Raw genomic sequence first — 111256 nt, forward strand, 5'->3', positions numbered from 1 at the left:
GGGAAATTTTTCAATAGAGATCTAGAAGATTTTTGTTGTTTTGACTTGATCCTCTCTTGAAACTCTGTCCTCTGCCTACGATAGATAGCTGGGTTTGGAAAAGAGAAAGAAAGGCATGTTTGTGGGAAAAAGAAGAACGAAAATGGGCAAAATGACGACACTCCTATGAAAGTATTTATTCCTCAATCAACACTCCTATGGAAATCATCACCATAGAGAGGTGTGATCACCCTTAAATTTACAGTATTTTCAAAAGTCCTGCTAGGCTGCTATTCCGAAGACACTGCACACCACGGATGCCAGCGTGGGGGCACTGTTTTTTTTTCTAATTTTAAACTTCACAAAATACAGCAGCTCTCCCCCTCCCACTCTCCCCCAACAACACAAATTATCCCCACAGAATGCCTTCGATCTCTCTCTCTCTCTCTCTCTCTCTCTCTCTCTCTCTCTCTCTCTCTCTCTCTCTCTCTCTCTCTCTCTCTCTCTCTCTCTCTCTCTCTCTCTCTCTCTCTCTCTCTCTCTCTCTCTCTCTCTCTCTCGTATGCAAGTTATCAATGATACCATGATATACTTGGCTGAAGAGCTGTGTCTAGGTCACTTTGTTCCAACCGTAAAGATCAAGAAAAACAAAAGGATAAAGAGAGAAAAATTTCTCATGACCGTGATTTCTCTCGTTTGTTTTGCTCTCTTCAGAATAAGAACAATGGACATAATTTATAAAGGGCCGCTAATATATGCCCAAGATATGGCTTTGGATTGCCTAACTCCTTTGCCATGTTCAGCACCACCTACCCACCTTCGAATCTTTTTCTTCGCCTTTGAATAGTTATCTTCTATTACAGGAACGTCAAAGCCCATAAATGTTATTGTTAGTTTGTTTTCACCTCATGTCCTTGTTTCTTCTTTTTCATTTTCAATATTTTTTGACTTTTCAAAGTATTTGCATTTGGAAAATTTGAGATTTTGGAGAGAAGCAAGTTGGTTTCGAGCCGTGACGTGGCAAACCCAATCTACGGGTGTGCGGTGTGCTGCAGGGACCGGCCTCTAAATAAATTTTTTGTATGGTTTTTGTTACTTATTATTATCTCTACATATTATATTTTTTTTACTTTTTAAAATTTTTTTTAGTTTTAATATTCTTAAATTAATTAAATTCTTCTACTCATTATTCATATATCACATATTTGATAAGAGAAAAATAAAATAAAATAAAAAATAGACTTGGCCTCCTCAGTATGTTTGAGATTACTAATTAAAATCCTAATTAATTAGCTTCATGTGAAGCCTTTTTTCATCATACAGTTGAAATATTCTCCCAATATCCTGTTGAGTACTGTGGAGTCTGGTCCACACCGCTCGAGCGGAGGCATTGGCCGCTCGAGCGAAGTCAGGCAGAGTCGAACGCTCGATGTCAGCTCGACAGTGAGCTCGAGCAGGAGGAGTTCGCTCGAGCGGAGGTATTGGCCGCTCGAGCGAAATCAGGCAAAGTCGAACGCTCGACGTCAGCTCGATAGTGAGCTCGAGCGAGATGCGGAAGGGAAGTTCGCTCGACGCGCGCTCGACATGCCGCTTGAGCGAACATACGATTTAGGGATTCCGCCGTTTGAACTACATATATGATTTTTTGCCTCTTAAGTCGGTATAGAGCAGATACGAAAACACTGTGGATGAACAGTGTTGTGACCCATCTTGTAGTGTGATTCCTCAATAATAAAATCCTCTACAGCTCTCGTGGACGTAGGCAATTTGCCGAACCACGTACATCTTGTGTCGTGTGTGATTGCGTGTGTGATCGTTTTTCTTTCTCATTCGGTGTTATTTTCAATTCATTGTCATCGTTTTTCACAACAATTGGTATCAAGAGCCAAGGTTCGGGTCTGAGGAGAAACGATGGCTGGAGATGAATTGAAGGTATCGGGGATCGAGAAGTTTGATGGCACGGATTTTGGATACTGGAGGATGCAGATAGAGGACTACCTCTATGGGAAGAAACTTCATCTTCCACTATTGGGGCAGCAACCGGAAAAGATGGATTATGCTAGTTGGAACCTGTTGGATCGACAGGTTCTGGGGGTTATTCGATTAACCCTGTCGAGATCCGTTGCACACAACGTCATCAACGAGAAGACGACGGCGGATCTCATGGCGGCTTTGTCAGGTATGTATGAAAAGCCGTCAGCGAATAACAAGGTACATCTGATGAAAAAGTTATTCAATTTGAAAATGGCAGATAGTACGTCTGTTGCACAACATCTGAATGATTTTAATACTATCACAAATCAATTGTCGTCTGTTGAAGTTGAATTTGATGATGAGATACGTGCACTGATATTATTGGCTTTATTGCCAAATAGTTGGGAAGCCATGAGAATGGCTGTTAGTAATTCTGCTGGTAAAAATAAACTGAAATATGATGATATTCGTGATTTGATTTTGGCTGAGGATGTGCGCAGGAAAGATTCAGGCGAGACCTCGGGTTTGAGTTCAGCCCTAAATGTTGACTCTCGAGGGAGATCACATGACAGGAATTCAAACAGAGGAAGATCAAAATCAAAGTACAGGGGCAAGAGCAAGTCGAGGCCTGGTCAGCAGGCAACTTGCTGGAATTGTGGCAAACCTGGCCACATAAAGAAAAACTGCAAAAACCCCAAGAAGACGGAGAATGATAGTGCTAATGTGGTAACTGAAGAAGTACATGATGCACTATTGCTTGCAGTTCATAGTCCAGTTGATGACTGGATACTGGATTCAGGGGCTTCCTTCCATACATCTTCCCGCCGGGAACTAATGCGGAATTATGTTGCAGGTGATTTTGGGAAGGTATATTTGGCTGATGGTGAGGCTTTGAACGTAGTGGGGATGGGAGACATTGACATTGCACTCCCTGGCAAGAACAAATGGACCTTGCAAAAGGTCAGGCACATTCCTGAGTTGAAGAAGAACCTCATTTCTGTTGGGCAGCTTGATGAGTGTGGTCATTCAGTGGTGTTCTCAGATAGCACCTGGAAGGTCACAAAAGGGGCATTGGTACTAGCTCGGGGTAAGAAAACTGGTACACTTTATATGACTACTGGTTTAATTGACACTATTGCTACTACCGTTGCAGAGAGCACAGCAGATTTGTGGCATTGTAGGCTTGGCCATATGAGTCAGAAGGGCATGACGGAACTTCTGTCTAGAGGCAAGCTACCAGAACTGAAAACAGTTGATCTCGGTATGTGTGAGAGTTGTGTTATGGGGAAACAAAAGAATGTCAGCTTCTTGAAAAGTGGCAGGATGCCAAAGACAGGAAGACTTGATCTTGTGCACACAGATGTGTGGGGTCCTTCTCTTGTTGCATCTCTTGGAGGTTCTCGCTACTATGTTACGTTCATTGATGATCATAGTAGAAAGGTATGGATTTATTTTTTGAAACATAAATCTGAAGTATTTAATGTTTTCAAAATTTGGAAAGCCATGGTTGAGACAGAGACAGGCTTGAAACTGAAGTGTTTGAGGTCTGACACTGGTGGTGAGTATGTTGATGGCGGGTTCAAGGAGTACTGTGCAGCTCTGGGTATCAGAATGGAGAAGACCATTCCTGGGACACCACAGCAAAATGGAGTTGCTGAGCGTATGAACAGGACTATTAATGAGCGTGCTAGAAGCATGAGGTTGCACGCTGGACTACCACCCACTTTCTGGGCAGATGCAGTCAGCACTGCCGTTTATTTGATAAACAGAGGGCCATCAATTCCACTGGATTGTGGATTGCCTAAGGAGGTTTGGAGCGGGAAAGAGGTTAAGTTTTCTCACCTTAAAACCTTTGGTTGTCTTTCTTATGTGCTTGTTGATTCTGATGCTCGCAGTAAGCTTGAGGCTAAGTCAAAGAAATGCTATTTCATTGGCTATGGAGACGAGGCATTTGGCTATCGTTTCTGGGATGATCAGGGTCGGAAAATCATAAGAAGCAGGAATGTGATTTTCAATGAGAAAATGATGTACAAGGATAAGTCGAGTACAGTTCCTGCAGTAGCTCCTCAGGAGTCCGAGTTTGTAGGATTGGATGACCTACCAGAGGTCACAGTGCAGTGTAAAGATGTGAGTGACGGGGAGAGTGGGTCCAGTACACCCATTCCTATTATTCCGCAGGCAGTTTTAGAACCGTCTACTCCTACAGTTGCAGTTCGCAGGTCAGTTAGGACTATACGTCGTCCACAGCGTTTCTCACCTACTTTGAATTACATTCTGTTGACAGATGGTGGAGAACCGCAGAGTTATGAAGAAACCTTGCAAGATGAGAATTCTAGCAAGTGGGAGCTGGCCATGAAAGACGAGATGGATTCCTTGCTAGGGAATCAGACATGGGAGTTGACAGAACTTCCATCAGGGAAGAAGGCATTACACAACAAGTGGGTGTACCGGGTGAAAACTGAGCATGACGGCAGTAAGAGGTACAAGGCTAGACTTGTTGTAAAAGGCTTTCAGCAAAAGCAGGGTATTGACTACTCTGAGATCTTTTCTCTTGTGGTAAAGATCACAACTATCAGGATGGTATTGGCTATGGTTGCCACTGAAGATCTATTTCTTGAGCAGTTAGATGTGAAGACAGTTTTTCTTCATGGAGACCTTGAAGAAGACATCTACATGCACCAGCCTGAGGGGTTTGTGGTACAGGGAAAGGAAGGTTCAGTTTGCAGACTGAAGAAGAGCTTGTATGGCCTGAAGCAAGCTCCTAGACAGTGGTACAAGAAATTTGACAACTTTATGCACAGTGCAGGGTATATTAGATGTCAGGCAGATCACTGTTGCTATGTCAGGCATTTTGACAATTCTTACATTATTTTGCTGTTGTATGTGGATGACATGCTTATTGCAAGGGCTAGTATTGATGAGATCAATAATCTAAAGAAGCAGATGTCAGAGCACTTTGCAATGAAGGATTTGGGAGCTGCAAAGCAAATCCTTGGCATGAGAATTGTCAGAGACAGAGTCAGAGGTACGTTGAGACTCTCACAGGCTGAGTATGTGAAAAAGATACTCAGCAGGTTCAACATGGACAAGGCCAAACCAGTTGGCACACCCTTGGGAAGTCACTTCAGACTCAGCAAGAATCAGTCACCAGAGTCAGAGGAGGAACGAGATTACATGAGTAAGGTTCCTTATGCCTCAGCCATTGGTTCACTTATGTATGCTATGGTTTGCACAAGACCGGATATTGCCCATGCAGTGGGAGTTGCGAGTAGATACATGAGTAACCCAGGAAAGCAACATTGGGAAGCAGTGAAGTGGATTTTGAGGTACCTAAAGGGTTCCTCAGAAACCTGTTTATGTTTCTCTGGAGAGAGCTTGGAGGTGCAGGGCTATGTTGATGCTAATTTAGCTGGAGATATTGACAGCAGAAAGAGTACCACGGGCTTTGTTTATACACTTGGTGGTACTGCAGTGTCATGGGGTTCTAATTTACAGAAAACAGTTTCTTTGTCTACAACAGAAGCTGAGTATATTGCAGTGTCAGAGGCTGCAAAGGAGATGGTATGGCTACAAGGCTTCTTGGAAGAATTGGGTAAGAAGAATCAGAAAGGCACTCTCTACAGTGACAGTCAGAGTGCCATATTCCTTGCCAAGAATCCAGCATTCCATTACAGGACCAAGCACATTCAGATCAGGTATCACTTCATACGGTCATTGTTAGATGACGGACAGTTGTTACTTGAGAAGATATGTGGAAGCAAGAACTCTGCTGATATGTTGACAAAGGGTGTTACGCTTGAGAAACTGAAGTTGTGCGCAACTTCAGTTGGTCTTCTAGAATGAAGACAGGAGCAGTGAGTTGCAGAGGTGGAGGATATCATGTTTGAGGAAGACGGAGATACAGCGAGTGTACTAGTCTCCAAGTGGGAGAATTGTTGAGTACTGTGGAGTCTGGTCCACACCGCTCGAGCGGAGGCATTGGCCGCTCGAGCGAAGTCAGGCAGAGTCGAATGCTCGATGTCAGCTCGACAGTGAGCTCGAGCAGGAGGAGTTCGCTCGAGCGGAGGCATTGGCCGCTCGAGCGAAATCAGGCAGAGTCGAACGCTCGACGTCAGCTCGACAGTGAGCTCGAGCGGGATGCGGAAGGGAAGTTCGCTCGACGCGCGCTCGACACGCCGCTCGAGCGAACATACGATTTAGGGATTCCGCCGTTTGAACTATATATATGATTTTTTGCCTCTTAAGTCGGTATAGAGCATATACGAAAACACTGTGGATGAACAGTGTTGTGACCCATCTTGTAGTGTGATTCCTCAATAATAAAATCATCTACAGCTCCCGTGGACGTAGGCAATTTGCCGAACCACGTACATCTTGTGTCGTGTGTGATTGCGTGTGTGATCGTTTTTCTTTCTCATTCGGTGTTATTTTCAATTCATTGTCATCGTTTTTCACAACATATCCCATCTTAATTCTAACATGTTTAAACCATTATAATTTATCACACATCCTAAGGCTACCATGGCTTTTTATGCAAGGCAATATTATTCTTGCGTCGCGTATAGGACTGTCATTCGGACAGAATTTCTTTTGTCAGTTTGATCAGGTCCAGAATTTGAATTACTGGTTTATATGGATGGCTATTGATCGGGATAATGGAGTAGCTTGTTCAGATCTTCAAGAGGATAACGGAGAAGCAATATGATCCATCCCTTTTTTTCCTTTTTTTTTTTTCCGTGCTTAATATCCTGTTCTTTGACTCGTAAATATTTCGACAGAAAATAGAAAAATCAGATTGATATATAGGATCAGTACTGCCAAACACGTCCTTATTAAGGATTTGCTTCGCAGGTTGCAAGCAATTGCTTAGAAGACTTCGCCATTTATTATGATATATGATTAAAGAGATTTGTCATTAATTTCTTGTTTAATACGTTAGAAAAGTTTATCAGACAACAGCTGCTTGCTTTAATATAAAACCTAAACGCACTATCTCTATGACATCCAACAGGCTCAACTATATAAACTAATCAGACAACATGGTTTTAACCACTAACATGACTTCATGACTTAGAAATGTTCTGTATATATTATTAATAATAATAATCGTCAGAACGTTCTCTTCCTCGATCCTCAGGTTTTGTTCTGATCTCTGTGTCGATCTAATTCCTCTCTACCCGGATGGTGATTTTCCTCCTGAAAATCATTTTCTTGGCGATAACAACGTCATGGAATCTTCTCACTCGATTATTATTCACCGCTGTTGCAAACCTTCTGGTGGTATCGATCCATGCATTCAAAGTGCCGGGGGAAGCCGCCCGTGGTGCTTTAGAACAAGTCGCGGAAGCCCTCAGGGGATGCTTGGAATACTTCTTGGAGCTTCTGATAGAAGCAGTCAAAACTCTCATCTCCACTGTGTTTGATGCTCTCATAAATGGTGTCTCGGGATCTGCTGTTTTTGCTGGCTCGGCGATTGGAGGCCTTGTGGAGCAAACCAGGACTAATCTTGAGGGGCTGTTGACAGATGTGCCGGAGCTTCTGGAGAGCTTCTCGGAGATGATTTCGACGATGGTGTCAGATTTGTGGAACAATTACAAGGATGCTTTAGGATATGTTACCGAAAATGCCTGACATGCATGTATTCATGTACATACATAGCTAGGGTAAGAGATTAGTGCTCAAAATTTTAAGATCGATGTGCTTTTCTTGATCTTCTTTTGTCTTCTTTTTCATATCAATATATGGCTTTGCATGTCCAAGTTCAGACATATATAAATATATATATATATATAATATGTTCATTGATTTTGAGTAGAAGCAGCTGAATTTGAGCTCTAGCTCCAAACTCATAAACTACTGTTCAAATAAACTGTAGCAGATGGTGGAAGAAGATTTACAATTACAGGAAGATGATCTGCAAAATGGAAAAAGATGCATCTTTTAATTCGAAGATTAAGGGCATGCATGCCTAGGGTGACTGCAGCTTCCTACAAATTTTTTGCATTCATTTTCCTTTCCTTTGGATGAGTTGACTAGATAAAATCATGAAAGTCTCCTGTCCTTAATTTTTTACAAAACCATCAGAACGCGTGAACTTGAGGACTAAGCAATGGCTTACACGCCTGGATGCCTTGCTTACACGCAGAACCTAAGTCTTCCTTGACTAGTTGTTAACAAGTAATTATTTTCCAAGTCATGGATTCAGACCTTTGACTGTACAGCTAGCTTTCATCACGATAATCTGCTTGTCTATTCATGTGATTGATACGAAATATTCTTCGATGAAAATGATAAATATACAATACTTTTCATAATATATTTCATAATTATCTTTTAAAATAAGAGATATTATTATAAAATATCATATAAAAATATCCTCATTTTATATCATATATTGTGAAAAGTATCATTACTCGTTAGTCATTACATAGAAAGAAAGGAATTAAATTAACAACAAGAATTAATTTTGTTTTGCACTTTTCAAGTTTCAGATACACGTACAGAAAAGTTCAGCCGGATATAACCAGAAGCAATATTTTTCACATTCATTCAATAAATCATTTGGAGTTACATAGGGCTGTCATTACTTCTAGTTCTAGCACAAATACCAATTTTTTTTAACTAATAGATAAATAATATTTATAATTATAGAGTGGACAAGCACTACGTATTGATTTTTAAAAAAATAAGTAAATATAAAAGATTTTACATTAAAAATTAATTTTTTTATATAAATTTTAGATTTTTTAAAAAAGAAATACGTAAGATTTATATATTTTAAAATTATAAATATTAATTCTCTTGAATAATTAACATTTGCTCCGGTCCTCGCAAACTACGGCCATATTAATTTCAAACCAAGCAAGTGGGCGGTGGAGCTACATATGATAAGGAATTAAATCAAATCAGTGCATAAAAAATGTCGTATTCTATCAATTTTTTAAAAGGAATATTTTAATGATGAATCAGCACCTTATTAATTTGTCCAGATTGAGATTCACAAGTTCTTGTGCTTTTTTTAAGAAATGACTTTGTTATAATTTGAATCAGTCTCTTCCCTTATAAATTTTGTATTTTTTCTTTTAATTTTTAAATATTAATTAGTATTTTATTTTATTTTTTAATGTTCAAAAATTAAAAAGAAACGAAACTGGGACGTCGACAGGCCAGAAAAAAATGATCAGCACGAGGAGGACTAGGTACGCCGTGTGAACTAGATCACTTGGCCTCATTTGATGGTTCCGCAATAATTCTATTCGATGACTTTTATATCACGAATTATTTATACAGTATAATTTAATTTAAAAGATAAATTTTAAATTTTAAATATTATAAATTAAATTATGTCATTTATATATATAATTAATATGTAGTATAAAGACTTTTGAAAAGTACTATTTAACCAAAAATTCCTTTTTAAAAATAGAGACATATCAAGTGAATTGAAATCTCTTTTAGTTACACATATGAGATGAGATGAAAAATCTGTGAATAATAGTGAGATAATAGTGAAATAATTTAAATTAAAAGTTTTATAGAATATTGAAAAATGATAGAGAAAAAAATTAAATAAAACTTATAAAGTTAAAAGAGGGTTAGAATATAATTTTTTTAATATTATTTTTATTTTAGAAGTTGAAAAATAAATTATTTTTTATGTTTTATTTGAAAGTTTGAAAAAGTTGTAATGATTAAGTAATAATTAAATAAAAAAATTTTAAAAATTAAAAATTTGAAATTAAAAAACTGCTTGTATTTGAATGGTATTTATGTATTGATCAGATCAAATAAAATAATTTAAAATGTTTGTAAAACCAAACCGAGTCATGAGATTAAGCATTATCCTAAATAAAAGTTTATGAATTTGTCGACTCTATACTCACCCGACAAATTATTTACTCGAATCTGCCACTTATATGCGATAGATTCGAACAAATAATTTATACAATATATATTATACTAGCATGTTCTGGTTCATTAAAAAAGAATAAGAAGAAGAAGAACCGCTGGCTAGTACCATCTCCTAGCTAGAGAATTAAAATATATATTAAGAGTGATCATTAGAGAGTATTTTAATTTTAACCCCCAAAATAATTGCATTTAGCCTAAAACCAAGTCAATGTGCCACGTATGAACGTACAAGTCTCATTGACTTCTTGCATAAGATAATGATCAAAGTTTTGAATATAAACACTGAAATGAAATATTTCGATATAAAGTATCATTTCGAGATAGTCGGTATATAAATAAATTATATATAAATATGTATATATATAAATTATAAATAATCTGATCTGAATTGAGAGTAAAAGATAAACTTGTAATTTGAAGAAAAAAAAGAAAGACCGAAGTAATAGTTGGTATGAGCCTATATATAAACCGGTAGAGATCGAAATATCGGTTCGTATGACCAGTACAAAACACATAAAATATCTGTACCGAGAAAAAGTCTACTTGCAACCGCTCGCGTAACCCTCGCGTAACCCCCGTGTCCTACGTGGCAAATAAATGAAAACAGCGTCGTTTTCATTTTGAGAGAAAAACAACCCCCAAGCCCAACCCCGTACTCGATTTGAATTCATTTATTTCAGTTTCCCTTTTCGTTTCACTTTCTCCCTCTCCCGAAGACCCTCCTCACCGCGACCCTCCATTTCCATCGTCGTCCAGATCCTGCCTTCCATCCAAACCGAGACCTATTGTTCTATCGTTTTGTTTGTTCTTTGATCGGTATGTTTGTTCTCTGTCTTCATCCTCTCCGAAGACCCAACAACTGGTTCACTTTTCATTTCACTTTCTCCCTCTCCCGAAGACCCTCCTCACCGCGACCCTCCACTTCCACCGTCGTCCAGATCCTGCCTTCCATCCAAACCGAGACCTATTGTTCGTTCGGTTTGTTTGTTCTTTGATCGGTATGTCTGTTCTCTGTCTTCATCCTCTCCGAAGACCCAACAACAGGTAAACTTGCAACCGGTCGTACCGAATACCGACGAAACACAGATCCCCGGCGACCTCCACCAGATCTGGAATGTGAAGACCACATAGCACCGAAACCCTAACCCTAACCCTAACCCTAACTCTAACCCTAAATCAGGTTATTTTTCCCCCTTTTAATGTGTTTTGGTGTACCGATTTCTGATTGGGCTTTTTTGTTATATATTTATGCTCTGATAAATAGGCTGATTGTCTAATTTTTTTTTGAAATCACGTTATTTTTCCCCATTTTAATGTGTTTTGGTGTATCGATTTCTGATTGGGCTTTTTTGTGATATATTTATGACAATGATAAATAGGCTGATTGTTTATTTATTTTTTGATATGTATGTGAGCTCTGATTAAGAAGCTGATTGTTTATATTTTTATTGGTAAGTTCTTGAGCTCTGATTAAGTCCATGATTGTTTATTTTATTTTGTTATGTATTTAGAATCTGATAAAGAAGCTGGTTGTTTATATTTTTAAGTGGTAATAATTGGGTACTTATTAAGTCCATGATTCTTTATTTTATTTTGTTATGTATTTAAGCTCTGATTAAGTCCATGATTGTTTATTTTATTTTGTTATGTATTTAGAATCTGATAAAGAAGCTGGTTGTTTATATTTTGGATCTGGTAATAATTGGGTACTTATTAAGTCCATGATTCTTTATTTTATTTTGTTATGTATTTAAGCTCTGATTAAGTCCATGATTGTTTATTTTATTTTGTTATGTATTTAGAATCTGATAAAGAAGCTGGTTGTTTATATTTTTAAGTGGTAATAATTGGGTACTTATTAAGTCCATGATTCTTTATTTTATTTTGTTATGTATTTAGAATCTGATATCATTAGCTGGTTGTTTATATTTTTATTGTTATGCTTTTGAGCTCTGATTAAGTCCATGATTCTTTATTTTATTTTGTTATGTATTTAGAATTTGATATCATTAGCTGGTTGTTTATATTTTTATTGTTATGCTTTTGAGCATAACATTAAGTCCATGATTCTTTATTTTATTTTGTTATATATTTAGAATCTGATATCATTAAGTCCATGATTGTTTGTTTTTTTTTTCTGTTATGTATTTGAGATCTGATTAAGAAGCTCTGATTACCATTATGATTCTTTATATTTTTCTTCCTATATTAGTTTGAGCTCTAATTAAGAACCTAACATATTGTTTATATTTTTCTTCCTATATTTTTGAGCTTTGATACTCTGGTGTACATTGTGAATCATCATAAAGAAAAATTACAGTCCAAATCAGAGGTGAAAATCACTCTGAATCCCCCTATTTGACCTGATGTTTTTTGTTTTCTGAATTTCTATTTGATGAGCCGTAAAGTCTGAGGTATGTGTATTGGCTGATTGTTTTACACTCGTTTGTTTCTTTAATGTACATTGGTGCAATTGGATTGAGGATGACTACCATTGGTGCAATTGGACCTTGGAGCAAGGGGAATATCAACTAACTCCTTCTAATGTTGGTAAAAAAGTTATACGTCAAGGCGTTATTTCTTTGTAAAGTATTTAGATGTGTCGCACACAGATCAGTTATTATGATTATTGACTAATTACGTTAAGTGGAACTCATGTTTTTCAAAGTTGATTGGATAATTGGGTACTTAATTGTTCTAATAATCATTGCAGGTTTATACATATTAGTGCAAGGAACATATTCTCATTTGCACACCTTGCTGTCATCTTCCCCAAGTATATTATTTAGCATATTCTTTACCGTTTCAATATTAATTCTTCTCTTTTTTGGTTTATAAGTAAAGCTTTAATGGTATGCCACTTGTGATGTTGTGATCTTCCTATATGTGAAACATAATTCTCGTTTACTTTGTTGGGACTGCTACATTTAGCTGTTACTGAATTGTTGGAATTGATATGATTTTCTTCACACATTGGATATTATGGACTGAATTTCTTGGTACTGCCTCTCTTCTATTTGAGCTGATGTTATTTTGGTTCATGGTAGAAATGTCATCATCATCATCATCAACATCAATGTCTTCCTCTTTTGCTAAACATACCTCAAGTCAAGCTCTGTGCTTCTGTGAGGTCAAACCCACATTGAAGTACTCAACTACGGCAAAAAATCCTGGACAAGCCTTCTTAGGGTGTCCAAACTATAACACAGAGGTAATGGATAGCTCATTCTTGTACGTACATTAAGGTTTTCTTATCTGCATTCATTAATATTCTTGGCCTTGTATGCTCAGGGATTACCATTCTGCAAGTATTTCAAATGGGCAGATAATAATCAAGTAATTGAGCTCCAAATCCGAGAAAGAATTGATGAGCTGCTACGGAAGGAGAGAGATCTCGAGAAGATAGTCGAGCTGCTAGAAAAGAGGGAAATTGACCTTCGCAAGATGGTGGATCAGCTCGAGACGGAGTTGGTGCGTCATGCACAACGTTCTCAAAGGAAGTGTTTAGTGTCACGGTTCTTGGGGATGTATTGGGCTGCTGCATTAGTACTCTGTTTTCTTTTTGGACGTTGGCTTCTGTTTTGAGCCTTCCTGTTAACTTTAAGTATTTTGAGTGAATGGGATTACCCGTTGTTGGCTTATGCAATATTTTGGAAGTCAGAATGTTTGTAGGCTTTTGTACTCTAGACTTGGAATTGGGATTAGAGTAACCCACATTGTAATTACACATTGAAGTTGTTTGGTGAAGTTGGAACTCATGTTTGTAATTGGTCTTGTAATGTTAAGATCCCTTCTCAGCTCTGTAAATATTCTCTAATTGGTAGCTGGGCACATAAGAACTTCTCTAGATTTTATAACAGGACTAGTAGAACATGTATTTTTCATGCAAGTTTGTTCTCTAGCCTGTCCTGTGAATCCACCTGCCAAATGATGCAATAAGTGCAACAAAAACAAACTTACCCAAATTCAAAACTCTTCCCGTATCCGTGTTGTTCTCTTCTGCCATTAAACCAATCATGCTCTCGACCTGCATGCAACTTATTGCCAGCGCACAGACCCAGGATTAAAGTAGTCGAATTACCTCCAATTGAACGTAGTTCATCAATTGGACTACGATTTATGTTTACACAACAATAACTCTTATTTGAACACAGCTGGGCAGCGCCCAGACATCATTCCATACAAGCTTGAATATGGAAACCATCTTCCTCATTAAACTTCTAATGTCATTACAAGACCAATTAAATATCATTCCAATAGCATTAAATCTGCCCAAAATACCATGACACGCATAAATCTGGAATCTTTACACTTTCTTTACAATTTATCAACATAACCACCAAAATCTGAAAATTCTATGCCATAATAAATTGCATTAGACTTCCATCCAAAGTCCTATACATACCCATAAAATCTATAAATAGATACATATTAAAAAAGTCATCAACTTCCCTTCTCCCACTTTTACGTGACTTCTGAAATAGCTCTACCTCAAAACTGCTCCCAACATACTACCAACTATGCAGCAGGTTCCATTGGTCCTATGAATTCAATGCCAAATGAGATTGTCGTTAGAAAGTTCCTGCATATTAATCATAAATTTCTACCAAACCATACACACCAAACTAGCCGACTTTCTTTACAATTGTAATTGACACAAATGTTGAAGTAAAAGTAGATGAAGAAGATGAATACTTCGCAATATGGAAAAATTACACACTAGTTGTCATTGCTGTGGTTGTGATCCATCAAACTCAACGTGTAGCGGTTGTGATCCGTCCAATCCAAATTCCATCTGTAATTAATAACAACTAGTGTATTAGCAACTAGTGTAGACGACAAATGTCATTAAAATAGCATTAAATTACGGGGATCCACTTACACTTTGTTGAGTTTGAATCACTGGATCTGTTGATTGGGTTCCCCTAATGTCATATGCTAGCGACCTGTCTGGAATAGCCTGATGTGGCAAAATTTCGTAAAAAGTACAGCAATAGACTTAAAAATAGTACAATAAAATAAATAACAAACTTATTTATTTTACATGCACGTGTCCAATATTGGAGACGTCCAAATCGGAGGGGCCAAATAAGCTCCTGCAAGTGTCCACACCATGGGTATCGTCTCCATCCCGCTAATAAAATATGGAAGTAATTAATAACAAATCTGGATGCGGGATTAAATGCAAGAATGTAATTTTACTTCAATGCACCTGTTTTCATTTTCCCTTTCCCCGCGCTTTCTTCGTTTTCTCTTTAACTTTTCTCAGCTCTTTCTCCATCCTAGATGCTCTCCTTATAGATGGGGGCCTGCCTTTCCCTCGAACTATCTTTGGACTGAGTACTTGAGTTGAACTTCCAGTGGTAGCTGCACTTTCCTTTGTCATGCCACCAACATTTAAACAATTTTCAGCTAGCGATGGGGGTTCTTGGGTCTCAGAGTACAGGTCAATCATTGCATGCAACTTAGTTGTTGCATCCTCAGTATGCTTTTTTGAACCCGCAGCACAAGTAATCATTTTATAACAAATATTCAACAGACTTGAAAATCTATTAGCATCTTCCCGCACCTCGCCTGCGTCATAGCTGCTGTTAATTAACGTGTATCTTCTTTTAATGTCCTTCCTCCATCGATCTAAAATGTACTGTTGTGGCATTGTCTTAATCCCGTTACATTTGAACACAACGAAGATGTGCCGGCACACTATCCCCCTCATTTCAAATAAACCACAAGAACATTTCGCGACACCATCTTCCTCATTAAAATCTACTGAGCGTGTCACTTGCTTCGTAAAATCTTCAACACGAACTTCATCCTCTACCAAATAGGTCTTCACAGTACCCTCTCTTCTATGTAAAACTGGGTCCAAGTCGATAATGCCGGTAAGCTGGATCTGAACTTCCCTGAATTTAACATTTGTATACAAATCTTGATATCTCTTTTCAATAGGCGATCTAGAGATGCAAGGAATTGTGAGATTAAATGAGTGGAAGTCAGCGACATTTTCGTTCTCAATTTTCTTTTTCAGGGCATTATCGTACTAATTGACAAACTCTTTCAAGTTCGTCTTAGCATAAACGTAACCATCAAAAAAGGCATTCATGCTCTCGCTTCGCTGCGTAGTACTCATCCCAGCCCAAAAAATGTCTTTCAAGAAGGCCGGTACCCAATGGCAACGCTCAGTGTATAAACTCTGCAACCAGACATTATCATGCAAGTTATACGTGCTGATCATCTCATGCCAAGATTTTTCAAACTCTTTCCGCTTTTGTGTGTCATAAACACATTTCATCAGTGCAATTTTCATGCCACTTTTGTAGGAACCATAGCATCCAAGCTTTTCTGGGACTTTCTTCAGGATATGCCATAGGCAAAATCTATGGCGGCTTTTTGGAAAGATAATTGCAATTGCATTTTTCATGGCTCTATCTTGGTCAGTGATAATAGCCTTCGGCGCGACACCATCCATACACTGCAACCAAGTTTGGAATAACCACACGAAGGTATGTGTATCCTCAGATGAAATCAAACCAGCTCCCAACAAAATTGACTGCCCATGGTGGTTTACACCAACAAATGGTGCGAAGGGCATCCTATATCAGTTCGTCAAGTATATGGTGTCGAAGGTTACCACATCACCGAAATATTGGTATGCAGCTCTACTACGGGGATCTGCCCAAAATACATTCTTTAGCCTCCCGTCATCGTCCAGGTCCATCAGTGCAAAGAACCCCGGATTTTTGTACTGCATTCGTAAAAAGTAGTCTCGAAGTGCTCCGGCACCACCTGCGCCCAGTCGTAGATGCCTAGCCTTGTTGATGTAGTTACGACAGTCTTTTTCCAAAAACGGGAGGTTCTCAAATCCACCTGCGCCTACAACCAGAGATCCGAAGCTCTTATTCATTCGGATTCCAGCCAAATCATTTGTATCTAGAACTCTTTTGACAGATTCACTCACTTCTCGGTTACATCGAAAGAAGCGGGATTTCTTCGGACTGAGGCCGTGATTGTGGATATTATGAACTGTAGTCAGCCTAAACTTTCCATCATCAGCTTTTAAGGCATTTATTTTGGCCTTACACTCCGTCTTTCCTGTCGGACGTGGGTTGGAGACATTCAAGAGTCTATTCCTTGCCTTCCCACCACGGGCACAGGCAAGGGTGACATATCTAACAGTCTCATCCTCTCCCCTCTCACTTCTTTTAGTCATCACCCCAAACCCGCTTTTCTTACCATATTCTTTATAATAACTGATTAAATCTTCTAGGGAATTAAACTCCATCCCCGACATTGGCTCATCAATGTCATCCATTTGTGTCTTCTTAGATGTTCCTGCACTGCCAGACTCGGTTTCTTGTTCATCTGGAATATCAAAATTAACTTCTTCAACTCTAGAAGATGTACATGGCGAATCAGTCTCCTCCCCAACTACATATCTATTATCCTCTGTACCCTGAAATCTGCTTGTAGCGGAGCTTGTATTGATGTCCGACAACTGCCCTTCCATGCCATGTTGAATTGGATAACTAGCATTCTGGCAAAAAGGAAAAACAAACACAATTAAACTCTTGACACAAACCAACTTAGTAAAATATAACAGAAAACATGACACCACCACCTGTAGGTTGCTTGGATATTGGTTGGCATCGAGAAAGGCCGGTGACCACGCAGGCACTGGTCCATAGTAACCGTGAATTGGTATGTTTGGAGAAGTTGATGGTATGTCCTAAAATGAAATACTTTCAAATAGTTGATGTATTTTGAAAATAAAAGTCAACTAATATCTACTCTACCATGGATTGATATATTAAATGAAATTACATACGGATTCGGGATTTGAGCTAGAGGGTCTTAGCGTGCTAGGATGTTCTTTTCCTTTTTCCATGCTGAGGGGAAGATAATGCAGCTTCTCAATAGCAATGGATTGTATAACATAACATCCAACCACATTAAAATCTACAAACTAGTATGTCAGACATTTTGGACCACCAATCACCAATCCATTAGCACCAACTTCTAGGGGTATAGAATTTGGTTATTTACCACAAAAAAATAAAAGACATGCTCGATACTTGGGATTCAATCCCAACCCAGGTATAAGTTTAATTAAATCCCATAAATGGGAACAAACTGTCAGAATACTAAATTGCCTATATTTCTTTCCTAAGGATCGAAAATATTCGGTTGGATGATCATAAAAGCATTGAAGAAATGAGTGATACCGTGGGGTCGTGATTTTCAATTAAGATCCATGTGCATTTTCATTTTATTACTTATCACCAACTGTATAACTCACAACATAAAAGATATCGATAGCATACTCATCAGAAGACCCAAAATCAGAAACAATTTAAACAAACACATTACATAAGTCTCAAAGAGTAAAACTGACATCACAAACAACTGGACAAAGCAGTAAACATAAATAGCATAATGCCTACGGATACGGAAAGAAAACAATAACTACTATTTTACCTCAATTCAGGTTACTAGAAATATTTTAAAAACAAGTCTTTTATTCTATTTTCAAAACCATAAATTCAGGTTACTATATTTTCAATAGGACAAAAAAAGTAGACTGATATAAAAGAAATTGAGCAAAAGAAAAAACAAACACTTACATTAGAATTTGAGTTCTGAAGGGTGAATGTTTATAAGATCCCCAGAACCTACGTACTTGAATCCAAAAAGGAACTATATTTACTTATCCCAGACAGAATCTTGAGACTAAAAAGATTTTGTAAGAACGAGATATGGAGGTAAATAACAACGAGAGAGAGAGTTTCAGAGCTCGGTCGGAGAGAGAGAGTTTCAGCTCAGCTCGGTCGGAGATAGAGAGTTTCAGAGCTCGGTCGGAGATCCAGGGAGTTTCCAAACGCCTAAATGCACCGCATACACAGACGGAATCGGAGAGAGACACGGTTTCAGAGCTCGGTCGAAGAGAGAGAGTTTCAGCTCGGTCGAAGAGAGAGAGTTTCAGCTCGGTCAGCTCCGAGCTCGGTCAGAGAGAGAGGGAGTTTCAGAACTTTGTGGTTCTGGGTCTGCACTTTCCCTCCCATTTTCCTGCATATTTCAATCGGCCTCTTTTTTTTTTTTTTTTTTTTAAATTATTTTTTTAAATGACGTGGCAGTGCCACGTCAGACGGTTCCGCACCAGTTACGCAACGGCGGTTGCAAATAGAAGAACTGCTGTACCGAACTAATGCATATACCGATACAGTACCGTATTTAAAATACTAACAGTGAGACCTTTACCACTCCATACTACTCATCAGTTCTCACGTCGTTTTTTCTTCCCTTTTTTTTCCTTCCGACCTTTTGCACTCTCGTCCCGTCTCGTAGCTCCCCTGAGTTCCCCCTCCGCCCCAAAAGTCTCTCTCTCTCTCTCTCTTCCCATTTCTAGAAAGTTGAAGAACAGACCTCCTCAATGCTCCTCACCTCTTTACACGTTAATTCAATCAATGTCTTTCACAACCCCCCACTTTGATTGATTCTTTTAATTCCTCAAAACAATCAAGAAAGAGAAAATTTGCAACGCCCAAATTCAAACCCGATTCTGGTTCCTACATATCCCTAGTCTCATGAATTATCCAAATTTCTATAATAAATACGTCATTTAGGACCAGACCCATTTGATCAGTTTTTTAAATCCTCCGATACAAGAGATCAACCACTTGGGACCAAACTCATTTTACTCATCTTGTTGATTTTGCAACACGAAATCTTACTAATCCAGATTCAAAAAACAATTTCAATATTCAGACCATAACCTTTTGGTAGGCAAGGCTCCTAGATTCAGAGCTAAATAAGCGAAATTTTAGTCATTTAGGATTGGAACCAGATGGAACAAGGCTATGGAATTCCTAATCCAAGAAAAATCCTTTTTTTTTTTCCGTAATTTTTGTTCTTGTTGTTGTTCCATGAAACAACAGTTACCAACCTTGGTGGTCCAAATCTTTAGGTTTGCCATCATCGTTCGTCGGCGATAGTGACCCATCTTGTTTCGTCGCCGTTGAAGGTGGCTTTGCGTGGGCACAAAGGACAAATGGGTCTCCTTGTGATTTTGAATCTCAACTTGCTCGAGAAGTAGAAAAAATAAATAAATAAATAAAAGAGAGCGACCTAGGCTGAGTAGTAAACAAAATGTAAACAAGAGGGAAGGATATCTTTATTCTCTCCGTTCACAATTTAAAAATAACTTCAAAGCCGGTATGAACGATGGGTTGATTTGATTTAAGATAAATTAAAAATTAAAAATTGAATAAAATATTATATTTTAATATTATTATTATTTTAAAATTCGAAAAATATTAATTTTTTATTATATCTTATATTAAAAATTAAAAAAATTATAATAATTAGATGAGATGCGTTGGATTGAGTTAAAATCTGCTAATCAAACGTTATCTAAATATAATAATATATTTTTATTATACTTTAACGCGTCAAATCAAAAGAAAATTTAAAACAATATTTAAAATAATATTGTTTTATTAGATAGTTCTGTACAAGTTAATAATTACAAGTTATTAAGTAAGGTTATCATTTTCCCTTACATATATAATGCCTAATGGACACGATCTCCTGTACTCCAAGAACACATGATGCACGTATCAAGGAGAAGATATATATGATCATGTTCAGATTCACAGTCAGCCTTGAGATATATATCATTTTCAAAGGAAGATCTCAGCCGCTCACAGTCTGATCGCCTTCTTTTTCCCTGCAGCTGTGACCGTCATATTAGTGCCAGCTCCCCTTAAGAATACGACTACTTCGTACGCTACATTTTCCACGCACTATTTTCAGAAGTCAGAAGTCAAAGAACCCACAATCGAAAATAAGAAACTTCAATGAGGCTAGTTTCGTCATTCACACTGTACCATTACCTACTCCGGTCCCCCTTATCCGTGAAATCCCATGTTGCTATAAAACCGGTCCAATTATCACTTTCGATATCATCGCTAGCTTCTACGTACGTTCCAGTACCATATTTCTCACATTCTGATCATCTGTCTCTACATAAAAACACTTGCGCGAAGCATTTCGTGTGAAACTGCGAGAGAGCATATAGTATGGCAGGCAGGGTTATGCATGCAGTTCAGTACGGTAGTTGTGGAGGAGGACCTAGTGATCTCAAGGTAATCAATTTCTTGCACGCGCACACACATACACACATATATATATACATACATATATGTATGTATGTATCATGGGTGTGTCAATATTGGTCAGCTTGATCCCTTTTATGATTTAGCCAGAGAGAAAGAGACCAGAGAGAGAGGTTATGGTGTGAATATCGTCTTGGATAAATGAATATCCGTTTCATTCATGATCTATCTAATCATGTCAAAAAATGGTTTTCTTATTTTTCTTTCAATATATATCTTCAGGCTTTAATTAGTACTAGTCTGCACAAACGTGTGATCAGGATTAATTGGCCGGCCGGCTCTCGGTCGGCCGAATAAGCATCGTGTCGATTCATCTGAGTAGCTGAAACGTGCACAAGCGTACCTGCACAACAAACATATATATATATATATATGCACGTAAATGTCTAGTAGTTTGAATTAATGAGCTAGCTAGCTGTCTAGATTACGATGTGTATTCGCAGCTTGTTTATATAATTTGGTTACTTGTTTTGTAGTTTATCTCTCAAAGATCATTTGGTTGACTTTTGAAACTACTGGACCCATATATTATCGTGTAAATTTACGTGATGTTCAAGTTTCCGGAAATTAGGAAATAGAAAGTAGTAGTACTAGTACTGCACAGATCAAAGATAAATTAATAATTAAGCTAACTTTTTTAATTTAATTAAGATCTCTTCACAAGTTTTAATTGCAAATTGATATATATATTCCTGTTACAGTATGTTGAAGTTCCGGTTCCCGCTCCAAAAAAAGACGAGATTTTAATAAAAGTGGAAGCAGCTGGTCTAAGTCCGATTGATTGGAAAATTCAGCAAGGCATGCTGAAGCCCATGTTTCCTAAAGGACTCCCTCAGATACCTGGTAATTTCATTTCACTTCATTCATCGGTTTACGTATATATATAAATATATATATATATTCATGAGAAGCTGCCGTGATCTTACCCATCACTAGTGCTCAGTACCATGTCCCTGCAAATTATTGTTGCAATATTTTGCGAATTTTGGGAAGTTTTGCATTCTATGATATTTTTCTTTCCCTTTCGACTGGAATTATTTAGTTTTTTAATTGGAATAAAATATAGGTACTGATGTGGCCGGCGAAATCGTTGTGGTTGGATCATCAGTCAAGAATTTCAAAGCTGGTGACAAAGTCGTTGCCATGATTCATTTTTCTGTAAGAACTCCTCCTCCTTATTGCTAGGTAGCTTCTAATTCACAAAACAAATAAATTATACGAGTATATACTAGATGATCTTAATCATCAGAACTCCTATTTATTTCATTTTTAACTTAACGTATACATATTTTCTGTATTAATTACAGATTGGAGGTGGATTGGCCGAGTTTCTTGTGACAAAAGCAAACATGGCAGTGATCAGGCCAGCGGAAATTTCAGCAGAACATGGTGCAGGCTTACCTGCCGCAGGCCTCATGGCTCACCAGGCCCTCACAGACTCTGCCGGGATCAAGCTCGATGGCACCGGAAAGCCAGTAAATGTCCTCATCACCGGCGCCTCATCCGGCGTCGGTCACTACGCAGTTCAGCTGGCAAAGCTCGGAAACACACACGTTACAGCCACGTGTGCACCCGAACACATTGAGGTTGTCAAGAGTTTAGGTGCCGACGAGGTTGTCGACTGCACTACCCCGGATGGGGCAGCTCTGAAGAGCCCATCGGGGAAGAAATACGACGTGGTTATCCACTGTGCAGCGGCCACTACTTGGTCGACTTTTGAGCCTCATTTGGCATCCAACGGGAAGATATATGATGTGAATCCTACGTTAAGTTCCATCAAGACATATACCCTGAAGAAACTTACATTCTCCAAGAAGCAGATGATCCCTGTGCTCTTGAGTCTTAAGGTTGAGAACCTGGAAATTCTTGTGAAGTTGATGAAGGAGGGGAAGATTAAGACGCTGATTGACTCTAAGTATTCCTTAAGCAAGCCTGAGGATGCTTGGGCTAAGAATGTTGATCATGAGAATGCTCTTGGGAAGATCATCGTGGAGCCTTAGGTGACAACCCTATATATATATATATATATATACACACACGCCTGGAGTTGCTGGTGATGATCAAATGAAGAAGGACCATTTATAAATTAGATTTTAAAATATTCATGTTAAGTTGATTATGGTGTATGGATATTGATGTATGTTGAAGAATTTTCTTTGTATGCTTTAATTGTGCTTATGTAATATCATGTTTTGTCTCTGTTATTAATTTATGAATCAAAATTATCCGTTAATTAATGATGAGGCTGTATAAGTAAATTACAGATCATGTGTAATTTGTATTGATGCTTTTTATGACTTCATATTGTTGTGACTTTTGGATTTGTCTTGGTATGTTTTATTTAAAATAAATGTTTTAATCACAAAAATATTTTACAAAGATATTTTATAAAACTAAATGAGTCACATAGATATACCACAAAAGTAAAGTTATAAACATACATAATTTAACGTGATATATTATATTATATGGTTATTTTTATTGTAAAATAGATCTAACATATTATATAAATTTATATCATTTTGTAATTTTACATTTGTGAAATATCTTTGTTGTTGTAATACTTCTCAAAGTAAATTTCCCTACTGACGTGTCTTTATATGATATATTAAATTGTAAGGTTATTTTTTTATAAAGTAAATATAATGTATCACCTGAAACCATGTCGATTTATTAATTTATTTTTTAAAATATTTTCTATGACAATAACATTTCATTTTCCCTAAGAGCTGATTAAATTCTCAAGAGAGAAAATAAATACATTTTAATAGTATCTTTAAATATTAAGCTTGTCTCTCATCTATTTTTTTTTTAAAATGATTTTAACAGCTAAAATTAGATACTTATTGATGAATTTTGTAATTAAATTGAAGTATAAAATGAAAGTTAATTTGAAGAATGACTTTAACAAAATTAATCGGCTTTGTCGCCCTCTCTTGTAATTTCTCTCGAATAAAGTTAGTTAACCTACTCGTGTACAGTTCAGAAAAAAAAAAAGGACAAATAAATAAATAATAGTTAAAAAAGTGATTTTTAATGTATTAATATATTTTTTTATTTTTTAAAAATATTTAAAAATATTTAAAAAAAATGCAAAAATAAGCTAGCGGTAAGGGTGAGCGATCATTCCCCTCATATTTCTCTGCAAAGTGACTTGTCGCTCCCCGCATCGTCCATGCTTAATTAATTAACTTGTTGGCTCTTGTGGTTGGATATTCTTTTTTAAAAGATAGGTAAATCTGTAAATGATATTCACTATTTTTTTAAGATGATTGTTATAAGGAAGTTTTAAACCACAGCACGCCAAAGAATTTTTATTAATATTGTAGCTAATTTGAGAAATAAAAGCCAAAGAATTTATATTTTCTACGTCGACAGGCCCATTTCCGTCATTTACTCCTTCTAATTCTAGAATTTGCCGTCGAGCCAACGCTAAACTTTCGAGTTAAGTTCAGACCCTATCTCACTCTACCCCTCTACACACCGATTTCTCGTCTGCGACTATGGAAGGAAAGCTTATGCATGCGGTTCAGTACTTTGGCTACGGTGGAGGACCTGCTGGTTTGAAGGTTTTTCTCGTATTTATTCCGTTTCATTTTTCTTTTATTGCCTTTGAATTTCGTATTTAAATTTAAAAAGTACAACGGAGTTGGCAAAGCAGATCATGAAGTCTGGATTGAAGAACCAGCTAATTGTTATTGTTTCGTTCCAAACCTTGTTGGCCGTTAAATTTGTTACTTTTCCCGGTTATTGAGGGCGCTAGGATTGGTTTCTCTTATTCGAGACTGGGATGGTCACTAAATTGGTAGAAGGGAACAAATCTCTTTTGATAAAACAAAGAACGATGAAATCTGAGTGTCCATATTATGGAGTGAATTTCTAAGAGGAGGCCTTTTTTTGGTGTTTGAATGTACTCCTGCTTTAACCTAATTGTGGGTTAATATGTTGATCAGTGTTCATCTTTGATTTAGAATTGGAAATGGAGCCTGTATCTATTTCAGGCTGCAATGCCATCTTTTATTTTTCCTGAAAAATAATTCGAGGAGCATTACTGGCATATATTCTTTTTTATTGCCAGAATTGAACATGGCTATTTTGGTATTTTAAATACTGAAAACTGTGGTATCTGTAAACGAACACACAATCCGTAGGTTTCCCCCTATTCTACCAAACTGCACCTTCCTGTTGCAGAAGAATTAAATGGTAAAACAATTTGTGGTTGAATATCTGTGAATATTTTACTTGCATTTGCTGCTTGCTTTGCAGATCTATAATGCCATTGATACTATATCAGTTCATCTGTAATTGCTTGTAAAGATTACTGTGATAATTTTCATTTATGCTGCAGCATGTTGAAGTTCCGGTTCCCTCTCCAACAAAGGATGAGCTCTTGCTAAAACTGGAAGCGATTAGTCTAAATCCAGTTGATTGGAAAATTCAGAAAGGCATTATGCGGCCTTTGTTGCCTCGCAGGTTCCCTCACGTGCCTGGTAAATTCTTTATTGCTCGTTGTTTCTATTAACAAAACTTTTTTTGGCACCTTGTTAGGCTTATTTAACCTTAGAAATGCATTCTAATAAATATATCTCATTGACAGCTGTGAAACGGTGCTAAGCTATATGTAAAATTTGGATAGCCTGTTATTATTTGATGGCAGTTAATTTTTTTGTCAAAGACATGCTGACTATTTATAAGAGCATAAGCACGACAGAAAATCTAATTTAATTTGAAGATTCTATGTTGATGTTAATAGGACAGAACTAATTTCTGGATTCTCCTTTAGTGGCCATTTGTTTCTTAATTACGAAGACACTAATTCATGTTTCAGTAATTCCGCCATTTCAAGTACACGTGAACAGAAAGTTTGTACCTTTTACCCTTTTCCAAAGGGATAAGGTTTGAGTGTTGAGTCTTCACCTCACTTTCCAATGCCATACTTGCAGCACTATGCCATGATGGTGGTGCAGCTACTTCCCAATCGGCCTTCCAAACAATTCTTCACATATTTCATTTAATTTTTTTAAAAAATAGTTTTTTCCATATTTCTTTGACTATGGGTGGTTGGGCTTGGTTCAGGCTACTCAATTTGACATGATGAAGAAGAATTTCTAATCAGCATTCTATACATGTTACAGTTCAACTACTTATGCCAGTTTCAAAGGAAGCTGGGAGCATTTGACTTTCCTTTAGTACTCAAGTGGCCTCAAGATAATGAACTTTGAAATCAAAACTGATACAGTAACATCATTTATGCAGTGCTGAACAATTCTATTACATTCCAAACATCAAATAGAAATTTGGTCAGAGTATCTTAGGCTCTTTGTTTACCCTTTTCCCTCTTTCCAATGAGTTGCTTTCTCTTGTATGCACCCAGTATACTTGGATTGGATTGCACCTCTTTTACTCTTAAAAAGAGAGAATTATTTATAAAAAAACCAATAAATAGAAATTATATTACTACATCAATATATCATCATTTCGATGATACTACTGAACTGACTTCTGTGTGGGGAAAATTTCCCTTTTGGCTGAATATATTCCTTGTTGGTTTAGGTACTGATGTGGCAGGAGAGGTCGTAGAGGTTGGTCCAGGCGTCAAAAGTTTCAAAGCTGGTGACAAAGTCGTAGCTATGCTTAACCATGCTGTGAGCACTCATTCTTATTCCTTAAGTTTTTTAGTTCCCTGCAATTGAATAGAATGAGTAAGCATGATCGTACAAGAAAAAGTATTTGGATGATTCGTGACAAGGAAAGATTCCTGCACTGGTAACGGACTGCTTTTTTCTTCCTATTTTCCAACTGTGGAATCAGATGAAAAAATCATTGTTATAAGAAATATATATAAAAGGCATATTCTCATAAAAGTTTTACCTTAATAGCTCCTTCCTCCCCTCTCCTCTCCTTAGTCCTTACTTCCTCTGAGCAGGGCAGTTTGGATAGCTCTTAACAGAATGGAGCCCATTGTTATATTCTGGTACTAATTTGCTTATGTCCATGCTCCTAGACCCCACTGGGTGCTACATGGCATTGACACAGTAAATGGGAACAGAGTAATAAGGATATGGGGCAATGGAAAATCTTTTAGATGGTTGGATGTGCATGCTGCTTGCAACAACAATTAATTTGAAATCTGATTATTTTGTACATTCAAATTATCTTTGAATGGTCCTTATGTTAAGTTGTCACAAATCGTTGTACTGGAATGGGAACACTTAACACATGCAGCAACTCTAGTCGTCCCGAATTTCTGGTTATTGGATGGATGTTCCAGCTGTGAGCCTGTGAAAATATTCTGTCATTGGTTATCGATATAGCCTATATTTGTTTTCTCTGTTGTTGTACCATACAATGACAGGATGGAGGTGGATTAGCTGAGTTTGTTGTGGCCAAGGAGAGGCTAACAGTTACTAGGCCACCTGAAGTTTCAGCAGCTAAAGGTGCAGGCTTACCTGTAGCCGGTCTTACAGCTCACCAGGCGCTCACCCAATCTGCCGGGATCAAGCTTGATGGGAGTGGCGAGCAGGTAAACATTCTGGTCACTGCTGCCTCAGGTGGTGTGGGTCACTATGCAGTTCAACTGGCAAAGCTTGGAAACACACACGTGACTGCCACTTGTGGGTCCCGCAATATCAACTTTGTCAAGAGCTTAGGGGCTGACGAGGTTCTCGACTACAAGACCCCTGAGGGGGCAGCTCTGAAGAGCCCATCTGGTCGGAAGTATGATGTTGTGGTCCACTGTGCAACAGGCATTCCTTGGTCAACTTTTGAGCCTAATCTGGCTCCAAATGGGAAGGTCTTAGATTTAACTCCCGGCCTAAGTGCCATAGTGACTTTTGCTGTAAAGAAACTTACCTTCTCCAAGAAGCAGTTGTTGCCCGTATTACTAAATGCCAAGGGTGGGAACCTGGATTATCTCGTTAAGTTGCTGAAGGAAGATAAACTTGAAACTGTAATTGACTCAAAGCATTCCCTGAGCAAGGCTGAAGATGCGTGGGCTAAGAGTATTGATGGCCATGCTACTGGGAAGATCATCGTGGAACCTTGAATGGATGTATGACGTGCTTTGAACCTGTAAATGTTATGCACTTAAGGTTAAGGGGCTTGTCTATAAGTTATTTTACTAATGAATACAAAGAAAACTAGATATATGTACAGCTAAACGAGGCATTTGACCTGATATTGCAAACCTTTGATATTATGCGGAATGTTTTTGGGGCCGTAATCATAATAAACTTTCTTTTGCATTTGATAAGTTTGCCGGGATATGGAAAAACTGTCAAAACTTGCCAAAGCAGCTTTTCTAACCACTGAAGGTATTTGACAACACTACAAATAATTCCAGCTCAACCTCGACTCAGCACATTAAGCTGCAAAGCTTCACCTCAAATGAACACAAGGATGTGGAGTCACTATAGCTGCAAGAACTTTCTGGAAATTCTTCTCTTTAATTCTTTTTGGAATATTCTTGTGTATTTTCTGTTTTGTACTAGAGGCATCTTTTTATTATAAGCACTACCATATAGCTAGCTGTAAGTTGACAGCACACCATGTGTTTGTTACTATGCCTTTGCAATACTTGCTCTATAAATAGAGCATTGTGTAATACTCATTTTCATGTCAAATGAAATTATCAATTCCTATATTCTTACATGGCATCAGAGCCACTCTAAACAAACGTCTCCAATGGAGGAAAACACTTTCCCACCGAAAAACGCAAACCCACCCGCCCCTTCTTTTCTTTCCCATCTTTCTCATTTAGTTTCTGTCAAGTTAACCAATGAGAATTTTCTGTTATGGAAAACTCTGATGGTTCCCTATCTCAAAGGCCAACAACTCTTTCACTACGTCGATGGGTCGAGTACTACTCCTCCTTGTTTCTTTCCCAATACCACCACCCTAAATCCTGACTACCTTACCTGGACCCAAACAGACCAGCTAATCCTCAACGCCCTCATTTCATCTCTTTCGAATAATCTCATCGCACAAGTGGTTGGAAAAACCACTACTCGTTATGTCTGGTTAACTCTAAAAACTCTTTTTGCTTCTCAATCTCATTCCCGAATTATTCAGCTCCGTTACCAGCTTGCCACAGTCTCCAAAGGCTCTACCTCTGTCTCTGAGTATTTCTGAAAAATAAAACATCTTTTCGATACCATGAGTGCAGCTGGAATTACTTTTTCATCTGATGAATTTGTTTCCTACTTACTAGCAGGACTTAACAATGACTATGATGCCTTAGTCACTTCTGTTACAGCTCGCCTTGAGCCTTTTTCCTCTGAAGAACTTTACCGTCTCTTACTCATTCATGAAATTCGTTTGTCCCACTCTAATCATCTTCCGAGCTCAACAAATTTTTCAGTCAATTTTACCTTCAATTCTTCTTCGCGTGGTCGTGGCTTCCACCGAGGCAATACTTGTAGTGGCTTCCAAGGTCGTGGCAGAGGCCGTAAAAACTCTTTTTCTCCTTTACCGTCCTCATCAAACTCTTCTCAACAATTTTCTTCTCTTCCCCACTCCAAACCTACCTGTCAACTCTATGGGAAAGTTGGGCATGTTGTTATGCGTTGCTATCACAGATTTGACCAAGCTTATCAGAGTAACCCACCAAAATCTCTAACAGCCCACTCCACGACCTCAGCCTCGTCCCCTGATCATTCATGGTATCCCGACACCGTTGCGACAAATCATCTCACCTCTGACTTAGCCAACCTTAACATCAACTCCTCTCCTTATGATGGAAATGACTAGATACGGGTTGGCAATGGTAATGCACTACCAATCTCACACATCGGTGACTCAGTTTTCTCCTCTTCTTCTCATTCCTTCATTCTCAAAAAATTGCTACATGTGCCTAACATCATTAATAACTTAGTCTCAGTTAGACAGTTTTGCCTTGATAATATGGTTTTCTTTGAATTTCACAGTTCTCATTTTTTTTTTTAAGGATTCCAAGACAGGGAAAATTCTCCTCTGTGATCCCACACATGATGGCCTATACTCCTTTCCAGCCCACCTTTCGTCACCTCAGGCACTTGTTGGCGAGCGCACTACCTCCACTCAGTGGCACTAACGACTCGGGCATCCTTCTCTACAATTAGTCCGTCGAGTCATATCACACAACTCTTTTCCAGTTTCTACTCGTGATCCTCCATCATCTTGCTCATCATGCTGTTAAGCAAAAAGCTAACAACAACCTTTCCGTGACACTCATCAACATTCAATAAAACCTTTGCAACTCATCTATTATGATGTATGGGGTCTTGCCCCAGTTCCTTCAAGAGATGGTTTTCGTTATTATGTAGCCTTTTTGGATAACTTTAGTCGTTATACTTGGTGGTTTCCATTAATACAAAAATCAGATGTTGTTAAAGTCTTTTCTCAATTCCAAACTCATGTTGAATTACCTTTTAATTTGAAAATTCTTTCGTTACAAAGTGACTGGAGTGGTGAATACAGATCACTTCACACCCTTCTCCAATTAAAAGGAATTTCACACCGTCTATCCTGCCCCTACAGTCACCAACAAAATGGTGCTGTGGAAAGAAAACACTGCATATTGTTGAAACCGGATTAGCACTCATGGCCCACGCATCTTTACCTCAATATTTTTGGGCTGCTGCTTTCCACATAGCTGTCTATCTAATAAACCATCTTCCCACACCAATTATTCATCATCAATTTCCTTTTCAAAAATTATTTTCCAAACCACCTGATTATACTTTTCTCAGAGTTTTTGGCACTGCTTATTAGCCTCATCTTAGGCCTTACAATCATCACAAATTGGATCTACGATCCACACAATATCTTTTTTTGGGATACAGTGATGCTCACAAAGGCTATCGTTGTTTCCATATTCCTACAGGAAAAATTTATATCTCCAGAGACGTTGTTTTTAACGAAGACCTGTTTCCCTTTGCTGAAAAATCCCCAACGCCACAAACTAATCCCACGCCTCTTCATGCAATTCTTCCATCTATTCTTGGCCCAGTCCCTAGGCCCAACTCAGCCCATCCTCTCCTCGTAATCAGCTCAGTTCCAACCCGCCATATACCAGGCCCACCTTCTCACCTCAACAATCATCATCTTCTCAGCTCGATACCTCACCCGGCACTCTTAGCTCTTCCACCTCTCCAGAATCATCCAGCACGTTATCTTCCACGCAAGCTCCGCTCTCTAACCCAGCTCCTCCTCCAGGACCCATCATCACTAGATCTCACATCAACTCTCTTTGTCCTCGAAAATTCACCGACGGTACAGTGCTTTGGCCACCTCCTCGTAGCTATCTTACTGTCACTAGCTCCATTCCAGAAAATCCCAGTTGCTATACCAAGGCTGTTAAACACCAACCATGGCGAAAAGCCACGTCTGATGAATTCCAAGCTCTTTTGCAGACGAACACTTGGACTCTGGTTCCCTCATTTGGCGTCACAAATTTAATTGGTTGCAAATGGGTCTTCCGTACCAAGAAGCTTTCAGATGGCTCTGTCAAACACTATAAGGCTCGTTTGGCAGCTAAGGGTTTTCATCAACAGGAATGTATTGATTTTTCTGAAACTTTTAGTTCAGTTATTAAAGCTACTACCATCTGAACAATTCTTTCAATTGCTGTTTTTGAAAACTGGCCTCTTAGACAATTAGACATTAACAATACCTTCCTTCATGGGGATTTGCAAGAACAAGTGTACATGTCCCAACCAATCGGCTTCATAAATTCCGATTATCCTCATCATGTGTGTCGCTTGAACAAGACCATCTATGGCCTCAAACAAGCACCACATGCATGGTTCTCCAAGTTGAGCTCACGTCTCATTGAAATTGGCTTTACACCATCTGTTTCTGACCCCTCTCTCTTCATTTACAATAATAATTTTGTTGTCATTTTTATTTTAGTGTACATCGATGACATAATTCTCACTAGTTCTAGTTCGGATGCCATCACCTCTGTCTTCACCTCTCTTGGCACATCCTTCCCAGTCAAAGACTTGGGTTCTCTTAGATTTTTTCTTGGTCTAGAAATAACTCCCATGACCATTGGCATTCAATTATCTCAGACAAAATACGTATGTGACTTATTGCAAAGAACCAAAATGGACTTGGCCAAACCAGTCAAATCTCTCATGGCAGCTTCCACTTATCTCTCCATCAATGATGGCCCTGCTTTTTCTGATCCTACACTCTATAGAAGCACTGTTGGAAGCCTCCAATATCTGTCCCTTACACAACTTGATGTTGCCTTTGCTGTAAGCAAAGTTTGCCAATTCATGCATAACCCAAAACTTCCTCATTGGCAAGTTGTAAAAAGAATACTCAGGTATCTCAAACACACAACAAACTATGGCTTGCACATTCGGTCCTCTCCCTCTTACAATCTTCATGCCTTTTCTGATGTGGATTGGGTGGGTTGCCCAGATGATCGTCGCTCCACTGAGGGCTACTGTGTGTTCCTTGGCTCAAATATTGTTTCTTGGAGCTCCAAGAAGCAGCAAATAGTTGCTAGATCAAGCACAGAAGCCGAATACAAGGCTCTTGCCAACACCACAGCCGAATTACTATGGTTGCAGTCACTTCTTAAAGAACTTGGTCTGTTTCTCTCACACTCTCACACTCACCCACACTATGGTGTGACAATTTGGGAGCCACATATATTTCAGCTAATCCAGTCCTCCATTTAAGAATCAAGCACATGGAAATTGATTTCCATTTTGTACGTGACAGAGTTGCCTCAAAGACGTTACATGTTGCCTTTATCTCATCCCGTGATCAAATAGCCGATATATTCACCAAACCTCTGCTCTCTTCTCGTTTTCTCACACTAAGAACGAGTCTCACCATGTTTCCACTGCTGGACTCGCGGGAGGGTGACAACACTACAAAGAATTCCAGCTCAACCTCGACTCAGCACACTAAGCTGCAGAGCTCCATCTCAGATGAACACAAGGATGTCGAGTCACCACAGCTGCAAGAACTCTCTGGAAATTCTTCTCTTTAATTCTTTTTGGAATATTCTTGTGTATTTTCTATTTTGTACTAGAGGCACCTTTCTGTTATGAGCACTACCATATAGCTAGCTGTAAGTTGACAACGCACCATGCGTTTGTTACGATGCCTCTGTAATACTTGCTCTATAAATAGAGCATTGTGTAATACTCAGTTTCATGTCAAATGAAATTATCAATTCCTATATTCTTACAATATTAAATTCATGTTTGGCGTCTCATCGTAATGCACTCCCTCTATTACTTTGAGAATCTCAAGATAGTTTTGAGGTTCAACTTCCTTGACTCAAAACTCTATATATGGTAAGACTGCAGTTCTTCGTTGACACCGTTGTATCTTAAGAGGTCAGAAACAAGTTCTTCAGCTTGTTGAACTTTTTCTTCACGGTAGAGACCATGGAGGACCAAACGGTAAGATGCAATAGATGGAACAAGCCCATGACGGATAATTGTTTTCATTTAATCAAGCAACATGCAGTATGGCTCGAATGCCTTCTTAGGAAACAGACCTCGTTTCAATATATCTTTCGTCAGATTATCTGCTTCGGCAATTCTTCCCTCCTTGCATAAACAGAGTAGATATAAAATTGTCGAAGTCGGGAATAGGCGTACCACATTTCGCTAGCTTATCTTCAAGCTTGAAAGTATGTTCTACCTTCTTTACAGTAGGTAGAATTGATTGCACTGGCTTCAGTGGCGCCGTTTGACATAACAATCCCCGAAAGTAGGGCAGATATATATATATTTATATATATAGATATGACTACTTGGTTGACAACCATTTTCAACCACCATACTCAATTTTGAAGGCACGATGCAACCTACCGGTATTGACATGTGCTTTCACAAATGGAGTATACGTAATATGATTTGGAGATATCCCTAAATCAGACATCCTAAGAGAATCATCTCTGCTTCCTCCACACTTCAATTTTGGCAGAGACAAGTACTTATTACAGTGTATGTGTAGACATTTGGTGTACAGCCATCCTGCTTCATCAACTCCAACATGTTAAAGGCACGAGTAATCTCACCAGCTTGGCAGAGCCCATCTATTAATATTGTGTAAGTCGCTACACACGGAACTAAATCATAGTTTAGCATCTTGCTCAACACAGCATTTCCTTCATGCACCTTATCATTTTTTATTTTTGCTGTAAACATCAAGAAATGAGTTGAACGTGTGACAGGTTGTCAAATTCCTCTTCTCCACCACCCTCACTAAAAGCCTTGATGCATTTCCAATTTTTCCAGTCTTGCAATACCCATCAAGAAGAGCTGTAAATGTTACTTCATCAGGGGATATTCCCTTCTTTACCATTAAACGTAAAAATACCACAAGTTTTCTCTGGTCTACCCTGTTTACAGAGCTCTTCAATTAAAGGAGTGAAAGTAAAGCCATCACTCATCAGGTATAAGACCAAAAGAATTCATTGACTTGAATATTTCAAAAGCCATTCCAATTTGACCTTCTAGGCAAAATCCATCAATCAATATATTGCAAGTTACCCTGTCAGGTAATAACCCTCCATGGACTACCCTTCTCGTAAGGCTTTGTGAGATTTATTAGCCCCGCACAACTTTTGATAATTAAGCTCATTGTATGTTCAGATATTGGGCTTGCTGCTTGCAGTTCCTTTTTTCCATCACAGCAAGCAGCTCAAATGCAGATACTTATCCGCCCTCCTTTGCGATATCCATTTCTCAAACACCCGGAACGCCGCCTGGATATCTTCTTCCCTACAATTACCCAAAATCGAAGAAGTACAAATATGAGTATTCAAACAAGACCCAAGTTTCAACACCATACACAAGAACGTTTCTGCAGCTTGTACAAACCCATTCTTGTATAAAGCATTAATTAGGGTTCTATAGTCCATAAAAGCAGGAACAAACCCATCACCAACCATTCTCGTATAGACCAAAAATGCTAAGGAACCCATGTCCAACTTAGCCTAACACACCAATAATGTGCTGCAACAAGGGTAACTTAGCCTAAACCCAACCTTGCGCATCTCGTCAAGCGCACCCATCAGCTTCAACATCTCAGTTTCACTACCACTACACACTTTGCCTAATTCAATTACGGCCTTATGTGCAATAGCATACAAATTGGAAGATATTAGTGAGTTCAACAGAATGATTCCACTGTCTAAGTCATAACAATAGGTGGAGTGCTTGCAAACCCACTTGAAAAACCGAACACCAAGTTCCATGTTGTAGCCGTGAAGCTCAAAGGTCTTGGAAGCTGAAAGTGGGGCCATATGACTTATGAGAGACCAAAGGCTTGAAAATCTTGTTTGCTCACAATTGGGTTGCTTAATCAAGGCCGATACGGGAGAGATTGTGCCATCTATACATTCTCAGATTGGCTGGTTGTGTGGCGACTCATAAGAAAGAAAGGAAGTCGATGGAGAATACGGAAATACACTAGCAGATCTCAATTGGAAGCCAACGAGTTTGTTTGTGTTGTATTTCTAGGGTTTCAGCAAGAACACCAAATACACAACAAGATACCAAGATTGATTCAAGAAATATAAAACAGAAAACACAATCAGATTGTAAATAAGAAAATAGAATGAATATACCAAGAACACGAGGATTTAACGTGGTTCGATCCTTTCAGATCTACATCCACAGGGGGAACTGGCCAGAGATCATCTTATTAGAACTTCCAATCGCAACAGAGGAACAGTTTACAAGATTCAGATCATTGAATGACCTTAACTCTCTCTCAATCTTCACTGATTTCAGTTTCTCTTTGTAAATCCTAATTTCTCTCTGTTTGCCCCTTTCTCTCATACGGCTCTATCTCTCTATATCTCTGCTACAGTGGCCATCACTTGGCCTTTTATACTACTAACTCATAACACAGCAGAACTCTAATGTATATGATCTAAACACGTGGCCATGTAATAACCACCAGATACAAGAACAGAATAATATGATACAAAATTACAAATATGTCCTTCTATGTACAAATTATTGACACAGAATACTACAATCTCCACCTTGTCATCAATTTGACTTCAAGGTTCCCCATCTCTGGCCAGATCCCACCTTTTATTCCCTGGTTAGCTCTCCTCCATGTTGATCAAGTGTAGGCAGTGCCTGAACTTTGATCTTGGCAATGGTTTAGTCATCATGTCTGATGGGTTTTCTTTTGTTGGCACTTTCTCCACTTTGACAGTGCCACCTGCAACCACATCTCTAACAAAGTGAAGTCTAATGTCAATATGTTTTGATCTTTCATGAAAAACTTAATTTTTAGTGAGATGTATAGTGCTTTGATTATCACAATAGACTGTGATATTACCCTCAAATAAGCCTAGTTCATTTGTTATACCTCTCAACCATAAAGCCTCTTTTATAGCCTTTGTCATGGCTATGTATTCAGCCTCAGTTGTTGACAAAGCTACAACTGATTGTAAATTAGATTTCCAACTCACAGCACCACCAAAAGCAGTGAATACATAGCCAGTCAAGGACTTCCTTGTATCCAAGTTTCCAGCAAAATCAGAATCTACAAAACCACAGATTTCTTGACCACTTAACACATTTCCACCAAACCTTAATCCTAAACTAGAGGAGCCTGTTAAGTACTGAAACACCCACTTCAATGCTTGCCAGTGGGGTTTCCCATGAACCTACTAACTAGACTAACAGCATAGGTAAGGTCTGGTCTTGAATAGACCATTGCATACATGATACTACCTACCATACTTGCATATGGTATTTTTATCATAAATTCCCTTTCATCATCAGTTTTAGGAGACTGATTTACAGAAAATTTAAAATGCTGTCCAATTGGGGTACTCACAGATTTTGCTAAATCCATGCTAAATCTTTTAAGTACTCTTTGTAGGTATGTTTTTTGTGATAAGTAGAGTAATTTCCTTTTCCTATCTCTAATTATCTCCATACCTAAGATTTTCCTAGCAGGTCCAAGGTCTTTCATCTCAAAAACAGATTTTAAAATTTCTTTTACATGCTCAATTTTATCCTTATTTTTACAAGCAATGAGCATATCATCCACATATAATAAAAGGTAAACAGTGACATCATCAGAAACTTTAAAATATACACAGCTATCATAATTGCATCTTTTAAAACCATTCTCAACCATATGTGTGTCAAATCTTTTATGCCATTGTCTTGGGGATTGTTTTAGTCCATACAAAGATTTTTTCAACAAACACACATGGTTCTTATTGGATTCGTTTATAAAGCCTTCAGGAGGCTGCATGTACAGAGTTTCTTCTAATTCACCATGTAGAAAAGCAGTTTTAACATCCAACTGTTTTAGAAACAAGTCATGATAAGCAGTGTAGGCTAACAACAATCTGATAGAACTGTGTTTTACTACAGGAGAGAAAATTTCATTGAAATCTATACCTTCTCTTTGTGTAAAACCCTTTGCCACTAACCTAGCTTTGTACCTAGGTTTTTCTACTCCAATTATACCCTCCTTTTTCTTGAATATCCATTTAGACCCTATGATTTTAACTTTTTCAGGTTTTAACACCATTTCCCAAGTCTTATTCTTATAAAGAGATTCTATTTCTTCTTGCATTGCAAGAAGCCAATTGCTAGATTCTTTACTATTCATTGCTTCTTTATAACACCTTGGTTCAGGATCTTCAATGTCTTGTGCTACAGAGAGAGCATAGGCTGTTATATCAGCATGTGCAAATCTCAATGGTGGTCTTATAACCCTTCTTGATCTATCCCTTACAAGGTTATAAGAGTCAGTGATTTTCCCTTGGTCACTTTCTAATCTAGACTTCGAATCATCTCCAAACTGTATAAGTGTTTCTTGAGGTGGTGAGTCCAAGGACTCCACCTCAACCTGAACCTTTTCTGGGACTGTGGCAGGTTGAGTCTCAACTGAATCCAATTGAGATCTGGCCATTTGTGACTCATTAAAAATCACATCTCTACTTATTATACACTTTTGTTTTCCAGGTTCCTCTATCCATAGTTTATAACCTTTTACTCCTTCAGGATACCCAACAAAAATGCATTTCACAGCCCTAGGTTCTAGTTTGTCAGTTTTAATGTGTGCATAAGCATCACAGCCAAATACCCTCAGATTACTGTAGTCTGAGGGTTTCCCAGTCCATAATTCTTGGGGAGTTTTACAATTAATGGCAGTGGATGGACTCCTATTTATCAAATAAACAGCAGTACTAACTGCCTCTGCCCAAAAAGTTTTAGGTAATTTTGCATTGGACAACATGCACCTAACCCTCTCAAGAATTGTTCTATTCATTCTCTCAGCTAGGCCATTCTGTTGGGGTGTTTCCCTCACTGTCCTATGCCTTGCAATACCCTCCTTTTGGCAATAGTTATTAAATTCATTTGATAAGTACTCAAGTCCATTGTCTGTCCTAAGCTTTTTAACCTTCCTCCCAACTTGATTTTCAACCAAGGTTTTCCATTCCTTAAACTTGTTGAAGGTGTCACTTTTATGTTTAAGGATATAAACCCAAACCTTTCTAGAATAGTCATCAATAATGGATAGGAAATAATTTCCCCCACCATGAGAACTGACCCTAGCTGGCCCCCACAAATCAGAATGGACATAGTCCAAACTTTGTTTAGTAACATGTGTACCAAGTTTGAAACTAACTCTAGTGGACTTGCCTAGTATACAATCCTCACAAAAGGGAAGGTCTCCTAGGTCTTTGTCACCAAGTAACCCCTGATTTTGGAGTTCCTTTAAGCCTTTATGGCTAACATGCCCTAATCTTTTATGCCAGAGTACAGTATTATTATCCAAAGGTTTCTGGACAGCAGAGGCATGTCCTCTAATAGTTTGACCTACCAGGGTATAAAGACCATTCTTTATTTCCCCTTTCATTACTATTAAGGACCCTTTAGCTATCTTTAGAACTCCCGACTCAGACTTAAAAGTGCAACTAGATTTATCAAGCATTCCAAGGGAAATTAGATTTCTCTTAAGGTCAGGTATGTATCTTACATCTTTTAATATCATTTCCACACCATCATGCAATTTAAATCTAATTGAACCAATTCCAAAAACTTTGCAAGATTTATTATTACCAAGCATAACATATCCACCATCAAAATCAGAAAAAGTTTCAAACCAAGATTTACAAGGGCACATATGAAAAGAACATCCTGAATCTAAAATCCATTCATTACTAGATTCAGTCTCAGAGATACAAAGTACCTCAGCACTCTCATAGCCTTCAGATGCAACAGATGCATTTCCCTCATGTTTGATCTTATCACCCTCTCTAATTTTCTTTTCAGGACAATCTTTCTTAAAGTGTCCCTCTTTGTGACAAAGGAAACACTTCAATTGTTTTCCTTTTGATTTTGATCTAAGTTTATTCTTCTTTCCTTTATAAACATGTTTATCAAATCTTCCCCTAGCCACTAACCCCTCACCAGTCTGAGTTTTAGCTTCAGAATTATTCTGAAGTTCCCTTGCATGCAATATAGATTGCACCTCATCCAATGACAAACTCTCTCTGCCATACATAATTGTTTCTTTTAGGTTAGAGTATGAGCTATCAAGGGAACTCAGTAACAGTATAGCCTGATCCCCATCATCTATTGTGATGTCTATGTTAGCAAGATCTAGGATGATTTTGTTAAATTCATCCAGATGATCTTCAATAGACATCCCTGGGGTCATTTTAAATGTATACAGCTTAGTCTTCTTGTGAAAACGATTGGCCAGGGACTTGGTCATGTAGAGAGCTTCTAACTTTAACCAAATCCCTGCAGCTGAATCTTCATTGGCTACTTCCTGTAAGACCTTATCCCCTAAAGAAAAAATAATGGCACTATGTGCCTTTTGCAATATCTCGGGTTTAACCCTCTCTATAGTAGAGGAACTCAATTGTTCCTCTGAGGACCCTTTAGACAGCTTCTTGTCTCCAAGAAGTGCTTCTTGGAGACCATGCTGCACTAACAAAGCCCTCATTTTAATACGCCATAAACCAAAATCATTTTTTCCTGTAAATTTCTCCACCTCAAACTTGGTAGACCCCATCTCGACCTAGGCTCTAGATACCACTTGTTGTATTTCTAGGGTTTCAGCAAGAACACCAAATACACAACAAGATACCCAGATTGATTCAAGAAATATAAAACAGAAGACACAATCAGATTGTAAATAAGAAAATAGAACGAACATACCAAGAACACGAGGATTTAACGTGGTTCGATCCTTTCAGATCTACATCCACAGGGGGAACTGGCCAAAGATCATCTTATTAGAACTTCCAATCGCAACAGAGGAACAGTTTACAAGATTCAGATCATTGAATGACCTTAACTCTCTCTCAATCTTCACTGATTTCAGTTTCTCTTTGTAAACCCGAATTTCTCTCTGTTTGCCCCTTTCTCTCATACGGCTCTATCTCTCTATATCTCTGCTACAGTGGCCATCACTTGGCCTTTTATACTACCAACTCATAACACAGCAGAACCCTAATGTATATGATCTAAACACGTGGCCATGTAATAACCACCGGATACAAGAACAGAATAATATGATACAAAATTACAAATATGTCCTTCTATGTACAAATTATTGACACAGAATACTACAGTTTGTCTGACTCAACATGCAGAGAGGGAAAGAGGCAGAGCGGTGTGAATCGTATCAGCCCGTTATCGTGGACTGCATGATGCAGCGAGACAGATTTAGACCATCTTTGGAAAGTTAGATTGGTTCTCTAAAAAAATTTGTCATAATTTTCTCTTTAAATATCTTTAAAATATAAAATATTTTTAATTTTAAATCTTTAAATTTTTTTCATCTATAAACAAAACAAAAGAATAATACAATCTTTTTATATTTTAAAATAAAAATATATATTTTTATAATTTTTTAATTTTATAATATTTTTATTTAACTTTATCTCTCATTTCCGCTAATTTTTAATAAAATATTTTAACTCAAATCATTTCATCATTCACAACCTATCGATGCATGCCTTACGTCATGGCTTGCTATAAAGTTCCATCGTCCTCCGCCTGTTTCAATTTCTGAAAAATTCAATTCATCTTACTCCCAACAATTTTAAATTCCTCTTTAAATTTGTCCTCAAGCCTGCAAAAAATTTAACTGTTGTGTTTCTTACTCTGCCGGTAAGGTAACTTAAAAAAAAAAATCTATATTTCACTTTCTCAATGAGAAGTGTAAAATGATATGACTTCATGTAATCCATTAAATCAATTTTACAATAAGAGTAACTTTACAATTTAACATACCACATTAAACTAGATCAGTTAAAATAACTTCTCTTTTCAAAACTTTCTTTGAAGTAAAACCTAAGTCCGGGTGATGAATATGTTAGAGAGTCTACAGTTAAAAGAACAAATTGACAACATAAATGTGAACCTGAACATTATCGTTTTGTAATATCTCGCGGCATGAACTTGGCTGTTGCAGAAAACAAACATCCTCGGAAGCTTTGTTCTACAGTGTAGAAGGCTCTCTCCAATATATTAAACAATATTCTCATAACCCTGTTTTACAGCTTAGAAGCCCTGTCTCTAATATATTAAACAATATTCTCATTTAATTGCATCAAGACAACCATTTCCAGGCGCATTATATTTACCTAAGGTTCAACGATGATCTTCCCAGTTGCATGGCCATCAATACTCTTAGCCCAAGCCTCTGCGGCCTTGTCCAGGGGATATTTTGAGTCAATAACTGTCTTGAGCTTCCCTTCCTTGACCAAGTTGACAAGACATTGTAGGTTCTCACCCTTGGGAATTAAGACTAGTGGCACCAGCTGCTTCTTGGAGAAAGTAAGTTTCTTCAGGGCAAAAGTGACCAGGGAAGTAGGTCCTGGAGTAATATCAATTACCTTCCCATTTGGGCTCAAATTAGGTTCGAAAGTAGACCAAGGAATGCCATTTGCACAGTGAATGACTGCATCATATTTTCGACCAGATGGGCTGTTTAGAGCTGCCCCATCTGTCGTCTTGTAGTCGAGAACCTCATCAGCCCCTAAGCTCTTGACAAGTTCAATGTTGCGAGCGCCACAAGTGGCTGTCACGTGTGCATTTCCCCGCTTGGCCAGTTGAACAGCATAGTGACCCACACCACCTGAAGCAGCAGTTACCAGAATGTTTGCCTCCTTGCCACTTCCATCGAGATTGATACCAGCAGATTGAGTGACAGCTTGGTGTGCTGTCAAACCTGCAATTGGGAGGCCAACTACATCGGCTGCTGAAACTTCAGGTGGTCTTGCAACTGTCAAGCTTTCCTTGGTTACAGCAAAGTCCGCTAGTCCACCTCCATTCTGTCATCAATGCAATAACCTCAACATACATTGAAGTGAGACAGCAGATACTAAAAATCTGATGCAGGGCATTTTAGATTATACCTCCTATTACCAGGTTAGGAAACTCGGGACATCTAACATCATTATGGATAAAATGGTGCAACATCATGCCAAATGGAATGACTACATCATTTTTGTATCACTATCACACACCCAAAAATAAGAAGTTTTAAAGCATGTATAGGATTGGAAAAGGCCAGACATGTGTCCAATGACTCCATATGCATCCCTATATCAGCAGATAATTTTAAAAATTTCGACATGGTTGCGATACAACTAGAACAACCTTCTACAGTCATCTTTGGGCGATCAGTCTCACTAAGTCATAACAAAATTGAAATAGTGCTATGCGCTTCGACTGTCAAATTCTCATACCATTTGGCTTGACATTGAGCAAAGGAGAGTATTTTATGATTCATTTATCTTTTCCCTTCATTCCATAGAATAATAAATTGATTCATATTCTAATTTTAGGGGGATTGGGTTTGTACTAGTTTTTCATGCAATGGGTTCTGATTCTCTCCTTAAACCCTCTATCATAAGTAGGTGAAGTTGGCTTATGAGAAGCTTGCAATGTGCATAATATAAAAATCATTAAGCCCTCTATCATAATTCACGTATTTGTCTGGACCTAAACAAACAAAAAGAGAGAACTCACTTTCATTTTTTTTACGTAGAGTGATAGATATTTAGCTCTTAATTAGAATTTGGTCATCTCAAAAGAGAATCGTGACTGTTTTAAGAATAAATTGGAGCATGCTTAACCAAACTACACACGAAACTAGGCTAAATACTTTTATTGGTGAATTCTGATGGGTACTACAGAGTTTCATGTTAGACTTGAGGATATTAGTATGTATTTACTCAAGCAGAAATGTTAGTGGTTTGGAGCTTCTTTTAGAGTTGAAGATTATCTAAGGAAAAGCTTCATTAGATAGTCTTGTTTTCGGTCAGATTGTTCTTCCCCGACAACGAGAACTAGAAGTGTATTTTCAGATTAAGCTAAGAACAAACAAAAGAATATATGAAAGATCTTACCCTGGAGGTAAAAGCTACAACTTTATCCCCAGGCTTGAAATTTTTTACTCCTGGTCCAACCTCTATAACCTCACCTGCCACATCAGAAGCTGTTCCGACAAGGAAAATATTCTTTATTTGAAGCAACAATCAAAATATTTTCTTTTTCTTTTTCGGCGAGGCGGGGTGGTGGTGAAATTAATTTACCAGGTATGTGAGGAAACTTGCGAGGAAGAAAAGGCCGAAGCATGCCTTTCTGAACTTTCCAATCAAATGGATTTAGACTAACTGCTTCTAATCTCAACAAAACCTCATCTTTACTAGGAGTGGGAACTGGAACTTCCACATGCTGCAAACAAGCATGAAATTCACAAAAAACTCATTTGAGGTAGCCATAGGTTCTTAATGATATAGAATCAATGGCTTCATTGCGTTCAGCAAACATAAAAACAAAAGAAAGCTCATAAATTGTGCTGGCATGAGGAGCCTTTACAGTTTACAAAAAAAAAAAAATTACAATATGACATACCGTGTCAATCAGATGAGTTTAGATGCACAAGTTTTTTGTTAAAAAGTGATCCAAAAGTAAATTTTTTACACTTTTTCACGGTGGAATACCCTTCTTTTTTTTTTTATAAAATATCGACTTGTATATATCCATGTTGGGTTATAAGTTTGTGTCTCATAAAGTATATATGAATTATATATCCTGGAAGCTGGATCTAAACGAGTAAAATAGAACATTTCCCCACACAATGGCCAATCCAATTCCATGGGACATAAAAACACCCAATAACCAAATTGATTAAATTATGCCATCATGTCATGCCACATAAACTAACAGACAAAAAAAAAAAAAAAATTTGCACAGGACACCAAATGGATCCTCAACCCCAAACCCAATTCTTAATCGCCTTTTAAAATTCGAAACTTCTATCTTAGTCTGGAGACCCTTTCATCAGTCACCAGAAACTCCAAAACAAACAAGAAGTAAACTGTAAAAGACACTTATTTCAAGAACTGCAGGAAGAGATCTCAAAGGAAAACAATTAAGAATGATGAGAGAGTAATGTAAACAAGCATATATGTAGTACAAAATGAAATAGGAATAACCTGTAAGCCATCTGGTCCGCCACCGTAGGCAGTATACTGAACTGCATTCATGAGTTTTCCTGCCATATCCACCGCTCAAAAGGAAATGGTGGGGAAAGCGTAAACGATAAATGATTTCCACGGTAATGGGTCGCGCGAAGTAGTCTCTTTACGTTTATTTATTTATTTACACAACCTTCGCACACCATAAACAACCAGAGTCTCAAGTTCTCAGTCATGTCGGGGCCCACGTGTTTACCTCCGATAACATGAATATCGACCGTTTGGTGATTTCGCACCACGTATACTGCACACTTGGACAATGCCATGGTCCCACCCACATCAAACGTCACAAGTACATTATTTCTTTTTCTGGGCTTTGGGCTCCTACGCAGAATAATGCAGGCCTGAATCCTTCGACTCTTGGACTTTGACAAGAGTTTTAACAGAGAAAATACAACTATGTCGTTTTAATTATACCGTTCATCTTATTTCAAATATCACACAATGCTACCACGTAATTTATTAAAAAATTAAAATACAAACATAAAAGAGTAGAGGATACTTAGGATAATCCTTATTTTCTTTTTATATATTTTTAGACATCATTTTATTATAATTTTTTATTTTTTATTTTTTGATAAATCACACGACACATGGCACCATTATAGTGGTAGTAAATCAATGAGGCGAATTAAACAGTATAACTGAAACAGTACGATAGCAATTCTCTTTACAAGGTCTTCTACTATTAAGAAGTTATAAGTCAAAATATTAAATATTATCTTAATTAAGGACATAAGATTTGTGCATTTCTTTTAAAAAAATTTAATCAATTGTGAAAAAAATTCATTTTTAGTGGATTTTAAAAAAAAAAATATACGGAATTTATATAAATCATTTTCTTATTTAAATTAATTATAAACTTCTCTCATTTTGTTTTCTCGAACATTTTATTTTTTTAGAAAGATTATAATTATATTAATGTTGTGATATGACATCATCCAAAGCATCCGTTCGGAGGCTCGGTATTTGAATTTGAAACTTAAATCATAATGTGCATTATCAATATAATTTTTTGAATTGTTTTATTTTTAAATTGTTGCGTAGAATATATTATCTACATTATTTTAATTATAAAATTTAATTTATAAAATTTAAAATTTATTTATTTTTAATTATGAGATATAAATATTTTATTAAATATGAGTACTCAAAAATAGAGTTTTTTTAATTTTTCTTTATTTTTTGGAAACTCACGTTATCCATCAGCTTGTAACCTTTGTCCTTTGGTCTTATCCATTCTGAAAACGTACGTCGCAGTTCTCAAAGCGACATTACACGTTTCACTCTCTGACAACGAAGGCATGAAAGTTTCGTGCTTTCTTTGAGCTGGATAGCAATTCCCGTAATGAAACCGGTTCACAGCTTAAACGCGTGTGTCAGGCATGCTCAACAAATCAACGGTCCGAACCGTATCATTTTTTCCTTCGATAAGGATCCGAACCGCATCAACCACACCCTAAGGCTAGAAAGGACTATCAAAACTCACTCATGGACATAAAAACCAGACCCTAATTATTTAATGACGCTAACGTCCCATGGTATTCACAAGTTTCCCTCCTCTCTTTGAAAAGTGAAAACCTTAATGAAAGAGAAAAATAAAAAAGATAATTGCAATTTACAAAGATAACCTAATCCGTCACTATTTGAAATAGTTTTACTCGATTTAAAATAATGTTACATGTAATCAATCATGAAAATATCTTACAATTTTAAAAAAGAAATATCTAGTATTAAAATATTAAATTTTTAATATAAATTTAATATTTATTTATTTATTTTAAATAATTACATAATACTTACATATTTTTAACGGGAACTATCATTTCTCAAATTAAAATGATATAAAATGAATTTTATTCCATAATCAAGTCTTGCTTACCACAGTTATCAACGTTTATCTCTGCGATTAGATGATTTTAGCCTCTCCCCATATCATTTGATGGAGTTGTGACTTCTATTCAATTGTCTTCACCATTAACAGATTCCCTCGTTTTGGCAAATCCCACTCCCATCCAACCATCTCAAATCTGGTCGCTCTGGGCAATATCGTCATTCGACGGAAAAAGGATACCTCAGTAATATTGAGGCAGTTAAGGGACACAGTAGTAATTCAATGAATAATATTGAATAATTAAAGCAATGGGGACCACCTTCCCTTCCCTATCACCAATCACAAAAAAACAAGCGGTTTCTCGAATTGTTTTTTAAAAAAATATTTTAATAATTTTAAATCTAATATAATATAATTCCTTTTGGTTTCTTCTCCTTTGCTTCTTCCGCGGAATCCTTCTTCTAATGGCTTAACCAGTAATCCAAACTTTCTCTCTCTGAAACTTTCTCTCTCGTTTTCTCCGAGAGAACTCGTGTACGCATTGGTGATCTGTGTGTGCCTTGCTCTTCTAATTTCAGTTCTTTGATCTTATCTTCTGTGTGGCGTCAAAGGTGAGAACTCAACCTCTTTCAATCTCTGAATTTTCTCGGTGATGCTGCGAGTTCCCAGCTTTCAGTTTGGTGTTTTTTTTTATCGTTTTGTGCTCTGATTTATCAGCCAAACACAATGCAGTTTGGATTTCTGTTTGGTTTCCGAGAAAACGGAGGAAAGAGAAGGAAACAAAAAACTATCCGTTTATACGTATACACGAGAAACTGATTTGAGGGAGCGATTGTTTGAATTGGCTTGTTTCTTTGGAGCTGGTTGTTCGGTATCAGTCAAAGAGTTTTGTTCTTGACGACAAAATTGTGGCTAATGTTTAGTTGATGATTGGCTTGGGTCTGAATTTGATTCTTCATCGTATTAAAAGTAAAAACTCTGACTAAATTGATTTTATTTATAGCATAGAGTATTTTTTCTAAAATCGCTTTTGCATATTAATTCTTGGAGCGTAGAAGTGATGATTATGATTCTATTGGATATAAGTCCGATTTCAATCCTTATTCTTATATATTCGTTGGTATACGATTCTTTCTTCTGATAATATCACTCAAAACATGGAATATAAGTCTGAGGAAGTAAATCAAAATTTTGTATCATCGTAATTTAGTATAAGGACCTGCAAAAAGAAAACTTCCACTTAGTTGGGCCTAATGGTATCAGTATTTGGGTTGAGGAGAATTAATAGGACATTTTGTTTCCTTCCTATTCGTTTGCATAGAAAGCAGACGAAGAATTTATAGCTTATGTATCACTTCGTTTTTATTTGTGTTTTTTGGGGGTAGGCAATTCTTAAGATTTTGGAAAATTATATCTTCGTTTTCATTATTGAGGGGTTCCGAATTTTAAGAACGATTCTTCTTTTTACTGTGATTGCCCCCTTTTTTTTCACAGATGGGTTTTCTTTGAAGCGGATGTAAATAAAATGGATTAACATTGGGGCACACTTGGTGTAATGCCAGCTTTGCCGGAGTTTGAGTGGCGTTTTGCAACATGTTGATAGTCTCTTCATTGATTGTCTGTCACTCCTGCAATGAGAAGTCGATTTTTTACGATAACGAATGCTTCAAGCTACAGTTTGGAACAGCGAAATCTCTAAAAGCTACTTGCAGACACTGTTTTGTCAGCGCAGACACCTCCTTTTGGAGGATGATTGAATTCCATTGAATATTTTCTGATTATCTTTTGCTGTGCCTGTAACTATGGAAAGGTTGGTTACTTGTTTAGCTTTGTAGTGCATAAGATCTCTAGTTTTTCTTTCCTGAGCCTAATGCCGCAGTTTTAATTTCCAGATATAAAATCTTGAAAGAGCTTGGAGATGGTACTTGTGGTTGTGTATATAAGGCCTGGGATAAGCAAACCGGCGAAATTGTAAGTTTCTCTGTACAAAGCAATCTTATATCCTTTAGTATGTATTTCCTGTATCTTTGTGTTTACTGAGGTTTTTATTTTTTATTTTTATTTTTATTTTTTATTTTTTATTTTTATTTTTTATTTTTTTTATGCAATGGATTACTTCCTTACTTTTAGAATGTTACAGCTTTTTCGTTCTATTTTCTTGTATTAGCAGATAGCTTTTGTAAAGTATGGGATGATGATTCTCTTGTGGTATTTCTTATCTTAGGTTGCTGTCAAGAAATTAAAGAGAAAGTTTTACTTTTGGCAAGAACACACAAAGTTACGAGAACTTAAGGTATGTACTATAGTAAATTTGAATGGAAATAGTTTACAAACCTTCATATGCATGTATGGATTATTCTATGGTGTGTGCTGTTTGTATCTTAAGTAACATTGCCTTTTGCAGGCACTTCGTAAATTAAATCATCCCAAGATCATAAAGTTGAAAGAGGTTGTCAGGGAAAACAATGAACTCTTCTTCATTTTTGAGTACATGGTAAGAGACTAGAGTGTTTATTTGTTCTTTGATACTTATGCATAAATCCCAGGGATTCATCACACTTGCACACACACACTGACACATACATTATATACTTGTCAAAAATATTTGCATATCGTGTTCTACTGCACTAGGGCAATGGTGCATGATATATTTGTTTTTTTGTGCTCAATTATGAATTGTAAAAAAAACAGAGTTCTAGCATGGCTTTCATTCTAACCGATTGATATGCTTTCTATTTGTGTTTGCTTTCAAAAAAAAAAAAAGATTTGATAGGTAATCAAGAAATTGCTTTCAAATTTTTAAAGCAATGTTGGTTTATTACTTTCAAATTTATAGCACAATTACTCTCTCTCTCTCTCTCTCTCTCTCTCTCTCTCTCTCTCTCTCTCTCTCTGTGAGTTTGCATGCACATGCTATGATTTCATGAAAATTGATTCACGCTCTGAATTTAAAGGTTGAACCCTGTTCAATAGAGTGCCATTGTTTTATTTACCTCAAGTGTGATTCTGGACTTTGTCTCTCCAGGATTGTAATCTGTATGAAATAATGAGAGACCGACAAAGTCCCTTTTCAGAAGAAGAGATCCGGAACTTTATGTCTCAAGTGTTACAAGGACTTAGTCACATGCACAGAAATGGATATTTTCATCGAGATCTAAAACCTGGTAAAATATTTTCATACTGTTAGTTGTGTGTTCATCCATCTTGTTTTAAGATTTATTTATCAGTGTTTTCATGAGGTTTTTGTGGTTTTTATTGGCACTTTCATCCTTGAAGAAAATTTGCTGGTGACAAACAACTTTCTTAAAATTGCCGACTTTGGACTGGCCAGAGAAGTGTCATCCGTGGGTCCTTATACTGAATATGTTTCCACACGGTGGTGAGTCATATCAAATTACCTAATCTTGTTTACTCTCTCTGTCATCATGTGCATACATGCGAGTGCTGATTGCTCTGTTAAGTGAACCTGTCATATGGTAATGTTTTAATTTTTGGGGGCATGTGTTTGCATGCCTGAGCGTGTGCCCTCACTGATAGTGTTTAATCTAACTCTCAGGTTGTATTTATTTCACATTTATGGTTTGTGTTTATACATATGCTAGGTATCGGGCACCAGAAGTTTTGTTGCAGTCTCCATCCTACACTCCAGCTGTTGGTAAGCATTTTTGAAACCCCACTCACTGCAGAAACTTCTCCACTCTTATTTTTCCCTCTCACGCTACACTCCAACTATTAGTATATCATTTTTTGAAATACCCGGTCATTGCAGAAGCTTCTCCACTCTTCTTTCTTTCTTAATTTTTAAGTTTTAGTTGCTTTCTCTCTCATAGAAAGGCTGGAATGTTTTAGGTTGATTACTTAAGCCTATGTTTTCCACTTGAGCACTACAACGTGACCTGTTCTGATTAGTCTCAATTTGGAATAGTTTTATCGAGTCAAAAGGGTTTTAATGGTGTTAGGTCAATGACTGGTCATATTTTAGTTCCCCATGCCCTTGAAGTCAAACCATTTTGCGTTTAAAATCCATGAAGGTAAAAATAAAGGATCATAATAACCCATATTTTAAAAGATCCAATTTTTAAAAGGAGAAGTTATATTTCTTTTTCATGGCTCATATTTTAAAAATTGAAAGGATTGTCATTAACATGATTGCTACAATCTTTCCTGGGACCCTTCAATTGTTGGCATTGATGAAAGAGTCAATTCTGTGTAAATATGCACATGTGTGTTGTGGGCACACGTGAGTGGAGAGAGAGTTTACTAGACACCATGCTAATTGATATAAGTTGGCAGCCCCTTGGGTGAGTATAGAATTTACCTGTGCAAAATTGATCTGTTTGGGCTCTAGTAGGATTTCATTTGATACAATAATTTTCGGCTTACAAATTCTTGGTTTCTTTTCCTGCTTGAGTGATGACTGACAAATGAAGTTGTGTACAGATATGTGGGCAGCAGGGGCCATACTAGCTGAGCTTTTCACTTTATCCCCCATTTTCCCTGGTAAAAGGTGATTGTTGTCTCCAGACATCACTTTCTTCCATCTTTGTGCATCATAAAAATGAACCCTTTGGTGATAGTATGAGACTATAAGTTTTTACTGTCTTCCGTCTAGTTGTTCCATCAAAAGCTGTCCATATTTGATTTCATGTATATTTTAGCAGAACTGCATGATATTTTTTTAGGCATTGAAGATGTAGAACAAGTTAGAGTTAGTCAGGGAGTTGTCTAGTTAGCTATCTGCTTGTAGTATCCACAAGAGTAATCACCTGAATATTTGATTGCCTATCAAATTTTGCATAATTTGTTGTTCATATATACATATACAGTATATGAATTAAACCTTATTTCTGTACAGAAGAGTAGGTGCACCTTTTTTTTTTTTTTTTTTGCTGTACTACAATAAGCCAAGGTTGGAAGACTTCCGATTATGGCTTATTGATTTATTTGAACAATTTTAGATCTATAAGTAGTCCTACTTATATGTGAAAATGGATGAGACACACCTACTCAACATATAAACTAAAACGGTATTGTGTTTTATCATACATTTTTTAGGAATTCTATTTTCTGATTACTTTTGACGTTGATTCAGACTATAATAAGGTTGTGGAATTGCTGATGTACTGCACTAGTCTAAACTTTTACATATAAAGTTAAAAAAGTAAGACACTAGAAAATTTAAATTACTTATTAATTACTTTCTTACATGGGCAGTGAAATGGATCAATTGTGCAAAATATGCCACATACTTGGTGCACCGGACTTTACTATTTTCCCTGAAGGGACGAACACCTCTCGCTTGCTCAGCATTTTTAGCTATGAAGAGGTAAGTTCTCATTTGGTCTGTTCAATTTTTTGTCTTTTCGTAGCTTTGATTTTACTCATTATCATCATTGACAATCATTCGTTTACATAGATTTCACCTGCAAACCTTTCCGATATCATTCCAAGTGCTAGTTCAGAAGCTATCGACTTGATTTTGGTGAGTTTTGTGAATAGAGCATGCTAGTTTACGGCTTTTTACAATCAACAACTGTTCTCTAGTTAAAATTTAGTGGAATAACACTATAATTTCATATCTAATGCTTTCCTTTTGGCTGTCCATAGCAACTATGTTCGTGGGATCCTTCAAGAAGGCCATCAGCAGATGAATCATTGCAACATCCTTTTTTCCATGTAATATGTGCTTCTCGAGTTATATATATATAGATATTTATATTATCAAATTATCTGAATATACTAACATGTGCTGGACAGGTGGGTTGGGTTCCTTATCCACTTCGTGATCCGCTTGAGCTAAAACTGAGCAATGCAGGTCAAGGCACTTTGTTTATTAATTCTTCGTAAATTTTTTAGAGCTGAAACTGAGTATTTTGTTTCATCTTAGATTTTGGGATGTAACTTATTCATTTTCTTCCTACACTATTTTTCAGGAGCAAAGCCAAAACCGGAGTTGAATTTACAGGACTTTGGCCCTGAACCTGAAGACTGTTTTCTTGGCTTGACATTGGCTGTGAAGCCGAGTGTTTCGAACTTAGGTAAACGGTGTTTTGCCACGGGAGTTTTCAAGTTTAACAATTTGGTATCTAATTGTGCATTTAATCAGGAAGATGAAAAGAGTGCTTTCATCATTTCAACAATCTTCCCCTATCCATGTTAACTACATGTAACTTTCAGTGTTCTGGTCAGCACCAAGATTTTGAAATTTTGATCTAATTGACTGAGCTGCCCTGCCTACTTGAACCCCACTGGAATGGTCCAATTTCTGTTTTTGGTTGTTTTGGTCAAGAGATTTTCTTCATCTGACCAGGGCTTGTTTGGCCCTCCCATTACCTGACCCTGAGTCACTGCAACATTTATGCCTGCATGGTGGTTTTTGTTGACTAAGGGCAAGCATGAGAGTTCAGCATCCATTTCATGTAAAATGGTGAATGGTAGGACTTTTTTTAAGCCCCGCCAAGGGCTCCATTACAGTGGGATCAACCCTGGGCGATGATGACCTTCATGTTAGGATGGCCCTAATTATGGGTTGGGAAATTTGTCAAAAGGAGATAATGCCTGACCATTTTTGGGTCTCCCCATGGAACATGTGTGTCTACATAATGTTATATCATTTATACACTGAATATTGCTTGATAAAATTAATGATCTTAGAGAAATGTATTCTGCTGGAGCGAAGTTATTTAGTTTTAGGAATTGTTGGTTGACTTTCTGGGGAATGTTTGGACCTTTACTTCTAATCACTCTTTTCCTATATGACACATACTTGTAAACATTCTTTTCCTAGATTATTTTTAATCTTGGTCTTTCATCAAAACTTCTTTTTGTCACGTGTTTTGGATGGGATGTGTTCCATTTACCTGATGACGGAACTGTTTCTTGCAGAAGTAGTGCATAATGTTTCTCAGGGTTTTGGAGAGGTGAGTCATAGAGCTCCCATTCAGCAGCACATTTTACTTAAAGCCACCCTATCCCCCTTTCAGACACTGCACTGTGTTTTGATACATGTGTTTACCATTATGCAGGGCATAATGTTTTGTTCTGGTCTGAATGATCATTCAGAACGGTCAGGTAATGCTTTGCGCTAAACTCTTCTAGTTAAGTGGACTCTGCTTTGAAGGGGAAAAATATCTTCTCCCTTAAACTCTTTTTCCACTGCAAAATTGTTCCTGAAATACTTTTTTTTTTTTTCCTTTGATTTCCCAATTATCTTGGGGAGTTTTGTTCTGGTTCTGGGAAAATTCAAAAATCTCTTTTAGCTAGTTAGCTGAGAAAACTTCTTTTCTTTAGTCTGTTATGGATCCTAATGTAATTGAACATGTATGCTGTAGCCATTAGCTTTACCAATCCTAAGATCAGATACATTCACTGGGATTGAGAGAAGAGTGAAAATTTAATCATTAAGCTGTTTTATTTCTGGTTTCTTTTACCTGTATTTTTGCACCTCTTCTTCAAGGCAGAAAGTGCTAGTTTCATTTAGCTTATGGGTGTCGTAATCATGCTTATGGTTCAATTGCTTTTCAGAAAAGAAATCTGCCTTTTTTGTTTTCTTTTTGTTTTGTGTTGGAACTAATTGTCATGTTTACTTTGTATTCCAGTTTTTTGGCCACTAATTACTCCTGATCGAAATAGAATTCAACCCCGAGTTGAGTCGTCCTTATCATTATCATTCAGGTTAGTTTATTTGAGCCCGTATTTATTGTTTTCCTGCTAATTTTGAGGATGTTTTTATGTAAAACAATAGAGAGAGGTCCAAAGATTCTTTCTATTTAAACTGTCCTTGCTGTATTAGTACTTTGATTGTGCTGCTGTAGTAGTTTCTCCAGTTTCTCATTTGAGTCATGATAGTCTTCCATTGATTGTAATGCACATGAAGCCTCGTTATCTTCAATATTTTAATTTTTTGTGGGCATTTGTCCTGGAAATGATATACAAAGATTTTTTGTCCCCCTATAGTCCATGGTGTTTGGTTTATCTTTTGGGTCAACGAAGATTTCCTATGAATCAATTTGAAATGCTTTAGTTCCGAAAAGATTTCAAAAAAATAAACTCATAAACTGAGGTGGCTTGATGTGGTACATCAGGTTGTAAAGTTATTTTTATTTTAAAGTTACTTTTCTTGTAAAGTAAATATAAGTTTATAACGTATCCGTAAAACAACGTCATATATGATTTTCCGTTTGTGAGATCTATTTGTGGATGTAACACTTCCCATAATCAATTCCAATGCCATTTATCTATCTGAATATCTGATCCATCTTAGCTTTTAACATAGGTGTGTTTATGCATTGTTCATCTTTTCAGCCTTTCTTATATGGAAAATTAATTCTATACACTATACTACCATCCTACTTGCATCCCACTAAGCAAGATGTGGCACATTTACCACCATTGAATGATCATTTATTGCATGCTTCTTTATCATCAAATTGTGATAAATGTGTCACATCATATATAGTGGGATGGTGGTGTGTTGTATAGCATTACTCATTTCCGTAACAAGTATAGAAATTAACGTCTGGCTTTCTCTTTTGAACCATTTTATTTTCTTTTGACAGTTCATTTCAACATCCATAAATTGGAGATCCATAATCTGTAAGGTTCTCAATCACATCTCGGCAGCCTGATCTCTTAGATGGCCCTTTTATTACCATCTCCTCCCCATGTCAGGTAATCGGGGCTGTACATTTTTTTTTTCTTTACCCTACTTTTTAAGTTTCTGCCATTATATTATGCTACTGTAGGAGTAACTTCCAGATAAGTTTATGAGAATATTTTGAGACTACATCCATTAATGGATGATGTTTAGAATGAAAGTTGCTGAAATTTCTTGTTTCTTCGGTTCATATCCTGAATGTTGTCTGAAATCTCTCTCTCTCTCTCTCTCTCTCTCTCATTACAAATATAAACACAATCAAAGATTTGTTTGTATTTGTAACATTTGGTGACAATCAAAGAATCCAAAATGAGAACAAAAGAATCAATCAAAAGTGAGGATGCTCATATAATATTTTTATTATTTTATTTCTTACAGCTTTGCTTTAAATTAAGGCAGTCATTTAAATCCCTCTCAAGGTTGATCCATAATGGGATACATCAGATCTATTTTACAATAAATGAATTTTGTAATCTAACAATATCTAATCATATAAATTTGTAAGTTTATTTATATAAAATATCTTTATAAATAAAGTATTTCTTTTAAGTCTTAATGCAACTTCCTCAAAATGTAAGAGGAGAGCCACAGCCATAGCTCAAGCCTCAAAGGCAACTTTTAGCAATTGAAATTCCCATAGGTGCGGGTCATGTATCAAAATATCCAACTTTCGGATCAACTCTTGTTTTTACAAGATGATATATTCAATACTTGAAGCTCTCTCCCCATATATGAAATACATTTTTTTTAAGAGTGTACTTTGAAAATACATAATTTTTTACACCAAAAAGGTTCAAAGGCATCCAAGACAAGCCCACACCCAACGTACCATCAACACTAACAAATGGTAAGGTGTATTGCTCAAGAAAAAAAGGTAAGGTTTAAGTTTTGAGAATATGATTAGATGTTTGATATCTGGTCAAACTATGTCATATTTATAATGTTTAATGTAAATGATCCATTTTGTATCCTCAAACTATAAAAATGTTTTACATTTTTAATTACCAAAATTCAGGCATTAACTTTTATTAAATAGTGATAGTTTACATTCTCATCCTATTTCGATTATCAATGTTTGCAAAAATAGATGAATCGACGCAATCTTAACAATCAAACATGCATAAAACGTTTAACGTATGAATTTTTTGATAATTTAAAAATATAATATACCAATTTTGAAATTTTAAAATGTGAAATATAGAACTCTTGACAGATTTGACATCATGTAACATATGATTAATAAAAAAAATCATAATATTGTTCTGTCGTTTGGATTTGAAACATAGATGAAATATAGTATTTTTGTTCTATCCCTCCGATTGGAATTCTTTTTCTTTTTCTTGTTTCTTTTTTGCCTAACATACTAAGTGTAGTTTGAATGTTAAGATGAAATGAAAAATTTGTAAATAATAATAAAATAATATGTAAATAATGGTAAAATAGTTTAAGTTAAGATATTTTATAAGGTTTTGAAAAAAAAAATTAAATAAAAATATTATAAAGTTAAAAACTTAAAAATATTTTTTTTTTTAGAATTTGAAAATTTTGAATTATTTTTTGTGTTTTATTTGTAAGTTTCCAAAAATTGTAATGATTATGTAACGATTACATGCAAAAATTAAAAATTTAGAAATTAAAAAATATCATTATTTGAATCGTATTTAGATATTGAGATGAGATAAGATGAATTAAAAAATATCATTATTTGAATAGTATTTAGATATCAAAATACTCAAACTCGAGATTTTTATTTATTCTTTGTTAAACTCGACTTGAGAAGCTAAACTTTCAACTCGAGCTTGAGTTGAACCGAGTACGAGCTTAGCTCGAATTGTTTATTTTTTATTGTTTTAAATAAAATTTAATAATTAATAAATTAGATAAATAAAAAATCTAATATTGAATTTATACATTTAACAAGTAAAACCTTTATCAAATTATAAGATTTTAAAATTTTATAAATAATTAATATCTAACTAGTTGATATTTATCCATAATAACAATATATTATATGCTTGATAGATTATTAATACATATATATTATCTGATAGTATATATCTATTTCATATATGGTTCTCATATACTAATATATGAAATTATTAAATCTTATTGACTAATTATTGTACAAATTATCAAATATAACTATGAAATATATTTAATATACAGACATAAATATTAGGTTACATATTACATATTTAATTATAAAAGTGCTATACTTATATTATTAGGTAATACATCGCATAAACGAGCGGGTCTTAACGAGATTTAGCTGAGTTGAGTTGAGTTTTATTCGATATATATAATTTACTAATTGAGCAAGTATTTAGTTTTATGAATGACCTTTTTTTTAAATTTGTTTAAATCCTATTCGAATTTAATTGGACGAATGTAGAACGAACTATCAAAGAAAGTGATTTATTTACAGCCCTACTAAAAACAAACAAATGGGTCTAAGAGTTTGTTTATATTCAGATACGAGATGAGATAATTTTATATACAAATTAAAAATTAAATAAAATATTATTATAATATTATTTTATAAAATTGTTATATTTTAAAATTTTAAAAAATTAAATTATTTATTATATTTTATATAAAAAAATTTTAAAAATTATAATAAAAAAATTAAAATTAGATGAGAAGAAACAATCTCAATCAAAACCAACCCTAAGTTATACTCAATAATAAATTCGAAAATCTCTCTCTCTCTCTCTCTCTCTCTCTCTCCCTCTCTCTCCCCCTCTCTCTCTCTCTCTCTCATATAAATACCCCTGTTATAGGAAGAGAGTAACTTATAGGTGGCCGAAGGGGTATTTATATGAGAGAGAGAGAGAGAGAGAGAGAGAGAGAGAGAGAGAGAGAGCCCCTCCCTCACCCTAATAGCTCAGGACCAATAGCCCATTGAAGAAAAACTTGTACCCTGAAAGACCTTATTTACACACGATCACATTTTGATCGAATCTTCCCTTTCTTTTCTTTTATCTTTTCTCTCTCTTGAATGAGATATTCTTCTCATTTTCCTTAAGCAAAGTCGGGGTTGTGCCCACCATTATTATAAAAGGCACCTACAAATCTTTCTCTCTTTTCTCTTATTTTTTGAACTGCTGATTTTAAACGAGTGGTTTTTAATATTTGGCTTAAATTTGTGTTTATTTGGGCCTGGGACGTAAACATTAGGATTTTTTTTTAATTTTTTATTTTTTTCCCTTAAGTGAGCTTTCTGCTTGACACTTTTGGTGGTTAGTTTTTATAGGATTTGATCAGATCGTTAGTGGGAGAAACCCTTATTCTATTTTTTTTTTTTACATTATTAGGGTTACAAGCAGTGATTACTGTTTGTGCATATATTGGGAACTAGATTGTACAGCTAAGTTCCAATTGTTTTTTGAAATGGGACTCGTGGGTTCAGTGGCTTTTATTCTGGGTTCGAACATTGAATGTGCAAGATTGGATATCGGGAACTTCTTCTAAACAAGAACCAAGAGTTGCTTTAATATATATATATGTGTTGAACTCAAGGTTTCAAGATTTGTGTAATTATATATCTACACATGAATTTTGATGATAACAAATGAATTCAAAGAATAAAGAAGTCTCAAGCTCAAGTTATCTACACAATGGAGTCAAGCACATCAAGGAAACAAGCATGAGCAAGTAGGTAACAAGTTCACATTAAAATTATAGAGTAATGTTATAAATCTCTTAAAAATTCAAAATTAAGATTAAGGCTCAAAATTAATATTTTATCATAAAGCATTAAAATACATTTTCCACATGTGCATGAATATTTTTGAAAATTAAATTTTAAAATTTTAAAAGATGATTGATTGTCATCTTTTACATGTGCATGCCTTGATTAAAGGGTTGAACTTTGAAAATATTAAAGATGATTGATTGTCATCTTTCACATGTGCATGTTTTATTTGAATATTTTCAAAAGTGATTGATACTTTTTTTGACTTATGCAAAAGGTATATGATTTTGTTTGAAATATTTGAAAAGTAAAGTGTGCTCCTTTTGTCATACGCAAAAAGTAAAAGATTAGGTTTGATTTGTTTGAAAAGAAAAATGTGCTCCTTTTGTCATATGCCAAAAGTAAAAGATTAGGTTTGAAGTTTTTGAAAAATGAATGATGTTATATTTGACAATTGAAAAAGAATAATATTTTATTTGAATTTTTTGAAAAAGTGAATGATATTGTCTTTGACATGTGAATCTTTTTTAATTTGAATATGAAGTCTCATATGCCTATAAATAGATCATTTGAGAGATTCACATTCACAACATCCAGAGCATACAATATTCATTCAAAACTTTCATTCTCTCTTCTCTAAGCATTGAGCCTTAATCCTTGTTCATTTTGAGAGATATAGTTTGCGCTGTATTGTTCTTATTTCACTCATTGAAGAGTGTTTTCTGATAACCTACCCACTATCAGCTCTTGTACCAGAAAAATGGTGTGTATAACCCTTATGCGTGTAGAAAATGTTTTACACGGGAAATAGTTGAATCACCACGTGTAAGGTGATTGCAAGTGTAGAGGGTGTTCTACACGGATCCTTTATAGCAGTGTTGTTCAAATGTGTAATAGGTTTCTATCTCCACCTGAAAGAGGTTGAATAGTGAATTTGGGGATCCTCAAGGGGTAGCTTGAGGCGAGGACGTAGGCAGTGGGGCCGAACCTCGTTAACATACTGAGTTTGCTTCTTTCTTACCCTTACTCTTTATATTTATTACTGTTTCGTATTTTGTTTATATTTTATATTGTATATTTGATTTATAATTGTTATTTTTTTAAATATAACTCAATTCACCCTCCTTTTGTGTTAGTCATCTGGACAACAATATGCTTGATGCTTTTGTGGCACTGAGAATTCGTCTCTATTTAAAGGTTGTGGTGTGGTTTGCATTTGCTGCATATAGGTCATTAATCTTTAGTTAGGAAATGCTTCTGATACTGGTTTTGCTGCTGAGCAGGTAATCATTCTCTTTTGGTCTAGTGGGAAAGACAAGCCGATTGCTTGGGAATTGCTAAATTTGTCGACAAATCGTCCGGGTGAACATATATTGATTGAACATATTTATCTGGCTAGATACGCTCGAGCTAATCAGTGTTTTTACAGCGGATCATGAGCTTTGGAGCCTTGTGCGACTCTTTTCTTCGTCTCGGGGTTTAATTATTTGTGCAGTTAGAGAAATTCTGTTGGTGTAGTGTTGGTTTTGGATACTGGATATCAGGAATTCTGATTAGTTGTGGTGACTTTAAATGGTCATGGAATGATTTTTTGAGCTAGAAATTAGTACAAGGTCATGCTGCATGGACAGGAGCATAATTTATGGTTCTTTCCTTTGTTGGAACATCAGCTCCGAAAACTAGGTGAAACTTTTTCGCTGGCAGAAGGGTCCCACCTTCTCATTTCAAGGATCACGTGCAATGTCTCGCTGCTTTCCATTTCCCCTCCAGGATATGAAAAGAGGGCTAGAATTGATGATACAAACCTACTAACAAAGGTTTATATACCATGTTTTCCATTAACTGCGGTTGTTAGCTTCAGTTAGGTTCATTCCTCATTGGCTCTTGCTTATATGGGTTTTATGCGATCCTGCCTATATTGAATTGTATGTTTTATCAGTATGCTTTGACAAAAAAAAAAAAAATGGTATCTTTACGAGTATAGTGGAGGAAGTTTTAGGGGAATTATGGGTAGTACTTGAAACTTTTCTGCAAGACCGGAGAAACTTATTAGGAACCCTCGAACAATGAGGAATCTGACTAGTTTAGGAAGAACAATCATGCTTGGTGAAGTATAAACTACTGGGGTATTTACGCTTTGATTTTAATATTTACAAACTCATCCAACTTCTGCAAAGAGATGCTGACGTTGAAATTATTATTATGACCAATTTCTCCAAAATATCTTTGGAAATTCTGATGGATTCCCCATACGCTGGCCATTATTGTACCGTTTTTCTAATTCTTGCTTACTTATGACTTCTGCAATGTCTGTTACTCCTCCTTGGCACTTCAAAATGTTTGAAATGCTCCCTTTGATAGGAAGACAGGTATGCCTAAGGTTTATGCGTAGAGGTGCAGCATCTAATATTAAGACACAAATCAAGCACACATATCTAGAGAAGAAAGTGGGAATTATATGTTTAGCTCACAACTAAGGTCATGCCTTAGCCAAGAGGGAAAGACATGGATGCTAAATGGGTTGGATTAAAGGTTACAATAAACTCAAAGAATTGTTAAATGATTTTCTTGAGGTAATGTCTTTTCAAGGCTTTCTTAAGGAGGGGATAGGAAAACTTTGAATCTGCTTAACTTCAGCCTTCTAGGAGTCTTATTTGGTAGAATTTTAGTGGTGTCCATTTTCAGAAGAGAGCCTAATCTTTTGATGAGTCAGAAGTGAGCCTATTTGCCAAATATTTTAGGATAAAAAACTTGTATAGTTGTTCACTCAAGACTTGCTTATGGATAAAAATCTGAATGACCGAAATGATTAACACCGGAGAGGGACTAGAAAAATTTGGAAATGGACTTGGGCTGTTAAAAGTTGATACTATCAATCTCAACATTTACCATTGAATACTCCTGGATATGGAATTTCAAGTTTTTCCCTACCTTAAAGGATAGAACCTGGTAGTTCATGCATAGACCATTGAACGTAGTACATTAGCATGAGGCATCTATCTTGGAACTGAGATTGGATTTGCAAATTTTATGATGTTCATGAAGTTGTTCATTCTTCCATTCATGAGTGGGTGTCCCCCCCCCCCCGCCTCCCCCCCCCCCCAAAAAAAAAAAAAGCTCCCATATTTATTTATTTAGTCACTTTTCTATTTTAGTTTGTAACTTATTACTTCTTTTTATTATTAGCCAACTGTTTTCTGGTAATTAGACATAAGGATAAGGCATAAACCATATTAGTAGGGTCCTTGTTCATGAGATTGAACAAAATTTTTACTTCAGTTGTCCATAAGCATGACATAGACATAGTTACCATTTTCATATATGCATGAGTCTATTACCCTTACAGTTGGGACTCCTTACCCACCCTTGTTAGTTCTGTATGAATTTTCTATTTTGCCCCTAATTAGGTTTTTGTTGCAGGAGAAGCAAAAGGAGAAAAAACACAAAAAGGATAAGGACAGTTGAAAGAGGGAAGGTAAAAAGGACAAAGAGAGAAGTAAGGAAAAACATAGCGACAAGAAAGACCGAAAGAAAAAAACACCGAGACAAGGAGAGGAGTTGTGAAAAAGAAAAATACCGAACCTTGGATGAGAAAAGCATTGCAGGGCAGCGAAAGTGCTATATAGGGGAGAAGCTCGTTCAAAATCTGCAGAATGTTCAGATTAAGGATTCTAAATACATTCAGGAGTTGGCTAGGAGAATCAAGGATGAAGAAAAGGCAACGGAAAGCCAAGCAGTTTAGAAGATTACGGTAGCAGCTCAAAGGAAATCTGGATTTCCTGATAGGGTGGTGGAGACCAATATTGCCTTTCAACTGGAAGAAAAAGAGAAAATTAAGGATGAGAAAGAAAATTGTAGGAAGGCCAATGGACAAAGAAACTATGTTGATACAAGAAGTTTGGAGAATGGGATTGGTGGAAAGTGCTATCTTATGGATGACAAAAGAAATGAAGGAATTGTTAAGCCAATGGAGAAGGATGCTGAGAAGCAAAAGAAAAGGAAAGAGAATAACAAGCATGGGGAAAGTGATGGTAATGGTAATACACCCCAGCGTAAAGATCAAGAAAATAAAAGCAAATCAAAGGATAAAGACAGGGCTAAAGAAAAGAAAAAGGAAGAGAAATTGAAGGAGATAAATGAACACAGTAAATAGCAGCCTAAATTAAACGAAAGCGGCAAGGAGTCCCTTAATACTTGCAATGCTAAGCAATTAGAATTTTCAAGAATGAACGGCAACTGTTCTTTTAGTGAGGGCAATTTTGGAAAACACAAGGAGCTTGACAAAAATGGACTTACACTTGGTGAGTCCTATTTTATATCATACATTGATCACATTGCAGGACTTCTATTTAGACCCGTGATTGGAAAAACAAATTTAGTTTTGTTTGTACCTAAGGATGTTAATAAAGGTTTTATAGTACTTAATGGTCCTGTAAACAACCATTTGTTGTGGGCTACTGGTGATGTCTGTTCCTAATCCTAAAAAAAATCTTCTTAGCTAAATCTTGATCTCAAGTTACTGTGTTTGCTTTTTGGGCTCCTGGTCAGATGATGTGGTCACGACTCACGTGCTTAGTTTTTGCTTCCTTTTTGGGAGAAAAAATCTTTTGGCTCTAGATCTTAGCTTCTTACTCATTTAAGTTTCTCACAGACAACGGAATTCGGCCTCATAAGTTGTCGAGATCTGTCTGCTTCTCTCATCCTGTCATGGAAAATGGAAGGAAATTGGAAGCATGCCAAACTGTCAGTCAGGTAACATGTGGGAAGCAGGTCATTGCCAATAATTTTCAACTGGACATCAAGGAGCACAGGGCTAATGGTTTTGTAGGTTTGCAAAGACCAAATGCATTTTCAATGATGTCTTCCTCCACTTTAACAGTCTATAAGAATGGTGAAGCATCTGCGAAACAACCTTTCGTTGGAAGTCAAACACTGAATGCATGCTCAACAAGGCCTAAATCTCCTCGTGTACAAGTTTATGCTAATGGTGAAGCATCTACAAAACCACCACATCCTGACTCAAAGTATCTAATTCAGATACTTTCTATGCCATAAATGGAAGAGTGGTCTGGTTTTAATGGACAGGATTGGTTGTTCAGCAACAATTGTCTGCAGTCAAAGAAACCCAAAGCGGGTTCTCCCCACGTTGAAAGGACACAACATGTGTGGGCAGAAGCTTTGCAGATAGAGTCTGCTGATGTTTATGCTCTGCCCTATGTCATTCCATTTTAATAGATATTGGATGGATATGAGTTAGACTTCTATTGTTCCATGGTAGATCTTATTTCACGGGGCTGTCCGCGGATGTATAATGGCATCTAGGTCCTGACTCCTGAGGCTATTAATCTACATCTGCTTTCACTTTCGTATTCATTCCATATCAGTTCATTGAGATACGTCATATGTGTGTTTATATATTGCACCCGATATCTATAGCATTAAGTAATGTTCTTTTGACTTTCATTCATTGATATTCGATTGATGCTAATTATTTTTGGCGCATATTTTCAGGACCGGTCTAATGGATTTGTGCTTACTTAGGGAGCTGACTACAGACTTCTTTTTGGAAGAAACATCATCATCCAAGAGTACTCAGTAGAAAAATATGTCTATATAAAAAATGATGGAACGAAAGTTCTGTTGCCTTAAAAGACTGGAAATTAACAATAAGAAGAAACATAGGGTTACGAAGGCTTGTTCGCCAACTTTTTCTCCCCATTTTTTTGCCTTTCATGTTGACATTGACATTTGACAAAAGTGATATACATATGTTTTGAAAGAGAAAGTATTACTGTGAGAATGTCATAAAGAGATCTCACAAAAAGAAATGATACATTAGATTTATTTTACAATAAAAATAATTTTAATATTTTTTTAATTCAAGTAGTCTTACAATCTAATGTATTTAATTAAATCACATAAATTTGAATGATCTTTTTGTGATTAAAATATTTTTCTCTTAATGATGCATGCAGAATACGGGATAGGAACTTAACAAGGGATACGAACTGAACAAGGGAGTGTATAAGTAGGGGTGACAATATGTTACACAATCTGTTAATTCAACACGAACATGATACAATAATAGCATGTTAGGGTTTAGCTTTAACGGGTTTGAGTCAAAACGGGTTGACACGTTAATACATGATTATTTAACGGGTTGATAACAGGTCAACCTGTTTTGACCCTTTATAATCTGTTATGACACATTAAGAAAGTTAAAATTATAATTATACCCTTATACCTAAAAGTAAACTTGTTAGAATTTCCATTTTGATACTTTTATTGTTTGGATTGTAATTATGGACTTATAATTAGTTTTATAATTTTTATAGATATTATGATTTTAAATTTTATATAAAATTATGTTAAATTTAATCAGGTCAAACAGGTTAATTTTGGGCCTATTCAACCAATTTACATAAACAGTTTGAAAATAATCGTATTGTATTGTGTTAACATATTTTGTAATATTTACTAATAGGTCAAAACGAGTTGACACGACATGACCCGTTATGTTAATGAATCATGTTAAGGTTTAAGATTTTGATACGATAAGTTTAAGGGTCGGATTAGAATTAACCTATATAGTATAATATACATATTTTGACATGATCCCTTAACACGATTTGACATACCTATATCTAGGCTCTCAATTAAAATTATGTTTAGATATTAAGGTGATCTCAGATATTCTGTGAATAAATAGAATTTTATTTTTAAGAAGAAATCAACAACTAGTATAATATAATAAGTTTTTTTTATTCTATAGATTAAACTAGTAATCATAAATTGTCAAGAAATTACTATGTTTCATTATCAATCATTGATTTAATCCTCTAAAAAAGACAGTTCAAAAAGAAAAATCCTCGGGAGAAAGGCGCAAACGTCAACCATCAATACACTCGCCTTGCTCCCCTCCCCCAACATAAAACCTAGGACGTGTCCCCCAAAGTCAAAGCTGCCACATGGCATGACCACACGTGGCATTCTGATGGCACAGCACTAACTACTGAAGTCCTTCGTTAACCACCCGCTCAAGGCCTCAATTCAGTCTCATTAAACTCTTAGTGCAGAAGAAAGTACCGCCCGCAGTTCAATCACACCTCTCTCTCTCTCTCTCTCTCTCTCTCTCTCTCTCAAACAAGCAAGCAAGCATGGGTGGTGATGCGATCATCCCTCCTACTTCTACTTCTGGTACATACTCTCTCTTTCAATTCCCCAGCGTTTGGTTCTCTGGAAAATTTGACATGCTATAATATATCTTTAGAAAAGAAATCATTTCTTAGCTTTTCTCTCGCTTTTTCTCTCGGACTTAAACGAATACAAACTGGGCATCTGTGATTGTAAGCCGATTATGGGATTGTAATAACCAATTGCACTTTCTGATTCTGCAGGGGAAGATTCGTCCTCGCTAGAGCAAGACTTCTCACAAGTGCCATCACAAGCCCCTACTTTTCTTAGGCATGTCGACAGGAGTATATTCCTTTCTTCTTCGAGATCATTTTCTTTCCCTAACCCTCTGTTTATTTACGGAGAAATTGAGGAAAGTGGACTCCTCTGAATTGACTTATTGGGAAAAAAAAAAAAAAAAAAAAAAAAAAAAGAACCCCAAGATCGTTGTTATACAAAAAAGAGCCTCGAAATTATGTGTTGTCTATTATTTTGGTTTACGTAGAACCTTATAAACTTACTTGACCGTATTTGGTTGTCTTAGGCTCACTGCGAGAGGCAATCTCTCAAGTACTAAATGCTAAGTATTCATTTTTTTTTTTTACATTGCCTCAATTTCTACTTATGAAAAGACTAATTTACCTCAATTTTTCTTAAAAGACAAAATATGGTTTATCGGAAATTTGTGCTGTGCTGTTGGAAGTTTGAATGAGTTTCTGGTTTTCAATGGAACAGGGATAATATAAGCATGAAAGTTGAGGATGGAACTGACAACGCAGACAGTTTGATGGTTTTTGAGGAACTTGACGAAGTCTGCAGTCAGTTTTCTCCCGCATCTTTGGATTTTGAGGCCAGGAGGAGAAACAGTTGTTATAGAGAAGTCCTGCAGAATTATAATGAACTGAGGATTCGTAGCGAGAATTTGAAAGAGACGAAGAGCAAAATCTTGAGGTACTGATGTAATAGTTTAGTGGAAATTTTTGCAGTCTTAAAAAGGGTAGTTGTGGTAGATGAAGCAGTATTTAAATGTGTAGGTTTATACCATATTTTTTTTCAGAAAAAAGCTTCTCTGGTGTTGTTACAGCGGTTTATTTTTTATTCGATTTCATTCTGTTAATAATCTGTATGACGTTGTTTGGTTCTCTCGAATGCTTGTTAGCTTCTCTCGAATGCTTGTTAGCATGTAAAACATAGTTTTATATTCCCTTAGGAATGAAAAATGAATGTCTTGTATATTGTGAATAAGAGGTTAAGGTTCAATTTTCCTGTTCTCTAAATAAGAGTCTAATAAATCCTATCAAAGTACAGGATATATGCTCGCACTCAAGCAGAAACTGAAAAATTGAGAGAATGTACTTCTCTTTTGTCAAGCCATGCTTGTATGGTAAAAATAATCTAAACAAGTTGAAAAGATTGAGAAAAATTACACAAGTATTTCTGGAAGAGTATTTGTTTAAGGCTAGGTACCCTTTTGATTACCAAAAAACTACAGTACATTAAAAATTATTGTCATGCACTAAAAAAGTCATAACATTCCTTAAAGACTTTGTTTTTCATTGTGCTAGTGACCAATATTATGCTTAGTACAAAATGACATGGTAGATTATCCTTGACAGCTACACACCTGGAGCATGGATTGAGAATGTGGGTGGCTTGCAGTTGGCTGATTATGATGTCCCAAAGACAACGTCACTCATATTAATTGGTCCTAAAGGATCTGGGAAAAGCAGTCTTGTAAATAGGATCTCCAAGGTGTTTGACGAAGATAAGTTTGCAATGGAAAGAGCACAAGTATCATGTATGATTCTATGTAATTTGATTTGAATGCCAGATGTGAACCTTATAAGGATGCCTTCTTTGCATTTTCCTAGGATATGGGGATAAATTTAGTCATTTATTTCTATAGTTCCAATCTCTTTGAGTGTTGTGCCAGATACATCTGTCGGGGATGGAACCCACTTCCTTCAGGAATATATGATTCCAAAAGGCTCCATGTCGTTTTGTCTTTATGACACCCGCAGTTTGTCTGATGATTCATCTGAGAACACTGAAATGCTAAAGCGGTGGATGACAAAGGGTGTTCTTCATGGGGATCCAGTTGTCAGGTCTGACTTTTGGAGTAAAGAACTTGTAGGGTTTTATGATTTGTTTATTATTCAATCAATTCCTGTCTGTGAATTGCTTCTCAGGGATTCTGATAGTGCGAGTTTAAGAACCTACATGAAGGGCAAAGCTCGCTGGAACATTTTCCTGTCAAGGGAGGTCAGAATGGTCAACTCTGTCATAGTTGTTGTTAATGGAATTTCTGTTTTGAAATCAATGGATAGTAATGATGAGTCAGACCTGAAGTATACCCAGACAATTGCTGCAGCATTTAGCTGCCCATACTTGTCATTCAAAGGTATTAGGACATCCTTGATTCCTTTTCTGTGGTTATGTCTTTTTGAACTTCATGCAAATATTTTTTACTATGGGAACTTCTTGGCACCAGTTTTTTGTTATATTTAAAAATTTATAAATACGGTACTATGAGGGAAAAGAATACACTTTCTATCGACAGGAAATCCTTATAGTACTGGCCAAAGAAACATATAATATTGAAGTGGAGAGGCTTATTTCATAAACTTCCTCGACAAAAAAGGAAGCCAAAATATCTGGTAATTAAATATAAGACTAACATTCCAGGAATCATCGAGAATAATTTAACAGAATGAGAGTTAGGATCACATAAGGTGATGATAAGGGGCTTTAAGCTGAATCAGTTTTTGCACAATGAGCTAATTACCTTAACCTTTTAATGTTTTCTTTCCTTCTGAATGTGTTTCCAATTCAATTGATGGAATCGCAAATTCTCATGTTAGAACAAGGGTTAATTTCACCTTTTCCACTCGTGGTATGTAACGAGTTTTGATTGTCAATTGTGTAATTCTGTTCCCATCGAGAATTGAATGGAGTTTTCCCATATTTCAACCCGAGAATCTAATAGAGACATTACTGTCAAGATTCTGACCGAAGAATTAGACCTTCCATGCCCTTGCCTAAAAGTGATGCTTTGCTCTGTTACCATTATTTAAAATCTACCTTCAAATCTTTCATGTGAAATCAGAAAATTATGTGTTTCAAGAAAAATACATCTGTGATTTGGAAAAGTGGACTTTACCCACTCAGTCTTTAGGAGAAGGGCATCTTACCACCTGCGTTTTGTGTAATTGTTGCATCATTTTATTTGTTGGCATAAATTTTTTTTTTTTTATGCTAAGAGAAAATATCTCAAGTCAATAAAGTTTTACTTTTGAAACCAAATGTCGACAAATTGAATTCACTCTGTATCATGCGTGGCTGAAGTATGATTCGCCTTATAAAGAAATACTCTTGGGTCCATTATCACCGTCAAAGTGAACTCTGCAGGATTATGAGATATTTGAAACTTGCCTCTTACTTATGGTAAGAAGATTGTAATAAAAGGTTGAAGACTTGGAGGGACATAAGGCTTGTGTTGGTGGAATAATAACTGAGTGGTTATTTTTTCTTCAGACTGTAGCTTGGTCAGAAATGATCCCATAATTTACATGTTATATGATAGAATGAAGCTACTTAAGTATAGATGCTGACTGCTGCTGCCATAAGCCGGTCAGAAAAGATATAATGTGTTGTTGCCCATGGTGAGCAGATGTGATTGCTTGGTAATGATGGCTGAATACTCCTATTTTACTTACAGATGACAAGCCTGTTGTTGTTGTTACCCATGGTGATCTACTTTCGCTGTCAGACCGTGCTCGCGTCCGTGTCTATTTGGGAGAGTTGCTGGGTATTCCACCTGCAAAACAGATTTTTGACATTCCAGGTGACAGTTAATCTAGGCTTCTAGCTCCTTTTTTACTTGAAACGAAAAAGAATTGTGATGCTGGGGTCTTGGTTAGAGAGAGATTATAATTTTTTGGTTTATTATTTCCCTTTGTCCTTACAGAAAGCTCTGATCCAGTTACTGATTTGACAATAATTGACATGCTACGCTTTTCCCTTGAGCGCGCTGATAAGAATCTTCCTCGTAAGAGCTGGATAATGAATAAGGTGTGGTCTTTACTCCTCTTTTTTTTTTTTTTTTTTAACCTCAAGTTTCAATCCTTATGGGGTCATTTGGGTTTTTCTTATCTCCAAAGTGGCAGTGTATGTGGCATGGCATGAATTCCTCATTCTTCTGCATCATTGGGGGGATGTTACCACATTACTATCGATAGATCACACTCTCACCACCACTGCATCGAGATTCTCTAGTTTATAAGCACCTAATTGAATAAGTTTGTGGAATTTTAGTATGTTCACAATGACATCATACTTTACAAACAATTCTATACCCAAGATCAGGATGATTTGATTCCTGAACAACTTGCTGGATTCTGAAATTCCAGTATTAACAGCACTACATCCAATGCTGTTTTTATCACTCAGTTATTTTCTCTTTTCCTAATTTTTTTTCTGGATATATATTTCATTTTCCACTCAAATTCTTTCCTTCTTTGGGTAGTATGCTGCTGTATGGGCAGTGAAAAACCTCTGAAGTTAATGTTGCAATTTAAAATTTCCTCATCTAGAAAGTTGACTTGAAATTCCCATCTATGCGGTTGGATAGTAGCATTGGTTCAAATAAATTTAACTGCAGTTTACTTGTTATATATGTAGGTCTATGTTGCATTAAGATGTTCAAAGGGTCCTTATATTATTGAGTGGTTTGATTTTCATCATGTGGAAACAACCATGCCCTTATACTTAGTAGCCTGATATGTCATACCGTGGATAAATTTAGTCGCCTTGGGGTGAGACAAATTTTATGCTGGTGAAGGTTGTTTTTTGGTGAGATTTTGATTGAATTTGAACTTTGCAGCATGTTGAAGATTGATTAAATTATTTTAGTCAAGATCAAATGCGAACTTTCTTGTTAGTCTTGCTGGGTGATGGCGTGATGCATGACTCAATATTTAAGATAAGTTATTATATATAGGGTGAAGACGACAGCATCTGCATGGCCATTAACCTTAGTTCATTTTAGTTGTGGTAGGAGTATTGTCTGAGTTTCTATCAATTTTTTATAACTTGCGTGTTCTGTGTATGATGCTGTCCGTGTGCATGCCTGAGGGCTTGGGTAGGGAACCGGAGTCTCAATATGGTATTTTGTAATAGTTATCTGGGGTTTTAGAATGGCCTAGAACTGAGCCTAAAATCTGTATGGAAGTTTATATAAATTTGACAAATTTTCAGTTGCCTGTAGAGGTATGTGCAAATAAATTCACTGGCTTTTGCTGGTTCGGGTTAAAACTTGTGGCAATTTCTACAGCTCAAAAAATTAACATTTTATGTTGTCCAGCTGGTATAAACCACATGATATGGCCATTGCTAACTTTGGATAATCAATTATAGTGCTGGCTCAGAAGGTAGGCTGATTGTGGGAATTTATATGCAGGTTCGGACACCATCTCCATCTGCATGTATATTGATATTAATAACCCTGGGGATTGTCATCATCTCAGTTTATGTGCACCATGCACATATTCACCGTGTCCATCGAGGAAAGGCTCATCGAAAAGCTCGCATAGCTTCTCCTAAACAAGAAATAAATTGGCATTCAATTCGGCACTTGTGGTTGGGGTAGAATATGCTACAAACAAGAATGCTTCCATGTCTATGTATATACATACATACATACATACTTACTTATACATATATATACATGTATACATGCACTCGTGCGCACACATAACACGCATATATATATATGATGTTGTATTGGTTTTTATATCCTTACCTATTCTTGTCTGGTAAAGTAGTCTTTGCAAATTGCCTATATTGTGATGGACACGCCCATTTCATAACCATATAACTTGATACATACTTAACCGACTAAAAATCAGTTTAATGCATTTGATTTCCATAGGGCGAATGCATAATTAGACCCCATAGTTTTTGTTCAATTGTCTAGTTTTATTTTAGTTTGCAGAATAAGCTAATTTTGAAACACGTAAAGGTCTTTGCGAGCTTAAATAGCAGTAACAGAGTGAGAGCTTAATAACCTAATCCGCTAAACTGGTTTCGTTCGAGGGTTTGCTGGGAAGATTTGTTCAAAAAATCAGTATGGAAACAATAGCATGCCCTGGAAATTTCTCTTCCGGAGGGTTTATGCTACAAGCATAAAATTCTTATTCTAAGATACTCAATCATAGTATTTCCGTTCAAGTGCAAATTCTCTGCACCACTGACACAAAACTTGAGCAAGACAAAACTTGTCTTCAAGTCTCTGAGAAGATTCAACACAGCTACTTATCCCTGTCATATCTTCACCACAAAGGCAAAGGAATGACAGGAAGAATCATCATCCTACAGTAGAAGTGTTTGGAATGCTCTGCAAAAATATAGCCCTTGCAGCAGGATCAGTTGAAAATAGGCCCATTTCTGCAATTGTAGCCGTACTACTTCCAAACTTCTCAACCCCTCTAGATATCATACAGGTGTGGTTGGCCTCCACAACTACCATTACATCTCCACCTAACAGCAATGCAACGCTCTCTGCAATTTGCCTGGTGAGTCTTTCCTGTACTTGGAGTTTGAAACCATAAAAATGTACTATCGACTGTAACCGGGATTTTGCAATGGGATTGAATCCTTCGGTACTGAGGTATCCTATATGCACCACACCATGAAAAGGAAGTAAATGATGCTCACACTGAGACCAAAACGACAAATTCAGTTCAGAATGGATCTGCTTTTCATACCGGGTGACTTCTCCATGGGGTGTCCGAAGATCCATCCTACCACCAGCAAAGCCGTTCTGCTTCATCTCCAAATTACTATTTTGGAAGTTCACTAACCACTTCACAAAACGACAAGGAGTTGCTAAAAGCTCTTTCCTCAGTGGATCCTCGCCCAGAGACCTGAGAATTGAAGCTACGGCGGTAACCATGACTGGATTGGCTGGTCCATTGTCAGAGGAAGTTTTCTCACCCGAGGAAGATTGTGATGGACACCAACATTGATCGTGTGAATCTCTTCTATGATCTTTCTTCATATCTATGCCTCGATATTTCAGAAGACTAAAAAAATCACCCCAAATTTCTGCACACTCATTTTCAAAAACCCCTGAACCTGAACAAACCTGAACCGTTACCCATCCTTGGTGATTGGACTCAAGAAACACATATTCCATGTTAGGGAAATGGATGTGCAAACATTGGAGAATGACAGCAACGCCTGCTGGTTTGATGGCATGGTGCAATGCTGAACAAATTTCATTTGCCAGACGCTGTGGGTCTTGGAGGCGTTTTCCAAATACATCAGCTACTCGGGAAAGCTTACTTAAGCCAACAACTCGTTGACCAGAAGGGACGTAACCCACATGACACTTCACCTGAAATGGAAGCAAGCATGACTCACAGTATGAGAAGAGGTCAAGATCTCGAACAATCACAAGTCCACCTACACCTCCAGCATGACCAACTCCGCTATCCAGACCAGCTTCAGGGAATAAAGCACCTTGGACAATTTCGTTCACCTTTTGTCGATAACCTATATATAGTAACAAAGATATAGGAGTAAGTAATTTGATGTCAGGGCTTCATATCAAGGTGAGCAAGGTATTTTAGATGACAAAAACATTTTTTGATAATTAAGTAGTCTTCTTTTCTTTTTTTGAAAATAGATACTTTATTCATATCTTGCATTTGCAGCAAAATAACCTATGATAACCATTCTCGTAAAAAATAATGAAGAAAGAGATCCGTATAGGACTAGAACCGAGGACATCTGGCCAAAAAGGAACATAAATCAAAAGAATCACTCAATTCGTTGAGGAGAGCAACAAAAGCATGAACAAGTATATACGCCTATCACCATCTCAGAGACTCAACGTTCTCCGTTAAGAAACATGATAGGACAGCAATTGTGTAGTATCAACATGCAAAGCGTAAAATGATTGGCATAAAATAGCAAGACGTTGATTGTTGAGAATCTTTTATCAGTGAACAGTATGTTAAAAAGTGAACAGTATCAACATGCATAGTTTAAAATGATTGGTATAAAAAAGAAAGAACCGAACAACGAAAATGTAAAAAATTTACCTATTCTACTGGTTCATTACAGGTGATAATACGTCAAGATGATAAGATTCAAGTGCAATAAATCTGAACAAATTAACTAATATTCAGTTATGAAAATAGGGACGGTTGAACAAGGTGAAGGCCCAGTAAAGCACCTCTGGTTCCTTCTCGAAGGGCCTTGGCGACTCGAAGAGGGGTCTTCCTCAGACCTTCCCTGTTAACATCCTCCCCTAAACCCCGCAACAGAACTTTCACAGCATTCTCAATGTCTATAGTCTCCGGCTCTGCTTCAAATCCCAGCTCCGTGCAACCCAGTTTCACTTCATTCTCAAGCTCCTCATCGAAGTGCCCCTCTTCCAAAGCGCCCATTGACAGACCTCAAATCCCCCAACTAAAACAGACCCAGTTACCAAATTTCAACAAACGAACTTAAATAAATCCTCCCAATAACCAAAAGTCAGCAATAATCAGCACGAAAATTTAAAATTGGAGGCACCCAGGTGAAGAATAAAGGCAAAGGAAAGGTAGGTCATGCAGGATCCGGATAAGTTCTCAAACAAATCCGAACCTGATAAGAAACCGATAAAAATATTCAAAATTTAAGCTACCCACATCAAAATGATCCGAACCAATCTTGCGATTGGTACGATACAGAGTATTGAAAATAAGAATATCCAAGATATTAGCTACCCAGAGGAATAAGAAGAGAAAGGTTCGAATGGGCGCACGGATCAAACCAACAAAAGAAGAAAACGGGTATAAATAAGAGAAGGACTAGGAGAGAGAGGGAGAGGGGGGATGGATGCAATTGGGAAGAGAAACGTAGGAATGCCGCTGATTTTAAAAGGAAAAATATAGTTGAAGCATAATTGTGTATTAAATTGTGTATTAATATGACGTGATTAGTTAAAAAATAAATTTTATAAAAAATAATAATAATTTAAATTTTAAGTATGAATAAATTAATATTAATGTAATTATATTTATACATAACAAAACTCTCTTTAGAATGTGTGGATTCTTAGATTTCTTTCATCCTGAAAGTGGGCCTCACTTTGCACCTAGAAAGAAAGTGAAAACGAGGTGCATATTGTACTACAGCTGAGGATCAGGGTCGGTACACAAATCACACACATTCGCTGTCTTTATTGTCTTCTCATTTTCCTACGTCTGCTCAATTTACTTCCCTTAATAACCAATAAATAAACATACCAGGGAGGACCAGAATTAAAAGTTGTGGTGTGTTACATAAGAGAAATGATTGTTGTAGTTGTGATTGTGTAAGTATCATACAGTCTTTTTAAAAAAAATAAATTAATATAAAATTCACATAAAAAAAAAATTAATTTTTTAATTATAAATTTTATTTTTTTAAAGTGATTATATAGCATTTATATACTCTATAACGGTATATAATATTACTTTAATTTAAAATAGTTGGTTGGAATATGGAGGTGATTGGTTTTCTACGCAGACTAAAGTGGAAAATATGGTGGGATTCAAATACCAACATAGATGCGTGGTAGGGAAGAGACTGGTACACTCCACCAACCCACAAACGACAAATTTAGGATTTATACAATTCTTTTAACGTTAGAGCATTAGACACGTAAAGTCATTTCCACCATTTATTATGCTGTAGCAAAGCCCTATTTATTATGCTGTATTTAATGCTATTTTAATCAAACTTACTTAACAGCGATCGATTATAAAGACATGGTGAAAATTTTCTCACCTTTCACGACATGAATATATTCCTCAAACTTAGACAAGAGCGTTGCGTCAAGGTCTCATAAACTTACTAATTAACATGAGCTATTAATGTATATGGCCTGGTTTATATGTCGCTTGAAACTCTCAAATTATGACAAGAACTCGAGGGACCTTATCCCACTTTACACATATATCACTCCATCAACGCCCCAATGCATAGAGAATGAATGTTAGTCACTGACAGGTAAAAGGCCGATTGCATTTAATGTTATTTGACAAATTTACTTAATAACTAAAAATGATCTAAGCTCATCTTACGAGAAAAAGACTCTCTTACATATTAGTCTAAATGTGAAAGTATTTAGGCCCCGTTTAGTTGTAAGACTCGGTTGAGATTAATTTAATTTAGCCTAATTTTAAATTAAGTCTAACATCTATTTCAAACAACCAATTCTCAAATTACAAAATTCATATCAATTCAAAACCTCCTTATACATGAGATCCACAATATTTTTTAATTTTTTATAAATAGTATTAAACTCATCTTAATATCCAAAACACATCTCATTTTAAATGGGCTCCATATAACTCACTCTACTTACTCAACTTACTACTATTCATAAAGAATTTAACTTAACTCAACTCAACTCAACATCTAAATATAATCTTAAATGAGAAAATTAATACATGAAATGAATTATATAATATATATTAATTATTTAATATTATTTAAAAAGTAATAAATATTTTAAAATCCATTTCATACATCTCCTCTACAATCGAACATTTAAATATTTATAGCCTGAACATATGCATAGAAGACAGATCTATAATTTTTCTTGTGAAGCCAACTCGTGCAAGGAGCAGCCTTTGGTCAATGCTTCCGTTGCATTGGCATTGCATGGTCTCCTGGTGTTCTAGTCTTTGCATCGTATGAATCAAAATGATAGGCGTTCCCTCCATAAGCTTTGGCGACCAAATTGATTAATACTCATTTATTTGATCACAAATCACAGTGTAATCAGAAAGTGTGAATGCATACAAACTACAAATGTAAGTTTCATTTTTTTTTTTTTAAGTAAAACTAGATTATTAACGAAAATATCTTAGATAAAATTAAAAAATTCAAAAAATAAAATATAAAGCTGCTAAAATTATAGAGAAGTATTACAATTATAAATTTTTTTTATAAAAATAAATTTACAAACCAACATAATTTTATATATTAGATTAATTCTTTTATAGTAATATGACATATTATATTATATCACATCAATTTGTCACATCATATCAATATGTTAAATTAGTTCCCGACTAAGACTATGTTTAAGTATTAAAAATATATGAAATATTTTCGTAATATTCTATTATTATTTATTATTTTATTATTATTATTTTAATATTACTATTCATTTTTTAAAATTAGGACTATTTCTCAAATTGGCTGACACGTGGAGCTAACCTTTTTCTCTTCGAAGTCGTTGTAGATACCTCAGATTCTCAATCTCTTTTGTTTGTAACAAAACAGAATTTGAAGCCTCATCAATTTTTAATGTGTGTTTTGAGTGTTGATTAGACCACGAGACTCGAGAGTGATGTTCCAAAATACATATATATGCACGTGGGCTTTTACAATGGGAGGAAAATTATTGTTTATGTGTTACTGTGTACATGTTTATTTTCACAAAATAAAAATTGATGGCAAAATTACTTCCTTTGTTTTCTAAATTGATGGCAAAATCCAAACGAGAAGATATCTTTAAATTATATAACCATTATTAATGCTAAAAATTATACAATAAATCAAAACAAAAGAAATAGTCATTTTTAACCCATTAAGGTAGTTCAAGACTAGATTGAGTGGTCCAAAACACACGATAGTAGTCTAAAATGATTATACGGTATCTATATATACATCTATAATAATAAATAATAAATAAATATAAAAAATATAAATAAAAAAATATATAAATTTACGTGATTCGATATAAAATTTACATTTACGAATTATTTAAAAAATAATAATTATAATATAAATATTTTATATTCTCTTATTACCTCTAATTTTTATTTGTATAATAAAAATCGGAGACTTATTTTGTAGATAAGATAATATTCTCTCAATTTCTTATTGTTGGTTGGAGATTAAGCATTCCCTTGCCGTCCGAGAGAAGACTAAAGAAGTCCCTTTTATTCTGGCTCGTGTAAGTGGTAGGTGAGTAGTAGGTGAGAAAATCAGTTTTTTTCCACCATCTCTTGAATGTCTGCTTTGCTTTTAACTCTTTTCTCATTTTTCTCTATTTCTTGTGCTTCCTTCTTTTTCATTGACTCTTGCTTTTCCTACTCTCTCTATCTCTCTCCTCTTGTTTCTTGATGGTGCCCTCTGGGCCGGAGGTGGGGTTTATCCCCCAACAATCATAGTCTTGAATTGTCAGAAAAAAAAAATATGCATGGTCTTAGGAAGAGTTTCGTATTCTTTCTCCAACGAGAAAACACATGTTTTGTGTGCTTTCATATCTTTTGTGCCTGTTTTTAGTGTAAAACAAATTTAATATATCATTAAATAATGAAACCAAATTCAGTAGATTTAATTTCTTAATTTGTTTTTATATATACGAGTATTCTTAAAGTGTGTTATCAACAGCCTCTTATCATACTTTTTAATTTTATTAAAAAAAAAAAAAAAAAGCCTAAGATGAGATGCAAACAATTGAAAAAGAAAGTAAAAAAATTATTATTAAATTTTGTTTGAAAGATGGATACTATGGTATTTTCACTTTTTTTTTTTAATAGAATATTTTCACTTTATTATTAATGAATATGTCGTGAAGGGTGATGCTACACCCATGTAGGATTCTTTGAGAGACGGCAAAAAGTTTTTTGTTAAAAAAATATTTTAAAAAGTTCTAAAATATATAAAAAAAAATTACAAATTTATTAAAAAATACTTAACCATTAAGGGAAAAAAAAAAAAAAAAACAAAAGCGATAAGTTTTATAGATATGATTAATGTTTTAAGTGTAAGGGTGATGCTACACCCACACAAAAAGTTTTTCCTTTTATTTTTTTTAAATATGTTTTTAAATACTTTAAACATTTTTAAAAAATACAAATACTAATCTTTTATAATAGGATAATGATACACCACCAACTCATCTACAACTTATAAACAATTTCTAATATAATAATATTTTTTTATTATATTCAAACACATCAAATTATTAATAAAGTTAAAATAAAATTCAAAATAATATAATTTTATTATAAAGTTGTATATAAGTTGTTAATAAAAAGTAAGTTAATCATTTTCCTTTATAATATATAGGGGATTTATGAAGCCCAACAGTTGGGACTGCTCTTTCTTCTCTAGCGTAGTCTACGGAGGTTTGGTTCTCAAACACAGTTTAAACTTTAGGAGCTGAGAGCACGGATCTTTATAAAACCTAGTAATTTACTTGCTTCTCAATCCAATCCATGGATCCTACTCATGGATCTCAGGCTTGGAGGCCATGCTTTCCTCTTCATCCCGCCCGCCCCCACCACCACAACCACCATCATAATCACTGCCATTTCCATTCTTTGTGTATCTGTCCTCACGGCCACCATCACCACCTCCACCACCACCATCACCATCATCACCAATTCAATGGTCGCCGCCATATATGCCCCAATTTTAATGCTTTTCCTCGAAACCCAGGACCTTCTGGTTCTGTTCCTCTCCCAAACGATTTGAATAGGTGTGCTTCTGGGCGCGAAGAAGCTTACGATTTTGCCACTCCGTAAGTTGCTCTAACCCAGTTATTCTCTACTCTTCGATACGATTCGTTCATTTATCTGTCATGTCAAGGCCTTTTGCTCTCAATCTTGAGAGTACCAGATAAAAGATCTTAATATGTTTGGGAGTTAATAGGGGTTTTGAAATGAGGCTAAAGTAGGTAGAATATTTTTATTCCATAGAAAATTAGATAAGTTGAGCTCAGTTAAGTGAGCTTAAATTCTTTCTTTTACATTTTAGATGGTTGGGTTGGGAATTGATTTAGGTTGTATTTGGACATCCTTATTCAAGTGGTTATTACACATATTGAAGGGGGCAAAAAGAGTTGAGTTAGAGATAGTTCATTGAGCGAAAAATGTTAGCGGCTAGATCAAGTGGAAAAAGAGGTAATTCGTTGAATGTTTTTAGAAGCCCTTGTTGGAAGTTCTCTCGCGAACGGTGGAATTTGTTTTGTTTCCTGTACAAGACCTTTGATTTTTGAACTTATATGACCAATGAGACTTGTTTCTCAATCGAATTTTCATGCTTGCTTTGGTTGCCATGATTATGAAAGTTTGGCACTTTGAATTTTCATTATCTGTAGTGCTGTAAAACTAAGACCATTGTTCAATAAGACGTGCTATAAATGTTCAGACTAGTTGGTCTAAATGAGAGAATAGCTTTGGAATTTGTTTGTCAATTAGAACATGTTGCATGGAGCCCAAGCCAGTTTTCTAGGCTAAATATGAAAGAGAACCAATTCCTTGACCACGCAAAAGAAGTCAATTGTGGCAATGCTACTAGCTGGATCCTTGAATATCTAATGTCTTTTTGTTTAGAGAACTACTACAGACACAAATAAATTACATAAAATAAACTCACAAACTGATGTGGTTTCATGGAATCCGTTAGATTTGCTTTGTAATAAAAGTAACTTTACAATCTGGCGTACCACATCAAGCCATATAAGTTTGTGGGTTTACTTATGTGTAATCCCTTTGTGGCTAAAGTATTTTCCTTTTGTTTATTTGTTGACGTCTAATAGAAAACGGTGATTCCCAAGCTCTGCCATCAGCATAAACACATTCATTATTAGTTCTATTGTTCTGCATCAAAAAGATTCCTACTAGTTACAACGATATTTTCCATTTGCTTTGTCTTATCCAAATTGGTCTTTCATGGTGGTGTTGAAATAGGATGTTACAAGAGCATAACTATGAGGAATTAGACGAGGAAGAGGATGACGACCCAGTTTTTGTTCTGACTGATGAATGGAGGGAGTTCTTTGCGAAATCTGAAGCAAAGAGGAAATTAGGTAATAATTTTTTACTCTGTTTTTTGTTCCCTCGCAAATATTGTTTTAATATAAGATCTTCCCACAAATCTAGCCTGTAATGTGTTGCACTTATGTTTCACAGAGAAAAAGCAGGCTAAGAAGAAAGGAAAAAAATAAATAGAGAAGTTGGAGACATTCTTGAATTATTTGAAACGTGAAAGGTTGGGGAAAATTCATATGGTAGCTGCAGAGTTTATGGAAGATTGATCGAGAAATGCTTTTGTAATCCACACATACAGCGGATGCAAGAGCTCACTCTGGAGGTTAAGATGATAGAAATGGTATTAAATTCCATGTTGAAGTCAAATGCGCGACTGCTCAACGTAGATTTACTCCTTAAAGCTCTGTTGCCGTTTAGAGGCTTGAGAGTTTGTATTTTTGTTTGTGATCTTTAGTCCCAACGTCTTTTTACACTGAAAGCTTGATTTTTGGTATAAACATGAAGTCATTTCATGTACCATTTCAATCATAGACCGAATTGTGACAGAATTTTTGGTTGAAGATCTGGTCTGTGAGGTCATACCAGGTGGTGAGATTTACTTACGTCTTCTTTATATTTCATTGATCGGAACTACAAATAAGAGAAAAAAATAGCGACCAGTGGCTAGATTGCCAGCACCATGAACAGTGCTGAGAGAAATTTATCATACATCATGACCCTACATTTATCAGAGTGGCGCGGTTGGGAGACAAAGTTACACTTCAGAACATTGCTTGCCATGTTAGCTACAAGACCCTTGAAAACTTAAGAAAAACCAGGCTGCCTAACTGCTTTGTAATGGTTGAGTTTTTCAAGCACTTATTTTTTGACATAATAATGCATTTGGAATATCTTCTTATAGTTTATTTAATTGTTATATTGAGAAACTTTGCATCTTCAAGGCAAGTAGTCTGGTCATGGTTCAGTCACTTGTCTCCCAAGTGAATGCTTCCTGTAACTGGTAACGCTGTTCCATCTCCAATATCTTCTGCTAGTTTCGATCCCACTAAGATTAAGAGAAGACCATGGTTTCGTATATATTATATACAAGTACATATAACATATTACAAACACATTATAAATCCAGGCAATCAGTTATGTTGTCAATCTGTAAGTGTGTAGCTTTAATAAACCAAATTTACATAAAATGGGTACATATTTGCATAGAGACCGACTGATTGATCAACTAGCTTTTTTAAGTGAACTTCGTTACATTAATCATCTCTTAGAAACATAATTATCTGACCTCACAGAATATGTCCCCTCCTACAGATTGTAAACAACCTCTTCTCCCTCCCTTTACTTGGCTAAAGAGCACGTTGATAGTTTTCCAATACACAAACAATACAGTCATCTACTTCTTTTGGCATAGACCAGAAACTCTATCTTGGTCATAACAAGAGAAATGGCATTATTTTCCTGCAGGAGGCAAAGTTACAAACTGTTTATGCCTTCAAATTTAGCTTGCTGAGAGCAGCAATGACTCTGTCGTCTGTGATCATTCTGTGGTTCTCATAGAAGTCTAATATCTCCATGGAAATATTTTTTACCTGTAAAAAAATTGCACATTAATAGTTTTAGGGAGTAGAACACATCAGGACTTTTTATGAGCTGCAATTCCATAACAATAACTTATATGGAAATTTTTTTTTTTTGATAGGTAAACGATAGTATTAATAAGAATAGGCATAGCCCAAGTAAAACAAGAAGTTATACAAGAGATAAAACCTATCTAAGTTGCTACAATAACTTATATGGAAATTTATTGCAGTTTATACAATTACATGGTCACACATGCAAGGCGCGTAATGACCGGTAGTTCTCACGAAGCATTTGAATAATGGGCAATTTTCATGACACTATTACCTACTTGTCACTTGTACTTGATAAATTTTCATGACACTTTACTCCCTAGAATCAATCCTATCAGAAGCTACATTCAATTTCTATTCACAGTATTTGGCATGTCTCCTATAGCCCATGAAATGAGAGAAAAAGAAAAGGAAAAAGAAGATAATATAAAAAAGTAAATATATATAACAAAGTATTTTTATCGGTCAATATATATTAAAAACGATTCTGCAATTTAACCATGACACTTTAACCCATAGAAAAGGGCATACTAATGAAGTTTTGATGCTTAAAAAGGGTACAGGCTACTTGAAGATGCTCCAGAACAAGCAATTTGGCCTTTGACTTTTGAGGCAAATCAACTAAAAGTTCAAGATGGCAGTTGGCAGTTAGACATGTCACCTGAAATATGATCATGTATTATTGTGTTTCCTTTTTTAATTAAAATGTGTTCCACCTTTCTACATCCTTCCCAAAAAGGGTGCCAATTTATGGTTTTAATCAGATTAGTTGGAATAGGAGACAGAAGACCATGACAAGAGTAAGAATTAGCTTTGGGAAAATTACCGCATTCATATCAACATGAAGCTCTTCAAACCATGCAGTGGTATCCTTTTCCCTGAGTACACTAGCAATATAAATGCATGCTAAAGCAATCAGATGCGGAGGATGTACAAGAATAAGGTCCATCTTGTAGGTGTCGTTCACAAGCCCCCTGCTAATTTTAACACATCAAGGCTACATCACATTTATGTTCTTGTAAATCAATATATGCTTACATATTGTAAAAAAAGAAGCCAAAATAACTCTACGGAATTGATTGCAGGTAGAAAAGAAAAACATGCCATGAGTACAGCGAGAGGAGAATGTGGAGCTACAGCTATGTTTAACATGAGCAGCTTTCTACACTTTTATAATTTGAAAGGAACAAGCAATTATCTTGGAAAAAATACAATTTCCATCCTTCAACAAATAGATGTTTTACACTTTACGCTCTAAGCAAATGACACATTGTACTCTTCACTACCAAATATTGACAATAACGTCCTCATCCAATTATAACCGTTAAGATAGATGCAAAACAGGTAAAAATAAGGAGAAATGAATATTAGCAGTCATAGACTGTGTACCCTTTTTGAAAAAAAAGTGAGTACATATGGGAACCCCATGAAAAATTAATTTTTTAATAGTGGACCCTACTCTTTTTCAAAATAATTGCGCAGCACTTGCGCCTGTATCTAGCATTATTAAAAAATAAGTGACATGGCATAGTCTGTTTAAAAAAACTTGTACGGTGAGCCATAGTGGCAGGAAGGTCAATGTCCCATCAGAATTATCCAACATTGATTGAAATACCAAAAAGACACGAATTGACAACACAGCTTTGGGCAAAATCATCCAGCATATCCATGCAATACCAAGATTACCGTATCGGCAAAGGATCCCAAGGCCTGAATTCTTCTTCTTCTTTTTTTGTTCCGCTTTTAATGTGAGAGGCTCTCGCTAGGGTTTTTTTTTCCACCAGGGTCCTAATTGAGCCTTCCTTTTTTCTTTTATTTTTTCCCAGCGGCTCCTACTTAAACAAGGTTTTCCTCCTCTCTCTCTCTCTCTCTCTAAAAATCCTAATTGAGTTCAAACTTTATTTAAATTTCTTATGGTTTTAGCAAAAACTAAGAACCCAACTCAATTATACTTATGTGCAATGCACGAAGGAATGGCAAAAAAATAAATAAATAATTGGAACATACATAGGCAGAAAAGAATAGATAGGAACATATATAGGCATAAAAGAATAGATAGGCACGGTGACGGGTCCCAACAATCACCTCAGAAAATTGACTATGCTGGAAATTTGACTCTTACCAAGTTAATTGGGTCATATTTATATCATTCAGAGCTGCATCCTGAAGCAACCTACCAAAGCAAGGAGAAAAGGATGAACAATTGTCACTGAGGAAGATATGTCTCTTTTTTTTTTTTTTTTTTTTTTAAATGTCGGGGAATCTCTCCAAGGCAGGGCCCTTCGGACCCATTCCTGAAGAGTAAACCCCGGTCCCGTGTACCACACCCTCAGAAGTTTCCCTATACGAAACTACTTAAATCGCTGGCTTTTCACCAGGGGGTGCGGTCCCAAATGATTGTTTACACCCATGAGGTGTTGAACCTTGGACCTTGAGGGGAGTGCTACCCCAAGACTAAGGCCTTCATCACTTGGGCCAACCCCTTGGGGTTACTGAGGAAGATACATCACTGAGAAGATCAAATGACTAGCTTTGATAAAGGAGCAATCTAGGCTAAAAAATCAGACACAAAGATCATTATTGGCATTATCAGAACCAAAGTAGACTTTTATTCTCTCTGGCAGGAACCTAAGGTAGCCCGGGATTAATTAAATCCGAATTTGCAATCACACTCATAATATTATAAGGAACAATAAGTGAATGCAAGCATACAAATCCCAGACATAGGAATATACAACTGTAGAAGTAATATATTACAAGAAATCAACGGTTATCGGGAATGAGATAGGGACACAGGCATGTGCCTAATTTAGAAGTGTCATTCAAAAGTTTGATATCAACTAGCAGTGCCAAAGAATATGAAGACAAAATGCATTAACATTCCAACCAAATGTCTAGTATCAGATAAAGTTTTTTTTTACAAGTGTCTAGTATCAGATAAATATGAAAAGGAAAATGAAAATCTGGTGGTTACAGCTTAAATAAGGTAAAACACCAAGTCAAAACCAAGAATGATATTCAACCAATCAAGTAATTCATCAAGTTGATGGAGCTGACCTCTAATCAGTTACAGTCTAAACTTAAAAGATTAATTCATAAAAATAGAAAAACCACATCTTACAAACAACCTGAGTTAGCTAAAGATACCTGATAAAGGGGATGAAATACTTACTGAGACAATGCTCGGTAAGGATGGAATACAACTAAATAATAATTGAGTGCTTCTAAAATCTTCATTTCCATTTCAAGGATGTCCTTGATCTCATACCTATACTTTTCATCATACCTATACTTTTCATCAGCACCTGTGAAACAGAAAAGGTGGGTCTAAGAATTTCACACACTGCTTAAATGTCAACCATTGAATTTGGTAGGAATTCCACTGATTTAGCTATTAAGTTCAGTATCAAGTAATTACATAATTTCCTGAGGTAAAACACTAGAAGCCTGGCCTGCACTGTGCTTTCTTCTGCTTTAGATGCCAGGTACAAGCAGGTTGGAGCAACAAGGCGTGGATCATATTCTGTCATACTCTTTCTGTGAGAACAGAAGGCAGTTAAGCTTAGCAAGCAGCCATGCAACAGGGTGTAAAAGGTGTCTGAATCTGCTTTCTTATAAGAGGATACCGAAATGATGACAACATATAAAGCAATTTAAGTGCTTGTATGCAAAACTGAGTCAAAAAATTCTTGAGAAAAAGAAAATACTCAGAAAAGAATGTCCTTCCAAATACTTAAGAGCAATTTAGCAGGAGAGAAGAACATAATAAGCCACCACCAAGCAAAAACTCTCTCCCAAATTTGGTCAAACAAAAACCACATGTAGCAGGTTCTCAAACTCGGTTTGTCCTTTCACTTGTACTAAGAATCAACATGAACATTGTAAGTCTGCTATTCTAAATGAAATTCAATGGGACCCAGAAAGACCATGTATTTGTCCATACGATACACCAGAGTGAAGTATTTACATCTTTATAAGCGTACAACTATTGCTTCATATTTAGGCTGTGAACAAGTAGAAAAACCAGCATTGCCCCATTAATTTATTTTATGCTGTGTATAGCCAAATATGAGTATAGCCACTGATGAAGCATTACTACCTAGGGTTTGTAATGAAGAGACATGTACAGTACACAAAGTAGAGTATAGTTACAGAAAGCAAAAAAAAAAAAAAAAGCACTTAGTGATTAACCAGAATCACAAAATACAATGAACTGGCAATACCCAATTATCAACTGGTATCAATAATTCAAATGAACTTGATAGTTGTTACTTGGATGAAAATCTAACAAAAAGCAAGGAGCTTGTCGTCACTAATTGAGCTTTTTTTTCATCATCAGGTAATTGCTTGGGTACCTGGTGTAAACGCGTCTCATATATGCTACTGCAGTAGCTACCACCCTGAAACATTTGACCAGTATATTAGAGATTTAACTGATATTAGAGATTTAACTGAGTGGTGAAAATAGTCTAATCTACCTTTCTACACCAATTTTGTAAAGTTAACAAAACAAAATTACTGAGAATTAACTGTTATCATGAGGCACTGAAGGATACAATAGCACCTAATCACCCCACAATTCTTAGAAACAAATTCATTTTGTTCCATTTGTATTCACAAATTCTAGCAGCAGTAGCAGTAGGAGGTACTTGCTTACAAGTCAATAAGTTGAGAATATCTGAATAAATTTCAGAAATAGATCCTAAGGCCCCATTTGGATGTTGAGGTGAGATGAGAAATCTCAACTTATCTAATCTTAACATCCAAGCATCTCACTCAAACACAAATACTTTTTAATTTCGAATTTTCAACTTTTTCATCCAATCATTACAACTTTCCCAAACTTACAAAAAAAAAATCAACTTTTTCAAATCCCAAAACAAAAATAATATTAAAAAATTATATTCTAACAATATTTTAACTTTATAATATTTTTATTCAACTTTTTCTCTCTCCTTTCCCAAAACATCAAAAATATCTTAACTTAAATCATTTCACTACTATAGACAAACTATTTCACTACTATTCACAAACTATTTCACTACTATTCACAAATTTTTCATCCCATCTCAACATCTAAACGAGGCCTAGCAAGTCATCAAGACTAGAGAGGCTCAAATGAGACAGTAACCCTTATTTTCCCCATCAGTCAAAACAAGCTTTGATAAATTCTAAACACTATTATTTTCTATCTGAATGTTGACATTGGTGTTTACTTAAATTAGCCATGCATCGTGGTTCACAGGTCATCTTACTACCAGGCAAAATTGTACAAGTTATATGTGAATCAAGACTTCAAGAACCATCTAAGCAGGGGAAAAAAGAAAAAGCAGTTCTACTTGTATTTTTTTTTTCAAAAGTATAAATTATGAACATATAGGTAATAGTTTCAGTAGCATTAAAAGATTAAGTTCAAACCTTTGCCTCACTTTTATACATTGAGCCAATTTGCATATATCTGAAAACAAGCCAATAAAAAAGTGAACTTTTAAAATAATGTAGATATTATAGCAACATTATTAGCATTTAGCAGGAGCATATATGCACAATGCATTTCAAGGGACGTTCAAGAAATACAGGGAGTGATAATTCTATGATTCTACAAATTAACAATCAACAAAGATATACATAAAATAAGAGACGGTATGAAAACAATAAATTACAAGGTGATAACAGCAGAAACCAATTACGATAAAACACACATGTGCACATGAGAGAGAACAAAAAATAAAATTTCCCCTTATGTCTCTAATAGCATATGTAACTCCAAGCGACAAGTTGATAAGCATATACTAAAAATTGTATGCATCTTGTATCGTAGTCAAGTATTTTAGAAACCTACCATATCAAGGGCCACTGCACCAGGAAAGCAACAATTCTCAATAAAACACAGTCAACTTTCTATTGAAACAATCTCGTCATGTTTAATCACTACCCTAATTATGATTTCAATTTTCAGTTATAGCAGTCATAGCAGATGCAATTTTCAGCAGTCAGTCTTGATTCTTGATGCAGTTCTTGGTGGGGAAAAAATGAAAACCTCGATGACCATATACGAAAAGACCGTAGTATACTGAGATAAAATTTGTCCAGACAAAGGGCACTAAAGTATAAACTAACAATTCAAGCATGAACGATCAAAATTTTCTGCAATTAAAAGAAAGAAGGGGAAAAGCACAGAGAATTACTTAAAGAAGCTGAAATCCATAAAAACAAAAGCATAATATTGGAGTGAAATCCAACATAAAGTGTGCGTTTGAGAGAGAGAGAGAGAGAGAGAGATCATACAATTGGCCATGTGCATCTTAATAAGCTTGAAATCCTCAAGAGTGATGCCTTTGTCTTTGTCGAGTGGGTGCAGCACATCCACATCTTCCTGTTCCAAAAGCTGTTTGCTTGAAAAACACAAAACATACCCAAATTTAGAAACCCGAAAGAAGAATGCCATAAACAACCAAAATAAATCTAAAACGCAGTACTTACAAAAAAAAAATCTAAAACGCAGTAAATAAAATGAAAAGATGGTATGTTGGAAACGTACTAGTGAGAGGATGTCCAAAAATTGGCAGCCATCTCTGGATCAGGGACCAGAAAGTTCCCGTGAGTCCTCAACGGGAAAGTCAAAAGTTGCTTCGATCGATCAAGATCCAGCTAGCCTAAAACTAAAAAGGATACTGTTCTGCGGCGAGCGGAAGTTCAAACTTCAAGGGGCGCTCGGTTTCGGTTTCCGCCCTTTTGCTTGTTCTTGGACCGGATCCTTTTTGGGGTCACGAATTTATAGGTTTTGAAGCAACAGGAGCTTTAAAATTCTCTTCTTATTTCATTTTAATTTTTACCGTTATAATTTTTTTAAATTTTTTCATAACATATTTAATTTTTCAAATCTTAATTTAATTTTTTTAAATTTTAAAATAATAATATTATTAAAAATAATATTTTATTTAACTTTCAACTTTCATCTCAAACTAAAAATTCTCATCTTATCGTCCGAATGTATTTAGTAGTGCATAGCTTTTGGACTTTAGTGATATCTTTTGTATTGAGGTAGGTAAAATTTAAATCTAAATATTTCTCCATTTTTAATTAGATATTATTCTTAGCTAAAACATATATTTTATTCTAAAAAGAATAAAATATTACTATTTTTAATTATTAATTAACATATAGTTAGTGTAGTTACATATTATTATTTAAAAAATAATATTATGTTAATATTTTGATTAATATATAGATAATCCAATGTGGAGTTATATGTTAAATGGCTTTGACTTTAAGCAAAACATGTTGTTTTAAGCAAATTTTTGTTTTAACTAGACTATTGCCAATGCTCTTAAGGAGTGATATTAGATAGAATTATAGATTGTGTGCATTTTTAAAAAAATGATAGAGTTTATTATTAAAAAATTAATTTTTTATATAAATCACATATTTATTCATATTTTTTTTTAAAAATGCGCAATATTTACACATTTTATGATATTTTTATAAAAAAAAATATTATTTATCATCCTCACATCACACAATATATGATTTATTATTTTTATCTTTTTATTTAAATATATATTATTATATGTATTTAAATAAAAAGATAAAATTATATATTAATGCATAATATAGGTGATAATAAATAATTTTTTTTTAATAAAACTAATTTAGGGAATAACGTGGCATACCGGTCATCATAATCTATATAACGTGGCAGTGCCACCCAACCTATTAAAATGCGGCCTCACACGTATTACACAAAGAAAAATGCACTCTTTGCACTCGTTCACACGCTTCAAATTCAACAAGTTACGGCCAAATAATAAAAGAAAATTTTAATTTAATAAAATTTTTAAATAATTTAATTTAATTTAAAAAATAAATTTTGAAAATCTTAATTTTATCAATTAAGTTTTATTATTTAAATAATATAGATGATGTGCAAATTGAGAACAGAATACATTAATTGAGTTGAACTTTTATATACATTAATTTGAACAAAAATTCTATTTGTAATAATTTTTGTGTGTTTTTTACGTACTATATTAATATGATTGATTGTCTTAATTTTTTAATATAAAATAATTATTTTAACTAATCACATTAATAAAATATATAAAAAATATATAAAAATAACTTAAAGTAGTAGAAGAGCCGATTTCAAATAAGTTATGGCTCTAATGCGTATAAAGGGGCTCACCAAATCGATGAGGCTACTAACAGATAACGTGATATATCCTTTCACAAATTTTGTCCAATGGTTTAAAAATAAAGAAGGTAAAAACAAATCTACCATTTGAATTATCCTGTTGGTTGCTGCAAATTCATATATTTATTATTCAAGAATAAAAATTTTATATATAATTATTTTTATACATTTTATTAATTTAATTAGTTACATCAGTTTTTAAAATATAAAATAATTATTTTGATTAATCAATTATAAAAAAATATGTAAAAGTGATTATTTATAAAAATAAATAAATAAATAAATAAAATAAAAAATTGGCCAGCGGGCAGCTGATAAAAAGGTTGGTTTTCCCGTTGGTGGCGGCCCCGGGGATGACTTTTTTGTTTCCTTGGAGGGACTGTAGTGGCGGCTTTGCTTGGGCTCTTGTGTCAAGAAAATTTTCTAATCTCAGCACTTCCTATCTTTTTGTCTCCGAGTGAATGTAGTAGTTGGAATCTTGATGATGATATTTATTACTTTGATTATCTTTTTTATTATTTCAGTGTATTTGAAAAAAAAAATTATTATTATTTTTAAATATTTTTTTAATATCTTTAATTATTAAAAAAATTAAAAAATAGATAATTTTATTAATATTCATTTTTTTAATTATTAAATAAATAAAATAATAATAAAATAGGAAGATAATAGTAAACCTTCGATTATTGGTAGTAGTTTCAAAGGCAAGGGACGAGAACGTTGCGACCGTGAATGGAGGATGATGGCCGACAAATTAAAGTTTCTTTTTATTTTTTGTCAAAGGATAATCTAATTAAAAATGATAGATAACCTACTAATAGTCTCGGGGCTGTGTCATATGTGGGAAGAAATATTGAATTCACTGTAGAACACTATCATCTCCTTGTGTCAGAACTAAAGAAACCACCAAACTGGGGTTGAAACATTCATGGAAATCACCTCTCATCTACTTGCAATTGCAGGGCTTTTAGTTCCGGTGTTATTGTACAATCTATGGAGGTTGAGAATTAGCTGTCAGAAAACAAAGGGTATGTTAGCCCCAGAACCATCGGGTGCCTTGCCAATTATAGGTCACCTTCATCAACTACGTGGCAAAAACCCACTTGCCCGAACCTTGGCAGCCATGGCTGACAGACATGGGCCCGTCTTCAAGATCAGGTTGGGCTCGAAAAGTGCAGTTGTGGTTTGCAATCACGAGGCAGTCAAGGAATGTTTCACTACAAACGACAAGGTGTTAGCAGGGCGTCCGAAATCTACTCAATCGAAGTACCTGGGTTACAACAACGCAGGACTAGGTTTTGCACCTTACGGCGCATATTGGCGAGAGATGAGAAAGCTAGCCATGATGGAACTCCTCTCTGCCCACCGGCTGGAGACACTAAAGAATGTGAAAATCTCCGAAGTGGATACTTTGGTCAAAGATCTCTACTCTCTTTGCCAGAGCAACAATCACAGCCCAGTCAAGGTGATGATTAGCGAACGGATTGAAAGCTTAACCTTGAACATAATTACTAAAATAATAGCGGGGAAGAGATATTTTGGTCATGCTAAAGGCGGAGATGACGAAGAGGCAAAGCGTGTACAAAAAATTATCAAAGAATTTATGTGTCTAGTTGGGGCGCCTCTCATTTCTGATCTACTTCCGTTTCTGGGATGGATTGATTTTGGAGGTCAAGTGAAATCTGTGAAGCGTCTTGGAAGGGAATTGGACACTTTAATAGGAAGTTGGATTGAAGAACATGCCTTGAAGAGGCTGGAAAGAGAGGCAAGCGACAAGCAGACCGACTTCATCGACATACTGCTGTCAGTAATTGAGGGCGATTCCATGTTTGGCCATACTCGTGAAACCATTATCAAGGCTATGGTATCGGTACGTTAGCAACATTAATTTCTTTCGCATAAGCCTTAATAATCGTAATATGGTAAAACCAGAATATTGCTGTTTTAGGATCATGCATTGCATAATAGAAGCTTTAAACATATCTTGGTACACTGTAACATTAGGTGTCAACTGTCAAGAAACATGGGTTTGGCAATTGACAGGGACTAGTTTGACCTCTTCACAAACATTACTAAACATAGCAACCACTGAGAGAGTATATCTTAACCAGAGAAATTTGCATCTCTGGTAACTAAAACGATTACACATTGTCAATATTCTAATAATTAATGTCGTTTCATTTGCAAAAATTCTTCTTCTAAATATGTTCTAAATATCATGTGGTAGACTTTTATCTTGGCTGGCGCGGAAACAACATCTGTTAACTTGATATGGCTGCTATCTCTATTGTTGAACAATGAACATGCTTTAAAGCGTGTCCAAAAAGAGCTGGATCTCAAAGTTGGAAAGGATAGATGGGTGGAAGATTACGATATCAAAGATATGGTTTATCTCCAAGCCATTGTCAAAGAATCGTTGCGTTTATACCCACCAACCCCTCTAGCAGTTCCACACGAGGCGTTGGAAGATTGTCAAGTTTGTGGGTATCATGTTCCAAAGGGAACTCGCCTGTTAGTAAACGTGTGGAAGTTGCATCGAGACCCAAGAGTCTGGGAGGACCCTAATGGATTTTTGCCAGAAAGGTTTCTCACAAGCCATGCACACATTGATGCTTTAGGACAACATTTTGAGTTCACACCATTTGGGTTGGGTCGAAGATCTTGCCCTGGGAACACATTTGCCATGCAAATATCTCACCTGGCACTAGCTCGTTTGCTTCAAGGATTTGAGTTAACAACACCAGAGAACATTTCTGTGGACATGACTGAAGGCTTCGGCATTACCTTGCCCAGGACAACTCCCCTTCAAGTTCTCCTCACTCCACGCCTTTCTTCCGAACTCTATGGATGCTAGAGATCAGCAGCAGAAATTGAAGTATCTGTGTTGGTACTTCTAGTACTTTTACATGTCTTTTTATTAATTTGCTTCGTTCACAATATATATATTATAATACTAATCAAAAGAAAAATCAACACAAAGTGCTTAGCAACCGCCCAATATTCATTAGTTCAGAAGTAAAACTATTACATTTGGTTTAAATAATTACAAAGCAGTAGGATTAGATACATAAATTTTTTTAAATCATCTCGTCCAAGAGCATTGCCAATGGCCTATGTCAAGTCTAAATTTTGACTAAAGTTTAAAGTCTAAAATAAAGGAGACAGTGACCTACATTGGTCTGACTATTCTAAAGTCCACAAAATAATATAATATTATATATTTAAAAAATATTTTACAAATACACTCTATATATTAATTAATAATTTAACTTTTACTTAAAATTATTGTTTCCCACTATAGAATTAATTTTAAAATATTTGTGCTTTTGACATGGAAGTTTCCTTTTGCAAATACACTCTATAGCTTCAGGATAACAATTCGGTAGCCTACAATAACATTTCACCAACGTTTCCAGTTCTTCACATTTAAGTACCAAACCAGTACAAAACTAATCATAAACCACAAACCACATAGTTGAGTATTAACATTTCAGAAGTAGCAATACAAAACATATAAATAAACCAGCATGAACTGCACTAGCAGTCCCAAAAAAGGCTATTTCAAACAAAACTAAGTAATTTCAGTAAACCCAAAAAAGCTACTACTACAGCCATGACACCTAGTTGCTACCTAGCCACATGTTTCTCCGAAACACATGTGGCTGGGCAGCTACTAAAATCAAAATAAAAGTAACATCTACAACCAATTATATACCTTTATAAGGTGTCGATAGAGATGTAGATGTACCTCCGAAATGGGATCTCGATTCTTCAAAAATTTTGAGCTGAATATTATAGAAGCATTCATGTCACTTAGATCTAGCTTCATCATCTTCACCTCGAACTTCTTTTTTTTTAGTTCTAATGCTGCTGATCTTTCGCGTTTTGCCTTCAACGCAGCATTTTTTCGCTCTTCCATGGACCACCAATTCATCAAAGAGTCCGCAAAACAGTTGGCAATGTTTAGTTTTTTATATTCATGATAAAATGTAGTAATTCTTTCCCACATTTGAATAAACTTTTGATCAATACCCTTTATCACATCAATGCTAATGTTGAGTCAAGTTGAGACGAAAAGGTTATCCTCCTCTACAGTGAAAGGTACACCTCTTTAAACTTTTTTTTGTAGAATGCCTCTTTTCACAGTCATTGGGGGTTGCTTGGACCACAATATTAGAATTTTGCATTTAGGTGCTATTAGAACCATCTCCTCCACTTTGTAAAAGAGTAGTGAAGAATGGGTCATTATCAAAATGTGTGTACATTTTTAAAAAATATTAAATTTTCAAGGAATCAAAAAAGTTTTCCAATATTAAAGTTCAATAAATGAGTTGTTGACATGAATCTGTGCAAGAACAGTCATGCACTGTTTTGGGTTTCCAAAGGTCAATTAATTGAAATATGAGTTACAAAGTGGGTAACCTAAATTATGTATGCATAATAATAAGCAAGCAACTTATCAAAAAATAATAATAAGCAAGCAGCAAGAAAGAACTAGGACCCAAATCAACCACATAGCTGCTACTGATGTGCAAAAACAACTAATTGTTTTGGTCACAAGACAAAGGAATTATGATGGAGAAGGATTTGTTCATTAATCACAACGTTGTTGTAAACTTTGTAGGACTACCAAAAAGTTTGATTTTACAATGGGTTAAGAGTTCATGAAATGGTTACAATGGGTTAAAACAACACACAATGTTGTTGTAAACTTTGTAGGACTACCAACAACTCTGTAGCACCACATGGTTGGCAATGGGTTGTTGTTGGACTTTTCTCACACTCTCTGGGTTAAGAGTTCATCCATACCCCCAAAGTACTCTAGGCCTCAAAATGTGAAAATAGAAACCCAAGTTTAGAATTGAGAATTGAATAGATGATGTACAGACTCATCAATAAAATTGAACAATAATGTACAAACTCATCAATAAAATTTTCAATGACAAGTTTAGAATTGAACAGATGTTGTACAGACTCATCTATAAAATATTTATTTGATATGTGTTAAACATTCTGAAATTGAAATAACTATAATTTTCCAGACATTCTTGCAAAAGCTAAGATAGAAATGTATACAGACAACTTAAGAAAAAACTTGTGACAAGTACAATACGAAGAAGATTAATGACAAATACCAAGCAAAAACCAATGAACTCATGCTCCTGAATCTCATATGCATTCGATAAAAACCAACCAACCAATGAAATGACAGTATATATCCCATAAGCTAGTCTCACCACACATAAGTATGACAGTATTATATATACATGTATACATAGAAAGTTGAAACCCTAATGGTGGAGCAACGTAATTACAAGGAAATGAAGAGTTTAGAGACAAGCAGATAAAAAATAAGAATTTAGAGGTTAGACCCAACCTCAATCCCGACTCAGAATACCCACGAATTATTATCAAATTTGTATAACACTAACTTCAAATTGTTACTCATGATGGGTTGAATAAAATGGTCAGTATAAAACATTTGGTTTGTTAAAAATAGAGGAAAATTTTTATCAACATAAAATGGTTGAACAACCCTGAAAACTAGAATTCTTGCTATTCCTCAATATATATTCTTACTATTTCGAAAGGTTACTTTTTTTTTTTTTTTTGGTATTTCTTAAACCATAAAATTGGAAAATCTTAAAACAAGAAAGGAACCAAATGACTCTACTTCCTCACAAAGTTTCACACCTTAAATCATCTTGATAGCAACACACAAACAATAAAAAAATAGACATTTAGAAGAGTTTAACCATAATCCTACCAATTTATAAACAAAAAATGCCAAATCATTTACCCAAATCATGATTTCTTGTGATAGATTTGTGGAGGAAATTGTACAACCTTCTGGATGATGATTCACCTGCAAGGAAAAGGATTTAACACATCAATGGTCATTTGAAGTAAAATACATTATGATTCATACATTTGATGGAGAAAAAATTGGAGAAATCAAAAGAGAAGAGGGAGAGAAAAGTCTTGCACACACAAATAGAGAAGAGGGAGAGAGGAGCAATGAAGAGAAATTACCTGCTAGAAGATGACAAGAGTATGGATGATGGAGAGAAGGAGGCTTGCAGGTTGAAGAAGAGAAACGAACGATGGAGAGAATGGGGATTGCCTGGGTCAAAGAAGAGAAAAAATGCTTTCGTGAGAAGAAAGAAAACAAAAAGGAAATAGGGTGATTTCGAGACGAATGAAGAAAAAAAAACGAAGGAAACGCAAGTGTGGGAATTAGATGAAATAATAAAATATAGATTTGGTCTGTGTACAATAGCTTGCTAGGTTTGGAGAGGGCCTAAGATTTACTGTAGTTTAAGGCTTAAGTTTTTTATGTTTAGCTAGTCCAATGTAGAGGAAAATATCACAAGATTCTAAATTTTGGACTTGCATTGGCAAATGGCTAGGCCATTGTCAATGTTTTAATCATTACAACTTTTTTAAATTTTTTTACAAAATATAATAAATAATTTAACTTTTTAAAATTTTAAAATAATAAGAATATTAATAATAATATTTTATTTAACTTTCATCTCAATTTATTTCATTTCAACTCACTATCCAAACTTCTTCAAGTGTTGACTATTAGTTCAAAAGGGACTGCAAAACAAAAATAGTGAGAGAAAGTTTGCTTAAAGGCGCGTTACAAATGTCGCTTTCCTTAAGACAATATTCGGTCCCACCAATTACGGTATGCACACGGATTACAAGCAAATTTACCTCTAAGATGCAATAAAACTCAAAACAAGTTTGTTTGTCTAACTGCGTTATGCACACATAAAATTAGGCCTTAATACCCTCAGATTTTTCTATTCAACCAAGATATTATAAATCTATTCACTGCAGAATGAGCAGATCCTAATGATAAATTTTAAAGAAATGAAAACTTTTGAAAGAGAGAATTTTAAAATTGAATTCGATATCCTGTCAATTCTATTTTTTTATATTAAATTCGTAAGCCAATGAATCTATTTATAGAGGAAATGATCTGAATGAAAAGTGTTTTCATTCTTTTATAATCTGATCTGAACAGGTATATTAAATTATTTATTGCAAACTAGAGTTTTGCTACATACAAATACAGTCGCGTATTAATCTATATATCAATACTGATTTATTCATACTTAAAATTTAAATTAATATTATTTTTAATAAAATCTATTTTTTTGACTAATTATATTATATTAATATACAAATTAATACATAATTATATTTATAACTATACTTTTCCTGCAAACTAATACCGAGGTTTGGCCCAGTCCAATGGTCATTCTGCTTTCTCTCCATCCTTTTCACACTGTTCGATCCCACAGTGGTGTGACTTTGGCCATTTATTTTCCACGTGCCTATTCACGCCCAGATGCATGGCTATTTTCCACAATAAACCTTAAAAATGTGCTTATTGTGTTTCGAATTCTATCCACTTGATGTTCTATGCCACTAAAGCCTATTGACAACTTTGACTTGTAATGGAGACCCAAATTATTGCTTATAAACTTTTCTTAAATTCTCTCTTTTTAAAATAATTCATAATTTCTAAAAATAAATCCCAACATATTATTAATAATAAATATAAGATATATTATTTTGAAAATATTTCCAATATTGACTCTACACTGTCACGAGTGATCATCACTTTATCTCGATTGTAAAAAATGCACGCCGATTAACGTTAGATTTAAGTTTAGAACGTGTAAATCCTTGGAAAAATATTAGACCCATTGAAAAAACAAGAAAATAATTTTTCGAGTAGTTTCTTATTTTTCTTAAATGACTTGACACGAATAAATTTTTTCTTAAAATAGTTATTGAAATACTGCCCATTAGTCTAACATGCGTCCGGTGAATTGTTCCCCAGAAAGTCGCTCCATCCCTCCGTCATGTGGTTTAGCACGTTTGGATTTAAGATTATAGTTTTAAAAAGATGGAGAAATATTGTATATATGTTATTAACAAAGGACGAGTACAGATTTTATAATACAAAGACAAGAACCAAATCTTGTAGAAAATAATGGGCTAGAAAGAGAAAACAAATCTCAAACATATGGCACTGGAAAACTATTATGGTTCGGCTATACTGGTTTGACGCAAAGATAAGAGATTAGGGATGCTACCTGCACTCCTAGTATGGGTGGGGGGCCAGGGGGTTTGGCCCCTCCGGAATCCGCTACTGTATCCCAAGGACAAGGCCTCCCATCTGGGTGCCAAGGGAGGGGGGGGGGGGTGGACTTTATCAAGTTATTATTATTGAGAAGGGCTTTGCTAAATATAGTCGGGAACTGCAGTCGGCGTGCAGTCGGCTGTACGGAAGGAATAAAAAAAAATTATAAAAAAATTATTTTATATTCAGGAGGACCTACATAAATAAAAAAAAGTTATAAAAATAATTTTTTTTTTCATGTAGGTCCTGTATTAATTCACTTTTTTCTCCACGACTGCACATCGACTGTATTTCCCGACTGCAAAAAGTATTTTTCTATTGAGAATAACTTGGCAAAAACGTTTTTGCCAAATCACATCCAAGATGAACTTAATTTTCAGTAAAGTATAGATTGATCCATAAACCACAAACTTCATCCACGCTAGCTACAATCTGAATTTTGCCTATCAGGTTGGCAAAGATCACGTGCACAAGTTTTGCACCGGCCATACATGTGTATGAAGCTTTAATTTGAAACGACAGTCAGTACTAGGTGATGTTAACTGTTGTTGGCTGGGATGATAAATACAATGGTGGCAGGATCGATCCAGACATCATGAAAATGTTGCCCAGCATGTATTGTTGACATCAATAATAATACGCACCTACTATCTTAATTTTTATCCATCCATACATGTGTTTCAAGTGGCAGCAAATATTCATGTGTTTATATAATAGACAAATGGACACTAATTCTAGTGGTTGGTGCTCAAACCTGATATCCATGGTTGATGTTGTTGCATTGACCGGACCAGGGCAAAACTAATGTCTTTCTCATAAACACCTAGTTTTTACTGGGTAACAACTCAAGGCCGCAAACTAAACAGATTTGGATGTTGAGATATGATTTTTTTATTTTAAATGAAAGTTTAAAGTATTATTTTTTAATATTATTATTATTTAGAGATTTAAAAAAATTAAATTAAAATTTGAAAAAATTAAATTATTTATCATATTTTATATGTAAATTTTAAAAAATTATAATAATGAGATAAGATGATATGAGAATTATCCTATCTGCCAAAACTGCCCTAAGTTCTGTTAAGGCTAGCTGCTTGTGGGTTTCGTCGTTCATGTTAACATCAAGGTCCAGTGAGAAAGGCATGGATGTAGGCTGACTCTCCACCAAGTGTTTGTGTCATGATTTAGGGGTGAAAACCGACCTCATCGGCGCGGTTTTTGGGTAAAACCGACGCCGACCGATGAGGTGAGATTCACCGGAGCAACCGACCGTAACCGGTCGATGGGGGGGAGGAAAACCGTCCGTATCTACTCCGGCGGTTCTCTGGCGGTTCTCGGTCGATTGTCGATTCCTCTAGTGGCGCTGGTGCTCGGAGAGAGTAGAGAGAGAGAGTTATAGAGGAGAGATAGAGAAGCTGTGAGAATCGGGGGAAGAAGAAGAAGGAGGAAGAAGGAGATCAAAACGACGCCATTTGGTTTTAAATCCAACGGCGTCGTTCTACTTATTTTTTTTTTCATTATCATAGATAAAACGGCGTCGTTTGCTTTAATACAAACGGCGTCGTTTACATGTGTTTTATCATAACAGAATCAAACGACGCCGTTCCACTTAGTGGAACGGCGTCGTTTTATTTAGGTATAAATTAAAAAATATATATGTTTATGTTGTCGGCCGGTTTAGCGGTTTGAGCCGGCCTCAAACCGCGACCGAACCGACGAACGTCGGTTTTGCTAAATCGCTGCCGACCGCCGATCGGTTCCTTGGCGATTTCGGCCAGTTCCGGTCTCCGGCGGCCGGTCTGAGTCGGTCACGGCCGGTTTGCCGGTTTCGTGTACACCCCTATCATGATTCATGAGGTCGTCCTCGTTTTTCTCTATACTGAAATTGAGTTGCTTATCTCCACCAACTCAACTCAACTTGCTTTTCTCTACATTCAGGCGGTATAGTAGCCGGTTCCTTATTGAAATTGATTTCATAGGTCTTTGGATTTTTGTTACTTATTCTCAGATTTTAGGACTCAGATCGGCGTGCTGCTGCAAATGATCTTGGTACTTGCGTACTTATGTCTTGCATGAAACACGACGATAAAGAGGCCAAAAAAAGTACCATGTTGAAATTATGGCAGACATCACAATTTGTGTTTCTAATCTTCTCAATTATTATGGTCTGATTCAACATCTATATAATTTTGCGGGGCGGAGTTGATCCTACCGCTAGAGTTCCTCCTAGTATAATTTTATATATATACATATATATATATATATATATATATATTTCAATATTTTTTAAAAAAAAATTACAATATCATTAAAAGAAATACTGTTTTAATTGTAAAATAAAATAATAATAATAATAATAATAATAATAATAAAATCCAACAGGGAGCTCCAGCGAGATCCTAACATTATTCTTTATAAATATAAGTAGACGTGGCTTTTTTGGAACGATTCTCAAAGTTAGTCCATTTTCAAAATATCATTAAAAAAAATTCAATTTAAAATTTTTAATTTTTTTCATCTTATCATTAATAATTATTACTAAAAACACAAAAATAATATAATTTTAATAAATACCAAAACAAAAATAATTTTTAAACAATTTCTTAATTTTATAATATTTTTAATTAAAATTCTCTCTCTTATTTCGAATATCTAATAAAATATTTTTACTCAAACTATTTTACTACTATTTTATAATATTTAATAAAACATCTTCCTCCAAACATATCCTAAATATAGATCGAAAAATTACTTCTCTACTCTATGATATAATAATAATGGGTCGTGATTCGGTTCTCCATTAAATGAAGAACCATAAATTTGAAACCTCCCACCCTCTTTATCAAAAAATTAATAATGGGCCGTAAAGCATTTACTAGTTGAATAGTCTAAAAAATCTATATGTAGAAATGATGCTTAACCTTAGTGAATAAACTGCTCCACAAAATCAGCTGCAAATCAGCAATGGATGTTTGGAGTCAAGGACCAAATGCAATTCATAAAAGTTCAGACAGAGCAGAAAAATTTAAAGACATTTTTGAGAGCTTAAGTGCAAAATGTGAGCAACAAGTTATGGAGTTTTTCACTATTATAGCAAGGAATATATGGCACAGAAGAAACAAGTTGATATTTGAGGGTATCTTCCAACACCCAACACATATAGTCAATCAATCAAAACAATCCTTGGAAGAGTACAAAAATGTCAATAGCAAGATCAGAACAAACAACAGAGGAAGGCAAGTTATAAATACCAGCTGGAATCCGCCACCTGCAGGTTTCTTGAAGATCAATTGGAATGCTGCAATCTGTAAAGACAAGGGTATAATTAGACTGGGTTTAATAGCTCGAGATCAGGGAGGAAATGTGGTGGGTACAAAGAAAATAACACAAGCTGGTTTTAATGATCCCCTTTTGACAGAAGTATTAGGAGCTTATCAAGTAGTAAAAATGGCTATAGAATTGGGAACTGCTTGTATTTTATTTGAAGGAGATTCCTCCCAGGTTGTAAAGGGCATCTATTCTCAAGTAGAAAGATGGGATAGAGTGGGTATGGTTTTCACTGATATACAATTGCAACTATCGTCTTTCTCTAGTTGGAAGTTTTTGTTTATTAAGAGAAGTGGAAACACTTTAGCTCATAATTTAACAAAATCCTCTCTTGATGAGGAATAAGTTGTAATGGCTTTATTGCCAGAAACTAGTCATGTAAACTCTGAAGTTTAAAGTTAATAGAGATGTATTTGATTTCAAAAAAAACTACTCCATAAAATCTAATTCATCGCATTTTAATTAAAAATAATATTTTAACCATAAATATATCACTTAAAGCTAAATTTATATAATTTAAATTGATATATTAGATTGTAAAATTAAATTTATTATAAAATAAACATAATATATAATATAAAACTATATCAATTTATAAGTTTAATTTTATACAAAAATTATGACTATATCAATTCTCTTAAAAAATTAGAAGTGTTGTAATTACAAAAAGAGTCTACAAAAGTATCCTACAAACTAAAATATGTGATTTCATATAATCCATTAGATCTATTTTATATTAAAAATAACTTTATAATTTGACGAATCACATCAAAACACTTTAATCATAAGGTTAAAGTATTTCTCTAAAAAAAAAATTATCCCTTCACATCCTCCCAACTTACGGCCCCGCAAACTCCTTATCTTGCCACTTTTGTACTCCTCTTCTCATAATGGACAGTTTTTATTAAAAAAAAGTTTGTATACAATTATCAGTTATGTTTTAAATCAGAAATATTTTTATAAAATAATTTATAAAATAATATTATTTTATATAAATATCTTCAATTTACAATATAATTATAAAAATAAAAATTTTACAAACAACACTTATATCTCACATATGTCCCATTATGATAGGTAAATATTATTTATTAGTTTTTTAAAATTTTATTTTAAAAAAATAAAAATAATTTAATATAATAAAAATATCACATTTATATAATGAAATGGAAGCGTGATTGTAATATTATTTTTATAAAAAATAATAATATAGACAGTTGGTATAAAAAATAATATATACATATATATATATATATATATATATATATCATTCAAGTTTTTCCAAAAGAAATTTCGTCTAAGATAAAATATCATTCCTGTTCATGGTGGGGGATATATCAGCCATCGCTACTCTGTATGATAACTGATAGCTAGCGACACCGCGTAACAACGAGGCTGGCTGCTGGGACATGAATACAGGTAGTATAAGTACGAACCAATCCGCATCACTCGAGAAAAATGTGCGTATAAAATGTGGTGGAGATTTTTTTTTTTTTTTTTAATGGGAATATGTTTCACTGTATTCATTCATAAACGAAGTTACAACTGTGACTTATCAATATAGGAAAACTAGACTATAAGTCAACTAACGCAACTGCTCAGGAGCTTCCCCATCAACAAATTTTTTTGTGACGGACATTGTCTAAACTTTTACACCTTCTATCCTGACAGCAGTCAAAAGAGAAAGCGCTCTGTCAAAACAGCTAACGACCTTTCTTCCAAAGAAGAGATGTACACTCACGCTCAATCCTCTCAAGGAGGAGTACTACCACACTCTCTCCTCCCAAAGAGGAAGAGTACAAACACCTACCTTCCTCCAAAGGAGGAGTAGGATTAACACCCACATTCTTCCTCCAAAAGAGGAGTAGGACACAAATCCATTTCTTTTTTATTAAAAAAAACTAAACTAAACTAAACTAAACAAACAAAAACAAATACAAAAAATAAAATAAAACTAGCTTATGGGCTGTAAAATCAAATGGCCCAGCCTGAGACAAAAGCCCAGACTAAGTGCTTGTGGGGGCCCGGCCCAAACCCGTTAGGGTTTCCAAAACAAAATCTGCTGCCGCCACCCGTATCTCCTCTTTCCTTCCTCTGCATCTTCCCCCGCCGAGTCCCCTGTACCAGCGTACGAGAAGGCCTCATCACAAGATCACTGAAAGATCGGCCCGGCCCTCGCCCTCATGCCGCCGTTTGCCCAGTCTTACCCCAGTCTGGTGTATGTGCTCAGCATGCTTCAGAAATCGTCCATAAAAAGTCCAGCGTAGCATGCTTTGGTTTTAGTTCTTCACGGTTCACTCGCACGCGACTCCGGAAAGCACAGTCCACTCACAAGCTACTACCGGAAATCACAGTCCACTCGCAAGCGACTACGCCCTCATGCCGCCGTTAGTCCAGTCTCCCAGTCCGGCGAATGTGCTCAGCATGCTTCGGAAATCGTCCATAAAATAGTCCGGCGAAGCATGCTTCGGTTTGGTAGTAGGCTACGGTCATGCCACCTATCTCAATCATCCCGGACGTGAACAAACCTCTGCTTTCCAAGATGAGAACATAGCTCACGATCACATGCTGATATCCAACTTCGGAGGCCAAATAAACACCAAACACAGAAATACCACTGCGTGAGAGATACACCAAAAAAGCCTTAATCCACCGATAAAACAACCACCTCCATCCTTATTATTAGAACTAAGAGTTTTGCTACATACAAGCACAGTTGCGCACTAATCTGTATACCAATACTGATTTCTTCATACTTAAAATTTAAATTAACACTATTTTTAATAAAATCTACTTTTTGACCAATCACATCACATTGGTGCACAGATTAGTGCATAACTATGCTTGCAACTATATTTTTCCTATAAATCGATCTAACCCAAAGACAAGAGTAATCGGAGGGATGGGAGGGCCCTCCTCCCTCTTGGGAGGACTATCGGCTTTGTTCTCTAGCTCAAAAGGAATGGTGGTGGAGATGCATACGCACATTTTTTACATGAAAAATGATATACAATTTTTTATTCACACACCATTTTTTTTTTTTTAATTTCTTTGTATATCAAATATTTGAAATACGGATAATGAATACAAATATTTAATTAGTTTAAGAAGAATAAACTAAAAAAAATAAAAAAAATTAAAAAAAAATAGTATATGGAGATTGGGAGATTGTGTAGCATTGCTCTTTTCACATGGGTAATAGGCTTACTATTATTCTATCACTCTTTTTTAGTTTTTTTTTTTTTTTAACATTTTTATCATCCTTATATAGAATAGACAAATGTAAAAAAAATGTAAAATTAGCTAAATTTTAAAGATGAATTTGATCAAACTAATAAGGATACTCTTAAGAGTACTAGCATTAGACTCATCAAATTCATCTTCAAAATTTGATGAAAAATATAAACTTTTCATAAATCCAAAACCTTTATATCTGTAATTCCACATTGGATTAGTCATTAAATTCATCAAAATAATAATATAATACTATTTTTTTAATAATAATTTTTTTAATTTTTTTTTCATATTTTGTAATTATACTAACCATATGGACATTAATAGTTAAATTTAGCACTTAAATAATTGATTCCCAACTGATTTAGAATAAAATAAAATAAAACTATTATCTATTAAAATAAAAATAAAATATTAGTTTGAATGTGGAATAATAGACCTTCAAATTTGAAGGAATAGCAATAAATACTGTATCTCGAAAGTTCCCAAATACCCATTTGATGAATCCAATGCAAGTTCATTTTAAGTAAATTTATCAAAATTTAAAAATGTATTGACTTTTGATAAAGCTAATGCTATCAAAAGCCAATGCTAGTGCTCTTAGCTGGCAAACCTACCCAGACAATTCAACTAGAGAAAAGCTGCACTTCAAATGGGTATCGATTATTATTATTATTATTATTATTATTATTATTATTATTATTATTATTATTATTATTATTACTTAATAATTAAGAAAATATTTTTTAGTAATTTTTTTGTTTTTTTAAAATATATATATATAAAATTGATCTTCTCACGAGTCTCGTGCTATCATGGTTCATTCAACTACAACTTTACATTAAAAAATTATATTTTTCACTTTAATTCAAAATTACATCAAATTAATAGCTCAAATGACATGAAAATTATTAATTTTTTACACTTAATTATAATTAAATCATAATATAGTTGTCGTTTATCATTTTCATGCAGGTAAAGTTTTGATTTGGGAAATGATATTCGGTATTCCCACGCGAAAAATTCATATGAGTTTTTTTCAAAATCAAGAATAATTCCTTTGAATTAGAGTCCACGCGAAACCGAGACATCATGATTTCCATCTCTCGAGAATATGGCGTGTTTGGATGCGGCAGAATTATGAGAATTTTAAAAAGATTGACGGTAGATATTATTATGATATAAGAATCGTACAGTATTAAAAAAATAAAATTTATTATTAAAAAATAATTTTTTTAAAAGAAGTGAGTGAAATTTATATATTTTAAAATTATAAATATCATTTTTTTTATATTCTACATATTATCATAATTTCATTTTCAAATATTATTCAAACACAAAAAAAAAATTTCAATTTCAAATTTTTAATTTTTTTCATCTAATCATTAATAATTATTACTAAAAACACAAAAACAATATAATTTTAATAAATTCCAAAACAAAAATAATTTTTAAACAATTTCTTAATTTTATAATATTTTTAATTAAAATTCTCTCTCTTATTTCAAATATCTAATAAAATATTTTTACTCAAACTATTTTATAATATTTAATAAAACATCTTCCTTCAAACATATCCTAAATATAGATCGAAAAATTAACTCTCTACTCTATGATATAATAATAATGGGCCGTGATTCGGTTCTCCATTAAATGAAGAACCATAAATTCAAAACTCTCTGCTCTCTTTATCAAAATAATAATAATGGGCCGTAAAGCATTTATTAGTTGAACAGTATAAAAAATCTATATGTAGAAATGATGCTTAACCTTAGTGAATAAACTGCTCCACAAAATCTAATTCATCGCATTTTAATTAAAAATAATATTTTAATCATAAATATATCTCATAAAAATAAATTTATAAATGTATATGAATTGATATATTAGATTGTAAAGTTAATTTTATTATAAAGTAAACAAAATATATAATATAAAACTATATTAACTTATAAATTTAATTTTATTAAAAAAAATTATGACCATATCACTCCTCTTACAAAATTAGAAGTGTTACAATTATAAAAATAGTTTATAAAAATAAACTATAAATTAAAATATGTGATTTTATATAATCAATTAGATCTATTTTATATTAAAAATAATTTTATAATTTGACGACGTTAAAAACACTCTCACAAGCTTAAAGTATTTCTCTAAAAAAAAATATCCCTTCACATCCTCCCAACTTACGGCCCCGTGAATTCCTTATATTGCCACTTTTGGACTCCTCTTCTCATAATAGACAGTTTTTATTAAAAAAAAAGTTTGTATACAATTATCAGTTATGTTTTAAATCAGAAATATTTTTATAAAATAATTTATAAAAATAATATTATTTTATATAAATATCTTCATATAATTATAAAAATAAAAATTCTACATACCACACTTATATCTCACATATGTCCCATTATGATAGGTAAATATTATGTATTAATTTTTAAAATTTTATTTTAAAAAAATAAAAATAATTTAATATAATAAAAATATCACATTTATATAATGAAATGGAAGCGTGATTGTAATATTATTTTTATGAAAAATAATAATAAAGACAGTAGGTATAAAAAATAATATATATATATATAGAGTTTTGCTATATATAAATACAGTCGCGTACTAATACTGATTTATTCATATTTAAAATTTAAATTAATACTATTTTTAATAAAATTTACATTTTAACCAATCACATTATATTAATATATAGATTAATGTATAATTATATTTCCAAATATATTTTTCCTATCAGCTATCGCTACTCTGTATGATAACTGATAGCTAGCGACACCGCGTAACAGCGAGGCTGATTGCTGGGACATAAATACAGGTAGTATAAGTACGAACCAATCTGCCTCACTCGAGAAAAATGTGCCTATAAAATGTGGTGGAGATGCATGCGCACATTTTTTACATGAAAAATGATATACAAGTTTTTATTATTTATGCAATCTTCAGACGCTACATTTTTTTTAATTTCTTTATATATCAAATATTTGAGATACGGATAATGAATACAAATATTTAATTAGTTTAAGAAAAATAAACTAAAAAAATTAAAAAATTAAAAAAAATAGTATATGGAGATTGAAAGATTGTACAGCATTGTTCTTTTCACATGGTTAATAGGCTTACCATTATTCTATCACTCTTTTTTAGTTTTTTTTTTTTAACATTTTTATCATCCTTATATAGAATAGACAAATGTAAAAAAATGTAAAATTAGCTAAATTTTAAAGATGAATTTGATCAAACTAATAAGGATGCTCTTAAGAGCACTAGCATTGGACTCATCAAATTCATCTTCAAAATTTGATAAAAAGTACAAATTTTTCATAAATCCAAAACCTTCATATCTGTAATCCTACATTGGATTAGTCATTAAATTCATCAAAATAATAATATAATACTATTTTTTTAATAATAATTTTTTTTCTTCATATTTTGTAATTATACTAACCATATGGACATTAATAGTTTAATTTAATACTTAAATAATTGATTCCCAATTGATTTAGAATAAAATAAAATAAAACTATTATCTATTAAAATAAAAATAAAATATTAGTTTGAATGTGGAATAGTAGACCTTCAAATTTGAAGGAATAACAATAAATACTGTAGCTCGAAACTTCCTAAATACCCATTTGATAAATCCAATGCAAGTTTATTTTAAGTAAATTTATCAAAATTTAAAGATATATTGACTTTTGATAAAGTCAATACTATCAAAAGCCAATGCTAGTGCTCTTAGCTGGCAAATCTACCCAAACAATTCAACTAGAGAAAAGCTGCACTTCAAATGGGTATAGATTATTATTATTATTATTATTTTTACTTAATAATTAAGAAAATAGATTTTAGTAATTTTTGTGTTTTTAAAAAATATATATATAAAAAAAATTTGATCTTCTCACGAGTCTCGTGCTAGCATGGTTCATTCAACTATAATTTTATATTAAAAAAAATTATATTTTTCACTTTAATTCAAAATTACATCAAATTAATAGCTCAAATGACATGAAAATTATTAATTTTTTTATACTTAATTATAATTAAATTATAATATAGTTGTCGTTAATCATTTTCATGCAGGTAAAGTTTTGAGTTGGGAAATGATATTCGGTATTCCCACGCGAAAAATTCATATGAGTTTTTTTCAAAATCAAGAATAATTCCTTGAAATTAGAGTCCACGCGAAACCGAGAAGATCATGATTTCCATCTCTCGAGAATATGGCGTGGTTGGATGCGCCAGAATTATGAGACTTTTAAAAAGATTGACGGTAGATATTATTATGATATAAGAATCGTACAGTATTAAAAAAATTAAATTTATTATTAAAAAATAATTTTTTTAAAAGAAGTGAGTGAAATTTATATATTTTAAAACTATAAATATCATTTTTTTTATATTCTACATATTATCATAATTTCATTTTCAAATATTATTCAAACACAAAAAAAAAAAATTCAATTTCAAATTTTTAATTTTTTTCATCGAATCATTAATAATTATTACTAAAAACACAAAAACAATATAATTTTAATAAATTCCAAAACAAAAATAATTTTTAAACAATTTCTTAATTTTATAATATTTTTAATTAAAATTCTCTCTCTTATTTCGAATATCTAATAAAATATTTTTACTCAAACTATTTTACAACTATTTTATAATATTTAATAAAACATCTTCCTTCAAACATATCCTAAATATAGATCGAAAAATTAACTCTCTACTCTGTGATATAATAATAATGGGTCGTGATTCGGTTCTCCATTAAATGAAGAACTATAAATTTGAAACTCTCTACTCTCTTTATCAAAAAAATAATAATGGAGTCATGGACCGTAAAGCATTTACTAGTTAAACAGTATAAAAAATCTATATGTGGAAATGATGCTTAACCTTAGTGAATAAACTGCTCCACAAAATCTAATTCATCGCATTTTAATTAAAAATAATATTTTAACCATAAATATATCTCATAAAAATAAATTTATATAATTTGAATTAATATATTAAATTGTAAAGTTATATTTATTATAAAGTAAACATAATATATAATATAAAACTATATCAATTTATAAGTTTAATTTTATAAAAAAAATTTAAGACTATCTCACTTCTCTTAAAAAATTAGATATATAAAGATTGAGAGGTTATATACTGCTTTTTTCACATGGGTAATAGGCTTACTATTATTCTATCATTCTTTTTTAGTCATTTTTAACATTTTTAATTATTAAAAAAATATACAACTTTTATTATAAAAAAATAATTTTTTGTGATTAATTTATTATAACTAAAAGATTATTTATAATTAATTTTAATTAAAAATAATAATTATATTTGAATTAGCTGATCGTAAATAAATAATTTTTTTATAATGTTTATTAATAATTAAGTACGAACCAATTTGCACCACTCGACAAAAATGTGGTGGAGATGCATACGTACATTTCTCACATGGGTAATAGACTTCTCATTATTTCATCACTTTTTCAGTATTTTTTTAACATATTTAATTATTAAAAAATATATAAATTTATTACTATTTATTTTTTTAATTATTAAATAAAAATTTAAAAAATTTAAAATAATAAAAAAGTAATGAACTTATCATTATTATTTTCGCATAACAGGACATGATGTGGCATGCTCTGTACAGCTGGATCATCTAATGCAGAATCGCAGACTTCACAGTACAATGTTGCATCATGATCGATCGAACGGCTGCTGCATCAGCTGAGAATCCCGACAACTCGGAATTATTGATTGCCCCTGCGGTTCCACGTGATTCTTATGCCTCATTTGATTATTATAATATAATATTTTTACTATTAATTTTACTTTAAAATTTTAAAAATTTAAATTATTTATTATATTTTATATTAAAATTTAAGAAGATTATAATAATTATATGAAATAGAATAGTTTAATTTTATATAACTAAATTAGTCTTTAATTATAT

The 111256-nt window shown here is 34.8% G+C and overlaps 11 protein-coding genes and 1 pseudogene across 16 annotated transcripts; 7 read left to right on the plus strand and 5 right to left on the minus strand.

Moving 5' to 3' along the window:
• Positions 1-14590: 14590 nt before the first annotated feature.
• On the minus strand, positions 14591-17749 carry LOC122292205 (protein FAR1-RELATED SEQUENCE 6-like). Its single transcript, XM_043100441.1, has 8 exons — positions 17690-17749; positions 17483-17590; positions 16496-17398; positions 15918-16336; positions 15125-15818; positions 14909-14998; positions 14747-14824; positions 14591-14659 (listed from the first exon to the last, which is right to left on the minus strand). Exons 1-8 carry the CDS (start codon positions 17747-17749, stop codon positions 14591-14593), a joined length of 2421 nt encoding a protein of 806 aa, XP_042956375.1.
• Positions 17750-20814: 3065 nt separating this feature from the next.
• On the plus strand, positions 20815-23337 carry LOC122291900 (chloroplast envelope quinone oxidoreductase homolog). The gene is made up of 4 exons (XM_043099938.1): positions 20815-21005; positions 21737-21878; positions 22102-22193; positions 22343-23337. Exons 1-4 carry the CDS (start codon positions 20940-20942, stop codon positions 23033-23035), a joined length of 993 nt encoding a protein of 330 aa, XP_042955872.1. The 5' UTR covers positions 20815-20939; the 3' UTR covers positions 23036-23337.
• Positions 23338-24444: 1107 nt separating this feature from the next.
• LOC122291902 (chloroplast envelope quinone oxidoreductase homolog) lies at positions 24445-28240 on the plus strand. The gene is made up of 4 exons (XM_043099939.1): positions 24445-24604; positions 25384-25525; positions 26589-26680; positions 27391-28240. Exons 1-4 carry the CDS (start codon positions 24539-24541, stop codon positions 28078-28080), a joined length of 990 nt encoding a protein of 329 aa, XP_042955873.1. The 5' UTR covers positions 24445-24538; the 3' UTR covers positions 28081-28240.
• A 13169-nt stretch (positions 28241-41409) lies between these two features.
• Positions 41410-44661, minus strand: LOC122292256 (chloroplast envelope quinone oxidoreductase homolog). Its single transcript, XM_043100499.1, has 4 exons — positions 44500-44661; positions 43594-43735; positions 43408-43496; positions 41410-42327 (listed from the first exon to the last, which is right to left on the minus strand). Exons 1-4 carry the CDS (start codon positions 44563-44565, stop codon positions 41638-41640), a joined length of 987 nt encoding a protein of 328 aa, XP_042956433.1. The 5' UTR covers positions 44566-44661; the 3' UTR covers positions 41410-41637.
• Positions 44662-46800: 2139 nt separating this feature from the next.
• LOC122292354 (serine/threonine-protein kinase MHK) lies at positions 46801-55221 on the plus strand. Its single transcript, XM_043100662.1, has 18 exons — positions 46801-46986; positions 47870-48185; positions 48268-48346; positions 48600-48668; positions 48780-48869; positions 49401-49539; positions 49652-49754; positions 49978-50030; positions 50816-50882; positions 51590-51701; positions 51792-51857; positions 51983-52051; positions 52133-52190; positions 52309-52413; positions 53261-53295; positions 53401-53446; positions 53974-54049; positions 54934-55221. The coding sequence occupies exons 2-18, from the start codon at positions 48178-48180 to the stop codon at positions 54950-54952; spliced, it is 1194 nt and encodes a 397-aa protein (XP_042956596.1). The 5' UTR covers positions 46801-46986; positions 47870-48177; the 3' UTR covers positions 54953-55221.
• Positions 55222-60274: 5053 nt separating this feature from the next.
• Positions 60275-63324, plus strand: LOC122292692 (annotated as a pseudogene).
• Positions 63325-65759: 2435 nt separating this feature from the next.
• On the plus strand, positions 65760-71697 carry LOC122291882. Of its 3 annotated transcripts, none has more exons than XM_043099911.1 (9): positions 65760-65922; positions 66123-66189; positions 66634-66849; positions 67515-67696; positions 67805-68003; positions 68088-68299; positions 69617-69742; positions 69866-69969; positions 71357-71697. In XM_043099911.1, the coding sequence occupies exons 1-9, from the start codon at positions 65883-65885 to the stop codon at positions 71543-71545; spliced, it is 1335 nt and encodes a 444-aa protein (XP_042955845.1). In that variant the 5' UTR covers positions 65760-65882; the 3' UTR covers positions 71546-71697. The 3 variants fall into 3 exon arrangements, with proteins under 3 accessions (XP_042955845.1, XP_042955846.1, XP_042955847.1); XM_043099912.1 differs by having other exon boundaries at positions 65761-65922; positions 67832-68003; XM_043099913.1 differs by lacking the exon at positions 65760-65922 and having other exon boundaries at positions 66138-66203.
• A 237-nt stretch (positions 71698-71934) lies between these two features.
• On the minus strand, positions 71935-74786 carry LOC122291881 (GTP cyclohydrolase 1-like). The gene is made up of 2 exons (XM_043099910.1): positions 74138-74786; positions 71935-73452 (listed from the first exon to the last, which is right to left on the minus strand). Exons 1-2 carry the CDS (start codon positions 74349-74351, stop codon positions 72263-72265), a joined length of 1404 nt encoding a protein of 467 aa, XP_042955844.1. The 5' UTR covers positions 74352-74786; the 3' UTR covers positions 71935-72262.
• A 4244-nt stretch (positions 74787-79030) lies between these two features.
• Positions 79031-81286, plus strand: LOC122291965 (uncharacterized histidine-rich protein DDB_G0274557-like). 2 transcript variants are annotated; one of them, XM_043100041.1, is made up of 3 exons: positions 79031-79432; positions 80646-80764; positions 80868-81286. In XM_043100041.1, the coding sequence occupies exons 1-3, from the start codon at positions 79170-79172 to the stop codon at positions 80900-80902; spliced, it is 417 nt and encodes a 138-aa protein (XP_042955975.1). In that variant the 5' UTR covers positions 79031-79169; the 3' UTR covers positions 80903-81286. The 2 variants fall into 2 exon arrangements, with proteins under 2 accessions (XP_042955975.1, XP_042955974.1); XM_043100040.1 differs by having other exon boundaries at positions 79032-79474.
• Positions 81287-81860: 574 nt separating this feature from the next.
• On the minus strand, positions 81861-89115 carry LOC122291964 (cyclin-C1-1-like). 3 transcript variants are annotated; one of them, XM_043100039.1, is made up of 9 exons: positions 88899-89115; positions 88646-88745; positions 87776-87815; positions 86713-86757; positions 85776-85894; positions 85530-85662; positions 84480-84530; positions 83184-83334; positions 81861-82315 (listed from the first exon to the last, which is right to left on the minus strand). In XM_043100039.1, exons 2-9 carry the CDS (start codon positions 88659-88661, stop codon positions 82211-82213), a joined length of 660 nt encoding a protein of 219 aa, XP_042955973.1. In that variant the 5' UTR covers positions 88662-88745; positions 88899-89115; the 3' UTR covers positions 81861-82210. The 3 variants fall into 3 exon arrangements, with proteins under 3 accessions (XP_042955973.1, XP_042955971.1, XP_042955972.1); XM_043100037.1 differs by having other exon boundaries at positions 88646-88752; positions 88899-89114; XM_043100038.1 differs by having other exon boundaries at positions 83184-83331; positions 88646-88752; positions 88899-89113.
• A 2173-nt stretch (positions 89116-91288) lies between these two features.
• On the plus strand, positions 91289-93524 carry LOC122292706 (cytochrome P450 CYP82D47-like). The gene is made up of 2 exons (XM_043101182.1): positions 91289-92421; positions 92779-93524. The coding sequence occupies exons 1-2, from the start codon at positions 91480-91482 to the stop codon at positions 93403-93405; spliced, it is 1569 nt and encodes a 522-aa protein (XP_042957116.1). The 5' UTR covers positions 91289-91479; the 3' UTR covers positions 93406-93524.
• Positions 93525-94007: 483 nt separating this feature from the next.
• LOC122292211 lies at positions 94008-97825 on the minus strand. Its single transcript, XM_043100446.1, has 4 exons — positions 97799-97825; positions 96585-96852; positions 96352-96417; positions 94008-94463 (listed from the first exon to the last, which is right to left on the minus strand). Exons 1-4 carry the CDS (start codon positions 97823-97825, stop codon positions 94249-94251), a joined length of 576 nt encoding a protein of 191 aa, XP_042956380.1. The 3' UTR covers positions 94008-94248.
• Between the last annotated feature and the right edge of the window lie 13431 nt (positions 97826-111256).

The sequence above is a fragment of the Carya illinoinensis genome, chromosome 13 (genome assembly GCF_018687715.1).
Source record: "Carya illinoinensis cultivar Pawnee chromosome 13, C.illinoinensisPawnee_v1, whole genome shotgun sequence".
In the NCBI taxonomy this organism is placed as follows: Eukaryota; Viridiplantae; Streptophyta; class Magnoliopsida; order Fagales; family Juglandaceae; genus Carya; species Carya illinoinensis.

Coding starts and splice junctions, on each gene's coding strand:
- LOC122292205 (XM_043100441.1), bottom strand. CDS start 17,749: ATGGAAAAAGGAAAAGAACATCCTAGCACGCTAAGACCCTCTAGCTCA. Junction 17,399..17,482: donor AATATCCAAGCAACCTACAG/GTGGTGGTGTCA, acceptor CCTTTTTGCCAG/AATGCTAGTTATCCAATTCA. Junction 14,660..14,746: donor TGATTCAAACTCAACAAAGT/GTAAGTGGATCC, acceptor TATTAATTACAG/ATGGAATTTGGATTGGACGG.
- LOC122291900 (XM_043099938.1), top strand. CDS start 20,940: ATGGCAGGCAGGGTTATGCATGCAGTTCAGTACGGTAGTTGTGGAGGA. Junction 21,879..22,101: donor AGGACTCCCTCAGATACCTG/GTAATTTCATTT, acceptor AATAAAATATAG/GTACTGATGTGGCCGGCGAA. Junction 22,194..22,342: donor TTGCCATGATTCATTTTTCT/GTAAGAACTCCT, acceptor TATTAATTACAG/ATTGGAGGTGGATTGGCCGA.
- LOC122291902 (XM_043099939.1), top strand. CDS start 24,539: ATGGAAGGAAAGCTTATGCATGCGGTTCAGTACTTTGGCTACGGTGGA. Junction 24,605..25,383: donor GAGGACCTGCTGGTTTGAAG/GTTTTTCTCGTA, acceptor TTTATGCTGCAG/CATGTTGAAGTTCCGGTTCC. Junction 25,526..26,588: donor CAGGTTCCCTCACGTGCCTG/GTAAATTCTTTA, acceptor TTGTTGGTTTAG/GTACTGATGTGGCAGGAGAG.
- LOC122292256 (XM_043100499.1), bottom strand. CDS start 44,565: ATGGCAGGAAAACTCATGAATGCAGTTCAGTATACTGCCTACGGTGGC. Junction 43,736..44,499: donor GCGGACCAGATGGCTTACAG/GTTATTCCTATT, acceptor GCTTGTTTGCAG/CATGTGGAAGTTCCAGTTCC. Junction 43,497..43,593: donor CAAGTTTCCTCACATACCTG/GTAAATTAATTT, acceptor TTGTCGGAACAG/CTTCTGATGTGGCAGGTGAG.
- LOC122292354 (XM_043100662.1), top strand. Junction 51,702..51,791: donor GCATTTTTAGCTATGAAGAG/GTAAGTTCTCAT, acceptor TCGTTTACATAG/ATTTCACCTGCAAACCTTTC. Junction 51,858..51,982: donor AAGCTATCGACTTGATTTTG/GTGAGTTTTGTG, acceptor GGCTGTCCATAG/CAACTATGTTCGTGGGATCC.
- LOC122291882 (XM_043099911.1), top strand. CDS start 65,883: ATGGGTGGTGATGCGATCATCCCTCCTACTTCTACTTCTG. Junction 65,923..66,122: donor CCCTCCTACTTCTACTTCTG/GTACATACTCTC, acceptor CTGATTCTGCAG/GGGAAGATTCGTCCTCGCTA. Junction 66,850..67,514: donor ACGAAGAGCAAAATCTTGAG/GTACTGATGTAA, acceptor TATCCTTGACAG/CTACACACCTGGAGCATGGA.
- LOC122291881 (XM_043099910.1), bottom strand. CDS start 74,351: ATGGGCGCTTTGGAAGAGGGGCACTTCGATGAGGAGCTTGAGAATGAA. Junction 73,453..74,137: donor CCTTCGAGAAGGAACCAGAG/GTGCTTTACTGG, acceptor TACTATATATAG/GTTATCGACAAAAGGTGAAC.
- LOC122291965 (XM_043100040.1), top strand. CDS start 79,170: ATGGATCCTACTCATGGATCTCAGGCTTGGAGGCCATGCTTTCCTCTT. Junction 79,475..80,645: donor GCTTACGATTTTGCCACTCC/GTAAGTTGCTCT, acceptor GTGTTGAAATAG/GATGTTACAAGAGCATAACT. Junction 80,765..80,867: donor TGAAGCAAAGAGGAAATTAG/GTAATAATTTTT, acceptor TATGTTTCACAG/AGAAAAAGCAGGCTAAGAAG.
- LOC122291964 (XM_043100037.1), bottom strand. CDS start 88,930: ATGGCTGCCAATTTTTGGACATCCTCTCACTA. Junction 87,816..88,645: donor TAAGATGCACATGGCCAATT/GTATGATCTCTC, acceptor GCTTGTTTTCAG/ATATATGCAAATTGGCTCAA. Junction 82,316..83,183: donor TTCATGTTGATATGAATGCG/GTAATTTTCCCA, acceptor ATTTTTTTACAG/GTAAAAAATATTTCCATGGA.
- LOC122292706 (XM_043101182.1), top strand. CDS start 91,480: ATGGAAATCACCTCTCATCTACTTGCAATTGCAGGGCTTTTAGTTCCG. Junction 92,422..92,778: donor TTATCAAGGCTATGGTATCG/GTACGTTAGCAA, acceptor ATCATGTGGTAG/ACTTTTATCTTGGCTGGCGC.
- LOC122292211 (XM_043100446.1), bottom strand. CDS start 97,825: ATGACCATTGGACTGGGCCAAACCTCG. Junction 96,853..97,798: donor TTGGACTGGGCCAAACCTCG/GTATTAGTTTGC, acceptor AGTAAATCTTAG/GCCCTCTCCAAACCTAGCAA. Junction 94,464..96,351: donor CACAAGAAATCATGATTTGG/GTAAATGATTTG, acceptor GGTCCATGGAAG/AGCGAAAAAATGCTGCGTTG.